The 144,179-nt window shown below is 37.8% G+C and overlaps 1 protein-coding gene, 1 long non-coding RNA gene, 1 other non-coding gene and 2 pseudogenes across 6 annotated transcripts; 3 read left to right on the plus strand and 2 right to left on the minus strand.

The window, feature by feature from the left end:
* Positions 1-22,051: 22,051 nt before the first annotated feature.
* Positions 22,052-70,523, minus strand: SPOPL (speckle type BTB/POZ protein like). 4 transcript variants are annotated; one of them, XR_006740549.1, is made up of 12 exons: positions 70,389-70,523; positions 41,385-41,521; positions 41,077-41,198; positions 40,677-40,828; positions 38,083-38,210; positions 32,492-32,669; positions 32,356-32,411; positions 30,299-30,421; positions 27,162-27,304; positions 27,023-27,076; positions 25,929-26,219; positions 22,052-24,969 (listed from the first exon to the last, which is right to left on the minus strand). XR_006740549.1 is itself a non-coding variant. In XM_045575696.1 (11 exons), exons 2-11 carry the CDS (start codon positions 41,460-41,462, stop codon positions 26,075-26,077), a joined length of 1,092 nt encoding a protein of 363 aa, XP_045431652.1. In that variant the 5' UTR covers positions 41,463-41,521; positions 70,389-70,523; the 3' UTR covers positions 22,052-26,074. The 4 variants fall into 4 exon arrangements, 3 of the variants coding, with proteins under 3 accessions (XP_045431652.1, XP_036276568.1, XP_036276567.1); XM_045575696.1 differs by having other exon boundaries at positions 22,052-26,219; positions 32,579-32,669; XM_036420675.2 differs by having other exon boundaries at positions 22,052-26,219.
* LOC118710064 lies at positions 57,802-57,989 on the plus strand. Its single transcript, XR_004985283.1, has one exon. It is a non-coding gene; the product is annotated as a U2 spliceosomal RNA (small nuclear RNA).
* On the plus strand, positions 70,479-72,570 carry LOC123651672 (annotated as a pseudogene).
* Positions 72,571-83,468: 10,898 nt separating this feature from the next.
* LOC118709002 lies at positions 83,469-85,910 on the minus strand. The gene is made up of 2 exons (XR_004984797.1): positions 85,855-85,910; positions 83,469-83,835 (listed from the first exon to the last, which is right to left on the minus strand). It is a non-coding gene; the product is annotated as an uncharacterized LOC118709002 (long non-coding RNA).
* Positions 85,911-140,110: 54,200 nt separating this feature from the next.
* LOC118709737 lies at positions 140,111-143,255 on the plus strand (annotated as a pseudogene).
* Positions 143,256-144,179: the final 924 nt, after the last annotated feature.

Here is a 144,179-nt window from a genome sequence, read left to right on the forward strand (position 1 = left end):
TTGGCTATGCATTTGAAAAAAATTAGATTTCTACTTCCTACAAATGCAGAAATAAAATTTATATGTACTGTATTAAGTATATAAAGAATAGACTTAAAATATTTAAAGTAGACCCAAGATGGAGTTGCTCATAATAAGTCTCATGCCAGCAAAACAAAATTTAACAATGTTTCTATGCTAGGGTCTCCCAGAAAAAGAAGGCCTGGTTTGACCACTCACTGCTCGCCAGCTCAGCACAAGATACTTAACTTTGTTCCGCTTCTCCAGCCAGCAAATGCCCACCAACATCCTGGTTCCTGCTCACTGTGGTCTATAAATCTCTTGTCTTGTTCATCTCTTCAGAGCTCTTTTCTATCTGCTAGTCTGTATGCTGCACAATTCACGAGTCACTGAATAAAAGCCTACTAGTAAATTGTCTGTGGAAAATTTCCTTTTACCAAGACCAACTTGACATTTTGGTTTATTGAACACCACGCTCAATAACTGCAGAGTACACATGGAACATTCCCCAAGACAGACATGTGCTCAGGCATAAAACAAGTTGTGAAAAATTTGAAATAAAAATCAGGGTAAGTTCATTGATCACAATGGCATTAAATTAAAAAGCAATAACAGTAAGATATCTAAAAAATTCCTAGGTACTTGATAATTAAACAATTTGATAATTAAATATACTTGATTCAAGGAATAAATCATAAGGGAAATTAGAAAATAGTTCAAATTAAGTGATAATAAAAACATAATCTATTAAATCTTTTAGGAGGCAACTAAAATAGTGCTTAGAGAGTGATTTATAGTGCTTATATTTGAAAAGAGATAAACATAAAACAAATGATCTAATCGTCTACCTTAAGAAGCTACAAAGAAGAGAAAATCAAACCTAAAGTATGTATAAGAGAGAAAATAATAAGGATAAATCAAAATCCATGGGATTAAAAAACAAAAAAATAGCAAATCAACATAATCATAAGTTCACTCTTAGAAAAGATTAATAAACTTGATAAGCTCTGAGCAAATCTGATCAAGATGAGAAGAGATAAAACAGAAAGTACCAATTTCAGAAATAAATATGGGATGTTACTAAGACCTTACAAGTGGGGTGGAACCAGGTAGGGGCCCACACCAGAGAAAGGAGGAGCCGCAATGGGAGGTCAGAGTCCAAACAGGGTGAGGGGAAGATGTGAACTTGGGGGCGTGGGAGAGATAGGAGATTACACTCAGGAAAATTGATCAGATAACTAAATATAATAAGGATAATGAGAGACAGATTTCTCACTAGCCAAGAAGGGGTCTATAACTATGAAAGAGAAAGAACAAATGTGTGTGATTTGGTATTGGATGTGCAAGTGTCAATGTAAACTGTTGTTTTCGATATGCATATGGAAATAGAATAAATATAGAAAAAATAAGTAAATATATAAATGTATATGCATATGTGTATATGTGTGTGTGTACACATATACATATACTCAGGAGCAGGGATACACCAGTAGCTCTAAACATACCAAGTTCTCAGATTCAAGGTTCTAAATATTCTTCTCCACTAAAAGGAAGTGGGATTATTTGAGGAATGATTTTTGGGCTGAGGCAGAAGAATTATAAGTCTGAAACCTCTTGCTGTATCAGAGATCAAGGAAGTGCTTAGTGACTATCAGGAGACAAGACAAAAAGGCACACAAATCAGCCTGAGGGAGCCCTCACTGGCCAAATCAGGGACAATGTGACCATTAAAAGAAATGCTAGGAATGGATTATAACCCATTGGATTAAATAGAAAATGATGTTCATACAGAGGCAAATAAACACATAAATGAATACATAAAACGTTTCATTTAGAGTGGATACGACATGCATGGTTTCAAAGTCACTCCTCACAAATGGCCTACATCTAGTTCAACCTTGAGGAACACTAAGGGGTGGGGCGGAGGGAAGGGTGCACCCAGCCCCACTCAGTCGAAAATCTGGAGTATAATTTTTGAATCTATAGTTGGTTCTTCCCATCTGCAGCCTCAGACTGCAGCCTCAGACTCAACCAATCTCAGATCAAAAACAGTATTTTCAACCTGCGGTAAGGAAACTGCAGTTGAGAATGTGAAAATACTATTTCAATCCCAGGTTGGTTGAATCTGCAGAGAGGAAACACATTGGTATGAAAGACCAACTCTTTTTTATCAAAAAGAAAAAAATTATATATTCACATGTAAGTGGACCCATGCAGTTCAAACCCATGTTGTTTAAAGGTCAGTGTGATTACAAAAGTATGGAAGGGTAAATTACAGTGGGAAAGGCATGCAGACAGCACCTTAATGAAATGACCCAGGTGGATATAATTAGCAATGAGACAAATGGGGAGTCGCATGCCACCAGATAAGAAACAATGAGAAGAATGGACTTATTTCTTTGAGTTCCCACCAGTATATTCCTATGTCTAACATGAATTTAATCATGAGGAAAAATTATCAAACCAACCCAAATTGAGGGACATTCTACAAAATAAAAGCGGCATTACAACTAAATACAGCATGCGATGCTGAAGTGGACCCTTTTGCCATAAAGAACATATTGGGACATTGGCTAGATGAAGACTGCAGTCTCAGATGACAGTTTTAATGTATTGATGCTGATTAACTTATTTAGATAATTCTATTGGTTAACATCCTTGTATGTAGAAAATTCACACCGAGTTTTCATATAGATTGTGGAGTACCAGGTCAGTAACTTACTCTCAGATAATTTAGGCAAGTAAGTTCTTTATTCTGTACTTGCAAATTCTAAGTCTGCAATTCTCTTAAAAATATTTTTAGCCCTGACTGTTTGGCTCAGTGGATAGAGAGTCCCGGGTTCGATTCCAGTCAAGGACATGTATGCTGGTTGCGGGCATGTCCCCAGGAGGGGGTGTGCAGGAGGCAGCTGATCAATGTTTCTCTTTCATCAATGTTTCTAGCTCTCTATCCCTCTCCCTCCCTCTCTGTAAAAAAAAAAAAAAAATCAATAAAATATATTTTTTAAAAAACATTTTAAGACAGCTACGTAAAGTAAGAGTATATAAAGTACATTCCAAATATGAATATAGAAATACACAACTATGGGTAGTTTTACAGAGAGGCCTATGGAAACAGGCAGACACAGCTTTAGATAAACAGCGGTTATATTTGGGAAAAATGGCCGGAGAAGTTAGGAAGGATTCTTGTTTGCGATGAAAAATACTTCTGTATGTTTTAATCTTTATACAATGATAATATATTCATACATTGCTTATATAAAGTGGGAAGGAGGAGATAAAACTATCACTGTTTGTAAATGATATGATTATATACTTGGAAAATAAAATTAACTTGAAAACTACGTACTATAAGCAGTATGAGAATTCAATAAGGTAGTAGAGTAGAAAATTAAAACACATAAATCAATAGATTTTATATACATCTAAAACAAGTTACAAAATGTAATAGGGAAAAAAAATTCCATTTCTAATTGCAACAAAAAAGATATAACTTCTAGGGGGAAAAATAAAAAGATGTCAGTTCTTCCTAAATTAATTTAGAAATGTAATATAATCTCAAGAGTATCAATGGAATCATTTTTACAAACTAAGAAAAAATGTTATTCTAAAGCTTATATGGAAAAGTAAATAAGGAAAATAGCTTAAATTTTTTTGAAAAGTTGCCGAAACCTGTTTGGCTCAGGACATAGAGCATCAGTCTGCGGATTGAAAGGTCCCAGATTGTGGGCACATCTCCAGTATGGGTGTGCAGGAGGCAGCTGGTCAATGTTTCTCTCTCATCGATGTTTCTAGCTCTATATCCCTCTCCCTTTCTTTGTGAAAAATCAATAAAATATATTTATTTTTTTTTAATTTCTATAACTATCATGTTAAAACAGATAATAAAGCCTTTATAATGAAATCAGAAATATTACTGTAAGGATAGGCAGTGGAAACAAAATAAATATCCAGAAATAGACTATAAAACAGTGGCATCTGATTGGGAAGTTGATGGACTTTTCAATACATGATGTTGGGAAATCTAGATAGCCACCTAAAAATAATAATGGTTAAGTTTACATCCTACAATGTGATAATTCCAGGAGGACCAAATAATTCAATGACTTTTAAAAATAAAGGCAATACAAGAAAATTTGAGAAAAATATTTTATACACTTAGAGTAAGGCTTTCTAACTATGATTCAAACCAGACACTATTAAAAAAAAAGGTGAATAAATGAATATATTCACTTCCATAAAAATATAAACTGCTCAATAAAAACAAAAATATAAGCAAAGTCAAAATAAAATTAATTAAATGGGAAAACTATTTACAATTTAAATTAGAAACATATTGCTAATCTTCTTAAATTAAACATATTGCTAATCTAGAAAATAATAAGACCAAAATTTACATCTTAACAATAAAGGAAGAAAAGAGATAAATAGGCTTTTTACAGGGAAAGAAAAAAATGTTCCTTAAATGAAAAAAAAAAAAATCTAAGCTTTATTCATAAGTAATAGAAATACAAATTGAAGACATACTAAAATATTACTTTATTCCTATTATATTGGCAAGAATTTCAACCATTTCATAAACATATGTTGGTGAGGCTGTAGGAAAAAGGCATTTTCATTCATTACTTGACTGGAGCACAAATTGACCCTATGGAGGCAACATGGCTATAACTATCAAAAGTGCAATCCATTAACCATAAAATCGTAGAGGAATCCACAGGAAGCAAAATATCAGACATATGTCATAGAATATCTTTACAGATATAGCTCCTCGGGCAAAGGAAACTAAGGAGAAAATAAACATATGAGACTACATCAAAATAAAAAGCTTCTGCACAGCAAAAGAAACCATCAACAAAACAACAAGAAAGCCTACTGCATAGGAGAACATATTTGCCAATGTTATATCTGATAAGGGTTTAATCTTCAAAATGTGCAGGAAACTCATACAACTTTAACAAAAGAGAGATAAAAAATACAATAAAAAAAAATGGGCAAAGGACCTGAATAGACACTTTTTGAAACCTCTTACAGAAGGCCAAGACATATGAAAACATACTCAAAGTCACTAATCATCCAAGAAATGCAAATCAAAATGACGAGGTACCATCGCACACCTGACAGAATGGCTATCATGAACAAATCAACAAAGGACAAGTGCTGGCAAGGATGTGGAGAAAGGAGAAAAAGGAACCCTCGTGCACTGCTGGTGGGGAACACCAGCAAAGTGGAGAACAGTATGGTGTTTCCTGAAAAAATTAAAAATGGAACTCAGAAAGGACATATGCACCCCTATGTTCATGCAGCACAATTTACAATAGCTAAGATTTGGAAACAGCCTTAGTGCACATCAGCAGATGAGTGGATTAGAAAACTGGTACATCTACACAATGGAATACTACACTGCAGTAAAAAAGAAGGCACTCTTGCCATTTGCAAAAGCATGGATGGACTTGGAGGGCATTATGCTAAAGCGAAATAAGCCAGTTAGAGAAAGATAAATATTACATGATCTCACTCATGTGGAATATAATGAACAACATAAACTGATGAACAAAAATAGGTCCAAAGACATAGAAGCATCCAACAGACTGTCCAACCTCAGAGGGAAGTCAGAGAGGGGAGGAGGGGGCCGGGATGGGGTGAGGGATAAGAGATCAACCAAAAAAAAAAAAAAAAAAAGAGAGAGATCAACCAAAGGACTTGTATGCATGCATATGAGCGTAACCCATGAACACAGACAGTAGGGGCGTAAGGACATATGCAAAAGGATGGGAATGGGCCAGGGAGAGATCAAGGGGAGAACAAGGAGACATATGTAATACTTTAAACAATAAATAATTTAAAAAAATTTTAAGTGCAATACATTTGCCATTTGACTGGACAATTCTATTTTTGAGACTATATATTTATATTTTTAAATATATCTTTTTTAAAAATATATTTTATTGATTTTTAACAGAGAGAAAGGGAGAGAGATAGAGAGCTAGAAACGTTGATGAGAGAGAAACATTGACCAGCTGCTTCTTGCACACCCCCTATCGGGGATGTGCCCACAACCAAGGTACATGCCCTTGACCGGAATCGAACCTGGGACCTTTCAGTCCGTAGACCGACGCTCTATCCACTGAGCCAAACTGGCTTCGGCAATATTTTTAAATATATCTTAATCACAAATCTACATACACAGGATATAATGTCAGTCCTTTTCTTTCTTAGCAATTATCTTTTTTATTCTTCTAAAATTTATTTTTTAATTTATTTTTCAATTGCACTTGACCAATTATATTAGTTTCAGGTATACAACCTAGTGATTAGAGATTTTCATAACTTAAGAAATGATCACCCCAATAAAACTAGAATCTATCAGAAACTATATATTGTTATTAAAATATTATTGACTATATATTCCCTATGCTGTACTTCACACGCCCTTAACTTTTTTATAAATGGCAATTTCTACTTCTTCATCCCTTCCACCTTTTATAATGTCAGTCTCATTTGTTAAAATACTGCTTATAACAGCAAAGTATTTTCTGATGACATTAACAGTCATCTTAAAATTATCATCAACCTGAAAAATTAGTCAACCCGGGCCAATAAAATAGGACATATTACACTCTCACAGTGGAATATTTATATATGTGGGTTTTTTAAAGGATAAGATAATAAAATATGTTATTAAGTTTTTCAAAAAGCAAGGCACAGAACAGTGAGTACAGTATAACACCTTTTTTTTGCAAGAAAAAGAAAAATGAATACACATTTTTATTTGCTTATATTGAGGTAAAGATATTCTGGAAGGAGACACAGCAACCATTACAAGGAACATTAAGCGTGGATGAAGATAATGGTGGGAGCAGTTTTTCCCTATCGTACTAATTATAAGCACCCCATGAAGCAGGGGGTACAATCAGCTGGCAACATTTAACTCAAAACCCTGAAAGGAACTAACATTGACCAGGAAGATAGGAAATCACTAAACTTAAATGTAGAAGAGCTACAAAAAGAATAAATACAACCATCATTGAAAGGCCTTCCACAAATCTGAAAATAAGAAACATTTTTTAGAGCAAGTGAAGGAACGAAACACTGCTTGATTGGAAAACGCAAGCGAGCAGATGTATGATTCAGGCAGAAGGATATAGACCATGTGAGGAACATGTAATTTACAGATTAGCAAGATGCTGCTGTGTCATCTGTTTGCTGGCTTCTCACCCTCATGGCTTCTAGCTCAGGAAGTTGGTTCTACGTGCTTCTTTGAGTTGAGAAATCAGAGCGTAAGTCTTCTTATTAAAAAGACCAATTGTTTTTAGCCTGGATAGAGATGAAAGTGAAATGTAAAATAATTACCGTATTTTTCGGACCATAAGACGCACCGGACCATAAGATGCAGGGAAATGAAGAAAAAAAGATTCTGAAACAAACAGTGTCCTAAAATATTTTATGTGCATTAAAACCCAACATCACAGTCATAAACACATGTAATCAACCCTGTAAAGTAAACAGCAGCATTTAGAACCATTTTAGAGCCGGGCAACCACACAGAGACCACACAGAGCCGGGCAAGTAAAAAAATTTTTTTTTTAAAGTATATGTGTAGGCTATATTTGGACCATAAGACGCAGGGACTTTTTCCCCCCACTTCTGGGGGAAAAAAAGTGCGTCATATGGTCCGAAAAATACGGTAGATCGTCCTTAAATTGATCAGATTATGTCCAACTAGGTTTTCCTTATTATTTATAGCATTTAAAGTCATTTTTTCTTCCAGGGAAATACTAAGAGATTTGCTCTTAAGAGGTCAGAGATTGATTTTCAAACCCTGAATGTAGGAGAAGGTCATAGAAATCTACACAATGTAGGATAACAATGGCTCTTTCTTAAATGAGACCTGGTCCTATAGTAAATCAATCAACATTATGAGAAAGAAAGAAAAAAGATCACAGTGAAAATATAGTTTTCTCCTAAAGTCCCATTTCCAATGTATAATTATTGACAGATCTATAGAAATATACAAAGATTCTTGTCACACAGAATGAGCTGAACCAATTCTTAACAGGAGTTTGCATTTGAAATATTACATTGTGAATATTTACAATGTCAGTGATGTCATTCCTAATCGCTGAAACAAAAGGCACGGGTGTTTTTTGCTTGTCTGTTTGTTTGTTTATCTCAGAAACAATTCAAGCCAAATTTCTTATTTGTAAGACATAAAGGGATTTTCCTAGGGTTACCTTATACTAAAGGGGGTAAAAGGGAAGAGACAAACTAAGACGAACTCTTTACTTAAAGCAATATCAGAACATCATACATTTTTCTTTTGGTATCTCAGCATCCTGTGTCCTTGTGGTCCCTGTTTGCAAGGAGGAAATAAAAAGGCTTGACAGGGCTCATGCTAATTTGAAAGAGAAGGTCGTTAAGCACAAGGGTACCCAAAGGCTTTGGCCAGCATCTGCTCTAGGACGCAGCTGATCCATTTTGGAGAATTGAGGAATTGAGAGTCCGTAGCTAGGTACTAAAAGTAAAGAGTCAGTTTCTGAGAGTAGCTGCATCTGTGGAATGATTCATTCAAGTTTAGTGATTAACCAGCCGCTCTTAGCAGCGCTAGGAGTGAATTAATGTCCCTTTCCTGAAAAACTGTTCTAACCTGCATTATCTCACTTTCTGGAGTGGTTTCAAGTTTTGTGAGGTATGAAGTTTATACAATTTGGTAGAGGAAATTTTTAAAGAAAGAAAAAAAAAGAACTAAGTTATTAATACAAAATTTGTTAGAAAAGTCAATATTTATTTTGAATGAGAAATGGTAATAAATTATAAACTTATTAGAGCTGATAAATATAGAAATTGCAAAATTAACATAAGCACAATGTTTTTACTAATTATCTGCCACACACTAAACTTTTTCATACAGTTTTCATAACCTTTGAACACTTCTTCGTACTGACAATTTTGTAATATCTCAAGAAGTAACATACATAATTTAGTCTGAACCATGGCTGATCAAATTTGTGTTACATTAGTGATATTAAGAAAAAAGGGAGGGGGTTTTATTTGCAGGGCTGGCTGAAAAAGGTAAAGGGATTAAGTAAAAACAACTCCTAGATGCAGACAATAGTATGGTGATTATCAGAGAAAAAGGGGTTGGGGCAGGTGGAAGAGGGTATGGGGGGATAAATGGGATGAAAGGACATGACTTGGGGTGGTGAACACACGATACAATGTACAGATGATTTATTATAGAATTGTGTACCTGAAACCTGTAAAATTTATTAGCCAATATCACCCAAATAAATTTAATAAAAATAAAAATACAGTCCTAGCTGGTTTGGCTCAGTGGATAGAGCATTGACCTGCAGACTGATGGGTCCCAGGTTTGATGCCAGTCAAGGGCACACGAGTGGGTTGCAGGCTCCATCACCAGTGGGAGGTGTGCAGGAGGCAGCCGATCAATGATTCTCTCTCATCACTGATGTTTCTATCCCTCTCTCTCTCTCCCTTCTTCTCTGACATCAATAAAAATATATATATATTTTAAAATACATTAAGAACAAGAAAAAAAAATTCAGTTTCACAACTTATTATTGGTAATGAGATGAAATATAATATGTTGAGATGCATATATGATGACTTCACAATCAGTTCTACTGAATCTGTAAAACCACTTCAGGTCTTATGTCCTAACATACATAGAAATTTTGATAAATTTCAGAGAAAAAGAGAAAATAATTGTGCATTGATAATTTAATATGTTGCGTTATTGAGTACATTTTATAGAACACAACCCTGATTTTTGCAGGTATTGAGGAGGACTGAATTCACTGCTGAAAAATTTACCTGAGGGCTGGAAGACTTTCCTACGAGCCATTTGGCTTCATACACTTCAGACATTGTTTCTCATTGCCCATGTACTTCAGTGCCAGGCATGACAGGACGTGTTTATATCATAATGCGACATTTGCCTTGAACCTTTTCCACAAGGGTTCAGGAAGTTGGCATGGTAGACAGTGGGATTATTCTCGAAAGCCATTCCCACACCAGAACAACTAAAAATAACTTAATTGAACATGAACATGTGTGACCCATGTACACAGATCCCACAAAACCCAAACTAAATGTAATCCCAACTCATCTTTCCTTGGTTGGAGCCTCAAAATTCCTGTGATCACTGCAATAGTCCCTCAATGTGAGGGGGAGAATGACAGAAAGTTGAAGGCATAAGCCCTGGAGCAGCATTGCAGATGTGGTAGAACTGATTATCCATCCTCACATACCTCATCTCATTACCAGTAACAAACTGTGAAACTGAGTGTGTTTTTACCTTTATCTAAAAACAAAACAAAACAAAACAAAACAACCCTACTTTCCCACCTCATAGACACAGACAATAGTAGGGTGATTACCTGAGGGAAAAGGGGGTGGAGGAGGTGGAAGAGGGTGTGGGGATAAATGGTGATTTTATTAAATTCCATCAGACCAAGGCATCTCTCTCTATCACTAGCACAATCTGCTGAATGAGATCATTGCTGAATAAGTTTTTCTTCTGGTAGATATTGAATCTATTCTGTTTGATATACTAGGTCCAGTGCTTTGCAATGCCATCTTTGCCTTCATTTTCGGTGTCTGAATTGGTTTCTTCTCCTGACTTTGCCACACACTCAATGTTTTGTGCTTTGGAGGATAATATAGTTTCCTTTAAATTTCACCAGTGGATAGTTTATGCTTCTTAATTGTTTCTAAAAATCCTTGAGTGTTTATAATAAAAATTTAAAAATCAGTAAAAAAAAACATTTTAAATTTCTGTTTATGGGAGAGGAAGAATTTTTCACTTTTATTTCCTAATCCCAGTCCCCTATCGTCTTCTTGCATAGTTTCCTTTTTATTTATAACTAGAGGCCCTGTGCACAAAATTCATCATGGGGGTGGGGGACAGGAAGCATCCCCTCAGCCCGGCCTGCACTCTCTCACAATCCAGGACCCCTCAGGGGATGTCCGACTGCCAGTTGATCTGGCCTAAACTGACAGTAGAACATCCCTCTTGCAATCCGTGACCTCTGTCTCCTAACTGCTCACCTGCCTGCCTGCCTGATAACCCCTAACCACTCACCTGCTTGCCTGACAGTCCCTAACCACTCTTTGGCCCCTGCAGCTTTGTCAGGAAGAAAGAATGGGATGACATCTGGAAAGTCATTTGGCTGTCCAGTCTAAATAGCATATTACACTTTTATTATTATAGATAGATGATCACTTTCACAATTATATTTGTAACATTTATATTTTTACATTATATATTGTAGCTTATACTGCTACACCAGCCAGGGCTCCTCAGGGAGTGAGGCAGCCCCTCTACAGTCAGGGTAATAGCTCAGAGTGCTTGAGTCAAATTTTTTTTTTCACTTAAAGTACCATCAAAGATATATCACTTTTAAATTTTTATTTATTGCTTGGATGCTCATATCACTTATCTTTCAAATTTGCCAGTGACCTGGTGTGTTTGCGTTTGGATATCTATTCATGAATACTACCTGGAGCATTGTACATTTTCTCATTTCTAAAATTCATATATTCTTAAGGAAAATGATTGATATCTTTAATCACTGCATCTATTCCAATTACGTATTTGGTAACATCCATTATAAAAACATTGGGTCTTCTCAGCTTATCCTCTGTGAAGTCATGGCCACCAATCTCAGCTGGGTCATTCATGTGTTTTCTCCACATTTTCCCAAAACTCACCTGTCCTATTCAAACCAATAGACTCAGAAAACTAAATATAGCACAGGGGTCAATTCATCTTACTGTGTACTTTTGTACATAGTTCCAATGTGCACAGCCACACTAATTAGTTTATATATTGTCTATTGCTGCTTCCTCACTAAAATGGTATAGTTGAGCAGGTAAAATATTTACTTAAGTTCTTTACAAAATAAGTTTGCTGACCCCTGTTTTACATTCATCACCCACGCCCTTTATTCTGACTATATAACTTCACAAGGAATAATAAAAAGGATAAAATCAGTATATCAGCTTTCAGGCAAAAAAAAAAAAATGTATGTATAAATGTAATTCTGCATTCATGAATTTCTTCCTCAGACAGTAGGGACAAACTTGTTTGGCATCTGATTCCATTTCTCTTCTCTCCTGACTAGGACCTCACTAATTCCTTTTGCTTTCTATTTTCCTTATCATTACCTTCTAGTTATCGTTACCTTATCTTTATCTTCACTTACTGACACTTCTCCCTCCATAAAGAAAAACAAACCAAAACAAGAAACCGGTCCTAAACTCTGTCCATTGCTACAATTCCTCTTTGCCATCTTAGCCAATGCCCCATGTTTCATATTTTCAGCATCCATTTCCTTACTCTAATCCTACTTCTTTCCCACTCCAAAGACTCCTGTCCTTTCCTCTCTCAAAAATTAAGCTTGTATTTTAGCTTCCTATTTGGCTGCTCAACAGCATTTGACACTGTTGGCCATTCCTCCTCTTGAAACATCCCCTCTTCCAACATCTGAAGTGGATACTCTTCTGGTTTTACTTTTGGGATCACTCACCCTTTTTTTTTTTTTTCAAGCTGCTGCTCCTATTGTTCCCTGCCCTGCCTTGCCTTCTCTTCACCTGAGCCTATGCACATGGTTATCACCCGTATACCGAGGGTTCCTGACTTCATAACCCAGACCAGTTCCACATTGGAGATTCACATAGCCAACCATATGCTAGGAGGATCTAAAAACTCAACAGGCTCCAAATAAAAATAATTCTCTCCTCCCCAAAGCGCGGTCCCCCTTGTTCTCCTATGTCAGTGACCCGTCCTATTCTCCATCCAGTTTCTCAAATGAAAAATTTCGGATCACATAGATTCCTCTCTCCCTTCTAACACGTGCTGTTGGTTAATTTCTAGACTCTCTCAGTATCTCCTCTCAGATCTCTCCTTTGTCCAGTCCCATGCTTCTAGCACAACACAAAGCACTACCATTCTTCACCTCTTCAAAGGGCCTCCCTGCCCTCTTTGAGCCTCCTACAATCCATCTGAAGATTAAGGTGTTTTTTTTTAATTCTCATCCCCCCATTTTCTCTCCTTAAGATTATCATAACAGAACCTCACTTAAAATCCCTGAGCACTCATAGTTAAGTGTGACTCTGCTAATAAAGGCCTTAAAAATGCATGACCTTCACTGACTGGTTTAGTCTTCTCTCTTCACACAGTGGGATATAGCCATGTTTCTTTCACTCCTATAAGTGCTCCACATAATCCTTGGTCAAATTCTCAGGCTTTACACAAGGAGCTGGACAATACTCCCACTGGGCACCTGACTTCCATGGTCTCAACTTAGACAGCGTTTCATCAGGAGGCGCTGTGGGATCTCCATCGCCACCCCAAAGCCGAAGCTCTTATGTGTGTAGCACAACTCACACGCTGAATTGAATGGTTGTGCTTTCTTCAAGAATGTAGAGTTTGCCCAGTTTCTGTGGCTCAGTGGTTGAGCACCAACCTATGAACCAGGAAGTCACTGGTTCAACTCCTGGTCAGGGCACATTCCCAGGTTGTGGGCTTGATCCCCAGTAAGGGGCAATTCAGGAGGCAAACATCATTGATGTTTCTACCTCTCTCTTTCTTTCTCTTCCTCTCTGAAAACAATAAAAAACATATTTTTAAGAAAGAGTGTAGATTTCATGAGGATATGGAATATCTGTACCTTGTTTATCACTGTAAACATGTTCAGCACAGTGCTGGCATTCCATTTAATTCATTATTGCTAGAAGTTAAGCTGAATCGCCTTTATTTTCAACTCTCTATTCTTGTCCTTGTAATCTGGGAGCATTTCTGAACCTTGTCTTCTACTGACTCAAACTTCCGTTACCATCTCCGGTAATTATCAAATTTAAATTATCTAATTTTACTACTCTTTATAATTGAATGTTATTTTCATTTTCCTCATTTTCACCCAATTTTTATAATGTCCTGATATCTTTTTACCACTCTAAAAGTATGTATTCTGAAAGCTTTCTGTTGTGGCAGCAAATCTATTTCAGAGCAAAGTGAAAAGCAGTCATCAGCATGCAAACTGCTCTTTTGTTTTGTTTTTGGTGCTGTAATTAGTATTTCTAAATCCCATATTTTTTTTTTCTTTCTTTGACCATATCTATTAAGGCCTGACTTGAGTTAGGGCAAGCAAAAGGGGAAGATTAGAAACTATACGAATTGTTTGGCTGTTATTCACAGGACTACACCTGAATCCTTTACAAAAAGGACTAACAGTGGAAGGCAAGAGGCAGAAGGAGAGGTGAAAAAGGAAGCTCTCCTTAGAGGAATGACAAACTTTCTTTTGCCAATACCCACTGCAGATGCATGCAAGCCTCCCTGTTACCGAGAGAGAAAAAAGTAGCCACAACCTATGATGTGTAAGATTTCTACAACACAGGTTCTTTTTTTTCTTTTCTTTTTTTTTTTAATATATTTTATTGATTTTTCACAGAGAGGAAGAGAGAGGGATAGAGAGCTAGAAACATCGATGAGAGAGAATCATCGATCAGCTGCCTCTTGCACACAACCAAGGTACATGCCTTTGACCAGAATCAAACCCGGGACCTTTCAGTCCGCAGGCCGACGCTCTATCCACTGAGCCAAACTGATCCTGGCCCAACACAGGTTCTATTTTAAAACAGTGATCAAAATAAATCCCTCCTAGCTTTCTCTTAGAAACAAATAATTCTGAGGTGGTGAATGGAGACAACACAACTTTCCAATATTCTAAATTAAATGATTATGGGTGCTGATTGCTTCAGAGTAGAAGGGATAAGGTTAAATAGTTCATTTTAAGTTTATAATATATGACCACTTGTCCTATCCTATATAGTGTCCAGTCCTCTGGGCCTTCGTTCAACCAATCAAAGCGTAATATGCTAATGATACGCTAAGGCTGCTCAACCGCTCACTATAATGTGCACTGACCACCAGGGGGCAGATGCTCCAACCAGTAGTTTAGCTTGCTGATGGCATCTGGCCAATGGGGACTGAACGAGATGGGCCAGATACACACTGCAGCCATTCCACAGTCCCTCCCTGGCTGGCCAACCTCCTATGTCCCTCCTCAGTCCCTATCATGTACCAGTGAGGTCCTTGGCCTGGCCTGCACCCTCTCACAATCTGGGACCCCTCAAAGGATGTCAGAGAGCCAGTTTTGGCCCAATACCACAGGGCAGGCTGAGGGATCCCACTAGTGCATGACTTTCTTTGTGTACCAGGCCTCCAGTTTAACTATAATCACATAGACAATATTCTTACATTTTTCCACCTTTCTTTTATTATTCCAAGAATAATAATAAAATGTACATGTGTATATTCCTATTGGGTATATGAAAGGTTTTCCATTGTGTATTTCTCTTGCCACTTTGGCTATCACTTTTCAGCAGTAAATGTGTTACTGTTACTAGGCTGGTCTAGGAATGTATTGCCCCAAATCTGTTCTTTTTGAGAACAGCAAATTATCCAGTGTTTAGTTGAAATTAAAAAGGGGCAGGGAAGACTCAGGAAAAGTGATTTTTAAATGTTACATCAAAATTACATGACATTAACATAACTACTTAATACTGATGCATATGTTAAAGTAAATACATGTGTAATACCTATTAAGTCTTTAGTAGGTTTCAAAAAATGCGGCTGTGCACAATTTTAAGTTACCATATAAAATTCATGGCTTTTTTGAAAAGTATCATAGTAATCTAAAAAAGAAGAGTTCAATATTATTGTGCTTCATTTGTCAAATTTCTTTTCTCTTATAAATGTGATGTTTCGGCTTTGGACCATGGCACCTCTTCCCACCCAGCCTACCATAGTTAAAAATGTAAATGGATTCAGTAAAGTAGCAGAGTACAAAACAGATATCCAGAAACCATTTTTATATGCCAATAATGAATTATCAGAAATGGAAACTAAGGAAACAATACCATTCAAAATTGTTTCAAAAAAAATTACCTAGAAATAAATTTAACCAAGAAATAAATTTAACCAAGGATGTAACAGACCTGTACTTGAAAACTTATACTAGTAAGACACTGAAGAAGATACAAATAAGGGGAAGCATGTGCTATGTTTGTGAATAGGAAGAATTAACATCATTAAAATGTTAACATCCAAAATTTATAAAGAACTTATACAACTCAACACCAAAACAACAAACAATCCAATTTAAAAATGGGCAAAGGACCTGAATACACACTTCTCCAAAGAGGACATACAGGTGGCCAATAGACATATGAAAAGATTCTCAATGTCCCTAATCATCATAGAAATGAAAATTCAAATCACAATATCACTTCACACCTGTCAGAATGGCTATCATCAATACATCAAAAGGCAAGGGATGGGGAGGGCGTGGAGAAAGGGGAGCCCTCATTCACTGTTGTTGGGAATGCAGATTGGTGCCTCCATTGTGGAAAGCACTATGGAGTTTTCCTCAGAATTAAAAATAGAACTGACTTAATACACAGCAATTCCAATTCTGGGAATTTATCTGAAGAAACACTAATTAGAAATAATATATGCACTCAATATGCATTGCAATGTCAAGGACAATAGCCACAATTTGGAAGTAGCTGGGTTGCAGATTCGATCCTGGTTCCAGTTAGGGTGTGTGTGAAGGCAAACAATTGCGGTGTCTCTTTCTTTCTCCTTCCCTCCATCCCTCTCTTCCACTCTCCCTAAAAATAAATAGAAAAAATATCCTTGGGTGAGGATTAACCTTAAATAAAACAAAACAAAAAAAATTCCAACTGTAGAATAGCAAAATGGTCGCTGGATTTTTCCACCCAGAATTTGAATCTATGTGACCTTGCTTGATTTACTGAGCCTCTCCCTGCACACCAGTGCCTTTGATAGTAAAACAGGAATGAAAGATGGCTTCATCAGAGTTATGAGCAGCAAATGAGAAAAAAAGCATATGAAAGGATTTTGTAAATGATAACCGTATTTCTCTTTCTTCTACTATCTCTAAAAACCAGCAGAAAACTATCCTTAGGTGAGGATTAAAAATAAATAAATAAATAAATAAATAAATGTAGTAAATAGCACTACAGTGGAACCTGGGTTCTCAAGCTTAATGTGTTCTGGAAAGCTGTTTAAGAAGTGATTTGTCTGAAAACTGAATCATTTTCCCCATTATAAATAATGTAAATTGAATTAATTTGTTCCAGACCCCCAAATAATTCTGTTTTAATCTTTCTTATATACAGTACTAGAGGCCCGATGCACAGAATTCATGCAAGAGTAGACCTTCCTTCTCCCAGCTGCTGGCACCGGCTTCCCTCTGGCACCCAGGACCCAGGCTTCCCTCCGGCCCCAGCTTCATCCAGAATGACATCCAGTCCAATTAGCATATTAGCCTTTTTATTATTATAGATATCTAATGTACTGTTTAGTCTATAAACATATACTCTTATTAAATTTATCTAAACACGCCCTTCTAGCCTTAAGAAGATAATTTTCAGCACTTGTTCCAGGGGTGTCTTTCAGGTTAGTATGCAGCATCTTTGCTTTTTCACATAGCACTGCCTCCAAAAATGCTGTCACCAGCTGCGTTTCTTTTCTCCAAACCAACAACTGCTTCGCTCCCTCTTCAACTGCCTGGGATCATTGTTTCTTTCACACCCTTAGCAATAATAATACTCTTAATGACTCTTTAAAAAAGTATTTAAATTGTACTAATAGCCCATTTCACCAGCAACAAATGCAAAAAAAAAAAAAAAAAAAAAAAGAAAAAAGAAAAAAGAAAAAAGAAAAAGAAAATATTCATGCCCTAGCCCGTTTTCTCAGTGATTAGAGCATTGGCCTGAGGTCTGAAGGGTCATGGGTTCAATTCCTGTCAAGGGCACATACCTCGGTTGCAGGCTCTATACCCAGACTCTGTTGGGGTGTGTGTGGGAAACAACCAATCAATGTGTTTCTCTCACATAGATGTTTCTCTCTCTCTCCCCTCCCCTTCCACTCTCTCTAAAAATAAATGGAGAAATATCCTCTGGTGAGGATCAACAAAACAAAACAAAATAGTCACAGCACAATTTCCTGAGATGTTAATGCAGGGTTAGCGGTAAAATGATTCATACTGGCACACTCTCTCCTTGGTGGCCTGAGAGATGCTTGTTTTCAGGCTGTTTCAGCATGAAAGGGTTGTCAGGCCCAGAACTGAATTGTTCCAGATGGGAGACATTTGAGACTCAAGGTTTAACAGTAGTTATTTTTTTCTTGGCACAAATGTAATTTTAAAAGTTAGCAGCAAAAGTTTTTCTCATTTGCAATTTATACTGAAGTTTAATGGCATCCCATAGCCTTCATCTAAAACAGGATTTCTCAGTCTTAGTTCTACTGATGTCTGGGCCTGGATAATAATCCTTTGTTGTATGGGTCTACCCTGTTCATTGTAAAATGTTTAGTGGAATCTCTCTCTTTATCTGCTAATACCAACACCCTCTTCCTCAGTTTGACAACCAAAACATTTCTAAACATTGCCAACTGTCTCCTGGGAGAAAGAGAGGAACAAAAGCACCCCAGATTGAGAAACACTTATCTAAACAAATTTGCTATTTGAAAACATGGCACTTCATTTTAATTTTTTTTTTTTTGAGTTGGGCTTTAAAAAAATACTTTGGAAACAATCTTTTAAAAATGCAGTTCAGTAATAAACATAACCTCTTAGAGACCTATGAACCCACAAACCCAGTGAAAAGTCAGTGGTTATTAAGCCAGTAGTGATGTGTGCTATGAAGTATGTTGAAGAGACTAATTTTCCTGCTGAGTAGTGTGGTTGGACTGCCCAACCAAGATGGGCTTTCTTGCCAAAACTGGTTTGGTTCAGTGGATAGACTGAAAGGTCCCAAGTTCGATTCCAGTCAAGGGCATGTACATTGGTTGCGAGTACATCCCCAGTAGGGGTTGTGCAGGAGGCAGCTGGTCGATGTTTCTCTCATCATCAATGTATCTAGCTCTATCCATCTCCCTTCCTCTCTGTAAAAAATCAATAAAATATATTTTTTATAAAGGATGGGTTTTCTTTACACAATTAATACTTCTGTTATTTTTTTTTTAGTAGGTATTGAAAAAAAACTACTAATACTTTTTATCTCATCATGTTGATATCTTTTGATGTCATTTACGGCAAGGAAATTCAGACTAATTATTAGTAGGAGCATATACTTCAGAATATGACTCAGATAGTCTGGGTCTTTACCTGTAGACTACTTTTGAGGTGGCAGTGCCAGCACAGGACCCGGAAGAAGGTAGCACTTTCTACACTGTCCAGCCCCGTGTGGACTGCAGCTGCACTGCCGAGGTGAGCAGGTTGTTTCTGCTGTTTTGCTTTGATCTGGCATCCACCCCTTCAGCCACAGATCTGTGCCTGCACTGAGACTGTGAACAGCTCCATGGTCCTACTTTTTGGTGGACACATTCCCCTCTCCTTGGCAGTTAGACATTGGCGGCTGAGAGTGCAGCCCTAGGTCCAGAACAGACTCGGGTATCTGTGGCTAGGAGGCCTTCCCAGGGTTCCCCAAACCTGCTGCTGCCCCATCTATAGCGCCCACAGGTGCACACTTCCTTTCTGTGGGCCCTGGAGCTCCCAGAATCAGGGTGGAGATGGGAGGCAGCAGAGGGGTCCACAGGGCCTTTGTGGACCCTCGGCTGAGCAAATGGGATGCCCACCCATCCTGGGGTGCCTGGAGCTGCCTGGAGCAAAGCCAAGGGTGCACCAGGCTGCCCTGACCGCCTGAGCCTGGGCCCTTTGCAGCTGCTGCAGCTTTGACTGGAAGGATGTCTGGAAGGTCATCCAGAATATGTCCACCCTAATTAGCATATTACCCTTTAATTAGTACAAACTTGCTTAATTAGACCTTTCTGACTTAAAAATTTTCCAGCCAAATGAAGCACCCCAACTTCTTTCTGGTAGCCACCAGCAACACAGCAGTAAACATTAACATGAAGCAGATTATTATTGTGGATTACACAGGGAGAACAAAGGGCAAAATATTTAACTGCAGCACTGTTTGACTATATTCTGTGCAGTAAGAAAACGTGAAGTAATTTTCAAGTTCCACAATTTCTTACTTCTATTCAGGTCAAGTTTCTAAATTTTCTAAATTTCCATTTTCTGGCTAATGAAAATAGGATTTTATAGAGTATCCTATCTACTTATTTCAGGACTTCTGTGAGGATCAAATGAGGCGCAGAAAACGCTTCACAGACATTTGGTTAGTGTAAAATGTTTGCACCCGTTTATAAAGCAAGTCATGTTCCTGGGCAGAAGAAACTTAAAGGAGGCTAGTCACTATGGAGAGGAAGCCGAGTGTTGCTACGTGACATAATTACCTGGTGTCCACAGTGACTATTTCTGGGCTAGGCTGCATTTTGCACCATGGGGTGTTGGCAGCATTGGCTACGATTTGATGGGGTGTTGCTCCAGGGTGGTTGCAGTGCCTGTGTCCCACTGAAGGGAAGCCGAGTGTTGCTTTGTTGGCACCAGGTCTGTGGTGCCATTTCTTTGTAAATGGCCAGTGCAAGTCACAGCAGTTCCTGTGTTGAGCATCTGCTCCCACGTAGTCTGTGCACATAACGACCGGTCAGTTAGGAGGACACATATTAGCTATACACACACACACACAAACACACACTGGAAACCCATAATTATATTAACCACTGTCACCCAATAAACTCAATTTCTTAAAGAACAAGAAAATATTGACCAAAGCATATTGCAAAACAGAAGCAGGTTGTAGCGATGGACTACTTTTGCTGGGAAGACAGTAGAGATGTATTATCCTTTACATGTGTATTGCTAACTTAGTGAACACACATCTCTAAGGCTATAGAAAAAATACTGCTTCAGGAGAATTGGACTCATTTCCTCATCTATGATTTTGCATTCTCCTGCTTAATCTTTCTTTGGGGGATTATGGGCCCTCTGCGAAGGACTTAACATTAATAATTCCACTTTAGTTATTAATATTACACACTATAGGCATGGTGCACGAAATTTGTGCTTCTGCCTGCCAGCCTGATCATCCCCTAACCACTACCCTGCCAGCCTGATTAATGCCTAACTGCTCCCCTGCCAGCCCAATTGCCCCTAACTGCTCTCCCTTACAGGTCTGGTACCCCCTAACTGCTCTCCCCTGCAGGCTGGGGTCCCCCCTCCCACAAACTGCCCTTCCCTGCAGGCCCAGTCAGCCCCAACTTCCCTCCTATGCTAACCTGGTCACCCCCTTACCTAACTGCCCTCCCCTGCAGGCTTGATTGCCCCAACTGCCCTCCCATGCAGGCTTGCCCCCTTCCAACAGCCCTCCCCTGCTGAACACCTTGTGGTAGCCATCTTTGACCACATTGGGGCAGCCATCTGTGTAGTGACAGTCAATTTGCATATTAATCTTTTATTAGATAGGATTGCTTTGTTTTGGTTGAGGTAAGTAGGAGTTTAGGGTGCAGACAGTGCCATTAAGTTGGGCCAAAAAGTTAGGATCCTCTGATTTGCTGTTATACTATTGAGCCTGCATGACTAGACCAGGCCCACCACTACACTGACAGTCATTTCCCCAGTTCATCACATAAATCTGGTCTGCAATTTTCATTCTATCAGATCCCTGTGTTAACATTTGAATTTGTAAACTCCGCCAGGACAAAGCTTGGGCTAGCATTCCAGAGTATGAGTATTCCCAGGTAAAATTTTACTTTTTAGAAGAAATACATTTGAGGTATCAGTGCTTGCCTCGTGTGTTTCTTTAAGATCTGAGAAACAAATATATACACATTTGTTTACATATAAAATCTGAGCCAAATTCTCTATTCTCATCATAACTAAGGAATGACATTGATAATGTACCGTTTCAGAGTCCTTTCTTTTATCTCTGGCTAAGAAAAGCTATACTGTACAGATGTAGTTACAGGTACTAGATTTATCCACCCACTTATAATAACCAAAACCAAAAACAAGAGACAAAATACAAGAAACAATGGTTTTCATGATAAAATAGAAGTTTATATTTTCAAATAAACACAAAATAGACCAATTAATTCTGAATAAGTAGTAACAACTTTATTTTAACGCAAAGTGCTGAAATGCCAAAAATATTTTCAGCAACAAGATACCAAAAGTATGTATCTCATCAACATGAGCTGATTAAAAATGAGGCTGAAAAGTTCGATATAAGTCTTTATACATTTGAAACTTGAATATCAATTTCCCCCAGAACTAAAATTTAAATAACTTTAGCAGAATTTTATCTTCAAAAGTGGGACTCACTTAAGTTTTATCTTCATTCTAAAAACCTGAATGCACAATTATCTGGGTTACAGTATTCAATGATAAACTCTAACAGAAAAAATTTAAATATAAGAATTCCTTTTCAAACATTAAGTCCACATACTGCAAGCAGAAAACACGGTGTGATGATTTAATTCCTAGTGAAAAGGAAGTCTTGCATATGGTAGGCACTCTAAATTTATTCAAATGGACCTAAAATTTACATCATTCCATGAACACTTAAATAAAGTAGAGCTCATAATCTGTATAAAAGGTTTGCAAAATACTCCTGTGTGTGAAAGTGCTGTCTTTATAATCTGAAAACACTAAAACCCACCCACCCACCTTATTTTGCAAGAATATATTGAATATTTTTATTTTATTCAACAAAGAGCATGGAAGTCCAACTTGGAATAATTCAATACTTGAAGTATACTTGGCTATGAAAAAAGCTTGTGAATATAACAAAACAACTTACTGAAGTCCCCAGGGTTATATTTTAGTAACATTGGGTAGCATCTATGATTCACAATTTTATAAAGAATTCTGCTTAGGTTTTAAAATTTATGCACAAAACTTAAATGGGTAAGTAAATTAGTAATTATACTTTTGGCAATTTAAGCTCTAACTTAGGTATAGTTTTTTAAAAGCCAATAATGTTCATGACATTTTAAGAGATCATTAATATTTTAAACTTAATTTTAGAATTAATGATGTCCTAAAAAGGCACTGTTTGTCATGCAATAAATTAGTCACACTTTTGAGAGACTATCAATCAACTGTCCCAAGTAAAGCACTTTTAAATGATATATTTCAACTAGCTTGAACTTTCAATGTTTAACTTGAGTCCTAGTTTTAAAAATTCACTCTTTTGAATATATCACACACAAGTACACTCACGCACACACATGCACGCAAGCGTGCACACAGATGCCTAAATATCCACATAATACATGCAAGGTTCTCCAATTACTATTTTAAGACAACGACACACGAATATTCAAGGAGGTAACAATGGCAGCCATAATATTATGGCACCTTCATATTTGTGCTCCAAATACCAATACACATTAAAATTCAAAAACAAAAAAAGGCACAAATTTCCCTATCTGAAGCTAAAGAACAGTTTTCCAATGTTTACTTTTGTATTTATGTAATGTTTAAAACCAGTCACTACTTTTTAAAATAAGTTCTGTTTGGATGACAAAAGAGAAACAGGAGCAGGCTGATAATCAAAAGGCAAGACTGCTCTGCACAGAATCAATGCCTACTGAAAACAATGAATTTTAATAACAAAAAAAGGCTATTAGAGCAATCATTTCAGAATACATTAACAGTTTTCTATCACAGCCTCAAGAACCCACACAATACCAAAAATATACATAATAAATAAAAAAAATAAATCAGCTACTATATGGTTCTGTTAGTATAAAGGTAGGCATTATATTATCTGAAAAGTGGACATTTCTACAAACATGGATCTTCTTACAGCACAGTGTTTGACGTTTTTGGTACAAAATGTACTACCAAACTAAAATAATACTTATAATAAAAACCTTAAGATTTTCAATAAACATGAAAACAAGTGAGGGAAATCTGAAATGTTCATTATATGGTATTAGTGAAGTCACTATAGTTAGAAATGTAGATTCAAGCAGTGAATTAATTCACAATGTGCCTTTGTGCATTTGATATACATGGGTATACCAGCTTTTTTTTTTTTTTTATGACAACAAAATTCTATAGCCCAAGGAAAGAGTTTTTGTTTTCTTATAAGACCCAGGCAAAATATAAATTAAAATCTTAGTATATATATATGTGGGCATGTATTTTTTTAAATTGTACATTGCAAATTTAATGAATTCAATCTTATAGCAAAGTTAAGAAAGTGAACTTCTGCTTACTATAGCACTGATGAATATGTAAGAATCTTTCTTCTATCCCAAGGTATTCTTCCAATTTAAAACTTAAGTTAACATAACAAAGACTCAATGAAATTACAAAGAGCAAAATGAAGATATCTAAGAAATAAGATCTTTCAAACTCGTTAGTTATGGACAACAAATGTGTATTTGAAAGTGTTGTTCAATGTAAATATGAATCACTCTTGATATATTAGAATTGCTCGGTGAGAATCTAACAAAGAAATAACAAAAAAAACTTTTAAGACTTCAGGATTATTTTCCTTTTGTACTACATTAAAAAAACTAAATAAACAAATTATACAAATTTTAATCTGGAGAATAGTTATGTATGCAAATATATAGGTATGTGCATTTTTTTTCCAGTGACACACTTTTCCCCTTGTGGTCCAACATCAATCTTGCCTAAGAAGCACGCTGCCCTAGTTCAGGAGACCAGATGTGGAACAGACCTCTACTGTGAACAGAGCTATCCAACACTGAGCATGTGTATGTGTTTAAAGCTGAAATTCATTTATAATAAAGAACTGGCCCATGAAAAGCAGTTTATAAATAGTTTATCCTGTTCACATTATGCAGAATTTCAGTATCATCCACCACAATGTTATACAGTAACTGAAACAGAAAGGAAAAAACTAAGGGGATGAGGAAGGTTCAGAATGTGGCCTGACAAGTTTCTGAGGGTTCTCTCCTTTAGTCTGTAAATAGTATCTGTTTGTTGATTTTAGGAGAGTAGACCATCCAGGATTCACGTATTGTTCAGATGCCTTTTCCAATGTGTGATAAAAAAAAGAATGAATTTAATTGAAATGGAAACCAATTTAACTACAATGAAGGATATCTTTATCTATTATATCACAAACAGCCAGTTACCTCCATCTGTCTTAAAAAATTATTTCAAAAGTTAAGACACAATTAACTATACCTTATTAATTCCCTCAAAAGCAAAAAAATATATGTACCATTCAGCATACAAAAGTTACACATTAAAAGTGCATATATCTCTCTCTTAATTGGCCCACTCATTGAATTTACATTTGGTCATCCTTACTTTTAACATGTACAGAATTCTTCATATAAATGTAGGCCACTATAAATTAAAAAAAAAATTAATTCAGCACAAAACATGCTTTCTTCTTATTGAAATCTTATCTTCAATCAGTTCTCAATAATTGTAAACTTGGATAAACCCACAAAGAAACACAAGCAAAGGTTTGTTATGCTTCTTAGTTTTCTAGACAGTTAACATATAAACATCACAAATTCTACTAAAAATTTGGGCCAACTCATTGCATAATTGCCCCTGAAATGAAAATAAATTAGAACTGAAGCAGTGTATTGCCATAACTTACCTTGAAGGTAAGCAGGTTCTCCTGTATTTATAGAATTCAGGCTGGAGACATTAACAGTTATCTCCAATACAAGTGCTTTTAAGAAACTAGTCTTAAACTTTGAGATAGCATAGCACAAACCCTAGAAAATTAATTTTGCTTTTCTGAAGCTAATGGAAGATCCTTTTGAAACTTAATATCTTCAGTTGTCAATATTACTGCATTATGGAGCTAGTGCAATCCTGCATAGCCTTGGTCAAAATGACAAGGCACAATAAAAAAATTAAAGTATCATATGAACAAGAGAAGTCACTGGAGATAATTTAAGGCCTTGAAGTGAGTTAGAGTATAGTCAGTCTAATTTAAAGCTGAAGAATAAACCATAAATTATCCACCTGAAATGCAAGCCATACGCTTTTTCAGCTTCTGTTCTGTGGACAAGACAACAGAAACAACTCTTGCTTATGGTTTGTCTATTAGAATTCTTCTGGACCTGGAGGAATAAAAGTCAATTCCATTTTTCTACAATTCATGGAAGATTTCAGGACTGTTTTAGCCGTTTGCGTGGAATGCCAAACTGTGGACACTGTGCAGATGCTAGTGCTCGGAAGGCTTCTGCTACTAAATGAGGGTGAGACTGAATCATGGACTTCCACCCTGATGTTTCCATTATGTCCGTTGCTTGGCTGAAAAATAAAATTAAGAGATATCTGTTAAAGAATACTTTTCAAAATGCACTGTTGTATTATCATTTTTTTAAATTTACAGATTTTAACACTGTCTCTGTATGTATTTAAACCACTTGAATTCATTAAAATCTCATTTACAAAATACCTTAGTAGTATTTCTGTAACAATTGAAACTATTAGAATTTCCTGGAAATTCGATTATCCTGAAGCATGTGTCACCTGTCCCCACAGTTTTTCCCATTGTTCCATTTCTGAAGTGGCTCTTTCAAGAGCTCTTTTCCCTGGCTTACACTCAGGTTTTTTTTCTAGAGTTGCAACTTTTGCCCTCTACTCTTTTAATATTCATTATTCATCCTACCTTATCCATTCATTGCAATTTTAACTATTATATTCAATAGGGACAACTACTGATTTGCTAAATCCCAAGTCTCCTACAAGGTTCATTCCCAACCACTTGTTCTCTTTACTTGGATGTGTTTCAAGTTCTAAAAATTCAGCATTGTTAGATAAGAAAAATTCAACATATCTCCCCTAACCCCAAACTCTTCCTCTGTCATTTCCAGTCAGCTAATGCTTCCACCATCCTCTCAGTTCACATTAGCAGCTGATCTCCAAGGGGACATAGCTTCAAGAATCCACTAAATTAGTGAAAAAAAAATTTTTTTTTTAAATAACCAGCAGTTTACTACATATAACTAATATCTGGATTCGGACTTATTGTAGATGAACAAAAGGCTTATGCAAACACTTAATTCTATGTAGGCAGATCAACTTTAAGTAAAAAACTGATGTCATCTTACTTGTTGTTCCAGTTTTTCCCATCTTTACACCCAAGCTGTCGAAGTACACTGCACCTGCATTGAAGATTTAAACACACTTAAAAAAGTCCGGTGAAAAATGTTGAAGGTGTCATGCCGCTGAAATACAAGCATAGCTTACCTATTAATAAAGTCTATGGCTTGTGCTTTCAACTGTTCTGCACTGTGCAAATCTGCAAGGACAAGGGTATCAGCAACATTTTCCACTGAGAGGTTACTACACAAAGCTTCTTCACACAGGACCTTCAGCCGTTCCAGTGCATACTATTCAAAAGGAAAACATAACCATTAAACATTTATTGAAAATAACAAGTTTTAAATACATGATAGTTGGACTTAGGAAATAAAGTTAAAGCACATTATACTTTGAACTAAGAGTATTTTAAAAGTCTTTAAATTATTTTTAACCTAATATGAAGAAAATATTAATGAGTATATTCGAGAAAGAGCAATTTCTTTAGGAAATTTCAATTTCTATAAGTGTAAAATATTATATATTTTAAAAATACGGTTTTATTCTTAAAAATCACATTCACCTTATTACTCAACACTTCTAATGAGTAGTTCTCTATTATAATGAACATGAGTGTACCAACCAGTATACTCACTGCATGTGTCACAATCCAATCCTAAAGAATTACAAAGCTAAAGAAATCATATTCATAACCACTAAAAATCTTTAGTGTATATGTTATAACATCTTTAGTAGCTTTATTGAAGATTAATTAACATACAGTAAACCATACTTATTGAAGTTTATACTTTGATAAGTTTATAGACATATAATCACCATTAAATCAAGATAGTGAACATATTAATCATCCCAAGTTTCCTCCTAAACCTTTGTAATCCTTCTCTTTCACCCCATCCCAAGCCAACACCTCATATGCTTTCTACTGCTAAAATTTCGTCCACAAAGTATAATTACTTTGAGATTCATGTGTGTTGTTGCCTGTGTTTATCAAAAGGTTAATGCTTTTTATTGCTGAGTAATATTCCATGTATATAAACATACCACAATTTGTTTATCCATTCACTGTTAATGAACATTTGGGTGTTTCCAGTTTTTAGCTATTACAGAGAAAGCTTCTATAAACCTTCATATATGTCATTATCTGGGCATATGCTTTCTTTTCTCTTGGATAAAAACCTGAAAGTGGGTTCATTGGGTCATATGGCAAGTGTAAAATGTTTTAAGGAACAGCCAGTCTTTCAAAATGGTTGTACCACAAACCTGAAAGTGGGTTCATTGGGTCATATGGCAAGTGTAAAATGTTTTAAGGAACAGCCAGTCTTTCAAAATGGTTGTACCACTTTATATTCCCATCAGCAGTGTATGACAGTCCTAATTGTTCTACAGCTTTGGTCTGTGTAATTTCTAGTTATTATGATATGTGTGTAAAAGAATCGTGTGATAATTTCAATTTACATTTCTCTAATGGCAAATGATGTTGAGCATCTTCTGACATTGATTGACATTATTTTGGAAAAAGGCTGTTCAAATATTTTCTATTTTTAGAAATAACATTGATTTTTTTTTTTTCGTTTGAGTTTTGAGTTCTATATATAATCTGAAATAAAGTCCTTTATTAGATATCTTCTGAATAAAAGTCATTCATCAAATACATACTGTCCAAATATTTTCTCTCAATCTTTTACTAGTCTTTTTGCTTTCCCGTGACTTTTGCAGAAAGAAGTTTTACATTGTATTGAAGTCCAATTATCAAATTTTTAATTTTATGTAGTGGTAGAGGCCCAGTGCACAAATTCATGCACCTTGAAAGCAACTAAGGGCTGAGAGGCTGCAGTGGGCACAAGGATGGGTCTCACTGCATCCTCCTTGCCCCTGTCCAGCCCCTCCTGCCATGGCCCCCAATCCCCTGTCTGCTGGCAGCCCTGCTCCCACTGCCACCACTCCCATGTACTGATGGCACCAGCCTCGCTCGCACTCACTTACGGCGCGGAGTGACTCTGCTGGCTGTGGGTGCTAGTAGGGCTGCTGGCCCTGATCGCCTCTCAGGAGCAGGAAGAGATGGAGAAGCCCTGAGGGGTGATTGGGGCCTGCACCTGCTAACCTGTTTCCCTGAAAATAAGACAGTGTCTTATATTAATTTTTGCTCCCAAAGATGCGCTAGGTCTTATTTTCAGGGGATGTCTTATTTTTCCATATGCTAGGTCTTATTTTCAGAGGATGTCTTATTTTCGGGGAAACACGGTACTTGCACCCACTGATTAGACCTGGTGCCAGGCGCTGGTTAGCAGGTGCAAGCAGCAGCTCTAGCACCAGCGGAGGGTGCAAGTGGCAGCACCAACGCCTACTGTGGGTGCAAGCGAGGCCGGTGCAAAAAAGTTTAATAATATTCAAACTTCCAGTCCATAAACAAGATTTATCTCTCCAATTATTTTGGCCTGACTGCATTTCACTTAGAAATTAATTGTAATTTTCTGTATACAAATCTTGAACAGTTTTTGTCTATGTATTTATTTTTGCCGATGTATTTAATATAGTTGATGCTCATGTAAATAGCATTTTTAATTTAAGTTTTTATTGAGAGTTATAGATTCATGTTCAGTTGTGCAACATAATAGATTCTATATACATGTGACAAAGTTCCCCTCAATGTTAACATTCCACAAAACAAGTACAATAACACTTTACATACATTCACACACACACACACACACACACACACACACACTCACATATGCATATACATGGATGAAAGTCACATGAAAATACTTTTGGAGAAAGCTCCCAATGTGTTCTCAGGATTGAAAACTACTGGCTATAAATTATTTGGCATTTCTGCACTGTTTCCCTACATTAAAAAAAAAAAATCACCATCATAAAAGAGCATAAAATTATCATTATTTTCTCTTATTACACTATTACATTAAAAAATCAATCTACAAACACAGAGAACTGAATTAGTTAATATAAAAAATTTTAATTATATATGCTGTTGTGTGTGTTCTTATAAAATAGTAAAGATACACTAAAACTATTGAGTTTATAATTTATTCTCCCATAAAAAATTTACTTTCTTCCATATAAAGATATTTTTGTCTTATTAATTAAAAAAATTTTCACTTCCCTATTTATCCCACTGTATGCTATTTTTAATACCCTCAAGAGCCACCTAATAGTATAAATTGATCCAGTATTTCAAATTATTTGGGGTTTTCATTTGATGACAGTGTCTAGATATATCAGAAGCTTGAGGACATTTTTCAGCTCTTTAAGACCTAATTACTTACTTTGTCTGCAGCTGCCAACAAGCTGTCAGCCATTTTGTCAAGGTTTGGTGCTTTCCCTGTGTAAATGAATCTCATCATTTCTTTAAAAACCTCGGGGTCTACATCGTTTATTTCCACTCGATTCTGATATTAAAAACAACACAAAAGAGTTATACTTAAAGAACACAGACACGCATACAAACCAAGCAGAAAATTTGACAGTAATTTAAAAGCCCCAAATCTGTACAACTCAAATATAGATTTTAAAATTTATCTTCAGTAAGCTATGTAGGCAAAGTGAAACACCAATCTAAGATGAAAGTATATGCACCAAAAACTACCATGTAGAAATATAAATCCAATTTCTTAATTTAAAAGAGTAAAACAAAAGTCTGTAGGCCAAACAAAATACATCAGCATGCAGTTTCTGACCTCTATCTTAGAGAAAGATGTCTATTAAGTTTTTCTTTGCAGAATTCCCAAGTTGTAATACAAAGCCTAAGAACCTGTAACTAACTACCTTTAAGCAAAAGAATGACCAGGTATCTTGCCTAGTAATACACAAATATGTAAACTGACTGTACCTCTGCTACACCCACAGCCAATTAGAGTGAGTATCAAATTAGAAAGCCAAAGATGGTGGCTGCCTAGCTGCTCCAGGTGAGGAGTGGCCAGGTGAGAGGGAGGGCAGGAGTGGCTAAGGAGCATAGTGCCGCATTGAAGACAAGACTGCAGACTCTGCAGTTTGCAGTGAAGATGAAGATGGCAGACTCCGGCTGGAGTCTGCAGGGAAGCAGTGAAGATGAACCAGCCTGAGTCTGCAGCAAAGATGAAGAAGGCAGACTCTGGCTGGAGCGAAAGCCTGGGACCCTGGACCCGGAGGACCGGTGTTGGAAGCAATGGGCGTCTAGTATGAGATAATTCCAGAGCACCCATTACACCTCAGAATTCTCCCTTTTGCAAAATGGCATGTACTATTATCTACTGGCACCTCACCTCTTTGCTTAACACATGCTCAAATCCAAAGAGGACTAGTTCCTTTTTTATTCCTATATCTTTGTAAATTTGGTTTCTCTCCTGGGATTAATCAAGCTAAATATCAAACAGTAAACAATAGCAAACTTTTCTGAACCTTTGCTAACAATAGCACTTGACACATCACTGATGTAGCTTGCTTGGAAGTGATCAGAAAGTTGATCATAATACCAGCCCAGACCAACAATCAAAGGAAAGAAAGCAGCTATTTTGTTGCAGCCTCTAGTTCTACAGAAAGAATAAAGCTGAGCCCATGTAAGTCCACTAAGGATCATTCACATGTAATGCAACCAGCATACAATCAACCTCTGATCTTTAATCTGGCATTTCAAGAAAGACAGGTAACAGAGAAACATCTGGGAAAAGCAAATGGGCATTATTTTGAGAACAGCTAATTTGTAATAATGTAATTTATACCATTTTTTGTTAAATCTAAGAAATAGCAACTTATAATAGTGGCTAAAATGTAGGCATTATTTTTGCTCTAGAAAACAAATTCCAAAATCAACTTATAAAATCTAGAAAGGAGAAATATACTTTTTAAATATATTTTTATTGATTTTGAGAGAGAGAGGGAGACAAATAGAAACATTAATGAGAGAGAGAGGTGTTGATTGGCTACCTCCTGCCCACCCCGTACTGGGGGTCTAGCCCATAACCTAGGCATGTGCCCTGACCAGGAATGAAACCAGGAATCACTTGATTCATGGGCTGATGCTCAATCACTGACTCACACCGGCTGGGCAAGAAATAGACTTCTTAACCAGAGAACTCCCAAATAGCTATGCCACGAACAGTCATTTGATAACGACCCTTTTGGATAAGAACTATCTACTTGTTTTTCTACCAAATGGACAACCAAATAGCTATTATTTAAAATATTCATCCACTTTAGGTTACATTGACTGTTCTGTTAGAGAACCCATTTTTCCCATCTTTCTATTTTTTTCTAAAATCATAGCATAACAACTGAGAACATGCACTGTACAGTCCACTATTCTACTTTTGCACCAATTTATTGTTAACCCTTAAACTATGGTTACCTTTTTGCTTTCTTCCATTTCATGTTCAAACATTGCATTAAAAACTGGGGATCGAGCTGTAACAAGATTAAGCATTATTATTTAATGCATACATTTATAACAGAAATGTACTATATTACCCAAAAGTAGAAAGTACCTGCAAGTACAGATTTATGAGCTCTAAATTCGTGTCCTCTCACAAAAAAACTGCAATCTGTAAATCTTGTGTTTTCCCAGAGATTACCTAAATCTTCTGCTAGTCGACATTCAGGAACCTTCAAAGTATTTGTATTAGTATGCCCTGATATATTTACTGAATCTTGGACCACACTCACCTAATAAAAAAGGGACAGTAAGAAAAACACTTTTACAATTTAATATCAATAATTAGTTACTAAGACTATACTTAAATTTCTTATCATTAAAATTATTTGAACAAGTAAATGCATTCCTGCTAAAGATGCTAATACCTGATAATTTAATTTAAGGATACAGTTTAAAGGTTGTAAAGCTACAGTCTAGGAAATACAATTTGGGAAGTATTTTAAGTGCTATTTCTACATGTTTCAACTCTGGTAAAACTGATTTAATTATATAGTTAAATTGATTTAAATTTTGAAGTATAAGAATTCTCACAAAAGCAACTATAGTTATTAAAAGTTCATGGGATCTTTTATTTTTTAAAAAAATCAACATTAAGAATACAAGTATGATTTAGTTTGATTTTCAGACCTTTTATTTACCTAATTAACTAATCAATAAAAACTGATATAATTTCAATATTGCTTTTATACAAACTCAAATATAAAATATGGATTAAGTTATTTCTCAATGAATATGACCACTGTCTACTGAATATAATCTTTTTTTAAAAATATATTTTATTGATTTTTTACAGAGAGGAAGGGAGAGAGATACAGAGTAAAGAGTTAGAAACATTGATGAAAGTCATCGATCAGCTGTCTCTTGCACGCCCCCTACTGGGGATGTGCCCTTGACCGGAATTGAACCCGGGACCTTTCAGTCCACAGGCCAACGCTCTATCCACTGAGCCAAACGGGTTTCAGCTACTGAATATAATCTTAAAACACTATTAAGTCTTATACATCACTTTAAAAGAATTCTACTATAAGAAATTTCAAATTACATTTAATAAATTGAAGAAAATACTACCTCAACACGAATATGTTTTAGAGTACATAAATCATTTTTTTAAAAAGTGCTATATTAGCCATTGTTTTTAAACTTTTAAGTTTTGTGGTCATTTCTTTCTTTTTTTTTTTTTTTAAATCCTCCCCCGAGGATATTTTTTCCATTGATTTCTAGAAAGAGAGATGAAAGGGAGGGAAGACAGAGAGAGAGAGAGAGAAACATCAATGAAAGAGAGACACACTGATTGGCTGCCTCCCCCACATGCCCCTACTGGGACTGGGATCCTGCAACTGAGGTATGTACTCTTGACAGGAAATTGAACCTATGACCCTTCTGTCTATGGGCCAACACTCTAACCACTGAACAACCAGATAGAGTTGTTGTTTTTTATGCAGCAATAGATACGTATGTTCATTTGAAAACATTTCAAGTGGCTTTTATTAAATAAGAATAGGTATAAATAAGGACACATATAAATACAGTAAACTATGTAGAACATGCAAATTACAAACAGGTAAATTGGACCAAACTACTAACATGCTAACACAAAGTTTAATAATAATCCAGTATAAAATATCTGGAGAATATTAAATCTCAGAAGTTCTCATTCATCTAGATGTACAGTATAAACATGTATTTCACTCATGTGAATGGGCACTTACAAAAAAAAATTTTATTGAGGAATTTTTAATTAATAATTTTTTCTTTCCAACTTGTATTATTAACCTTTTGGAATCATGTGTCATAGAAAACATCTAATCAATCACCTTATTTGGTAAAAGCTTTCTAAGTGAGAGCAAGAGAAGGTAACCAAAGTGTCACAATGCTAGTCAGTATCAGAGGGAGAGTAGACCTATATTCCCAGATTCCATTTTTACAGCACTCTTTGTACTGCACAATATTTCTTTAGATATACTTTTTTTAAATTAGCAGTACTACTTTAGTGCAATTATGATTAAGAAAGGATTTATCACAACACTCTTGTTAGATGCTTTCCTAAATATAAGTGCCAAAATATTTTGTATATAAAAATTTTCCCAGTCTATTAAGTTTTTAATTATCCAAATAGTTTCTAAAATTCTATTAACTACAAAATAGAAAAAAGCATCATCAATCTTTACTTGATTGCCTTGTTACACTGTTATAATTTAATGATACATAAACCAAATATGTTGGTTTTAATACTCAGGATTTAGTTAGGGATCAGTTTTTTATCACAGTATTTGTTCATAAAAAGTATTTCTTTGAGATTTCTACTAGACAGCAGGAACTCCATCAGTTCAATTACTTGCATAAAGTATGCAGAGGAGTTATAAAAATGTAATGATATTTAATTTAGGAATGGATTTCTTAGATTCTATACATTGCCTATTATCCTAACTAAAAACAGCACATTTAATGTAAAAATCTGGCAAAAATCTGGTAACAGAAGAAATGAAAGCATCAAAAAATAAAGCCATTATTATCAGGCTAAAACGTGATGTTACATTTGTATTTTGTATATGTAATTATAATTCAAAAGAATTTATATTATTGACATACACATCTATTGTCATAGCAACCACATATTTTAATTAAAACATTCCATTCTTCAAAAGGTATTCAAAGGACTATTTATGGAACAGAAGTTAATAATCTAATTAAAAAATGATATGCATTACATTTTGATAATTATTTTCTTGGTATCTATATTAAGAAGTTGGTTAATATTTTAGTTTGTCTCTGGTACATATTCAAATAGGGGTAATAAAACATTCTCACTGAATGGAACCTAGAGTAAAAAATTCAGAAAAAAGGCTGAGATTCTTTCCTGAGGTTAAATTATTGTTCTTTCAAAATAAAAGGACAAATGCACAGTTCTCAAAATTGACTACTACTGCTGCAAAGCAAAACCTCAAACTCATTTGACAGTTCTTTTCCAAATTTGCTTTTGGCTCAACTCTGAGACTACTATTCAGACTAAAAAGAAACATGTGCAGGCTCTTCTCAACTACAAGTACTCTGAAAATCTGGGTTTCCTCAGTGTGGAATTAGGTGATGGCTGGTTCCAATTTAAAAAAAAAAATCTCAATTCTCTAAGTTAATTCTCAGAGCTAGCAATTTACAAAGGTGTATAGGACTGCAAGTTTTGCTGCTCGAGTTAGCTACCTAACCATCCCTCACACTGGTTCCAAAGTAAGAAAGTTTTAACAATGCGATTTCACAACATCTTATAGAATAGTGGGTCTTAGATTTTTTGATTTTCCTAAATAGGTGGTATCCTTTTTTAAAATCTGGGTGACAGAAACAATGTTGTCAGCTTTTCATTTTGGTATGAAAGAGCTTTTTAGAGAATAAAAGCCAACATTAAAAGTATTTTAAAACTGAAAGAATATCTTGGCAACAGAAAAATATTTATGTGTGCATATCTATATCTATCTATCTATCTATCTATCTATCTATCTATCTATCTATCATCTATCTATAGCTAACCCTCACCGCCGAATATGTATCATAGAATGGCATGGGTCTGTAGACTATAAGTTTATTTAAAATCTTTTGGATTTAAAAAAATGAATTAATCTAAACAATATTTTATATTTCCTTTTTTCCCCCAACTTGTTCCTCAATTCCTGCCCTTTGTATCACTTTGGGAGAGAAGGCACAGAGCTGTTACACAGCTACGAATTTCTACCCCTGGCTACTTGATTTACATTATGGAACTTGCAAGATTAAGTTATGTCTTGCACAAAAGAAGTAGCACCAAACTGCCTTACCTGTCTACAGCACCACTTGCAGGGGAGGGGGAGGAGGCAGTTCTTTACGTAGGGCAGTGCAATGCTTCCTCCTCTTCTGCAAGCAGTGCTGGAGATGCTGTAGAAGGAAGGGCATCAATGAGAGGTGTAAAGAAATGGTGGAGGGCATGAGGAATGTTTGTTCAAAGTACTTTTTGCCTTCCTATGCCTAATATGGTGCCCAGGGTATAAATGTCTACACTGATAAAAGCGTACTTAATTACAGTATCCAAACTGGAATCTGCCAACTTAAAATGTAAATCACTGTGGGTTCTATTTTAAGGTCACTAGTATGCATAATGTATGTTGTAGTGGGTTCTATTTTAAGGTCACTAGCGTGCACAATCTAGCAGATAAAAAATATATCTCAAAAAAAGTATATTTTTAATTTCAGCCTTTATTCTGAATTTCTTCATTGTCTAGGTTCCAATAAAACATTGTCTAGGTTCCAAGAACAACACTGTAAATAATATTTCAATTCTAAAAGAAGAAATATTACCTTAAAAAGTTAACATTAAAAGTTAATCGTAAAAGTCTTTACAAAAAGACTTTTAGCTACAGTAGTTTTTAATTGGATTACATAGCTTTTAAGGTTTTTTGAACTCTAAGGTTATAAGATTTTTAAAAAATTAATATGCTAAAATTCAAGATAACTACTAAGATACTTACAAATTTTATATTAAGGATGCTACAATTTTAAAATAATATGACATTTATTTAAAATTCTTCTTAGAATCTCTATTGATAATAACTATTTAGTTATTTTTTTAAATTATTTAATAATCATTTCTGCTCAAGACATTTGTGGTATGTACTTTATCAACCAAATAATTGTATTCATAATAACTCATCACACAGTTCACTTAACTTGTCTAAGTGAAAATAAGATGTACCATATTTGCACTATATCGTCTCTGGGGCCATGTTTCAATTATTCTTCTAACAGTATAATGGCATACAATTAGTTTGCAATCTTGCCAAGAAAATATACACATTTTCTATGAAGAAATTAAAGCTAACTTAGTAGTAGTTAAGGAAGTTACTAAGTTTCCAAAACACTCATCTGCCTACAATAATCTATTGAAATATATTTAATACTGAGTTTACTTGATTATAACCTATTAACTGACACTTCTTTGAAAATTTATCAACTACTTTAAAATTTTTCAATAAAATTATGTAATCAATGCATATTCTTTATAAACTCTACAGGTAACATAATATAATTCTAGAATTCACTCCAAATCTCAACCATTTGTATATATAAAACTAAATAATGATAACATGCAGAGATGGGCATACTTAAAAATTTGAGAAGCTATTGATAAAAACATTATTTTATTAAATGTACCATACTACTTGAATGAACAACAAGCTTCCCAATCTTTTTTCAAGCAGTTCACTGTTCAAGTATGGTTTCAAACTGATAAATTACTAATAATGTTTTAATGTTTAATATGTCCAATCTGAATATGGCAAAAAATATTCAGCATCTACGTCAGAATTATTCATAGTGATGAAGGTATTTACATTTTTCAAATAAAGATATACATAGTCTTCCTGTAACAAATGTTTAGTATGTATTAGTATAACTGCATATATAACTCACAAGAAGAGATATGACCAAATTTTTTCATAGTGGGCTACTATACTGATTTCTAAGACAATCTAGTCAGCTTTTCCTGGTAAAATATTTTCAAATGAAACCTTATCAATTATCCCAGTTATTTTTTATAATATACCCAATATTGTTGTGGTTTATAATTTTGCTTCATCGCTAAAAATAACCAAAAAGTTCCTTGAAATAAAAAAATGTACCCACCTCACAAAATAACGTAAGCTTGTCATCTGGTAAAAGACCATTAGCTTCATCAAGCAAAAAATCCCTTCGAATGAATTTTTTAAAACCCCAGTCCTTTCCTTGTACAAATCGATATGCTCTTTGGCTTTCTGGTAGGAAACAGAATAGAAGTTTAAATAAAACAAGTATCCAAGAGACATTTTTGTAAATGATAACACGTTAAGTAAATATGAAAAAAATAGTAAGAAGTACAGATATTTGTTTTCATAAATAAAATGTGTCATCAGAGTTATATCAGGTAGAGCCAAATCATTCCTCAGCACTACTCAAATTTTGGCCATCAAATGAGCTCACTTTCAGATTCCTGAATCTCTAGGTAGAAGAAAATGCAGATCAAATCTTATGGATAAGAAAGATGTAGGCCCTATAATAATAAAGTAAAATCAAAATACACTGGCATGGGCATATTGTTCATCATCTACCATCAGCACCTGATTACAAACACAACACTCATTTCCTTCTTCTCCCTTTAAAAGCAGATGCTCTAAGTCATCAGGAAATCCTTTAAGCTTAAGCTTTCCTGGGGCATCCACCCCACTGACTTAAGTTTACTGAACCAGAAGACACCAATAAAGTGGTGAAAAGCTAAATAATGTCATTTATCATTCCCAGGTCTTTAGACATAATCCCCTAAAAACAATTTTCATAATAGTCTAAAAGACGGTTTTTAGTATAATTTAATAAATGTCTGTAGTAAATGTTTCAAATACCTATCATAATAGTATATAATAACTGTATACTCTGAAATAAACAAGATCCTCTACAGTTAAGTATTCACTATCTGTTACACAAAAAATTAATTGGAGGTGGAACCAGTAGTAAATATAATTAAAACACACTATGTTATGTGTGTATCCCATCAAAATTCTTATGATGAAACCATACTGTTACATGATTCCTGGGCTGGAAGAATAGGGAAACTGAGAGAGAAAAGTTAAAACAAAGCCAATTTTGCAGCCAGCTTGTAACTAACAAGCCATTATCTTCCCCAGCCAAGGACAGGAGAGTAAATAGTTAAAAAAAACAACAACAAATACCTCCCTAAGGAGAGAATGCAGATGGGGGGAGGGGGGAGGAAGAAGGGAGAGAAAGGAGAAAAGGGTAGTTTTACTCCCTAAGTAGAGAAGCCAGCAGTCTGAAGGCTTAAGAAGACAAAGTTGCCTGTTGCTTCTCATGATTTCTAGGAAGACCACAATAAAGTAAAAAAAAGGACCTTGAGAATTAACCTGTACCAAAATATTAAGCAAAGGTATTTTGAAACCTACAGACAAGAAGGTATATAAGCCTTGGACCCCCTCCCAACTTGCTCTTCAGAATAGCTGAGTGCCCATCGGTGCTTCATAGCCAGATGTATATAGGTTTGCTTGCTTTACTTCTTTAATAAAGGTGGCATGCTTTAATAAATGGGCTTTTCACAATTCAGTCAAGATCTCTCGTATAAATTCATTTATATGAGACAAGGATTGAAGTTGGGAACAGCCCTCTCCCACTGACTCAGGGTGCTGTCCGGGACACCTCTCTGGAGTTGGTGAGGTGCCTATAACAATCCCTCCCAATGTGATGGTCATAGTAAAGAAAGAGATCAGTGATTAGAACTAGATAAGTCCATGAGGGTGGAGTCGTCATGAATAGGAATGCTGTTCTAATAAAAGACCTCACAAAGCTCCCTAACTGCTTCCACTATGTGAAAACATGGGTAGTCCACAACCCAAAAAAGGATCTTCATCAGAATCGGACCACCGTGGCACCCTGATTTTGGACTCCCAGCCTCTAGATCAGTGAGAAATAAATTTCTGTTGTTTATAAGCTATCCAGTCTGTTGTATTTTGTCATGACAGCCTGGACTAAGACACTCCCACTGTCTTAAATGCCAGATAATGTGAGAATACATGTGAAACTGTATTACTTTGGCAATAAAATATATTATTAAATAGTATGTATTTAGAGGAGGTTATTTCGTGATGTTAATTTGATTCTGTGAAAACACTTAAAATGTGGCAGTTATGACATGTTGTCCTACTATGCACATTATACATCTTCTTTTGAAACTCGAGGTACATGATTTTAGCAGGTTACATATGGGAACAAGTCTTAAGGCTAAGAAAAACTGACTTCCTTTCAGTCAATGTTCTGGTTACTATTTAAAAAAAAAATTTAGAGACAAAATAGCAAGACATTAAAAATCTTTCCAATATTCTTCAGATTTTATCTAACAAATATAGCAAGGGAGAAGAGAAATATTTCCTGAGCACCTATTACATATGCCAGGCATGGAACCAGCAACTGTGTTTCCAAGTGACAAGTGAATGTCATTTTAGAACATGAGAAAACTAAATTTTTAACATTATTTTAAGTAATTTTACATGTCTATGAAGTCTAAAACTTACTACAAAAACTACAGCTCTACCCTGGTATTTAAAATTAATTAATAGCCAAATTAAATGTTTCAGGTTAAGCAGACCTCATTGGGAAAAAATATCCTAAGTTTTGCAGGCAAACATGCAGAAGTCACAACAGGTAGTTACCGAGTCTTGTTCAGTTTGCAAATCACTTACCCATTGCTTTTGTTTCTTCCCTTTTAGCGTTCAGAAGGGAAAATTTGAATTTTGCTCGAACTTCACTTTTTGGGCAGCTGACTAAAAGTAAATATAAGGACAAGTAGTCTTTACTTTCATCATCTAATCCTTTTGGATTTACCCTCAGGCACCTAAAATAAAACAACAGACTTACATGGTGGAATATAATACTTGAAACATTCAGAAAAGAGAGGCAATACTGAAATCATTTGTTAATATCCCAACAATACCCCCCAGTTCTTTACAATCTCTACACTATTCTTAGAAATCTAAGATAAAATAGACTAATATCTATTCAGGAACAGTAACAACAAAACAATAAAGTAGCCAATAATATCTAAACTCTAAGGCTTAGAGTCTAAGCAAACAAAAATCTTACCATTTCATTTTGTCACTTGGGCTAGATGAGAACGTTGAACTTTTTAACACTTCACCCATTTCTTCTCGACAAAAACTGAAGTTATTAATGGTCCACATGTAGGAAAATTTTACTACTTTAACCTAAGAGAGTAAAAAAAAAAAAAAAGCACTTTCATAATTAACTGTAATATGTTAAACATCCTGTCACATGCTAAATGACCCAGTCTTTTAACATTTCTAATAACTATACCAAAGTACTTCATAATAGTTTCAAAATGCTGTAAAATTTGTAAGTAACATAAAGTGAGGCATTTTTACAACATGTACCTGTGTATAACACCAGCTTTCTGCTATAGGAGCAGTAGACATATCTCCAGGGAGAGGTGGGGTGGGTTCCCGAGACATTGCCGCTTTATTGTAGTCTTCCAAGATTTATGCACTATCCCATACAGCTGAGTATTTTACTACAAAGAAAAAAGTTTCATTTACTGATCAAAAAGCTTAACTGACTAAATTCAGGGAAGAAATATTTAAACAATCATAAAACAATTGTATGGGAACATGTATTTCATTATTTTTATGATTTTAACATAACACTAGAAACATAAAGCTAATATTTGTAGATAAGATATACCGTATACACTAATAAAAGAGAAACATGCAAATCGACCATCCCTCCGCTATGCCCACCAGCCAATCAGAGCAAGTATGCAAACTAACCCAACAAAGATAGCAATTAATTTGCATTTGCAGGCACTGAGCAAAGACTGAAGACAGCATAGAAGGAAGCCAAGCTCTGCAAAAGGGAACAATGCTGCAGAGAGGCAAGTGGGGCAGTAGAGATGGGAGAGTTCCCTTCTTTGCTTAGCTCTGGCCAGAGGAAGCCCTATTCTTGCAGGAATCTTCCTGCAACGGGTCTCTAGTTATTGTATAAAGGTAAACTTACCAAAATATCATTTATCAAAAATTATATAGCTTAATAGCATGATCATAAATACAAAATCACAAAATAATATGGAAACAATATTTGATTCACCTTCCTTCATCTTTTTATTGACATATTTGCAAAAATCCAAAGGGTTCTAAAGTCAGAAGAGCTTTGGAAATTATAAATATTGTTCTACTCATCTGGTAGATGCCAAAATTTTGACCAATGAAACACAGATGGGACATAACTGTAATGCTGTGCAGTAAGAAATACATAGATTTCCACAAAAGTCTAATTTTGTTTCAGAATAAAATTCCATTCCTATCAATTTGTTTGCTACTAAAGACTATGTATCATATCATAGAATTTCTTCCCAGTTAGCTATTCTCATACTATATCCATTTGGATGCATAATTATTTCCTGATAACCTGGCCAGGACATTAATGTCTAGATAATTCAGGACATTAATGTCTAGATGATTTTGCTTTGTAACTTGGAAAGTCTATGAAAGAGCTGCATATGTAACTTTGAAGTGGTCAAGGTGGTGGTAGTGGGTGGGGGTGGTGGTGGTGTGACAATTACATTCCAACATAGAAACTCAAATCTGGAGAACCCTCTTTTCATTTAAGAATAATTAATAAGGAAAGAAAACCTCATGAGTCCTATAAAAATAAATTATTGGGGGGGGGGTGTAGGGAGAGGAAGGGGAGAATTTAAACCAAAATGGAGAAGAAAATATTTGCTATATGTCTATACCCAATGAAATAACAGTGTAAAATGAGGAAACAAAGACTGAAGAAAGCCACTTGAAATATACACAGAATCAGCTGGTTGGCTCAGTTATTGAGTGTCAACATATGAATCAGGAGGTCATGGCTCAATTCCCAGTCGGGGTACATCCTGGGTTGTGGGCTCGATCTCCAGTGTGGGGTGTGCAGAAGGCAGCCAATCAATGATTCTCTCTCATCATTGATATTTCTTTCTCTCCCTTCCTCTATCTGAAATCAATCAATAAATGTGTGTGTGTGTGTGTGTGTGTGTGTTTGTAAAACTACAAATGAAGATGTTAAAAATATGCACTAGACTTGAAGTTGTGGCCTCATGAAGCAGATGAACCTCGTTGAACCCTGCCCGATCTCTTGATGTTTCCCAAAGCTTTGTGCTTGTCCAAAGAGCCTATTATTTTTTAACTAGAGGCCCAATGCACAAAATTCATGCAAGGGTAGGCCTTCCTGTCCATGGCTGCCGGCACCAGTTCCCTCCGGCACCTAGGACCTGGGCTTCCCTCTGGCAGGCACCCGGGACGCGGGTTTCCCTTGCAGCCTCGGCTTCATTGGGAAGATCATCCAGTCTAATTAGCGTATTATGCTTTTATTATTATAGATAGTTCCCAGTAGTGAAGTATATGCCAATACTTGTCATTGTCCCAAATGGGAGGATGTAAGCACCTAGATACAGGATGACTGGCAGCCATGCTCTCAGAAAGCAGCTTTTAAAAGTATGCAAATATATAGTCTGTGGGACCCTGCTATCCATCAGAGCCAGGTGATCTGGAGGTGTCCCCTGGTGGCAATTGCAAAAATAAGGGCTCCAGATACTTATAAAAGCTTTTTTTCTGGAGCAAGGCAGGGGGAGAACACCAAGAGGTGTGCAGAACCTATAATCCTTGAAAGCAGCTATTTAGGATACTAGACCTGTGCCAAACGTAAGGCCTGCCCCTCAGGCCAAAGCTCTAAGACAAGCAAAGAGGTCTCGCCTGATCAGCAAAGCTTTTGGCTGTCTGTCCCCTTTCCTTCAGATCTGGTTTGCTACTTTTAGCTGACAAAGGCATAGTTTCCCCACCAGCAGACCCAAATCCAATTCACCTATCTGGCAGCAAAGATACTTGGTTTTTCTGCCTAGCCCCAGGCTGGTAAAACTGAAAATAGGAGTAGAAATATGAGTTGGATATTTCTCTTAAGCAAATTCTAATTTGCTAATAAGCAAATCGACCAAACGGTGGAATGACTGGGGAATGACTGGACACTATGACACAAACTGACCAGCAGTGGTAGATGCTCAACACAGGAGCTGCCCCCTGGTGGTCAGTGTGCTCCCACAGAGGGAGCGCTACCCAGCCAGAAGCCATGCTCATGGCTGGCGAGCACAAGGGCAGTGGTGGGAGCCTCTCCCGCCTCCATGGCAATGCTAAGGATGTCTACTGACGGCTTAGAAAAGGCTAATATGCAAATAGACCAAACGGCAGAACAACGAACAACTGAATAACTGGTCAGTATGATGTGTGCTGACCACCTGGGGGCACACACAGAACCTGGTTGGCACCAGCAGCAGGTGGCAGAGCATGAATAAATGGCAGGTGTCAGCCATGGCAGGATGGTGGAGCAGGTGAGTAAGGGCACCACACCAAGGTGGGCGCTGGTCGCTATCAGTGGGGCAAGCTTCTGCTAGTTACTGAATTCTTTGTTCCTGTGTGCTGTGGTCCCACCTAGCACTCACAACTGCTGCTGGTGCTGGCCCCACTTGCACCCACTGCCGGAGCCAGAGCCGCTGCTCACACCCACTGCCAGCGCCAGCCCCAATCGCTCCATGCCTTCAACAGGTGCGAGGGATCTGCTGTGGCAGAAGCAGGGCTGCTAAAAGACAGGTGATTGGGGGCCTTGAGGGGAGGGGCTGAGTGGGAGTGCAGAGGATGGGCTGAGACCCGCCCCTGTGCCCACCACAGCCTACAGCCCACAGTTCCTTTCAAGGTACATGAATTTGTGCACTGAGCCCTAGTTCATATATAAAAGCAAATAAAATAAAAGGTAAAAAAAAATTGTTTTCATTCCAGCTACTCCTTCAAATGTATAGTTGTGGGATGGGGACATGGAGAACGCTAGTGAGCAGACTGCATCAGTTATCACTTACAAGGCATTATGTACCAACACTATTTATTCTTCAGCAACTCTATGGGATGGGGTGGTAATAATCTCATCTTAACCATGAGAAAATTATTAGATTGGCTAGATAGCTTACTTTACACTTTAACCAGAAAGTAACTAAACAAAAATTTATCTGGCTCTAAACTCTATACTTTTCCACAGAATCATGTTAAATCTTCTAATGTTATTGAGCTAAAATAGCCCTTAACTATCTAGTGCCACTCTTAATTAACAGATGAGGATAAAGATGAAAAATAGGTTAGACTAGAAAAATAAACTGTCCATGCTTACACTTAGATAATTAGGAGAAAAAGATGTCCCAATATTCATTTCAGTGCTACTTCCAGTATTCTATTTTTTCCTTTTCTACAAAAGAAAAAAAAAAAAAAGATAGTAGAATATCCACTACAATGAGGATACTCAAGATTTCTTATTCTTGTTCCTACAGAAAAGCTTGCAGAAAGAGAGAGAACAACCAAAATGAGATCTAGAGGCTATAAAATAAGCAATCTATACCAATTACCAAATAAAGGATTCTTCCATGTAATTTTTTAACAAAATATTTGCATGTCAGAATTAATGTTCTATAAGTACATCATAGACACATCCATAGCTACAAAAATTATAAGAATTTCAAATATTCAGAAAACATATAAAGAATCTGTCAAAGAGCCATCTTTTCACCATTCTTGTATATCCAACCCTACCACTATCATCAAATCTTCTCCCCTACCAGAAATTATCTATATCCTGAATTTGTTACACCAATGACATTATGTACCACCACAGTTTATTCTTTAGCAACTCTATGAGATGGGGTGGTAATAATCTCAATGAATTCTTTCATATTCTTATTATTTTTCTGTGAATCCTACACTGTAGAGAAAGAAGTTCACAGATATGTTATAAAGTATATGCACATAGAATTCAATAAAAATGGCAAAGTGGGGAATTCTAAAACTCCATTCTTCCATAAAAGCAATGAATATGCTGACAGTAACTATCAGAATCAGTTTTTTGGAACTCCAGAATCAAATCAACACAATCTAGGAATTGCTTAATGAAGAATGCAGCTGCAGATTTTTAGGGTAAAACTGGTATTTAACATACTCACTTTCCAGGCTCCCCTCCCCAATTCGGCAATAGTCATGAAGACTTCGGCCTGGTGCAGACTGCTGTTACCAGCGGGAACTACACACATATTAGATCTAATCGAAAAGAACAGTGTGGTTGTGTGCTTTTTCTAGTCTGGTAAATCCCTAAAGATTCAGTTCAAGGTTTTAGCTTTGTTTCACCTTCCCTGGAGCTTCCGCAGAGGCAAAGCACTTCTGGACAGCAGTATTTGTTAAAAGCAATTAAAGGCAAATATATTAGCATAAGGAGTAAGTGTTAGGATTAGCAATAGCTAAACAGAAAAGCCTGGGAATAAAGAAGCTGAAAAATGTTGTTAGGGAAAAGGAGATTTGAAAAGTCCCCATACTAGAAAAACTAGAAGGCTATGTGCATACCTGGGACCCATCACATACTTGAAAAATATGTGAGAAGACCTTAACTATCAACTTGGCTGACCATTAAAATACCAAGCAAATAGAAAGTGAAGACTAATGGGCAAAACTGTAACTGGACTAAAGTTGAAGAAGTGTCTCCAAAACAGAACCATTCTCTACAAATATAAACAGCAGAAAAAGAGCAAGTGGTGATCACCAGGTTAATAATCTTAAAAACAGCATTTGGGCTACCTGAGAAATGTAGGGCCCTCCTCTCAGCCTCCCCCAAGCATGGCAGCTGTGGCTTTTACCATCATACCAAAGCCCAAGAATTATCCTCTAAAGGAACTGGGCCATCTGTCTTTATAATTCTGGAGTAGGCAAATATTTCTTAAGCAATACATACAGTAAGAGTATATGCAAGTTATCCCCAACTGCACAGAAAACATATACCCAAACTGATTAAATATATTATTTCATGATAAAGAAAACCTTGCAAACAAATTTCAGATCATTGAAATCACAGTGAAACTAAAGTAAAATCCATAAAGAAAAGATAACAAGAAAATACCCAACTCCCCAGAAATTAAACAATAGCTTACTAAATTATCTTGGGTAAAAAATGGAATCACATAGAAATCAGAAAATATTTTGAACTTAATGATATTAATGATAAGAAATTTTCCAACTTGTAAAACATAAAATTTTATTTTATAATAAGCTACTGCATAGCCAATATTGCAGAAACTTGTCTGTTTTGTAAAGAGCTAACTAAAATGTATAACTAACATTTTTCTGAATAGAAGCAATTTAATAAGACCAAGAGTAAATATGTTTTAAAGACTTCCTATATGCCAGTCTTAAGTATAATTTGATTCCCAAAATAACTCTATGAAGAAGGTTATAAGTGCTTTTGCCAATACTTTCGATGCATAAACTAGAGTACAAAAGGCTATGTAACCTGCCCAAGATTATAACACTGAAATATAGCAATGCCTGCCTGGATTTCAGCCTAATCTTACATGAAGACATGTATGTTATTAAAGATACCCTTTCTAGCATGTTAGTAAACCCCCTGGCCAAAAACACACACAAAACACCTCATTTAAAAAAATGTTTAACAAGGGGGATTATTCACTCTTCTAAACTCATGACACAAACAAATATATATATAATTAATATATATCACTGGATCAGATATTGTACCCAAGATGGAACTTTGAAAACAGTCCACTGCTCAAGGCAGTGAAGTGAGCACACTTATCTGTTTCTTTTATTTCCCAACGTAACAATGAGATGACAATGAACCATTTACAAAAGAATGAAGGTGCCCAGCCAGCATGGCTTAGTGGTTGAGCATCGATCTATGAACCAGGTCAAGTTCAATTCTCAGTCAGGGCACATGCCAGGGTTGCGGGCTTGATCCTCAGAGTGGGGCGTGCAGGAAGCAGCCAATCAATGATTCTCTCTCATCCTCCTCCCTTCCTCTCTGAAATTAGTAAAATTATATTTTTAAAAAAGAATGAAGGCATAAAAGGGTTGGAATATAAGAAAGGGTGATATTGGTGATCAGAAAGTGAGAAATTCAAGGCAGATATATAGAAAAAAATTAGCATAGAAATCAATCAGGTGTGAGCAAATTAGCAGAGAAATTAGGAAAGAAAAATCACAATCCAAGATACTATAGGTATCTATCCATAGTTTTTTCATGGAGGCCCAAAGAAGAACCTGAATGAATGAATGGTTAAAAAGAAGTGTCTTCATCAAATATAAACAGCAGAAAAGGGGCAAGTGGAGATCATCAGGTTAATAATTTTAGAAACAGCAGGAGGGCTATCAATGAAAAGAAGGGGTCTTTCCCTTTCCCCAGGCTGGCAGTTGTGGTTTTCATACCAAAGCCCGAGAATTGTCCTCTAAGGAACTGGGCCATCTGTCTGGGTACATTCTTTATAAAAGTGTCATTGCCTGAGAGACAAAGAGGATTTAGACTGGACTATCTCTGAATATCATAACATATAGGGATAAGATGGTGAGAAGAGATAATTCCTAACAGAAATTATATATTAAATCTACACAAAATAAAGCCCTCTTTACTTTGACATGTGCGGAGGTTCCCAACCTACAGTGAAAGACCACTACATTGAAACACTTTGCTCACTTACCATATTTTCCGACGTATAAGACGACCCCCTAATTTTACAGTTAAAACATAGGTTTATGCCTATATTCGCTGTATAAGACTACCCCCCACTTCCGAGGCAACACCAGTTCTTTTTTAATAGACCGCCTCTCTAACTCAGCCAATCCAAGCAGGCTTTTTATGCATGCAAATTATACATGTTCTGTACCCGAAGCTACACTGTGTTCTAGTAAAATGCCTGCTAGAGCGGTGGTATAGTGCCATCCTAGATTTCCAAGTGAGGTGCTTTCTATCCGTCCTCTTTTCTCTGTTCCCTCTGCTGAGACCTGAATTCAGACCACTGAAAAAGCCCGGTTGCCTTTTTTTTTCGTTTCAAAAGTCGTCTTATACGCCAGAAAATACGGTACATCGAATGTATCCATTAGCCCCTTTCCTTTTAGGGGAGAGGCCTGTCCCAGGTCTACTTAACTTTAGAGAAAACCACGCAGCCAGATACCATTACTTATTAACTTAATCCTCCATCTCAAAATATTAATGGAAAACCAAAGGCAACAGATATTTGGGAAAAGAGCCAAATAAAATAAAATAAAATAATTCAAGTAACCCTGGTAGAAATAGAGACAATTAAGGGTCAAAATGGTATACTTCAAGTATACTTGAATAAAATAAGAACAAGATGCTTAAAAAAAAAAAAAAGGTCAGAAAACAAGAAAGGATTCTTGTTAATTCTCATTACATATTAATAACTTATATACAAGGCCCAATAAAACAAATATAAGCCTATCTGAAGCTATATTAACAGCCATACCTACTTAAAATATATAAAGCAAATATTTCACATTTTTAAAGGAGGCTTTTTACAGAAATCTTATACAGTATAGACATTTTTAAAAAATCAGCTTTATTTAGTTGGTATGACAGTTTATAACTGGTTAATAAATCTCAGGAGATAAGATTATTGTTGTAATTACACATGATCTTAATTTTGCCTTTTCACCTTTGTGTGTTAGTTGACTGCCTTTGTCAGTAAATTTTTTCCTCTCCTCTTAAAGAAGTACTTTAACATTTCTAGTAATACTGGTTTTTGTTTTGTCTTTTTTTTAAAAATATATTTTTATTTATTTCAGAGAGGGAGGGAGAGGAAGAGGGAGAAAGAGAGAAACATCAATGATGAGAATTATTAATCTGCTGCCTCCTGCACGCCCCCCCACTGGGAGTGAGCCTGCAACCTGGGCATGTGCCCTTGACAGAATCAAACTCAGGACTGTTCAGTCTGCAGGCCCACACCCTATCTACTGAGCCAAACCAACTAGGGCTAGTAATACTGTTTTGATGGTAATGAACTCCTTCAGCTTTTTCCTGCCTAGGAAGCTCTTCATCTCTCCTGTGATTCAAAATGACAGCTTTGTTGGGTAATCTTGGTTGTAGGTCGTAGGTCCTTGCTTTTCATCAATTTGAATATTTTGTGTCAATTCCTTTGGCCTACAAAGTTTCTGTAGAGAAATGAGTTAATAGTCTTATGAGAGCACCTATAAGTTATTAGGTAATTACTTTTCTCTTGATGCTTTTAAGATTGTCTTAACCTTTGGCATTTTAATTGTAATGTCTGGGCCTCTTTGGGTTCATCTTGTTTGGGACTCTGCACTTTCAGTTCCTCCCTTTATGTCCCGGGCACTTTTCCTGCTGCTGTCTCTTCACTGTAGCTTAGGATTAGTGTTTCTGAGCAAGTGAGTCTATGCAGTGGGCTGTCCTTTAAGAGGATGCCTGCTTCTGAAGCCTTCTCTCTCACCCAGACTGAGTTCCAGCTAATTTTCAGAGACATTTATTATGAGGATTCCTCTTTCCAGCAATGCTGCTCCAGACTAGGGAGCCTGGGGTGGGACTGAACCCCTTGCTCCTTAGAGAGGATCTCCATAGCCAAAATATCCCTCCTGATTCTTTTTATTATTATTATTATTTTTTTATTTCAGAGAAGAGAGAGATAGAAACATCAATGATGAGAAAGAATCATTGATGGACTATCTCCTGCACACCTCCCACTGGGGATCCAGCCAGTAATCCAGGCATGTGCCTTGACAAGGAATCAAACCCTGACCTCCTGGTTCATATGGATCAATGCTAATAAACCACTGAGCCATGCTGGCTGGGCCCTCCCAATTCTTAACCACCACAGGTAAGTGTGGGTTAAGGTGCCCATCTGTGTCTCTGCCTTTTTTACCCATCTCAATATAAATTCTTCTCTATATACTTAATATAAGACTTCTGTTCAGCTAGTATTCAGTTAGTTTTCAAGGGTGGTTGTTCTGTAATTCAGTTGTAATTTTACTATGATCATGGGAGGAGCAAATTCAGCATTGACCTACTCTGCATCTTGAGAACTTGTATCTGTCCATCTTAAATGTCACCCTTTTCATAAAACTTTTAGTAACCAACCTATGTTCCCCTATCCCATTTTCCATAGTAAAACCACTGAATTATCCCCTAACTACCTAAACATTTTTATCATAAATGCCTCTCACATAGAATTAATCAAATTCATTGTAGTTATTAGTATAATAATCTGTAAATCTTACTTCATACTTTAGAACTTTACTCTTATACATATTATCTCACTTAATCCTCTAAATTACCCTGTAAAGTAAGTTGTTTCTTCTATTTTACAGATAGAGAAACTGAAACACTGACGCAATGTGCTCTAAGGTCACAGAATTTAAAAAACAGGCAAACAGACAAAACAAACAAACAAACAAACAAAAAAACCCACCAGCAAGGAGTCATATATTGAACCCAGGACTTAACTGAAAATTCTATTACTTTTCTGAAGAAAAAGGAGCCCTTGTGCACTGTTGGTAGAAATGCAAATTGGTGAAGTCACTATGAAGAACATTAAGAATGTTCCTCAAAAAACTGAAAATGAAACTGTCTTATGACCAAGCATTCCACTTCTGGGTATATATTCGAAGAAAACGAAAACACTCATCCCAAAAGACATATGCACCCCTATGTTCAATGCAGCATTATTTACAACTACAGGCCTAGAGCACGGATTAGTGCACTGGTGGGGTCCGTTGGTCTGGCGTGTGCCCTCTTGCAATCCGGGACTCCTTGGGGGATGTCAGATTGCCGGTTTCAGCCTGAACCCCACAGGCCAGGCCAAGGGACCCCACTGGTGCACAAATCCATACACCGAACTGGTTTTGGCCCGATCCCCACAGGCCAGGCCAAAACTGGCTCTCTAACATCCCCTGAGGAGTCCTGGATTGCAAGAGGATGCAGGCCAGGCCAAAGGAATGCTCCAGTGCATGAATCTGTGCACCAGGCCTCTAGTACGCATACAGGTCTTTAGTTTAATCTCTTCCCACCCTCTCTCCTTCCCTCTGATATTCATTAGTCTGTTCCATGTTTCCATGCCTGTGTGTTGAGCATATTCCCCCTGGTGATCAGTGCTTGTCATAGCTACCAGTCAAATGGTCGAACAGTTGCTGAATCTTTTATACACACACACACACACACACACACACACATATATAGCCAAGACATGAAAGCAACACCAGTGCCCATTAATAGCCGAGTGAATAAAATGTTGTGGCATATATAATAGAATAGTATTCAGCCATAAAAAAAAGAAAAAGAAAAAGAAATCTTGCCTTGCCCACGAAGCTCAGTTGGTTGGAGAATTGTCTTGTACACTAAAAGGTTTGATTCTCTATTAGGACACATGCCTAGGTTTTTGGTTCAATCCTGGTCAGGGAATGTACAGGAGGCAACCAATCTGTATTTCTCTCTCTAATCAATAAATATATCCTTGGATGATGATTAAGAAAAAAGAATGAAATCTTACTATCTGTGACAACATGAATGGACCCTAGAGGGCATTGTGCTAAGGTGAAATAAGTCAAACAGAGAAAGATAAATGCCATTTATATGTGAAGATCAAAACAGAAACAGACTTATAGATACAGAAAACTGAAGGCTATCAGAGGAGTTTGAGGAATAGGTGAAAAAAGTGAAGGGATTAAAAAGTATAAATTGGTAGTTACAGAATAGTCATAGGGATGTAAAGTTCAACACAGGGAATATAGTCAATAATATTTTAATAACTATGTATGCTGCCACATGAATAATTGAATTACTGAGGGATCACTTTGTAAATTACATAACTGTCTAACCACTATGCTGTATACCTGAATTTAATAAATATTGAATGTCAAAAGAAAATACTATTAGTTTTCCAATTTATCAAATCTCCTTGAGATTATTATATTTTTGTCTTAAAAAAAAAAAATCTTCATTGATTTCAGAGAGGAAGGGAGAGGAAGAGATAGAAACACCAATGATGAGAAACTATCATTGATTGGCTGACTCCTGCATACCCCACACTAGGGACTGAGCCCACAAACTGGGCATGTGCTCTGAATGGGAATCAAACCCCGACCTACTGGTTCACAGGTCAAAGCTCAATCTCTGAGTAACACAGGCTGGGCTATTTTCATCTTTATGTAACCACTGCCTAGTACAGAACTTGGCAGCGAGTAAGCAAAGACATACTGATAGGGTTTGAAGACAACAGCTGAAAAAATATTACATATTTACTAGATAACAAGTGTATTGCCTTCTAAAAAATCAAAGTATCAAATATAATTTAGTATTATAAAATGATCCAGAAAAAAATCATCAGATTAAGAATTTCGTTTCTAATATTGGATGTAGGTGCAAATCCTAAAGCTGTGTGAGTTCTCTGGGACTTAGTTTTCTTATTTAAAATAAGAATAATAAAGGGAATTATCCCAAATAACTGATATATTAAATGGGAATATATGGAAGACACCAATCACAGTGTCTGGTACATAGAAAGCATTTAGTAAACCGTCTTAATATGTATAAGTATTAAAATAAAATTCAGAGATAAAACTAGTTTACAATGCAGTAATAATCTCAATGAACTATGAAGGAGAACGAAGTTACATCTGCCTAAATATGTCTTTTGAAAAGACATATTTTTCAACCTGGAAAACTTGGCTTTGCATCAGTTATTACACATTAGCTATTAGCTCTGTTGCTCACAGATTGCTTATCTCTAACAGATTCCATCTCCTTTTTCAGGCAAATAATGTAGAGGTGTAGTTGGAAAAAGACAGACTGATGTCCAAAATGTCTTAGGACTTGTATAACCTTCAAGGGAACTTTCTGGAATTAATGGAAATGATCTATATCTTGACTGAGCTGTTGTTACACAGGTGAATACGGTGTTAAAACTATTGAAATGTAAGGTTTGTGTATAAAACAATGCAAAATTATTTTATTTTTTAGGTTTTGTAACTCTTGAACAAGTTAATTTCCTTTCCTGACCCTCAGCTTCTTCATCTTTAAAAAGAGAATAATTCCTTACTCAGAAAGATTATACAATAGTGAGGCATTTGTTCTCTCTCCCCCTCTCTCCATGCCTCTCCCACTTCCTTCTTTCCTCAGCATTTTCTCTCTCTGAAGCACGCTCCAGTCTTTCCCAATCTCCTTTCCCTAAGCCCAATATATCCTTCCTTTCTTTCTCTTAAGTTCCTTCTTTTGCCTCTGTAACTTGTTTCCTGAACCCATGCAGCCTAGCTGGCTCACTTTTTCTACTTCTGACTTTCTAAATTAAATAAACTTTTGTTTTTATTTGAAAAAAAGAAAAGATCATAGTGAGTAGCCCCAGGCGTTTTTGCTCAGTGGTTAGAGCGTTGGCCTGCAGCCTGAATGATCTCGGGCTTAATTCTGGTTAAGGGCACCCCATACCTCCACTGTAGGCTTGGTCCTGGCCCTGAAGGAAGAAGTGCCTGCTGGAGGCAAACAATCAATGTGTCTCCCTCACATCGATGTTTCTCTCTCTGTGTCTTTCCCCCTCCCTTCCATTCTCTAAGGGGGGAAAAAAAATCAATGAGAAAAATATCGGTGGGTGAGGATTAACAAAAAATAACAAGATTATAGTGAGTTTAAAGGGGATAAGGTCTGTAACATACTTATAGTGTCTGCATAGTTAGCTGCCAATTCTGGATCCACTATTAATCCTAGGCATTTTTCCAAATTCACCTGAGTCCTAAAAACATTCACCCAAAACAAAAGCTGTATTCTCTCCCTCTCCCAACCACTTTTGTTTTAGAAAATTATGGCTAACATTTGTTTAAAACTTTGCCCCCATAAATTTTTTTGTTTTTGTTTTACCAAAGTCAAATCTTTTGCTTTCATTCTCCACCTCCTGCTCATTTAGCAATATCTAGAAATTTTTACCTTAAATCACTGGAGACTTCTTACCTATCCTGCCCAAACTTAACCTGCTACAATTCCTTCCTCAAAAGCCAAATGTGCTAATGAAAAGAAAAAGCAAAATAACTAGTTGCCAGCCCGGCCAATGTGGCTCACTGGTTGAGTGTCCACCCATGCACTAAGAGGTTGCAGGTTCAATTCCCAGTCAGGGCACATATCCGGGTTACGAGTTCAATCCCTGGTGAGGGCCAGGCAGGAAGAAACTGATCCATGATTCTCTCAATACTGATGTTTTATCTCTTTCCCTCTCCCTTCCTCTCTGAAATCAATAAAAGTTTATTTTAAAAAAACATTAAAAAAAAAAGTTGCCAGAGATTAGAGTTGTAATAATCACTGAAAAAGTCTGAAAGATATCTATCAATTTTGCATTACCCTCAATAGCCTCTAAGAATCAAGAATAGTCCCCAAATATCCTAGTTAGCTTAAATGACCCATTAAGAAATGATCATCTACCAATTTATGTTAAAGGTTATATAGTTCATTTCCTATATTACCCTTTAAAATACATTAAAAATTTTTTTTAAATATATTTTTATTCATTTTTTTCCAGAGAGGGAGAGGGATAGAGTTAGAAACATCAATGAGAGAGAATCATCCATCAGCTGCCTCTTGCACACCCCCTACTGGGGATGTGCCCGCAACCAAGGTACATGCCCTTGACCTGAATCGAACCAGGGACCTTTCAGCCCGTAGGCCAACACTCTATCCGCTGAGCCAAACTGGTTTCGGCTACATTAAAATTTGAGTAATTAAATCCATACTTTGAAAGCACAATTGTATTAAATTAACAGTTCATTTTACTAATTTTCAAATCACTTTTTTTTTTTTAATCCTCACCCAAATATATTTTTCCATTGATTTTTAGAGAGTGGAAGGGGGAAGGGAGAGAGACAGGGTCAGAGATACTGACTGGTTGCTTCCCCCAAACTGGGGATCAAACCTGCAGCCCTTGACCAGGAATTGAACCCATGAGCCTTCAATGTGTGGTTAGACACTCTAACCACTGAGCCACCAGCCAGGGCTCAAATCACTTTTTTATAGTATTTAAGCAAAACTCTTGTTCTAAAATTCCAGAACACTGGAACAATTTCACATTTGTCTAGCATTTACTGAACATTTATTAGGTATCTACACAGGTTGGGCTCTAGACAAACAAAGCAAAGCTTAGCCAAAACCAGTTTGGCTCAGTGGATAGAGCGTCGGCCTGTGGACTGAAATGTCCCAGGTTCGATTCCAGTCAAGGGCATGTACCTTGGTTGCGGGCACATCCCCAGTGGGGGGTGTGCAGGAGGCAGCTGATCGCTGTTTCTCTCTCATCCATGTTTCTATCTCTCTCTCTTCCTCTCTGTAAAAAATCAATATATTAAAACACACACACACACACACACACACACACACACACACACACACATCCCAAAGCAAAGCTTAGAGAGGCAAATACCTAACCAAAGCAGAAAAAGTAGAACTACTAAAATAATATTCTTTTCTTATGCTGTTTTTCCAGATCACTTTTCCATCTATTTGGCAACTGTATGAGTCCAACGTTATTTTCTCTTAATGTCTTCCCTTTGCTTTCACCTACCCTCTCTTCCAGTGAGGCTCCCTTCAGGACTTCAGCACCTGCTCCATTGTCTTCTTCACTATTCCTACCATCCATCATCTTGTATAATTTCACTTTTGTGGACTTTTGACCTACCATACCAGCACAGTTCCTTGATCTTTGTGAATGATTGATCTCACCCACTTAACATATTAGCAATCCTTTTTCAAAGATTATGACTTGGAACTTATTACCTTGGAATAGTTTGACCCACTATGAAAATAAACTTCAGTATATTACAACTAGTTCCTGATGTTATCAATTTAATCCCTAATACCTCTATTACCAACACTTCACTGAATCTTTCCCATTCTTCTCTATTTTTTAATTGTTTTGGGTGGGAGGGGGCAGTTAATCCTCAACCAAGGGTATTTTCTTCATTGATTTTAGAGTCAGTGGAAGGGAGAGAAAAACATCTGTGTGAGAGAGACACATCAACTGATTGCCTTCTGTATATACTCCAACTGAGGCCTGGGATTGAATCTGCAACCCAGGTACATGCCCTTGTCTAGAAATCAAATCGAGATCCTTCAGTGTGCAGGCCAAGAAGCCATACTAGCCAGGGCTTCCGTTCTTCTTAAGCCATTATCCCCATTATGGCTTCACTTCCATATCATCTCAAAACCCAAAATGCATCATTTCAAATACTCTCTAGCAAGTATGCTTAACATTTCACTTTTTTTTTTTTTAACCACAACCATTCTATAAACCCTTCACTCTTCATCAATGTAATTAATTACCTACTGTCTTCTCCTTTATTTTCACTGCTGAGCAATGTTGTAGAAAACCTTTTAAAAAAATCAACATAGCAACTTCTTCTTAAGTGTATACTTTCATTAAATACATACTTCTGTTTTTTAACTAAGGGGTTTGTTGAAAAAAAGTCCTACCAAATAAATTAAATTAGAAATTCAGTTTCTCAGTTGTACTAGAGTCATTTTAAATGCCACATAAACATAAGCAGCTAATGGCTACCATAATAGAAAGTGGAGATTACAAGACATTTCCATCAATGCACAAATTTTATTAGATAATGCTGCTCTATACATTATATGGTAGGCCTCAGACACATTTCAGCTCACATAACCTCTATTTTCCCAATGACACCACCTACTGCCATCTTCGTGACTTCATGATTCTTGCAAGCTGCAGCATTAACACAAAACAATAGGCTGGTACCAAAGTGGACAATAGAGCAGTGGCATCAAATCTCTCTTACCATCACTTAAGACTAAAGAAGTTAGTTGCCTCTAATCATTTGTGTCCTGGCCCACTTTGAATCCCAATACTGTCATTAAAGGAAAGTGTTGGAAGAGAGGTGTACTTTAGTTCCTTTCAGATTTTAACACTTGTTAAAGATAGAACTTATCACTTGTCAGCTTTTTTGCTAAGATCGAATGTAGTATCTGTTATTAGTTTAATATCTGATACGTCCTCTATTCGAGGAAAATATTTTACATGAATTTTTGGAACTAGAAGATGGAATAGAAGCTTGCTCCCTCCATTCCACACATTGACCTGGTATTACAGTACTTCCATGATAAGTGCACCAAAAAATCAACAAAATCAAAAGCAAAAAAAAAAAAAAAAAGAAACTCATTAATGCACTTGTATCTCACCTATTGCTAGACTATAGCATGACAATAGCTGAACATAAAAATCTAGCAAACTACCCAGGTTCATTTTAATGCAACTATTAATAATAGTGTTGCTTTTTTCTAAATTATCTATTATAATCCTGGCCAGTGTGGCTAGATTGGTTGGGTGTCATCCAGTGCATAAAAGGTTGTCGGCTGATTGTCCGGTCAGGGCATATACCAGTTGCAGGCTTGATGCCTGGAAGGGGGCATGCAGTGACAGCCAATCAGTGTTTCGCTCTCACATCAATGTTTTCCTTTCTCCCTCTGCCTTCCTTTCTCTAAAATAAATAAATAAATAAATAAATAGATAGATAGATAGATAGATAGATAAATAGATAAATAGATAAATAGATAAATAAATAAATAAGCTTAAAGTATATTACAAATGCTAAATCAAAAAAAGGTTATTGGAAAACAGACATAAACTAGGACTATCCTAGGCAAAATCAGGATAAACCATTATGCTTAAAAAAGACAACAGGAACTACTATGTTTTCCACCTTAAAATTGTAAAATCTGAGAAAAAATTGACAAATAGCATGCATTAGGGTAAACAGTAGTAGGGAATATATGCCTATATCAATAGCCTATATGCCTATATCATTAGCATTAAAATAGCTTCATTTTTCCTAAAGAATAAATTTTGCCATATTGCTGCATAGTTTACAGAAAGAAAAAAAAAGACAAAGAAATGAAAAGAGAAAAAGAAAGCAACAAAGCCATATGATCCAGGAAGAGCAATGTGTAAGGGGGCCCTGGATTTTAATCCAATCTATTCTAAAATGAAGTAACACATAGTCAAATTAGACTTAAAGGAAGCTATTGCCATCTAACTACCAGCTCTATCTCTCTCACAAAGAAATGTTTTGTAAACAAAATGAATTGTTCTTGTACCTCACAGAAACTTTTCAAGGACATGAATGCCATCTCAGGTCCTGTGCTGATGAGTTAATAATTCCAAGATTCTAAGGGGACAACTGCAATACTTTCAACAAAAAAGATAAATTAACAAAAATAATAATTCCAAGATTCTTATGAGTAGCAATAAACAGTAAATTAATATGAATATACAGAACACAAGTATTAATCAAACAGCCATTCTACCTTGAAATAGTACTTTGCAGCAGTAAGAAATTAAGTCAGATATAAAAGTATTAGCTACAAAGAGGCATATAAAATATTGAAAAGAAAAAACTATGGGCTTATCTGTAGTTATGAGTCTATATATATGTGTGTTTTAACAAATGAAATCAACAACTTAATTTTATGATGCTCAAAAGGTACAAGAATGATGATTCCCTATATGTGATTCTAACAATTTACATTCATTGAGGAATGTGGAGACTAATCAAAATCCTAACACTGAAAAGAATACACAAGCACAAATTTTTTTTTTTGCATTCTTGTTTTCACTACACAATTTGATCTGAGAAACACATATTAGCAACACTGCCCCTGTGACACAAGGGAAAAAATCCATAAGTAACAAGAAATAAAATACAAAACCACTGCATGCTGTGGGCATACTTATGGTAAAATTTTCTCAATTTTACTTTCAAGTTCTGAAAACTGAATAAGCTCTACTACGTATACAGTATTTCCCTCATTTAAGTAGTAGTAAACCTCACAAAATAATGAATACAAATTACAATCTAGGTAGAGACTCAAGTAAAAGCAAGTACATTTCAGCATTGTGTAATTAAAGCTTCAGATCAATGTTGCAAACCCACTCAATAAAAGAGCCTATAAAACTTTTCCCCAGCTTGCAAAATCTTAAATCCTTTCCCATGTTTAGCAATAGTTAGGCAGAAATGCACCATTTGTCAGAAAGCCAATGGACTATACAGTGACAAAGCAACCAGAATTATCCAATGGTTTTTGTAAAAATAAACATGTCTCTATTACTTTCCCTTGGTGAGCACATGCGATGGGTAAGAGTGGAAAAAGGAATTATGTTTGTTTTTAAAAACTAGCCTATCCACAATGCAATACCCTTTACAGTTTACACTCACCAGAATAGCTAAATTAATGAGACAATATTAAGCAAATGTTGCAGAGTAGTTGGAACAAATAGAACTCTGATTCCCTACTAATGAGACTATATAAATTGGTACAACCACTTTGGAAAGTACTAGATAACATATACTAAATCAGGTTCACCTGATATTTAGTAGTTACATTTGAAAAGTAATGGCCTACCCTAACAGGGTAGTTATGAGGATTTTTTTTTTTAAAGTGTAGCCCAGTTGGTTAGAGCATCGTCCTTATATGCCAAGGCTGTGGATTCGAAATCTGTCAGGGCACATACAATAATCAATCAGTGAATACATAAATAAGTGGATCTCTCTCTCCCTCCCTCCCCATCTCTCTTTCTCTCTCTCCCCTCCTCCACTCCCTCTCTCTAAAATCAATCAAGAAAATTTTTTTTTAAAAAATATGTAAAGATTTTAACACTGAACATAAGCACTCAATGATCAGATGGATTAATAAATCCCAAATAGTAAGCCTTCCAATTCTATTTCTAATTCATCACTGTAGACACAAAACCTGGCATTTAATAGTTGGCTCAATAACTATTTGTGGAGTACGGTAAATGAATGACGTGAGCTCAAAACAGGAAGAAAACAAGGAAAAAGTGGGAATGAGGAAAAAAAGCATGTTCAAAAGGTCACAACCTATTTTTGTTATCAGGGTATATAACAAGATTTTTAAATCTCAACACAAAGCAATAAAATCATATACACATAAAACCATTAAAATAAACAAAAAAACGCCTCAGTATTACTTTTCTTCCATATACTTCACAATGGAAAATTGGGATGTTTTAACTAAAATTAAAACATGTTTCTTTAATATTGAAACTCTTTAAAATATTTATGAATGAATTCTTTATGAAGTTGAAGGAATCATATTAGTTATTTTTAAGACATTCACCACAGCACATCAATATTCTGACTAAATATGTCATAACAGATGCAAGAAAAGCAGATTTCAGCTGAATCTTCATAAGTATTTTTATGAAAATAGAAATGCAATTTAAATATCAAAATTGTCAAGACTGCAATCTTACATTAGTTTTCAAAGACAAATCAATGAAATACCTTAACATTCATTTTGTGCACAAAATATCAATGAATGACTTGATAAGGCCCTTTCCCCCTCCACTTTAAACACATCATTTGCTGATCTATCTTAGATCAGATACAGCATTACTATTTTTCATTAATCAACATTTTGACAAAGCTCTAAACTATGTGGAAAACACTACTCTAACTTGTAAATGTAACTCATTCAGTTCTTAAAACAGCTTGAGATAGACACTGTTGTCATTTCTATTTTACAAATGAGTACATTGATATAGAAATGCTAAGTAACTTGCCTAAAGTCACAAAACTAAAGCTTTAAATAGCAGATGGATACATACTCTTAGCCTCTATGTTAAGCTGTCTGGAGAGCTCTGCAATAAAACAGTACAAAATTTATTCTGACTTGATGTTGGGAGGTTAGCTATTTTGATGACCCTGGGTGATAACCATAAAACAATGCAGCACTAATGCCACATTTCTTTAATTCTAAGAAACCCATTTTATGTTCCATATTTCAACATTTCTGAAATCGATGGCATTTTACAATTGTAATTGATAGTGCCCTCTCCAATCTAAAATAATGGAGCATATGGTAATTAATGACAAGTGCCACTGAAAATTTATATCATCTACACCTCATGGGTTAGTAATAAGAAGTAAATGAAATAAAATAAAACTAAGATACTTGATACTGTCTGGTATAAGTGCCTTAAAAAGGGTAGTTCATCCCTTTAAGCCAAAATGACCTATGAGGAAATTCTATTAAAGCTATTTTACACAAGAGTAAGTTGTCACTCAGTTCCATGTTTAAATAATCCTGCTTACATTCCAATAGGAAAAATACTGGTTTCATTACACAATTTGATGAAAAAAAATTTTTTATAAAGGACTTGGGGTGGGGGTTGGGGCGAGGCAGATAAACAAAAGAAAATGGAAATAAAACACTTGAGGAAATAAAAGAATCGACAGCGAAGCATAAATCAAGATACCCCAAAATATCACTTGGCTCAAGCCAGTTCTCAAATGCCATTGATAAAATATTTACAAGAAAAAATGTTTCATGTTTTCAAAAATACACTTGGAATACCATCAAAAATGACCAAATCTGTTTAGTGAGTGCCTATATCCCACCTGAGCTTCTCTAACAAAACTAGACATAATTGAACTGCCATGTCGAATAACTGGTTAATAAAGGTTCAAACTGATCCAAAGAGTTGCCAACAACAACAACAAAAATAACTAAATAAAATCCAATTTAGCCCGGCCAGTGTTGCTCAGTGGTTGAGTATTGATCTATGAACCAGGAGGTCATAGTTCAATTGCCAGTCAGGGTACAATCTGGGTTATGGACTCGATCCCTTCAGCTGGTCAATGATTCTCTCTCATCATTGATATTTCTCTCTCTCTCCCTCCTTACTTCCTCTCTGAAATCAATAAAAATATATTTAAAAAAATAAAATTCAATTTATTTAAGTATTTGATAGCTTCTTGTATTGATGTTTGCCTTGATGATTTCAGGATGAAATTATATTAAATTTTGTGTCTGATTTTGTTTTTGTATGATAGGATGAAAACTATTTACTTTTAGGGGAGTTTCCCACTGCAAAAACACCAAAAATTGTATCCAAATCACAATGGAAAAAAAAATGCCTGAGACAACTGCACTCTTTACCTTAAAAATCAATTATTTGAGTGGCAGAGACAACACAGGGAAGGAAGAATACAAGTATATTTTACACAATAAAAAAACTTAAATTTGTCTCAGAAACCATATCCAGACCTAGCTGGTTTGGTTTAGCGATAGAGCATCAGCCTGGGGAATAAAGGGTCCCCCCAGATTCGATTCTGGTCAAGAGCACATGCCCAGGTTGCACACTGATCTCCAGTAGGGGGCGCACAGGATGCAGCCAATCAAGGATTCTCTCTCATCATTGATATTTTTCTCTCCCCTCTCTCTTCTCTGAAATCAATAAAAATGTGTGTGTTTTTTTTAAAAAGAAACCATACCCAAACAGAAAAGAATTTTTTCTTAGTTAAGAAATCTCAAATAATATTTTAAAAGTTTCATACTAGTTTTCAGTTTTACTACAATCTTTGAAATCTTGTATTACTAATACATGAGTGAAACCCTTCTTTTTTCATTTTGAATTGTTATTTCCAATTATTTTTACTCCTATATATAACAAAGGATGAAAGCAAATATGAAAACTCCAAAGAAATTTGTGCATGTCTGTGTGGGGTATCTTCTAAGCACATCATATTGCATAGATGAATTACAGTATTCCCTCCATACTTTTGCTTCAGGTATATAAACCACCTATCCCAACCAAAGTTTGATGGTAATTTAATTTCATATTTGTAGATAAAATTTTAAATCTATCTTTACATATGTAAAGTTCTGTTTCACAACACAATTCAGAACATAAAGCTGATAATTATTATAGAAAAGAAAGCCTGTTTTTAAAAACCATAATCCTATATAATAAAGGGCCTAATATGCAAATTACTCCCTCAACTGGGAGTTTGCTATGATGCGTGCTGACCACCAAGAGGTGGTGCAGAACATGGTAGGCGTCAGCGACACAGTGCTGGCATCCGGCGGCAATGGAGGCCCTGACAAGAGTAGGACCACAGTAGGATGGTAGAGCAGGTGAGCAGGCAGTGCCAGGCCAAGGCGGGTGCAAGTTGGGCCCAATCATCCTGCAGATGACAACCAACAGTGGCGGTGTGGGTGAAGGCTGCCGCCCAACTCCCAGACACTGAGGGAGCCAAGCGTGGCCCAATCGCCCTGCCTATCTCCCCGCAGCTGGTGACTAGCATCCATTACAGAGAAAGGGCAAATAGCAGAATTAAAATACTAGAGATCCAATGCATGAAAATTCGTGCAAGAGTAGGCCTGGCTGCCAGCACAGGCTTCCCTCCGGCACACAGGACGGGGCTGGCTTCCCTCCGGCCCAGGCTTAGTCAGGAAGGACGTCTGGAATGACTTCCGAAGACCTCCAGTCTAATTAGCATATTACCCTTTTATTATTATAGATTTCTTCTAATTATTTCCCTTTCAATGTGCACAAATCCATGCACTGGGCCACTAGTAATACATAAAAAGCATATACAGTTCTTACAGAAGAACTTAGTTATATTTAAAAAACTAAAAACCAGGGAGAAAGCAAGAGTAAAAAAAAATATTAAAGCCAGTAAGAATAAAAATAAATTTTCAAAGTTATAATTTTCTTAGTATAAAATTTAAGGGAGACTGCCTTAGTAGATGTTTCTACAATAACACAAGAAAGGTATATCCAAAGTTTTGATCTAACCTATCCCCTTTTATTTTAAAGCAGATGTCTCCTAGAACCTTTATTTACTGTGTTTTCAAAATCCATTTTATTACCATTTTCCCTTCTAACACACTATTTTTATGAAACTTTGATCTTGCCAATTAAGATTTTGCCAATTATAGTTTTCTTCAGAAAGTAATCCCTACAGATGAATTGTTTTCACTATGTTGGAAAAGATAATTCTAAGGATGTTGAGATGTTGCGACAACTAACTAAAATAGCATTTAAGGTATCAAAGGATTATTATACTACTGAGCCTCAAAGCGCCATCATGGACCATGTATCTGAAGTTTAGCAGTCCACTCTTTTTTTTTTTTTTTTTTTTTTAGCAGTCCACTCTTAACAAGGTACTCATTTAACTCTCTAAATTGGAGAAAAAATTATATGCATAAGATTTCTCCCATTTAAAAAAATATAACTGAAGCATAACTGAAATACTATTTAAGTAATACTATTGGTTACTCAATAATTTTATAAGCATAGGTGTAATATATAAAATATAAAGCTAACCAGCCAAAATAAAATACCACCTTAGACAACAAATGCCACAACAAAGGTAATATTTAATTTTTGAAGACATTCAAAAGATATCTCCATGTTGGGTGACTATGAATGTGATAATATTAATTGAAAGAGAAAAGAGGTACAAGTTCAAGAGAAAAACTTTTGAATGGCATGGCCAACCTCACTAATATACCATCCATATGCTATAGCCACAATTCCTTGCACTTGCATGCTTTCAAAATACCTAGAACATAATTTCTTTAAACTCTTCTACCACTGCACTGCTGTCTCCACCTCTCCACTAGTCCTTTGGAAACACTGTGGAAATGTCATTTTCTTTAAAAACCTTCCCTAATGCGGCAACCTGAGTAAACTGCTATGACAGCTTTGATCACACTATAATAACAATATTTAATTGTTCATTGCTCATAGTCTCCAAGCTCTAATGATATTCCAAAAGTCTAGTATTCAATGCCTGATAAATAGTACTTAAAATACATTTTCTGTTTGAATATGTCTTGAATGAGTTGAGATACATATAAGTATATCTAGATGTTGATAAATAAAAATGAATCTGAGCTCAAGAGGGTACAGATGATTCTATAGATTTCAGTTAGTTCTAAATTTAGGACTGTTGCTTTGGCAGATTAAAACAAAATTCAATCAAATACTTTATAGATGGACTACTAAGAAATACATAATTTTGTTCATGTTGCTAAATATAATGTGTACATTTTAGTTCCCAACTTAATTGATTTTTCAACTTCATTCAACATGGTTCATTAGCCACTCCCTCCTTTTTCAAACAGTCTACTGCCTTGGCCTTAGTGATGCCAAGGAAAATTTTCCCCAACTTCTGCTACACTTTCTCAGTCTCCTTTGCTCCATTTCTTTTTCCCCACGTTTAAATATTGAAGATTCATAGGGAACTATTTCCCTGTATCTTCTCTCTATATACTTTCCTCTTAGGCAATCTCACCCCCACCACCCACACTATAACATCAATTATAAGCTATACTGACTATTCCCACTGTATTATGATCAATACTCACCCCTTCCCAAAAACTAACAAACAAAAAAACTGGTATTTTCCCAATATTCCCAATGCTAGATACAAGAACCGCTTACCCAGAAACCAGCCTTCTCCTCTCCCTGGACCCCAAATCTAAAACATCATCAAATCCTATCAATATTACTTTGCAAATATTTGTCAAATCTAGCTACTTTATCTCTATCACTGCTATACTTGACCAAGATTCCATCATCTCTTGCCTAAACTGCTATAAAGCCAAACTCAATTCTACTCAAAGTGGTTTATGGACCAACACTGTTTCATGAACTATTATTACAAGGTAAAAACTAAAGGAGAGCATTTTGAAATTTTTAATAGTAATTTGACACTGCCACAACATTCATTTTATTGTTATTAAGGTATCAGTACGTATTAGAAACCAAAACAAAACAAAACAGGTCCTTAACCAGATAATTTTGAGTAGCACTGGCCCAACTGGTCTTGGTTTTTACAGTTGCCTCTCCAATCTGTCCTCTGCAGAGGAGCCAAGTGTTTTTAAAATGAAAATCTAAGTAACTTACTCAGCTGTTTAACATTCTCCAGTGCTTCCCATTTCTCTTAAGTACAAAATGCTTAACAATAACTGACCAGAGTGACCTGTTCCAGTCTCATTTCACATCACCCAGCCTCCCGTGCTAAGGTCCAGCCCCAACAGGACCCAGCCTCCCGTGCTAAGGTCCAGCCCCAACAGTTCTAGAGAGCTGAAATCACCAGCAATACTTGGGTAAGTCCAGTGGATATTTCAGGTTTCAGTCTAAAAGCCCTTTCTTCAGAGAAGCTTTCCTTAATACATTAGCAGGCTTTCACTGTTTACAATAATTTTTCCTTTGTAGCAGTTATCTTAACTGTAATTGTAATTTTTGTAATTATTTGTTTAGTTTCTTTATTCCCCAGCAGACTTTTGCCTCCATGAATATAGGTACACTCCATTTGCATGTGTCACCAGCGCCTAGCACAGTGTCTGGCACAAAATCAGTTGTTCAATAAAAGTGAATAAATCCAAGTCAGGAAACAAAACAGTGAGTAGGACCATCAAAGGTAAATGCTTTCAACATCTAGTCATATATAACACTTAGGATAAGTCTGTGTATAGGCGCTTTACAAACAAATCTTTTTTTTTTTTTTTTTTAGTTTCCTAAACAATCTAAAAATAGAGAAACCTATTTAAAAATATATATATAAGAAAGAAAAAAGAAAAAAGATTTTTCAGGAAGATGAACCCCGTCTAAAGTAACTAACATGGAACTGGAAGGTCTGAGAGGTGATAGGTTCTACAACCATGTTTCCTGGCTCTGCTGCTGACTTAGCTGTATGATTCTGTGGAAATTAAGTAATCTCTCTGTTTCTCAATTCCTCATGTGTAAGACAGAGATATAATAAAGCCTTCTTCAAAAGATTGTTATGATGTTTAAACAAGTTAATATATATAAATATTTGAAACAGGGCTTGGCATAGTGTTTTATCAATGTTACAGATTATCATTATCTTTAATATAACCGGTATTCCCTATATTATTATTCTCTGACAAAGCTTTTGTCAACCAAGGTTCTGTAAGAATGAAACCCTACAGAAACTGAACTAAGTAACTATTTCCTCAGTTCTTTCGCTCAAGTATGGTATATAGCTAGTACCATTTTAGGTGCACAGAAAAGGAGTTACTTCATTAGTAGTTTGGATGCCTTAAAGTAGGGGTGTCGAACTCAATCAGAGAAGGGGCCAAAATCTAAAATCCAGCCTAAATCGTGGGCCGAATGGTTTACTGAACAGTCATAAACTGTCATTGTGATGGAAACGCAGCGGAGTGCAGTGATGACAGCGAGGTGCGGGCCACATTGCCAGGCCTGGCGGGACAGATTTGGCCTGCGGGTCTTGTGTTTGACACATGTGCCTTAAAGCATTAGGGCTTGATATTCACTGAACCCTGGTTGGGAAGGGCTGCCCTTGTGTATCCCCAATGTCTAGCATGAAGAAGGTGCTCATTAAATATTTTTGGCAAGAATAAATATTTTCAAAACCAAAGAATAGTGCTTAGCACAGAGTAGATGCAAATGCCTTCAAAGTTCCCATAAACTTTAAATGTATGATTCCAGAGGAGTCATTTCTTCTTGAATGAGATCTGCTGTTATTATTCAAAGCCAAAATACAGAAAGTAGAAAAGCCAAGAAAAAACCCAATGTTGGGAGGAACCACGTGGAAATAGTAAGAGGTAAAAGGTGGGGAGAATTTGGATATGCAGGGAAAGGCAAAGGTTATTCTAGGCCAGGAAATAGCTTAAGCAAAGGCCGTGTCACCTAAAGTTTGGAGTACATTCCACCTGACACAAAAGTGATATTAAGCCACACGTGGGCAAACATTTTTTTGCTGGCAGTTGCATATGCACATAATTTTATGTGTAATTAGGACAATTTGAGATTTCAAAATTTTACTATTTATAACACTAACCAGAACATATTTGATATTTTTTAAGTGAGTTGTTTCAAAAAACGTATTAAGAAAATAATACACAGGAGGTCAGCAAATAGCACAAAAATTGTCAGGGTTTTAAAGAGTAAAATTTGGGAAACATCAAGGAATGGTCATGTGAATGAGCATACCATGTTTCGAGAGGAAAGCCACCAGTCTCCTGAATGAAGCCAAAGCTCTACCTTGAGTAGCAAGTCAACATAAAGGACAGATGAACGTGAAGAACCTCACCAATTTTGAGTATTTAATTTGTAGTACTAAAACTCATATCTATAAAATCCTCATTTTCCACTGCAATATTTCTGCTAAATAGTTCAACTTCATTTACTCTCAAAGGTAAAATTTTAAAATTTCTAAGCAGGTAACTGAAATTGGGGCTGACCTGCTTGGAGCCTGGTAACTTACTTGAAACCAGGGAGCTAAAACTCTATTATTTTTCACACCAGAAGGACTTATTTTATACAATTACAAAATATAAATCCTATCTATATCAAAAAGGGTATTAAATGAAAAAGAGCAAAAAGCCCAGCTTTGGATTCCTACCTTCCTCTCTCAAAGTTATCAATAGTAAAACCGAGAGACAATACTAAAGAACATTACTGGATGCCTACCATGCGCCAAGCTGCACTTTACCTGCCTTAAGTCATGCAATTACCACCACCTTCTTAGGAAGTGTATCCCCATCCCCCTTCTACAGCTGTAAGGACCCTGAGGCCCAGAGCGATTCAATGTCTGGTCCGAGGCCAGCGCTGGTAGGTGGCGAGGCAGAGGGTTAGGTTCTGGCAGTTTAGCTAGAGCCTGACCCGGGCACCATTTCTCTCAAGAAGAACAGGGTAACATTTGAAACATACTCCACCTTTCCCATTATGGCAGGAGAGATATAATTTTTTTCAAGACTTGAACCTTTCACTACTCAAGTTTCCCCTCTTAAGAAACAAACGGTGGACTCGGCTGTAAGTTAAAACGGGTAAGGTGGGTATTACAGTGGAGCAATCCAGGCCCGGGCTTACTCCGATGCAGACAAAGCATCCGAAGACCCCAAAGTGCGGCAGAATGACAGCATTCACAGAGAAAGGAGCCAAAAAAGAGTTGTGGTGAACAAAAACAAACAACAACAACAAAAACAAAAACGAATCTTATTTCTGCTTTGAGGGAGAAAAGCCTACCACCCCCTGCCCTCTGGGGGGAACCGGGAGAAAGGACGGCAGGAGGGAGTGGAATGAGGAAAAGTCAGGACCCGGCCCAGACCCTCAGTGAGCCTGGGCCCCGGTGAAGGGAGGAGAGGCGAGGGCAGGGCTGGGGGGGGGGGGGGTGTCAGGGGGCGGCGGGCCCGGCCGCTGGGGGTCAGGGGGCGGAGGGCAGGGCCGCTGGCGGGGAGGGGGGGGGGGGGCTGGCTGGGGCGGGGGCATTCACCCCAAGATGGGTAACCGGGGTGACAGTTCCGAGTGTCTGCAGTTGAGCTGGGGAGGCACAGATGCGGACGCTGGCGGGTGGGAGAGGCAGGTACAAACGGACGGAGGAGTGGGAGGAGGATGGGGACGGGGAGGAGGGGGGCCAGGCCGGCGGAGGGAAGTCTGGGGGCTCCCGGGAGGCGGGGCGGAGTGGGGGAGTCCCAGGGGAAGGGAGCCTCGCCCGGGGGAGGGTGGGGGGCGGAGGGTGGGGCCGAGGGGCGGGGGAGGGAGACCAGCCTGAGAAGGGGGGGGCCGGCCGCAGAAGCGGGGACCCCCACCAATGGGAAGGGGCGCGGTGGGGGGGGGAGAAGGAGGAAGAGGAGGAGGAGGCCGGCTCCAGAGCCGGGAGGACAAGGGCGAGCGGCCAGGGCCGCGGCGGGGGCCCCGGCGGGGAGGGACCTACCCGGGCGCGCGGGGCGGCGGCGGGCAGTTCTGGCGGCGGCTCCTCTCCGCTGCGGCTGCGGCGGCGGCTGCGGCCGCGGAGGCAAAGGTGATGGCGGCGAGTCCCTGTGGCGGCCGCCTCCGCCGAACCGCATCCCTCCTCCCGGCCCGCCCTCCTTCCCTATCTCCCGGTCCCAAACTTCTTCCCTGGGATAAACAAACCCGCCGCCAGGGGCGGCCGCCTGCGCCGCTCCCGCCCCCACCGCCCCCCCACCCCCCGCCCCGGCCCGGCCGGGCTCTGGCTTCCGAGTGGCGACTCCCGTCCCAGCCCAGCCCGCGAGGGCGCGTGCGCGCGGCGGCGGCGACGTTGTAGGGGCTCGCTAGGCGCTTCCTCCCTCCTCTCCGCGCCGGGACTTCCGGTCCAGCCCGGATCTACTGCCGGGTTTTGGGAGTAGCCGCGGCCGCGCCGGGCACTTCCGGTCCAGCCCGGATTCACCTCCGGGTTTTGGAGGTAGCCGCGGCCGCGGGCGGGCCCCGGGTTCCCAGCCGGCGGGCCGCCTGGGAGAGGAGGCGGAGGGACCTAGCCTTGGGGGACCCCGCTTGGGCCCAGCCTGGACCTTTCCTCCCCTAAAACCTCCTCACTATCTGGCTGAGCCACGTAGCGTACGAAAGGCCAAAGCAGTTTCTGCGCTCCATTTCCTTGGGGCTGCCCGGAGAGAAGGACCCAGGTGCGAGCTCAGCACTGTACAAACTGCACAAACAGAAACAGCGGCCTGCGGTCTCCAAGGAGAGCAGCCTGCGCCCTGCGGGATGAGTTTGGTTGGATGATGAGCTCCGATGGCAGGAGGGAGGGGTCCGCCCGCCGAGGGGTAACCAGGGGGCTGGCGGCCTCCCCAGATGGGACTTTGGCAAAGACAACTTCACCAACCTCATCTCTTGAGACGTTTGCTTCAAGTTTACGTTACCAACCTGGAGTTTAAGGAAACGGGTGGTAAAGAAAAACTTTATTCGGCAAATAATGGGCAAAAGATGATTGATCCAGTTGCCTAGAAGATCCTCATTAAAGAGGATTGAGGGACTTGCCAGAGCAGGCATGAGTATCATGTAAGGACCCCCGAGTCATGCCACCGCAACTGGGCATCACTCAACTGATTGCTTAGGTGGATTTTCCAAGAAGAGAATGGGGGAAAGAGAGGGGAGGGGAGAGAGTACGTATTATTTTACTACTGTAAGCGACTCGTATGATCTTTTTTAACCCCCTCAACTTTACAACTTCCTGATAGAAATCCTTCTCATCTCACAGTTCAAGCAACTGAAAAGCAGAAAGAATAACTCATCCAAAAGAAGTTAAGGAAATTCCAGGACAAATGGAATAGGGAAACTAGGACAGATAAGCAGCAGTTTGCAGCCACCTACTAAACCCTGTCTTCCCTAAACCAAGGACATTTAAGAGTAAATGGTCTGCATTTCTCCTCCCCAACCAAGGGTAAATAGCTTAAACGACCCCACTCAGGGTGACAGATAACTGAAGTCTAATTAGGTGCCATTTGCCAACCAAGGACAGACAAAGGAAGAGAATAAGTCTCATTTTGGTAAATCAGCATAAAGCTGATGAATGTCCTATTCTCTCCTAAAGCCCAGCCTTCAAAACTCCTGAAAATGAAGGTCCCAGCACATCTCAGCAGGCAAGTGCCATTCCCATCCTCCACTCCTTCCCCAAAGGGTCCCTTACCCCCTAACCTCTAAGCCTTAGAGTCTAAGGCACCCTATGAGACTTGCAACCCAGGGAGCTCAGAGGGTCAGTCTACTGCAGGGACAACTAGCAGTAGGCTAACCCTCTGAACCTGTCTCCAAGGCCCCCTTTTCTCCCACTTCCCAGAGAGCCAAAGCAGCTCAGCCTAAGCTCTCTTGTTGCTGCTTCTATGCCCTTGCTTGTTTCATGGTCCTAAGTATATTTTTGCTGTGGTCAATAAATTATTGCTTTCTTTTCTACACTTTGTCTTTTGATTGAAATATTTTCCTAAGAAGACAAGAACCGAGGTCTCCTCATTTCGTCAGTAACAATCCCAAGTTTACTGAAATTTGAAGATCTCCCTCGCTCAAATTAATACTACATTGGCAATCTTACATATTTAATATACAAAACGTGTGTTTAAAAATAGCAGTAAAATGCCCTGCCGGTGTTATTCAGTGGTTGAGGGTCCACCTATCTCTCCCTTTCTCTCTGAAATCAATGAAAATATATTTTAAAAAATAAATAAAAATAGCAGATAAAGATAAGATCAGCCGTAGAGGTCAAAGTTGTCTTAGGCCAAGAGTTTAAAAACAGAAGTGGTGCAGAGACAGGTTTGGCTCAATGGATAGAGTGTTGGCTTGGGAACTGAGGGGTCCCGGGTTCGATTCTGGTCAAGGTCATGTACCTTGGTTGCGGGCATATCCCCAGTGGGGGGTGTGCAAGACTCTCTCATCGATGTTTCTAACTCCCTATTTCTCTCCCTCTCAGTACAAAATCAATAAAATATATTAAAAAGAAAGAAAGAAAGAAAACAGAAGTGGAAGTGAGCACTGGCATGCTGGTGACTTGATGGGGAGAGAAAAATATTAGTGTAAAAATTCATATTCTCCAAACATGAAAAAAGAATAATTAAAGTTATTTGCTATACTCATGTGGGCCTTTGTTTACGTCATGATATGTGACAGAAACAGCGAAAATTAATACATGTAATTTTTGCCTAGGCCTTTTAATTATTTCAATCCCTTAACATTACACCCTGCCCTCTCTCCCACTGGCCAACCATTAGGCACTAGTAAATGTAAAACACTCAAGGAATCAAACTATCATAAACCTTTAAGTAGATTTCCAATTGGGAGTTAAGGAATGAGTGGTACTGATGACCCTTGACACTTGTCTGAGTTCTAGTCAGGGAGTGGTTCAGTAAACTAGACTATTATAATAGGCTTTAGTTTATTGCTACTATAAAAACAAGAGTTTTATCACGGGTGTACAGCATAGTGTACTTCCACTTGTCCTGTATCAGGCTTAAATCACTTAAGGCATTAGCATTATAATCACCCAACTAACTCCTTAGACATCAAGAAACTATGATACTCATTTTGCTGCTCCTTTGTCAATTTTCTATAGGAAACCATTCAGACTCCTCAATGTATGTGGCTGATTTGGGAGCTTTACTTTATTATAATTAATAGGTTGGCAGTTAGGAAAGATCAGAAAAGCCATTCTCTGAGCTTAATGAGCTCCGATGAGGACCACACTTTGGATCTTCTTGGCTCAACCCTATGAGCCAACAGACCTTCCCACTGAATCCATGCACTGGTGGAGGGCATGGCCTGCGGGGATGGTCTGCTGTAGGAGTGCTGCTCATTCTGGTCAGCTGAGCAGCACTCCCACTGTGGGAATTCATTGACCACCAAGGGGCAGCGCCTGCATTGAGCATCTGCCTCCAGGTGGTCAGTGTGTGTAATAGCAGCTGGTTGACTGGTTGTTCTGGTTGTTCTGCTGTTCAGTTACTGGGCTTTTATATATATATATATATACATACACACACACACACACACACACACACACACACACATATATATATATATATATATATATATATATATATATATATATAATAATAAGAGAAAACCACAAAAATGATCTCTTCTATAAGACTATCCAAAGTCCTGCATCTCTCCAGTCATGCCCTGAGAACTCTCATTCAAGGTCACTTACAGTTGCTGGAAATCTTTTACTGTGCCAGGATCCGCCATTGTTGCCATGATCTAGTAGTCTCTGATGACCTCTACTTTAAGTTGGCCAGCTAGCTCTCTCTGCTGGTGCCCTGGACCTGCCCCTTTGGTGTTCTCAAGTAACCCGAGCCATTTCTGCTGATTCTGGACCCTGGAAAGAGTCCCAGGGCAAGTCTAGAGCTCTCCACTGTGTTCCGCAGCCAGAGGTCACCAGCCTCTGCAGCAGCCCCACAGGGCTCTGAGGTGCAGCTGCCCAGCCTCCTCCTCTTTTATCTCTGCTCAGTCATCACAATGTCTCTGGGTCAGGGGCTTTGGTCACACCCTCTGCCTAGCAGGGCAATTTCTGGCCAGAGGATTTAATTCAAAGATCTGACCTTGCAAGCCCACAGGGTGGTTACCTGTCTCTTTATTCTTCTTCTCCCTAAAAATTGGTGTCACTCCATTCCACTCCCCTCTGACCCTGACTCAAGAAATGGCAATTCCACCCTGGCTGGTTTGGCTCAGTGGTTCAGAGCGTTGGCCCTCAGACCTAAGGATCTCGGGTTCAATTCCCGGTCAAGGGCATGTGTTGCAGGTTCCATCCCTGGCCCCAGTCCAGGTACATGTGGGAGGCAACCAGTTAATGTGGCTCTCTCACATCAATGTGTGTATGTGTGTGTGTGTGTGTGTGTGTGTGTGTGTGTGTGTTTTCTCTATCCTTGGATGAGGACTAAAATAAAATAAAATGAGTTCATATTAAAAAAAAAAAAAGAATTAAAAAAAGAAAAGAAATGGCAACTCTGTGGCTGTTTTCTCTGGTCACATAAAGGGGCCCTGCCTGCAGCATAACAGATGACCTTCTGTTTCACTCAGACTAAGACACCCCTCCTCCCCAAGGGGAGGCATATAGACTGGGCCCCTTGCTCTCAGACCAGCATTCTGGGTAAACTCCTATGGTGTTCCTGGGATGGCCCTGCAGCCAATCAGATACTAAGTGAACCCGCGATTCTTGGAACCTCTGTGCCTTAGGGGACCTTATCTCCCTGACTTCCCACTCTGCTGCCTCAGAAAACCTGAATTCTCCGGCTCAGCCCTCCCTCCTTTTCTTCCACTTGCTAGCTTTGGAAACTAAGCCCTGCTGTCTAGCTGGTGCCAGTCCTGCACTCATACCCCAACACAAGGCTGAGGGGCCACCTGTCTCCACATGGTTCTCTCTGCTATTCAGAGCCCTTTGCTGCCAGCGCGCCTGCTGGATTGGGCACCCTGGTATGGCCATTTCCAAAATTAGAAATGGGACTGTGCCATCTCTGGGGACACTGCCTCTGCACCTCCCAGCACCTGGTAAAGTCCAACCTCTGGCACCCATCCCCCAAGTCTCCTCCTCCCTCCCTCTCTTTGCTGTCCTTGGTGGTTTGGGTTTTGGCTTCCCCTCCTGACCCGCCCATCCTTGACAAAAATTTAGCACACTCTTGACCTTCTCTGTCTGAACTATGCCAGGCTGGAGAAGGGCCAGCTCAAGGCCATATAAACCCCGGATATGAGGCCTCCTCTCACATACTAACAAACATTGGAAAACAACGTAACCATATTTCACAAGAAAAATACAATGCTTTGTTATGTAAAATGAAAGGTTTATATAATGTTTTTCTTGAAATATTTATTAGTTTCATTTTACAGTTTTCTTTGTACTTGAGAGCCAAGATGTTTTCTTTTTAAGCAATTTGATAAAACCTGGAAAAGCTTACGGGCCTCTGGCGCTGTGCCTATAGTGAAAACCTGTGCCTTATAAAAATTAAAGGGTTATTGCCTTCAAGCCTCTTATCGCCAGGAGACTACAGCTTCGGACTAAGGTATTTGTTTGCTTGACCCTGTGGATATCATGATGTGCTCCACACTCTGGGCTCTGGTAAGTCTGCAGCTGCAGCAAGCTCTCTGCCCATCCCCCACCCCACCTCCAGTTCAGGTCCAATCCTGTATTTTGGATGCTTCCTTCTTACCTTATCTGCTGGGACTAACCCACAAAGCTCACTTGTGTCCGAAGCAAGACAGCTGCCAGAAGTCACACTTTACATTTTCCTACTTAAGTGCCTGCTCACATTTCTCTGTGCTCTGGGTGTCTCCTTCTGTAAAGGAGGCCCTTTAAGCCTAGTTACACATAGCATCGCTGATACACTTCTCTGGATGTTCTCCTGATCACTCATTATGCAAATTGGATATACACAAGAAAACAAAGATGTCCCAGAAATTACCCCAGATTACTTCTCTTTAAATAGTAACCGTTACTTAGTTGAAAGAACCATTGGAAGTTTGGCTTTTACTTTCCAGGATTTCCAGTTTTTACACTAGTGGTTCTACAATTTCAAAATACTTTTTAAGAAATGAATTATGCATATTCAGAGCACAAGAGTGAGCCAGTTAAGAGGGAATCTATTGTCTCTTTGTCTCCCTTTTCATTTTTTTCCTCCCAGAAAGAAAATTAGGCAAGCTTTTACAAATTGTGTTCTGCTACAGTCTACAGTTTTTTTTACCTCCTGGTCCATGACCTCCTGAACTTCGCCAGCCAGGTTATAGTCTACAGTTTTGAGAGAAAGGATAATGAATGTTTGTGGGGTTTTTTTAATTATTTTTTAAATTATTTTTATGTTGTCAAGAGCTCAGCAAGAATTTGCTTCTATTTTGAATGTGGAGCCTATCGTGTGCAAAGCATGTCACAAACTTTCAAACTTCCTTTCTGAATATCTATTAAGAGCTGTTTTCTCTCTTTTCTTATTTCTCTCAGTTGTAATCACTTAATCATAAAAGGTCTGGATATTTTTTTAAAATATATTTTTATTGATTTCAGAGAGGAAGGGAGAGGGAGAGAGGGTGAGCAACATCAATAAGGAGAGAGAATCATTGATGGACTGCCTCCTGCATACCCTACAACCCAGGCATGTGCCCTGACCAGGTTGAGCTGTGACCTCCTGGTTCTTAGGTAGACTCTCAACCACTGAGCCATGCTGGCCAGGCAAAAGTCTGGATATTTACACAACATATCATTATGCTTCATTTGTCAAGTTTCTTCTGTCTTCTGAGTTTTATTTTTATTTAATGAATTTATTTATTTATTTATTTAGTATTGAGTTTAGAGAGAGGTATGGAGGGAGAAAGAGAAACACTGATTTGTTGTTCCACTTATTTATGCATTCATTGGTTGATTCTTGTATACGTCCTGCTGGCATCAAACCCACAATCTTGGGGTATAAGGACAATGCTCTAACCAACTGAGCTACTGAATCAAGGCTATTTTACTTATTTGTTTGGTCCAGGATAGACTTAAGACATGTTTTCTTTGATTTAAGTCCTGGAATAGTCACTTGATGCTTTGAGCTAATTCACAATGTCCTTCCATTAGCATAATGTCCCAGCAATCTGTGCCTCACGAGCCACACGCTGCTCTTTGGCCCCCTGAGTGTGGCTCTTCCACAAAATACCATGGCCTGGGCGGGTCTATTTTGAAGAAGTGGTATTAGAAGAAGTTTAAGTTTAAAAATTTTGGCTCTCAAGAGAAATTCCAATCGTTGTACTGTTGATATTTGGCTCTGTTTACTAATGAGTTTGCTGACCACTGTCCCAGGGCATGTGATGGTTCTGAGCCTGTTTGCCTTCAGATCCATCCCTGCCTTCTCCTCTGATTCACATCTCAGCCAGCTCCAGCTGGGCCAGGAATCGAACCTGGGACCTTTCAGTCCGCAGGCCAACGGCTCTATCCACTGAGCCAAACCGGTTTCGGCAACCTCTTACGTTCTTACTGTTTTATCATTTACAAAATTCTGGGCTCCAGCTGGGCCAGGCTAGTAGAAAGCACTGTCTGGAACCTGTAAGGTGAAGGGAGGGAAAAGCCAGTGTGTTTATTTCTTCTGCTTTCTTTCTGCTTTAGGCACCATCTCCAGTAGCAGCTGTGTCTGCTCTCAGGCTCCATCTCCTACAGGGAATCAGCCCTGAATCCTAGCAGTATCACCTCCTCCCTTCAGCCTCCTTAAAAGTGTAATGGCTTCCTGTCGTTGCTAAAACCTAATTCTTCTCAGTGTTCCCATCCCCTGTGCAATAGATTCCTTCTCTCAAATTCTCAGTCGCAAGTAATGCATGTGGTTTCTGTTTTTCTGCTTGGACTCAGCACATTTTATATTTTCATAGGGTCTTTTCCTGTTTAAAGGGGAAGAAATTATTTTTCACAGGGAAGTAGTCACTTTAAACTTAGGGATCTATGTTTCTCCATATGACTTGACTGTCATTGTTCTTTCTGCTCCTTACCTCCCATACTTGCTTCTTCCTCCCATAATACCCAACCCATGCCCTGCCCTCTCCCACTCGTCATACTTAGAGCAAATGGCATCTGTCTTCTCTAGTCATATATCCCACAGATGCAAAATAATTTACTTAAAAAAATTCAAAACCATTTTTATATAATGTTCTAACAAGAATATCACAACTGTGGGATAGCAACAAAGTCACTAGATTTTCCATCCAGAATTTGAGCCTGTGTGACCTTGCTTGAATCACCGAGCCTCTTCCTGCACACCAGTGCCTTTGAGAGTAAACCAAGAAAAAAATGAGCAACAAATGAGAATAGAGCACATGAAAGAATTTTGTAAATGATAAAACAGTAAGAACGTAAGAGGTTGCCGAAACCGGTTTGGCTCAGTGGATAGAGCCGTTGGCCTGCGGACTGAAAGGTCCCAGGTTCGATTCCGGTCAAGGGCGTGTACCTTGGTTGCGGGCACATCCCCAATGAGGTGTGTGCAAGAGGCAGCTGATCTATAATTCTCTCTCATCGATGTTTCTATCAATAACTCTCTATCCCTCTCTCTTTCTCTCTGTAAAAAATAAATAAAATATATTTTTTTAATAAAGGTCTACTACTATATTAAAATTAAAAAAGAATGTAAAAGGTTATTACTTAAAAATAGTAACTAAGACTAGTTACTTTTTTTTGAAACATGTAATTTTAAAATTTAACAACAAAGGTATTTCCCATTTGGAATTTAGATAGAATAAGAAGGAATCTTCGAGGGGTACCCCTACAATGAGGGATAGTGGTATTATGGTGAGAGATATGAGATTCAAAGCTGAACTTTTGTGTAAAAAAGGCAAAATAAAAAAAGATCTAGAAGCCATAAAGAACAGTCAGGAAGACACTTAGGTTCCCACCAAGCCCAGTGTTATGAGACACCCGAGAGAAGAAATTCACTCTACTTGTGAGGACTACAGGGGAAGCTGCTTTCCAGGGAAGAGATAGGGGCATGTGGAAATGCATGGACTAAGTTTTAGGATGTCACAATGACTAGTGACTTGAAAGCTATAGAGAATTAGTGTCGAGGTAAGAGGGATGCGATAAAAGTCCCAAAAGGGAGGGACAAATGGAAATAGAATACACACGGGGAAGCTAAAGGTGGAAGGCACTTTGAGAGAAGAGGCTGAGGGGTCTCTTAGGTGCCTAGAGAAAGCAGCATTGATTGTAAGTAGTTTATATTGAGGTGCTGGGGAAACTAGTGAAGGAAGAGGAAAATGATCTATGGAAAAGGAATCAACCAAGAGTGGGTAACTGGAGCAAAACCTTGTGGGAATAAAAAATGGAGAAACCTAAGAAAAGAACAAAACACATTCTTCACAATCTCAAGGGTGAAAGAGCTAAGGTAGATACACAACATCTGAGAGTTATTGATGGAGGACTGCGTATCTGAAGGATATGGGCAAGGTACTGATGGGATGTAGAATAAAGGTTTATCTGTAGAACATATATGATAAACAGAATTGCAGGGTCTGAGGACAAAGTATATTTGTAATTTCAATAGGCCTCTTCAAATTGTCCATCACAAATTTACATTTATACTAAAAATGTGTGTTTACTTCTTCATACCCTCCTGAAGTCTGTTTTAATTAACTCTAATCTTCTAGTTAAACAAGCATTTCAGTGTAATTTTAATTTATCTTAATAAGGAGTAAAGTTGACAATCTTAACATATGCATAGAAGCCTTTTTTATTTTTTGAAAACTGCACTTCTTACAGGTTATCAGTCTTTTTCTAATTGAGCTGTAAAAAAAGCAACCCTTTACTGGGTGTAAATGTTTTTCCAGTTCATTGTATATCTTTGGAATTCCTTTATGGATTTCCGTCTATTTCTCTCTAACTCCACTGCTGGACCAAGGCTCCATCAGCTCCCACCAAACCTACCAAATCTCTGCTTTCCTTCCTGTCTCTTGGATACCATTCTTTCTCTACAAGACATAGTGGCCTTGATAAAATATGAATCACATCATACTACAACCCTATTAAAAATGCCCCAAGGGCTACTCTCAGAACATTTAAATCTAAACTTCATATCCTGCATACTTCTTCGAACTAATCTTCTATTGTTCTGTCTAGAGAATAATCTTCTTTCAGACCCTTGAACAAGCTGAACTTGGTTGTGTCTATGGCTTTTGTGTTTCGTGATTAACATTCCTTCTGACTGGAACGTCCTTCCCCATATGTCACAGGATTTATTTCTCCCTCAGTTGGCCATCAGCATGCATGTCACACCAAGAGAGAGGCCACCCCTTCCCTTCAGGGTCAAAATGGTACACACACACCTCTACCCATACCCCCAATTTCCATTTCTCCTCTGACTCTTTGTGTTATCTTCATTTTAGTACTTAGCATAATACCTAGAATATAAGAAATTCTTAATATTTTACACAAAGTATGCTTCAGAATAAAAGGATGTTGTCCTACATTCAGATTCTTATAATTATTTCATATTTAAGGGAGTTTTTGAAATTATTTTATTTTAAACAAGTATTGTTTGGAGAACACAAACTGAAATAGCCAAAATCAATGCTAGTTTTAAATGCTTTTATAGGTCATTGGAACAGTTTTAAAGGAAAAAGGGAAGGGGAGGGAGAAAGCACAATAATGTAAATAGTTTAGTTTATGGGCTTGTATGCATATTCTATACTTGCTATATATTCTGTACATGTTGCCCAGAAATATTCTTACCTGTAAGTATAAAATTTAAAAACTATTGTTTATAAAAAAATAAAAATAATTTCTTAATTATTAATTTCTATCAATCATATAGAATTTATATTTATTTGTTTTAAAATATCATAACCACAGCCCTGACCGGTTTGGCTCAGTGGATAGAGTGTCAGCCTGTGGACTGAAGGGACCCAGGTTGGATTCCAGTCAAGGGCATGTACCTTGGTTACAGGAACATTCACAGTTGGAGGGTGCAAGAGGCTTCTTATCGATATTTCTCTCTCATCAATGTTTTTAACTCTCCATCCCTCTCCCGTTTTCTGGAAAAAAAAATCAATAAAATATATTTAAAAATATCAATTTTTGGATAGTATTTATGGATTTATTTATTAAGCATTTTTATTGATTTTAAAGAGGAAGTGAAAGGGAAAGATAGAAACATCAATGATGAGTGAATCATTGATTGGCTGCCTCCTGTACAACCCCCACCAGGGATTGAGCACACAACCCAGGCATGTGTCCTGACCAGGAATTGAACTGTGACCTCCTGGTTCATAGGTTGATGCTCAATCACTGAGCCAACCTGGCCAGGCTGAATCTTATTTTTTAAATGTTTGCATTTTTACAAAAAATATTAAAACCAAAGATTTTATTCTAAAACAAAAAAGAAATACACATGGTCACATGCACAGGGAGCTGGTGGTGTTAATTTACCAGATAGAGGCCTTTTCTACACTGTTCATGCAAATAATCACATCTCCAGTTTTACAAATAATGTTGAACCCATAATATAAAAACATATTCTTTAATTAATTTAATGTTTTATAACAAGATGCAGTTTTATAATAGTAAACTGTATTTTTCATATTCCCATTTTCCACTGGATATGAAGATTTCTCAAAAGCTAGTTGGAGATGGCCATCCAACCTTCTTGAGGGTATTTGTGAACATATCCCTTCCGTCATCTTGGTGCATTTGTGTGGTTATATGGAAAACCAGGGTTTTGACTGAGCTCTGCTTAATGAAGAGTGATGGCATTATCTGCAGCAAGGGTAACTAACAATAGTGTAAAGCCCATCATCCCTATTTGGATGTGTTGAATCCTAGCTTTCCCATATCTTTCATTATCCACCCCTTTTAGACCCATTCAACAAGGGACACATGGTCCACAGCAAATTTTTCCCATATCGCACCAGCGTGTGCTACCACATCTTTCTGTATACTGTTTCATTTTTCTATTTCTTTGTTTACAATTCTTGATTCTAGAATTTTCACTCAGATTAGGATAGATTCACTATGACACAAAGGAATTCTATAATTATATGCATTGGTATGAGAATCTAATAATTACCAAGAATGCTTCTTAACATTATTTACTGTTTTCTTAAAAGAAAAAGATGTGTTTTATTGCCACAATATTCTATGAAACCATTGTTTGTTTTAAATATGAAGCTATTATTGTGAAGATACTCTTTAATCATCGTCATCTAGCTTGCAAATATCACAGAACTGAATTACTAAATTAACGTCCATGACCTAGTTTATAATAATATGGCTTAAATCAGCCACTGTTCCAAAAGAGAAACAGCATGGTATGGTGCTGGATCAAGGCTCTCCGTGAGAAGCAGTTGTCCTGAACCTCATGCCCTTTGAATATCAGTGAGACCTCAGCATAACATTGAACTTCACTCCATAAAATTAAGACAAGAACATCACTACATTTTATTGGTTAGAACACAGAAGATAGGGCAAGATGATATCTTCAGGTTCCTTCTTTTTTTAAAAGTATATTTTTATTGATTTGAGAGAGAGAGAGAGAGAGAGAGAGAGAGAGAGAGAGAGAGAGAGAGAGAGAAACATCAATGATGAGAGAAAATCATTGAGAATGTGCCCTGACTGGGAATGGAACCATGATGTCCAACCACTGAGCCAGGCTGGCCAGGCTTCAGGTCCCTTCTAACACTAAAATCATTGGCTGATTTAGAATCAGGGTCACTCATATTAAGAATTGAAAGTTGTAGAAATGACTTGTCTTTTTTGGGTAGAGACCTATTTGTCCTGAAATAATATGTCTATTTATCTGAAACTGCTAGCTAGATTTAAAAACAAAACAAAACAAAACAAAAACCTATCCTTCTAAAAAGAAATTTAAAAAAAAAGTATCAAAGCCACCAAAAGATCTTTTTACTTCCATTGTTAAATACCATGACTCCAGAAAATAGAAAGAAAGAAGAAAGGAAGGAATGAAGGAAGAAAAGAAGGAAGGAAGGAAAGGAAAGGAAAGAAGAGCCAAGGAGTTAATGTTTTGTGAGTTAAGACAGCTCTTTAAAGGCACGACACCGTATCTTTTCCTTACAAATGTAACAGAAGGATGGCCAAGGATTTACTCCAAGTTTTCCAAATCCAGGTTGCTGCACTGTTGACTAAAAGGAAAGCAGTAGGCCTGGATTGCAGAAAAAAGTCTTCTCTTCTGAAAAAAAGTACTAGTAGAAGGACAGCACACTTAGATTTGGAAAAGTACTGATTGATAGAACACCCTCCCACTAACATTCAGATCAATTGGGATGGAACGGGGGGAAAACACACAAAACCTTCAGCCAGTTCATTAAAAACATTTCTGTTTGAAATCTCTTTGATTTGTGGTTTTTCTTGATGACTTCTCCAGACATCTGCTTTTATTCTCCTACAAGTTATTTCAAAGGATAATGAAAGGTGGGTAGAAAAGATTTTTCATGCTCTGTGAGGAAAAGAAAGTATACATTATTTTTGTCCTTGCTTTGATCATTCTTTCCATGACTCTCCAGTCAGCTTCATAAACTATTACTGAGATCAAAACATAATTCCTGTTACCGCTCTGAACAAGTATCTGCCCGAATACAGTGCAGACGTTTCTTTCATTGGCCAGCTCAGGAGCACAGTTTTTAGAAATATATAGCATAGAACTCCTATAACCCTGTTCATTAAAAACGGTTTTATCACTGACAAGGGTTCCTTGGATTCTCAGCATATAGAACAGCTTTGAAATAAGACTCAAGTGTCATTTCTTTTCATTAGCTACAGAGGTGTACCTGTTGTCCCTAATGATCTCATTTTCCCTATTTTTGTTGTTCTCAGTTTCTCCCAACTGGAGACAATACCAGACCCAGCTGACCGCAATTAATCTAGCAGAGCCTGGTCAGGTCAGGAGATCAGAGCAGTTTTGTTCACACCACATATCAATAGAGCCTAGAACTATTCTTCCTGCTTTGTAATTGGCATGAATGTGGAAAACTCTTGGATTGGAGCATAAGAACATTTTGTGCAGGTTTCCCCCCCCTTCTCATTACCCACTGTATTAATACAATCATGAATTTACTCTGCTTTCTTTGTTGGACTTGATATTCTCTCTGGGCTGGAGCTCACTTGGCTGACTCCAACTCCCAATTTGACTAGCCCAAGTCTCTTTTCTGTAGACCCTGGCTCCTGGCAAGGGGTTTGCTGTGAGGGAGTGATAATCAACATCAGATATGGTTTCCGGTTGTTGTTCTCCGCCTGACTGATGGGGACCCTCAGTTACTCAACCTTGAGGCCGCCATGTCCTTTGGCTTTTGGGTGTTTGACTTTCTGGCTACTCCCCCAGAAGCTAGCTGCTCGAGACTGGTTGATTTCCTCATGCCCTGCTCTTCACACTATCAGTTTCTCATCATTTCTTGGTTATACGTGTTGCTAAGGTACCAGGAAGTCTCATGTTTTAGTCTACCCAGTTTATGATACTATGACATTTTTTCTAACATGCACATATGAATGCATGTGCTCCATTATCTTAAGATACACTCACTAAAGATGAAGGCACTGTATCTCCAACTTTCCCTGTCCTCAGATTCTCATGCGGAAGAAGGTAGTCTTGAAGCTACTTGAAAACCCTTGAAGTGACTTCTCAATCCACTCTAGAGAACCATAGTTACTATTTATAACCAGTCCAGCCACTTCAGGATCTTTGATATGCATGAATGACACTTCCTGTATCTACCCGAGGCTGATAGAAATCACTTCTCAGAATTCCATTTCATGATGATTTCTGGACCCCCCCAGAACTTCACAAGGCATTCCTTCTCCTAAAAACCCAATTAGTTCCTAAAGTTGGTTTATATTTAGTCTTTGACTCAGTTAAGCAAAACCCATGATGCTGATATCTAAATAATATGATTTGATTTTTAGGTTCTGACAGCTGAGAGATATCAAAGTTGTTCCTCTAGAATTGGAGTGTTATTTCCCACATCAGAACTTTAGTGCTGCTGAGTTTCTTCCCATCTTCTAAAAGCATTCTTCTATCAACACGAGTTGGCCTCCTAGAAATCATTTCTGGCATCTGGCCCAGATCATTTCTTCAACCTTAGTCAGAAATAAATCTTCATTTTCTCTAATATACCAAATCATAGCAAAGAATTCATTGCTCAGAATTTTTATTTTAAGTATGTCCTTTGTAATGGAGATTAGATTCTTTTTCCAAACACAGAATATAAAGTTGATGATAATCTCAGGAAAAAGGTATAATTATGGCACATCTAGGGCACTGGAAAGTGTTCTTGGTGTCCCTACTTCCTGTGCTCACAGTGAACTGTTACAAACTTAAGTGTTTGTGCAAATGAATGGTTAGGCAACTTGTATGTTTTTGTCTTGGTCACTAAGAACTCCAATTGATAACACTGTTTTGAAATCTGTCTGGCTTTTATCTTTTTTTCAAGCTTCCAAGCTGATACATATGAGTAATTTTTACCTTCTGGATGTTTCTGTTTCCCTTACGGATGTTAGGCTACCTATCCAACATGGCCCACAGCTGCTATGCAGTTTGCTTGATCCTATCTTCCTCTTTTTTTGTTTTTGCTGAAGCATATTTTCTGGTAGTTGCTTGAGAAAGGTTTTATGAGAGTATGTCAGGGTTGAACCAGACAAAACAGGACCCATGGGAGATAGACACTAAGGGATTTTTGCAAGGAAAGGGTTTATGTGATGTGGGAGCTGAATAGGCAAGTCTGAAATCCATAGGGTAGGCTGTCAGGACAGGCAGGTTGGCAGTCTCAGATACAGGCTGATGCTGCAATCCACAGGTGGAATGCTTTACTTCCTCCAGAAACCTCAGTTCTGCTCTTAAAGCTTTTCCACTGACTGGATCAAGCCTACCCAGCATATCTAAAATAATCTATGTTTCTTAAATCTAACTGATTATAAATGTCTACTTTCCCTATTCTTTCTTGAGATTCTAAAAGTTGTCTAAAGGCTACAAGAAAAACTTGATTAGCCATCCTTATTCAATGAGTGTACACCCCAGGTGACTTAAATACACTATCCCTTTTTTGTTGAATAACTTGCTATGAAACTTTACTTTTGGTTCCTTTTTTTTTTCTAGTCTCAGTTTGAATCACTGCTTCCATGAACACATCCCAGCCTTTCTACAGATAATAAATGGATATAATTAACTTACCGCTTTTTAGAAAATCTACTTTTGGTTTCTTGCCTGGATTTTTTTTATCTCCTCAGGAAAAAGAAAAGATCTCATGAATGTGGAACTTCTACAGCTGGCTACTTTCATCTACTGTAGTCTCCTCTTATCCATGGGGCTTATGTTCCAAGACCCCCAGAGGATGCCTGAAACCAAGGATAGTAACAAACCTTATACATACTATTTTTTTCTTATGTGTCCATACTCATGATAAAGTTTAATTTACAAATTAGGCACAATAAGAAAACCCTGGCTGGGTAGCTCAGTTGGTTAGAGCATCACCCCGATGTGCCAAGGTTTGGGTTCAATCCCCAGTCAGGACAAGTAAAACAACAAATTGATGTTTCTCTCTCTCTCTCCCTCTTTCTCTATCTCTCTTCCTCCCCCCACTCTCTAAACTCAATGACTAAAAATTTAAAATAAATAAAGTAGGCACAATAACAGATTAACAACAATAACAATAAAATAGAGCAATTAAACAATATACTGTAATAAAATGATGTCAATGTGGCCTTCTACCTCTCAAATACCTTTTTTAATGGTACTCACTTTTAGTCTTCTTGGGATAATGTGAGATGATAAAATGCCAATTTGGTGAGATGAAGTAAGATAGATAAAACATTATGAAGTAAAATAAGGGTTACTTGAACACAAGCGATACCATGACAGTTGATCTGATAACCTAAAGGACTACTAAGTGACTAATCGGTAGGGAATGTACACAGCGTGGAGACACTAAACAAAGGGACGATTCACACCCTGAATGGGATGGCACAGATTTCATTAGGCTATTCAGTACAGCTTGCAATTTAAAACTTATAAATTATTTCTGGAATTTTCCATTTAATATTTTCAGACAACCATTGACCATAAGTTACTGAACAGATGAAAACAAAACCAAGGATAAGGGGAGAATACTGAACTGTGTGTGTTTAATTCTCATTACATTCAGTCTCATATTTTGACCTTTTTCTGATCTTGCCTAAGATTCAAAGAGTTCCTCATTATAGCCATTCAGATAATATAAACTATACATAAATTTGAACTTCTAGTATGAAAATTCTAAGAACCTGGACATTTTGTTCTTTAATCATTAGAAAGTAAATTATAAAGTTTAGCATCCAATTTGCTACTTACTACTATGACAAATTCCACCCTAAACAGCATGGGAAAAATGCGTTCCAGCTTCATCCACATTAGCAACAAATTTCAATTCGTAACCTTCCCCAGTTGGCTTTAGAAGTACTAGCAATCCCTTCCCATATCCTTATCTGCAGGTTCAGCTTCCAACCAAGTCCCTGAGACATATGGTTCTGTATTTCTTGGAAAGTTTGCTGCAATTCATTACTATGTTCAAAATCCCTTGACTCCAGCTACAATGCTGGGGTAATTACTCCAATGTGGAAAGGAGTCAAATGCATGCGAACGTGCTTCTCCAATAATTTCTAATCCAAATCTCAAAGTAGCAACACATATCGTTGCTTAGATTTTAGAATTGTAGGATGGAAGCCATTAAGTGTTGCGTATAATGCTACTTTGGACAGTGAGATTGGACTTTATTCAGCTTTGCACCCTTGGTATTTAAAAATATTTCTACACCAAAGAAAGGGCTGATCTGCATTACTGCTACTCAATAGTAGCTTTGTCAACAAGCAACTAGATAAACCAAATGAAATATTCACAATCAATAAGTAGTTGGGGCAACATTACTTATTGTCAAACTATTTTAATGCATAGACTCCATCTTAACAAATGATTTTATGTGTAATCCCAATATATGAAACAGGTAAGGAAAGGATTGCTCAGGTTCAGGAGTATGAGATGCAAGTGAGTTTAGCTTTCTCTTCATATCATGGTGGTCAGCAGAGTACATCTGTAGAATTTTAGAGCTCCTCAGAACAAGCCAGGAAAACCATAAATCTATATTAGTTCCAAGAACACTTTGCTTATTTGCTTAATAATATATTGATTACTTTTGCTATGTAAGGTGGAAGCCAGTAAGCACAGTTGATGAGCCAACTTTTGGGAGGACTCATTGTACATAGCCTTAAAATAAACATCCAAAGGAAGAAATTACCATGGAAAATAAAATATTTGAATCTGGAGAGAATCTTCAATGAAAACATAAGGGGGGCACTATTATGAAAAAAAAACACACACAAAAAAACTTGAATATAGTTGCAACCAAATATTTAAAAACATACTAAATAGAGCATATCTAACCTTGTTTCATCTGGGAAACTAAGTAGAGCTAATCTTGGTAAGTATATAGATAGGAAATGCCCAAGGTTACTAAGAGCTATCTGCATGCCAAATAGTTTTAGAGAAAAGATCTAGTTGTGCTTACCAGGAAGCCATTAAACATAATGCTGTACTCACCAGTACTTTGGCACAGTTGTTTGGCTTGTTGTAAACACAAATATAACTAAGACACACCAGGATCCTAAAATGCTTTGAGTCACCAAGAGGAAATTATACTACATCCAGCAGAGATATAGTTAGATGATTAAAAAATAGAATACTAAAGGCCCAGTGCATGAAATTCGTGCACTGGGAGATGGGGATGTCCCTCAGCCCAGCCTCCACCCTCTCCAATTCCTTGGAATGGGGCCTAAACTAGCAGTCGGACAACCTTCTCACAATCCAGGACTGCTGGCTCCCAACTGCTCGCTTGCCTGCCAGCCTGATCATCCCCTAACCACTCCTCTGCCAGTCTGATTGATGCCTAATTGCTCCCCTGCCAGCCCAATTGCCCTCCCCTGCTGGCCAGGTAACCCCCAACTGCCTTCCCCTGCAGGCCCAGTCATCCCCAACTATCCTCCCCTGCCAGTCCAATCACCACAACTACCCTTCCCTGCCGGTCATCTTGTGGTTGATCACGTGGGGGCATCCATCATGTGCAAGGGCATGAGAGTCACCTTCCATTGATTGCCGGTCACCTCCTGCTCCTGAGGGCTTCCAGATTGTGAGAGGGTAGGCCAGGCTGAGGGGCCACCCCCTCCAGTGCATGAATTTTCATGCACTGGGCCTCTAGTATAATAATAAAGATGATTTATAGCATGACTGTGTATTATTGTTGTTAGAAATCTGTTGGGAACCTAATATGGCATACCCATATAAGTAACCAGAATATCTGTAGGGTGTAGCTATTGTATTAACTGACTGTATCAAATAAGAGAAGTTCCTATGTACAGTGCTAAAGAGAAGCTAAAGTCATTGAAAGGACGATAATTCTATATATTAAAAGGCTAATATGCAAATTTCCCCCTTGAAGAGGAGTTCAACTGGAAGTTCAACCAGTGGGTAGGACTGGCTAGCTAATTGCCCATGGTCCCTCCCCCTAGTCAGCCCCTCCCCTGATCAGCCCCTCACCCAAATCAGGGGTGGGGCCAGCCAACCAACTGCCCATGGCCACTCCCTCACCGCTTGCCCAGCCCTATTGGCTCAGGGAGGGTCGGTCAGACCCCATCTGTGCATGAATTTGTGTACTGGGCTTCTTGTCAAGAATATAAAGCAGAAAGGTTTTGGGAACTTTGAAGGTTGAAAGGTTGACAAGGAAAGGTAGAAAAGGGCATCCTATCTAATAAAAAGGTAATATGCAAATTGACTATCACACCAAGACATAAGATGGCTGCCCCCATGTGGACACATGATGGCCACCACAAGATGGCCTGCAGGGGAGGGCAGTTGTGGGAAGTTATGTGTGACCAGGCCAGCAGAGAGGGCAGTTGGGGGCACCAGGCCTGAAGGGGAGGACATTTGTGGGCCATCAGGCAAGCAGGGAGAGCAATTAGGGGTGACCAGGCCAGCAGGAAAGGGCAGTTGGGGGGGGAAGGTCAAGGCCTGCAGGGTAGGGCAGTTGGGAGTCAGCAGTCTTGGATTGTGAGAGAGATGTCCAATCACCTATTGGTTGGACATCCCTCAAGGAGTCCCAGATTGGAGAGGGTGCAGGCTGAGCTGAGGGACACCCCCATTCCCCCATGCACAAATTTCATGCACCGGGCCTTTAGTCCTATATAATAAAAGGCTAATATGCAAATTGATGAATGGAAGAATGACTGGTTGCTGTCACATGCATTGACCACCAGGGGCAGACGCTGGATGCAGGAGCTGCCCTCTGGTAGTCAGTGTGCCAGAAGTCGGCTCACAATTGGCAAGCACAGTGGCAGTGACAGCAGCGCCAAGGATGTCTGACTGATGGCTTAGGCTTGGAGCTTAGGCCTGCTTCTCGAGCTGCCTAAGTTGTCAGTCAGACATCCCCCTAGGGTTCCCAGACTGCTGAAGGGCACAGGTTGGGCTGAGGAACCCTCTCTCCCCCAGTGCACGAATGTTATGCACCAAGCCTCTAGTTAACTATAAGATGAATAAGTTCTGGGGATTTAATGCATGACATGGGGACTGTATTAACAATTTTGTATTGTATACTTAAAATGTGCTAAGACAATAGGTCTTTTTTTTTTTTAACACACATGCATAGAATGATAACTATGTGATGTGAATAATGTTTTTAAATATATTGTATAATTGTTTTACCATGTATACATATATCAATCATCATGGTGTACACCTTACATTTACATAATGTTATTTGTCAATTATATTTCAATAAAACTTGAAAAAATTAAAATTAAAAAGAAAAGAAGCATGGAGGGTCTTGGAGAGTATTATGCTAAGCAAAATAAGTCAGTCAGAGAAAGACAAGTATCACATGATCTCACTCATATGTGGAATCTAATGAACAAAATGGATGAACAAAATAGATCCAGAGACATAGAAGCATAGAACAGGCTATGGAATCTCAGAGGGAAGGTGAGGGAGGGCGGGTGGGTGAGAAGTGATCAACCAAAGAACATGTATGCATATGTGCATAATACATGGACAGACAATAGGGTGGTGAAGGCCTGGGGCAGGGGGTGAGGGTGGGGACGAGAGCTAGAAGGGTCAATGGGGGTAACAGGGGGCATATGTAATACTTTCAACAATAAAGATTTAAAGAATAAGAAGAATTATCTCTTTTTGTTTGCACAGGTTTAAATTCACTTTGATTTTCCAATTGGCATTTTCCTTCCAAAAGCTGGTTTGTACTTCAATGACAATGGCAATTATGCTTCCTTTGTAAATCTATTTGTGTGACCTTGGCCAAGCCAGTCTAAATATAGCACAGAGCACACATTTGCTTCTTCTTCCAAAAGGTGGCTGATTTTGGTGGGAGTGCCACATAAATGGCATTCAGATATAACAGTTGTATCTCCACACAGTGGTGAGCCAATCCCCAGTACTTCTAAAGGCTTAATGTTTAGATTCTAAACCCAATGATACAACCATACAGACTAACCCTATCTTGTCAAGGCATGCATCCTCTCAATAATTAGCATATGTAGCTAGTTTTTTAAGGGAGTTACTTGGGCACTATCAGGCTGCTGTGGGGCATATAAAGATTGATCCAATATAGCTCTCCCCTAAGGATCTTGTTATGGTTATTCTTATATCTCCCCTTCTGCCCGTTTCTGAAAATTTCTCACTTTTCTTCTTGGAACACCATGTTAAGATTAGATTTGCTTCCCGGGACTGGCCGGGCTTAGAAAAATGAATCTCCAGCTTGCCAGGATCCCCATACAGACTCTGCCAAGTCAAACGTAGTGCCAAAGGGAATGTGTGCTTTGTTTGATCAGCACTGATTTCTGAGCTGGGGCCTGGAAAAAGAAAACATGGATTTTGTCAGTATCTACAGAGCCAGAGAAAAGTGTCCTGATTGCAATCTGTCCTAATTACAGCTGTGCTGGTACCAAGTGTGGTGCTCAGAACATCTACTGTGGTCTCATAGCAACCCAACTCAATTTCTCCTTGCAGGAAATGCCAGGGCTTTTAAAATAGATTAGCTGTACAACTTCTCAAGTATTTAATTCGTGAGTTGGAAGTGGCTTTGTCTTTGATAACTTCGCCTTCCTCATGAAAATCCTATCTCTACTACCTACCCAGAATGTCAGGTTCCTTCTGATCCCCAGGATGATCCTTAAATACCTACCTGTAACTCATGATGATGATTGGATTCAACATTATAATTGCACATGCCTGACTTTTCCACTCTGTCATCAGCCTCTTTTCTGGAGTTTCTCCCAGTGTGCATGTCATATCCTGTTAGGTAGATTTTGAGCCTATAGGAATCTCATAATTTTATGAGGAAAGGTTACATTTAATTCTCTGTCATTTTCAGCACTCAACACATTGCTAGTACTTTGAAAAGATGAAACAATTCCTTAACATACATAGGTGTAGGGCATTTATAAATTTTAAAAATCTTATGTTTGTTATCTTTTGCAATTCCCTCAATTACCCTGTAAGGTATGGCAAATCCTTTGACAAATAAGGAAACTGGGGTATAAATGCTAAGTGTTTCCACTGATGTCACAGAATTAGTGACAGAACCAGATTTAGGATCAAGTTCCCCTGACTGCTAGTTTCAGACATTTTTTTCGTTAAATATTTTCTAGTCACATCCTTATTCTCTGAAAGCTATCCCTATCAGAAATCTTATTTTAATTAGAGATTTTATCCCTTGAAACCTTGCTGTGTGGCTAGCATTTACAAAACCATGCTGAGTGGAGGCAGTGAACACTGTCTGGGTTGCTCAAAGTAGTAAAAAAGATGGACAAAATCAGCAGACAGATTTTTTTTCAATGACTCTTTGAGACAGGATCGTGCAACCTCAAATCCATCTGGACACCAAGTTATGATGAAACTGCTCATCATGAGCCTACAGGTGCCTTTCTCACAGCCACTCCAGCGTGGCTTTACCACTAAGTTCAAATAGTGAGACTTTGCTTCATGGAGCTTTCTGCCATATCTATGGATCTATGATCCTGACTTTAATTTTAGAACATGGAAGGGATCTTAATAAGGATCAGGAATCACATTTTACAAATGAGGAGAGAAGATGTGAACTTGAGTGACCTGATCTATCAGAGTTATGGAGCCAGTTAGGCTTCTTTATTCATTAAATGATTCACTCAAAAAACATTTGTTTGAAAATTTGCTTTGTTTCAGGAACTATTCTGGGCACTGGAAATATAGCACTGGGGGGAAAAAAAGGACAAAAATTATTGCTTCAATAGAGTTCATATTCTAGTGAGAGAAGATAAATAGTAACTAAAAATAAAAAAGTAAATTATAGAGTATATCAAATTGTGACAACACATGAGCAAAAAATAAAGCAGGCATTTTTAGTCTTCTTGGGTTGCTAAAACAAACTACCACAGACTGAATAGCTTAAAAATAACAGAAATTTACTTCTTCTTTTCATACAACATTGAGCTTTAGGATTTATTTCTTTTTCCTTTAAAAAATTGTATTGGGTTTTAGAAAGAGAGAGAAGAAGGGGAAGGAGAGAAATTGAGAGAGAGAGGGAATGAAAGAGAGAGAGAGAGAGAGAGAGAGAGAGAGAGAGAGAGAGAGAGAGAGAGAGGTGAGAGTGGAACATTGGTTGACTGCCTCATGCACTCTTCTTACCTGGGATCAAGCCCACAACCCTGCCATGTGCCCTGACTGGAATTTGGACTAGCTACCTTTCTATGGATGGGACTATCCCCAACTGAGCTACAATGGTCAGGGCTAAGATTTTGACATTTGAATTTGGGGTTGGGTGGAAGATAGGCACAGACATTGAAACCATAGCAGCAGAAAAGGGAGATAAGGAATAGTTCTGGGAGCACTGAGTAAGTTTTAAATAGGGTGACCAGGGAGGTATTTATTGACAAGGCGATGTTTTTGAGCAATAACATAATGGAGGTGAAGGAGTAAGCAATGAGAGTAGGTGGGGAAAGCCCATGCAAAGCTTCTATAGGCAGGAACATGATGACATCTTTGGGAGACAGGACCAGGTGGCTGAGGCAGAATGAGCAAGGTGCAGAGTAGTGAGATAAGAGATCTTAGAGGTCATGGGAAACCAGAACTATGTAGGGCCTTGTAGGCAAGGGCAAGGACGACTTTGGTTTTACTCTGAGTGAGTGAGATAAGGAGATATTGGAGAATTTTTAGCAGTGCAAGTAATATATTTGGGCTTATTTTTTAAATGGATTACTTTGTTGTTGTTTTTTTTTTGTATTGAAAAGGGATTAGAGTGAAGCCAGATTAGAGCCTGGGAAACCAATTGTTAGGAGACTTAAAATAATCCAGATAAAAGAAGATGGTGGCTCAAATCAGATGATAAGAGTAGAAATAGCCAAAAAGAGATTGAATTCTGAATATTTTGAAGGTGGAGCTAAGAGGGTTTACTGAAGTATTGGGTGAAAAATAGAAAAATCAGAGATGACTCCAAGGTTTTCTAGCCTGAGCAATTAGAAATGTAGGGTTGTATCTAACTACAACAGCAAAGGCTACAAGAGAAATGGGTTTAGAGGGCAAGGAGTAGTTTGGAGGGAGACAAACAGTTCAGTTTTAGAAATGCTTTGTTTGAGATGTCTATTAGATATCCAAGCAGTGATGTTAAATAGGCAGTTGAATGTAAATGTAGAGTTTAGAGAAGAGAACTAGACTAGATAATTTAGTGATAACTCATCAGAGTATCAATTATAATTAAAGCCATGAGAATACCAAGGGAGTGAATATAGATAGAGAAATAAAAGAGTCCCAAGAATTAGGCCCTCATATACATTTAGTAGATTAGTCTAGAACTCAGTCTTATGATAGCTTTACCAACATGAATACTGGTTTAAGGCTTATATAACTAGTTTAACTCTAAGGTGGGCTACTGAAGCCAGCATATCAGAAAGGTACCAAAAGAATTCAAAGTTTATCATAAAACAAGCTTGCCTCCAATTTGAGATGTACGGGGGTGTTGTTCATATTCATGAGAGAAGATGAGGCAACATTTCACAGGGTTGCCTCCACCCCCAACTTCCCGGATCTGATGCTAATTTGTTCCTTATTATCTTTGTGCACTTTCTCCACAAACTACAACCCTTTGCACAAATATCCCCAGCAGACTGAGTAGTGGCCATTTTCTGGATTCCTACATCTTTGTAAATGTAATGCTTTGTAGGACTTTAGAGCTTTCAGATAACTTTGATTTTTTCCCCTTGTAGAATGAGAAGATTTTCTGAGAGTAAGTTTAAAGGTGGTTGAATTCACTTTTTATTCCTATTACTTAGGCACTGCTTCTCAGATTGTAGTCTATGTAAGCATCAGAAGTTGCTGATTAAAATGTAGATTCTCTTGAGTCTTATCTCTAGAGGTTCAGATTCGTTAGGTTTGGAGTGGAGTCTATGGCTTTGCACAGCAGGTGATTCTAATGCTGATTGATAGAAGAAAAAATGGTAACTCTTTTGGGGGAAGTTTATGGACAAATTTTGACCTTAAGAAAGTCCTAAATGTGGATTGTATTAAGTCAAACAAAGAGTACACTATAGAAAGGAGGATGTGAGTCCATGTAAGGGAGATTTTCCTAATAACTAGCTTTATCAAGTCATGGGAACCCTGCTTGTGACTAAATGTGTATTTTGTCATTGAAATACAAAAATACACACGAGTTATCATGTTCCTCCCTACAGAGGCTGTGCACAGATTTCCTCTCTGGGAAATAAAATTTTGCTACTTGACTTCTAAAACCACTATAAGTTATTTTAAAAAATAAAGCAGGAATGTCTAAACAAATAATCTGTTAGGTCCTTACCAACTTGCAGATTCTTTGAGAACCACAAGAGAACTGGCCAATATTTTCTTTTTAAAAAAATATATTTTATTGATTTTTTACAGAAAGGAAGAGAGAAGGATATAGAATTAGAAACATCAATGAGAGAGAAACATCGATCAGTTGCCTCTTGCACACCCCCTACTGGGGATGTGTCCGCAACCAAGGTACATGCCCTTGAAGGGAATCAAACCTGGGACCTTTCAGTCTGCAGGCCAACACTCTATCCACTGAGCCAAACCGGTTTCAGCTGGCTCATATTTTCATCCTGATTTTTTTTTCTTTTTCTTTTAACCCAGAGACTTTGTGGTGGGGTTGAGCAATTTGAAACTCTTTCCAGATATACTGATAAAATTTTCTTCCTACTGTGGGTAATATAAGAATGAATCAGAGTTGATATGACTAGGATTGCTATTAACTTTGAACAGGCCATTTAAACCCCATGAATAACAGCAAAAGGAACTGTTACATGAAAGGTCTGTACTGAATGATTTCTAAGCTCTCTCTCTGATTCTAACTCCTCAAAGTTCTAAAACAGTGAGTTCACACAGCCCTTATCTGTCCTTGTGAAAAACTGCCTTATTTGCTGGAAAACTCATAGAATCATTTCTCTGTTCCTCATTCCCTGAGTAAATTCAGGGGCAACCAACCCATCATGCACCAAAAACCATTGCTCTTTATTCCATTTTAAAATAATTTATAGATAGCAAATACTTAATTCTAGCAAATGCCTCATTATAATCAAGAAAAACAGTCATGGCAGTTTGCAAAAAAGAAGGTTTTAACTTCTATGTAATATGCTTTTCAAAATTCTTTTCAAAATGCACTCACTGTCTAATTTTGAATTCTCAGTGTCATTTTATTTCCCCTCTGAGTGTTCTGTATGTAATGATTTGTCAGTCAATGGCATCCTATAGGTACATCTCTGTCAAAATTCCAGAAGCACATTAGCAGTGGTAAAACAAAGCCTTCAGAGGTAGGCATATTTTAGTGTCAGATAACATTCCCCTTTTAGGCAATGTTTGCCATGTGTCTTTGAATATCCAGAAATTGTATTATCTCCTTGTAGCAGAAGGCTCAGTGTTTTCTAATGTAATTATGTGATGAAAGAAAGTGTAGTTTAGAATGAATGATATTCTGCTGCTTATGTTTTCAAATGATTTTAATAACAATAAAACAGGTAACCATAAGTAACATATTAAGAGAATAATATAAAGCTACATCTAACTTTCAGTACTGCGGACTTTCTAGCATAAGTATATGTAATCATCAAATGGGATAATTTTGTTTGTGACTTACAGTGATAATTATTTATTTATTTTAAGTTATTTTCATTTTTCAATTGCAGTTTATATACATTATTACACAGTCAAATCTTGGTTATTGAATATCTCCCATCTTGAACAATTCGCTTCTCAACCCAACAATGCTTTCATGCTGATATCTTTATGATCAGTCATGTATCTTCCAGGCACCAAACGAAGGAGAGAATATGACAGTATGAGTCAAGTTACTGCTATTAACATCTCAGGAACTTGTGCTGTAAATATTTTCATGATTTTTTTTTGCCTTTGTTGCTGCTTGTTATTATTAAATTTTCATTTCTACTATACATTTAATTTCTTTTTTGTTAAATTTTCATTTACATCTTATGTCCTTATTGTTTTTAAACTATTTATAGATTAAAGAGTTTATTAAACATGTATAGTATCTAAGAAAGGTTAAAACATGAAATCATTTTGGGGTTTGGAATGGATTAATTCAATTTACATTATTTCTAATTGGGGAACAAATGCTTTGGTTTCCAAACAGCCTTCTGGAACAAATTAAATTTGAGAGCTAAGTTTCAACTATATTAGTTTCAGGTGTATACTTCAGTGATTAAAGATTGCCAAACTTATTAAAGTGATCATCCCTATAAACATTGTACCCATCTCATATCATACATAGTTATTAGAAAATTATTGACTATATTCCCTATGCTGTATTTTATATCCCATGACTATTCTGTAGCAACCAATTTGTACTGCTTAATCCCTTCATCTTTTTTACCCATTTTCCCAAAACTCCTCCATTTGAAAACTGTCAAAATATCTTCTGTATCCATGGGTCTGTCTCTTTTCTGCTTTTTCATTTATTTTGTTTTCTAGATTTAATCATTGATAGATATGTACTTATTGTCATTTTATTGTTCAAATTTTTATTTTTTTCTTCCTCTTAAAGAAAAACTTTAACATTTTGTATAATACTGGTTTGATGGTGGTTAAATCCTTTAGCATTTTTTTATCTGTGAAGGTGAAGCTCTTTATACTTTGATTCTAAATAATAGTTTTGCTGGGTAGAATAATCTTGGTTGTAGGTACTTGCTTCTCATCACTTTGAATATTTTTTGCCACTCCCTTATGGCCTGCAAGTTTCCTGTTGAGAAATCAGGTGACAGTCTTATGGGAGCAACTGCTTTTCTCTTGCTGCTTTTAAAATTATCTCTTTATCTTTAAACTTTTGCATTTTAATTATGGTGTGTCTTGGGGTGGGCTTCTGGACTTATCTATTTCCTTTACCAAGTTAGGAAAATTTTCTATCATTATTTTTTCAAATAGGTCTTTGATTTCTTGCTGGTTCTCTCTCCTCCTCTGGCAACCCTAGGAAGCAAATGTTGGCATGCTTGAAGTTGTCCCAGAGGCTCCTTATATTACCCTCATTATTTTGAATTCTTTTTTCTTTTTGCTGTTTTTTGTTTCTTTACATTCCAAATCAATTTTAGGCTTCATCTAATACTTTACTGTTGATTCTCTGTGAATTATTCTTCATTTCAGTATGTGTTTCCATAATTTCTGAGTGATTTCTTTTTATGCTGTTGATGTTCTTACTTAGTTCATTGAACATTCTTATAACTATTTTTTTGAACTCTGTATCTAATAGATTGCTTATCTCCATTTTGTTTATTTTTTAAAATGGAGTTTTGTTCTGTTCTTTCATATGGGACTTATTTATTTTTCTCATCATTTTGGCAGCCTTCCTATGTTTGTTTCAATGTATTAGGTAGAGCTGCTATGTCTCCCAGACTTGGTAGTGTGGCCTAATATAGTAGGTGTTTTGTAGGGTCCAGTGGCACAGCCTCCCCAATTACCCAAGTTGAACACTCAAGGTATACCTGCTCTCCTCCCCAACCCCAGTGTTGGCTGTGTGCATCACCCTGTTGTAACTGTATCTTGGTTGATGTTGACACATCAATGGGAGGAATTTACCACCAGAGCCATCAGATGCAAGGACTGGCTGCAACCACCTTCCACTGTCCCTGACCACCATAGAGGATTAGCTATGCAGAGGCCAACCCCATGGAGCAGGAATTACTTCAGGAGGGATCTCCTGCCCACTAAGTCAACTCCTTTAGTGTGTTGGTTGTGGAAGTGGTTAGGTGGTGATGCTTCATTGTGTTATAAGCCTGTTCTCTGGGTGCACTGGCTTTGGGGCCTCCTGAGAGGTGTAAGTCAAGGTCAGCTGCTGCCTCTGTCTGCCTGGAGCCACTAACATGAGCTACAAAGTGATCTGCAGATGGCTGTTACTTGTGCTGGGCTTAGAGGTGTCCAAGAGAGGCCAACCTGTGAACCTGTTTTTGCTGCTGCTAGTGCCAAGGCCTGGGGCCACTTCGGAAGAGGTCTGGGGGCATGTAGAGGTCAGATGTTGCTTGTTTGAGAGATTTTAGGACACATGAACCATGATAGACCATTTGTATAGAAAAGACACTGAAAATAGCTTGGGTGATCCTGAAAATTGGATGGGGCAAACAGTGTTAGCCAGGTTGATGGAGTGTCAGATATGGCACCTGCCTGTGGGCTCTGTGGAGATAGGGCTCATCAAAGGAACAATGGCCTCTGCCAGCACTTATTTCTGGGAGAAAGCTGCACCCCCACCTCTCCACCTGATGCTGGATAATTCAGAGCCTCTTCCCTATGTCTCTGGTACCTTTCAGTTGCAGCTCCAGCACTGGAGCTCAGAGGGAGTGAGTCTGAGAAAGTCCATGAGTTGGTCTTACTGAGACTCCAGCAGCCCTCTCTCTTTCAGCTTCAATCTCTGCTCGTTTTTACAGCTAGAAATTATAGGACTTCTCTTACTGACACTGGACTCCTGGGCTGGGGTCCTGGTGTGGGTCTTGGACCTCTGCTCCACCAAGGGACCCTTACACTGAGATAACCCTCCCAAGTTTTATCTGCCATACATGGGTATGGGACCAACCTGCTCTGTGTCTTCACCCTCCTACCAGTCTCCACGACACTTCTTTAATTCCTTAGTTTTAGGATTTCTGTTCAGCCAGTTCTGAATGATGGTTATTTTGTGATTTTGATGTGGTTGGGGGAGAAGGTGACCTACATTTGCCTATGATTGCATCTTGACTAGAAGTCTCTAAATGGGATAATCTTAAATCAGTTTAATTTATTGGGTTTACCTGAAGCCAACTTTTTCCCTATAAAGTTTCATAAATATAAATAAAACATTGTGATATTTCATTTCATTATTTCATTTCATTTTTAGCAATCCAGCATTCTTTTCTTCCCCTCATTGTAGCACCATTGTTTTCTCTTAAAAATTATTTCTCATCTACTATTTACAATCTTATTAACTGTTAACCGAAGTCCCTACTCTCACCTGGTTAAGGGATGAATGCATGAACTAATTGATCAACTCCCATAATGCATCGGCTCCCATAAGACTGTCTTCTGATTTCCCAAGATTTGACTCTTGAAAGGAGAATTAAAAGGTAAGAAAAAAAAAAAAAAAAAAAAAAAAAGGTCCTATTTGTCACCCCAGAGGAGAACTGGTTCCTGACTGGTTCCTGATAGCTGCCTCTTGCTCCATGAGTCCCTGGAGCTCTTTGCTGAACACACTTGTTCAATTTCTCCTTTGGTTTTGTGAGTCACCTCACATCTTTCTACAAAGTCCTTTTATTTTCCAAGTTTTATAGAGCTGGACTTTATTGTTGCAACTATAGGTCCCTGACTAAAAACAAATATTTGCACCTCTTCTCAACAGTGTTTGCTTCCTAAAGGATGATACAGAAGTTTTAACACTTTATATCATTATATAAATATAAAATATTTACTCCTTCCTAAGGATATGTGTGTGTATGTGTACAGGCTTGTGTGTATCTTGGTTTGCAATTACCAAAACTCCACCAGCATCATGAGGAGGTCTTGATCTTTCCTAATTAAGGGAAATTATTGGACTTAAAACAGGAAACAAGTGTATTCAGTCTCCCTTAACACTCCCTCCAGTTCATTGGTGAGTTTATAAGCCCCATTTTAGTCAAAAGAAAAGAGAAAAGCTTTTTTAAAGCTGGTAAACAATGCTAAACACATACTAATTTCATAACAAATTTGTGCTTGATATCTGGAGAAAGAACTTAGCTAGTTATCGATAAGTTCTATTAACTCCCATGAATTCACCTTAGATATTTATTTAAATTTCCCAACAGTAAAGTGAAAATTTGTCATCTACCTTATAAGATTGGATAAACGTGAAATGAGTTATCCTTCCATCAGACAGAGAAAGACAAATGCTGTATGGCCTAACTTATATGTGGAATCTAAAAACATTGAATTCATAGAACAGAGAATAGAATGGTGGTCATCAAGGGCTGAGTGGTGGGGTAAATTGAGAGATGTTGATTGAAGGGTACAAACTTTCATTTATTAGATGAATAAATTCTGGGGAGCTAATTTACAGCAAGGTGACTCTAGTTATCAGTACTTTATTATATACTTGAAATATGCTATGAGAGAAGAGCCTTAAGGTTCTCAATGTAACAACAACAAAATGGTAATGGGGAGAAGTATGTATTAATCAACTTCATTGTGGCAGATATTTTATAAAAAGTATATCCTATATAATAGAGAGGTAATTTGCAAATTGACCATCACTTCAACACACAAGATGGCCGCCACAAGATGGCCAGCAGGGGAGGGCAGATATGGGTGATCAGGAAAGCAGGGGAGGGCAGTTAGGTGTGACCAGGCTGGCAAGGAAGGAAAGTTAGGGTGACTGTGCCTGCAGGGGAGGGGATTTAGGCCTGCAGGAGAGGGCAGTTGGGGGTGACCAGGCTGGCAAGGGAGGGCAATTAGGGGTGAATGGTCCAGCAAAGGAGGGCATCTGGGGGAAACCAGGCTAGCAGGGGGTGACCAGTCTGGCAGGGGGGATAGTTGGGGTAACCAACCCAGCAGAGGGGCAGTTAGGGGTGATCAGGCCTGCAAGCAGGTGAGCAGTTAGGAGCCAGTGGTCCTGGATTGTGAGAGGGATGTCTGACTGCTGGGGTTCTGGATTGGAGAGGATGCAAGATGGGATGAGGGGACCCCTTCCCGTGCTGCATGTGCACGGATTTCGTGCACCAGGCCTCTAGTGTATTATAATGATGGTTCTCTATTCCTCCAAACTTTGAAGAACTAAGCTCCTTTGTAAAGGAATCTGAGGCCAGCCTGACTTCTTCCCCCATGATAGTTACTGGTTTTCTCTGTCCTATGCTTGAATATTTTTCTATTTTTGACAAAAGCATTACTAGCATGATGAGAATAGCATAAATAATATAAAATTGATGTTGACTGCTCTGCAACAAGTTTACTTCAAACACAGCATGCTTCTTCAGTTGACAGAATTTATTTTTTTTCATTTCAGGGAAAATTTTTTTGTTTTATATTTTCAAATATGTTTTATTGCTTTATTGTTTTTTTATAACCCAATATTTTTATGTCAGATCATTTTTATCTATCTTTCATATCTAGAGCTTTTCTCTAATCTTTTAGGTTTTTCTCCTCCTCCTTCTTTATCTTCTCTTTTTCCTCCTCCTCCTCCTCTTCCTTCTTCTTTTACATTTATTATTATTTATAGCCTTTTCTCTATGAGAGTAATACAATATTCAGCAGAGCTTTATAAATTTTTATTTTCTCTTTTGAATTTATTTAATTATTTATTTCAATTTGACCAGTATCAGTTTCCGTTATTACAAGTCAAAATCCTGGCAAGAAATATGATTCACTCTATATGCTTAAAAGGTTAAGATGAGAGAGAGAGAGAGAGAGAGAGAGAGAGAGAGAGAGAGAGAGAGAGAGAGAGAGAATAAGTGGATAATCACTTATATTTCCAGAGAGATGTGTGAAAGCAGTGAGATGGGGGGAAAATACCTAGACTTCTTCCTGCTCCCACCTGATACTTTCTGCCCACTTGCAAACCCCAGCCATGGTAGCAAGGCTAATAGGTCTCTGGGGTCAGCTCCCCTGAACCAAAGTGGGGCATAGAATGGGAGTGATAGTGGTGGGAAGTTAGCCAATAAGAATAGCCAATACATATTTGTCAATTTATATTAGTTTCTTAAAGGATCATCGAGATTTTAACTCTTCAATAAGTCTCAAATATTTACTCTTTTCCACTGATGCTATATGTGGGCATGTGCACATTTGTCAAGTTTTCATTAGTGTCTTCATGAAGCCTTGATCTTTCCAAATTTGAGGGAAGGGAAGGGTATACTCTTCAAAACAGGAAACAAGTGGTATTCTAGAGCAGTGGTTGGCAAACTCATTAGTCAACAGAGGGGCAAATTGCAGCTCACGAGCCGCAATTTGCAGACCACTGTTCTAGGGAATCTCCTAAAAAAATGAGTCTACTTCATTTCCTGAGTTCATTCAGCTCTATTTTATTTAAAGGAAGAGAGAAGAAGCAAAGGATTTTACAGCCCAAGAAAAATGTTATTTTTCCTAAATTATTTATCTCAGATTATCAAAAAATCTCTGCATCTTATACTGTTGTTTCATTGATCAATTATTGAGTCATTTAAAATATGAATTTATACTCATTACATCATAGCTTGAAGCAATTGTGAGATATTTCCTTTTCATTTTAAGCTATATTTTCTTCTATGTTGGGTTCTTTTACTTTGCGTTAAATATTTGTTTTGGCCATGTCATCATTTTCACCTTGATCATGCTTTGGTAATACTCCAGTGACACAGTGTTAATGCCTTCTTCCTACCATATGAGGAAAACCTGTTTTTCTCACATCTACAGGTGGTGGGCTGAGTATTTTATGTTATGTCCTCTTTTCAGTAGCCTGGGGCAATGATAGAAGCAAGGGGCCAATTGAACTGATGGAAACGTGTACAATCTTCATCTTCATTGGACTCTGTTCTTCTCACGAAGGTTTCTAAAAGTTTGGCACCACACTGCTATGTTCCAGTCTCAAAGAGACAGCCATCTAGCTATTTTTGGCAACCAATGTTAAAGAATGTTGGAGTAAAGAATAGGCCATGCATCAAGAAATGAAATAAGTTAACTTTCCTATTCTAAGTCAGAAGATATCGTCTAGATAGACAGCCTAGATTTTTTTTTTCTTCTGAGATGAAAATAAATCTTACTTGTCTCTCTTTGAATCTATTATCTATAACTAGCAGTTACATAGTTCTATTCTGGTATTGGATCTATGAATTAGAAAGAGGATGCCAACAACGAATTTGGAGAAGCTCATGAGCATCATCTGAGAAACATCTAAATAAAGAAGTTGGGTGAAGATGTTTCTGGGCAGTACAATGGGAAATGAGTCAGTGAAAGGAGCTAAGAAATAACTGGCTTAATTCAGTTCACATTCCCATGAGCTCCAGAAAGAAATCCACAGAGTATTAAGCTACACAGATTTTTGTCATAGTAATTTGATTATATTTTGTTTCTCTCTAGTAAAAAAAAAAAAAAAAAAAAAAAAAATCTTTAGAAATATTAAAGAAGTTCTGTGTAAAGTGGCCATGTATTTTTTTTTTTTTCCTGCCTAGCATCTATCTGGTACTTTTGTTATAGTTTTGAGTGAAAAGAAGATGGGGATGGGGTGGGGGAAGGAGATGAGAATTATTAACTGTAAAAATGATGTAATCTTCCTGTGGCTTTCTTTGACGCTTTGTCAGAAGAATTTGCCCAGAGCAAAACAGAGAACAAGTCAAACCCTTGAGGGCATAATTTGAGCACTTTGATTTAGCCATGCCTGAAGTTCATTGTTTGAACTTTCTAGTTAGAAATCTAGACAAATTTTTGTTTGTTTCAACTATTCCTAGTAGGATTGCTGAAATAATTTCCTTATTAATATAGTATGCTTCCTAGAGATTGTGAGGAAGGGAATACATAGAATTTGGAAATAGCTAGATTTTGGAAAAGAGGACCCTGTTGAGAAGATGAATGTAGTCAACGAAGAAGGGGAGCAGATGAATGGAAAAAACACAGCAGAACAAAGAATAACAACAAAAGTGATGAAGAACTGAAATCTCAGTGACCCTGCCAGGCAATTTGATGATGACAGTTGTCGTCCCAGTTCATTTGTCTGATTTTCCTAGCTATGTGAGTGTTCTTTGCTTTGTTTCTTCTCAACTAAGTTTCTCATGAGGTAGAGGAAAACATCAGGGGATTTTTTGATGGAGAGAACCATTAGGAAGTGAGGATGGGAGTGTTGTTATTATGACTGTTTCTGTGCTTTTGATCTTTGCAGGAGACTGAAAGTTCTTTGGAAACATGGATTGTATCATGTATTGCTTGCTCATCCCAGTACAGCAGACCCTGAGATAATGGCGTTTCACTATAATGTTGATGAGATGCTATAGGAACTTAATTCTTGCTTTTAACGATTAGCCTTTTTCATATTATGGCACATATAAAATAATTATTAAAATTCTGTGGCACATAAAATATATCATATTTTTTGCTAATCTGACAAAAAATTAGGTATAATTGTGATTCACTCATACCAGATGGCTATTGTTGTGTTGGCTGTTGTTATTTTTTTATTTGACACTCTAAGGGAAATGAGGTCAGTGCTCCTGACTAAATAGTCAGGCATTGCATGTTAAAAATTTTTGTAGCACACTGGTTGAAAATCACTAAATTAACCTATGATAAAATTGATTTTGTTAGAAGCCATTTCACTAAAAGTTACAGAGATCACTGATGATGTTAAGTTAGGACTTACTGAATATCCAATGCTTGATATAGTGCTAGATGACCATGGAACTGAATATATGTTTGTGGCAGAAACTAGTAACTTTATCTTAGGCTCAAAACCAGTTGACTTAGGTCTGATAGAAGTGTCTTGCTCAGAGGAATGACATAACAGAAGACTCAGAAAGGTTAGGAACCAAGTGTCAGCATATAGCCTAGAGGTATCTTTAGCTCTTGACCTACTCTGACATGGCTAAAAAATTGTTTCCAGAGAGAGGGAAAATAACTGCATCGTGTAGTATGCATCTATCTTGTATCAAAATATAATGTGCTGATTTTGTGAATAACAAATAGTCTATAGCCCCAAATTTTAATTTTTAAACCATCACTTAGTGACTAATAATATTTTGCCTTTTAAACTTCTGAATGATACATCATGGGTGTTTCATGAAAATGTAAACTTTGGAGTTCTGAAGAGAAACAGTACTTCATTCTTTTTTAATATATATGTACATATATATACATTTTTATTGATTTCAGAGAGGAAGGAAGAGGGAGATAGAGAGATAGAAACATCAATGATGAGAGAGAATCATTGATCAGCTGAATCTTTGATCCACACTAGGGATCCAGCCCACATGGAATTGAACTGACCAGGAATTGAACCCATAACATTCTAGTTCATAGGTCAATGCTCAATCACTGAGGCATGCAGCCCAGCGCTCATACTTCTTTTTTTTTTTTTAATGAAAAGTTGCAAAAAATATTTTGAAATATTGTGATAAAGATCTGAAACACAGTTCAAGATTTGCTTATCTGATTGCTTGGCCAGTTATTCAAAATTAGGCAATAGGTTGGAAAAACATGACATCATCATTTGAGACAGACTTTGACAAGGTTATACAGCAGGAGAATTTCCAAATGAGAGGAGGGGTTGAGGGTCTGGGTGAAAAAAATGTAGGGATAAAGAAGTACAAATTGGTAGTTACAAAATAGTCATGGGGATGTAAAGTATAGCATAGGGGAAATAGTCAATAATATTGTAATAACTATGTATGGTGCCAGGTGCGTATTAGACTAATTAGGAGAATCCCTTCGTAAATTATATCAATGTCTAACCACTAGGCTGTACACCTGAAACTAATATAAAATAATATTGAATGTCAACTTTAATTGAACAATTTTTTGTTGTTGTTAGTCCTCACCCAAGGATATTTTCCCATTGATTTTTAGAGAGAGTGGAAGGGAAGGGGAGAAACACAAAGAGAGAATCATCTATATGAGAGAGACACATTGATTGGTTGCTGTTGCCTACGTGTGTCCTAATCAGGGCAGGGGATTGATTCTGAGATGGAGGTATGTGCCCTTGATCAGAATCAAACCTAGCACCCTTCACTCTATAGGCTGATGCTCTATCCACTAAACCAAACAGGCTAGGACTAATTGAACATTTTTTTTTTTAAAGGAGAAAAAATATAAGCAGGAGAATTTGATCTTCAGAAAATGTCATTTTCTCTTTCTAACCTGATCCTATTTTCAGTGCTCTCTTTTTCCTTCTAGCTGACCCCAACTAAGAGGATAATCAAAATACTAATTTAGTCATGCTACTTTAGATTGAAAGTGGCCTTTGTCTCCTTGCAGTTAAAAAGAAACAACAGAGCCCAAATGGAGTCACTTGTCGTAAGCCTTAATACTTAACCTAATTTCAGTTTTGGTCTCTCCCAGAAATGACACTTTAAACCAATCGGTCTGGAATTTCTTAATCAACATTAGTGAAGTAATAAGAGCCCCTGCCATCCCCTAAAATAAGGTGACCTTGCCTGAAATAATCCAATCTTTTAACTTGTCTCGCCTTCCTTTTGCCTATAAAAACCTCCCATCTTGCAGAACTCCTTCTGTCTGCTACATGGGATCCTGCCTGATTCATGAATCATTCAATAAAGCTAATTACATCTTCAAATGTAATTGGCTGAATTGTTATTTAACATAGGATAACATCCGATTTCCTTAGGATAAACACATTTGTTTTTGTGATTTGGATCTTTCTTAGCTCAGGGATTTGCCAATGTATTTGTTCCTTTTCTGAATTCACAGTTGTTGCTTTTGTCCCACACTTTGTCAAAGAGGTCTTCTAAATAGCATACTTCTTCCTCAGCTAAGTAAGGAACCAATTGAGAAATAAAACAAAATTATAAGGCAATAGAGCTGATACTGGAAACATTTCCCATTGGTGGACAAGTGGGCTTCCTCATAGCAGTTTCAGACGTCATACTAACCACATCATAGGCAGACAAGAGCAGACCTCCCCACTCTTGGCCCCCATTTGTCCCATAAGCTACTTCTCTATGTACAGCCTGTATCCCAAGCAGAAAGGGAGAAGAAGGGGCTGGACTACTTAATTAAGCCCAGTGTCTCCTTATAAAACTTCCAGTCACCTTAACTTACTCTTCCTCAGAGGAATGAATGAGTTGTGGGTGGGATGGGGTGAGGAAGGCCACGATTGGTATGCATGTGGAGTTCCCTCCAGATGGTATAAAACATAAGAAGTGGAGAAAAAGCATCACTCTTTTTTTGGGTTATTTGAATTTATTTTATTATTATTTAAAATAAATATTTATTATTACAGTTGTTCCTCTGCCCTTCTTCCCCCATAGCTCCCCTCCACCTGTTCCCACCCCAGTGAGGACTAAAAACAACAAATGCCCTTACCCACTTCCCACACTGTCCTCATCTATAGGTATAAGATTTTTGTTCAATCTCTTCCATATCCCCTTCCCTCCAAGAACTGTCAGTCTACTCCTTTTCTATGACCCTGATTCTATTACATTCTCCAGTTTATTCTATTCATCATATTTTTTATTCACTTGATTTTTAGATTCACTTGTTGATATATATTATTACTTTGTTGTCCATAATTTTTATATTTACATTTTTCTTCTTCCTCCTCTTCTTAAAGAATACCCTTCAACATTTCATATAACACTGGTTTGGTGGTGATAAACTCCTTTAGCTTTTTCTTATCTGTGAAGCTCTTTATCTGACCTTCGATTCTAAATGATAGCATTGCTGGATCTTGCTATTCATCACTTTGAAAATTTCTTGCCACTCCCTTTTGGCTTGCATAGTTTCTATTGAGAAATCAGCTGACAGTCCTATGGGTATTTCCTTGTAGGTAACTGTTTCTCTGTTGCTGTTTTTTTGTTTTGTTTTTTTTATAGATTCTCTCTTTGTCTTTCGCCCCTGGCATTTTAATTATGATGTGTCTTGGTGTGATCCTTTTTGGATTAATTTTGTTTGGGGTTCTCTGTGCTTCCTGGATTTGTAAGTCTATTTCTTTCACCAGGTAGGGGATGTTTTCTTTCATTATTTCTTCAAATAGGTTTTCAATATCTTGCTCTCTCTCTTCTTCTGGCACCCCCATAATTCACATGTTGGTACACTTGAAGTTGTCCCAGAGGCTCCTTTCACTATCTTCATATTTTTGGATCCTTTTGTGTTTTTTTTTTTCTTTTCCAGTTGGGTGTTTTTATGCTTCTTTGTATTTCAAATCTTTGACTTGATTCTTAAGATCCTCTAATCTGCTGTTGGATCTCTGTATATTATTCTTTATTTTAGTTAGTGTATGCTTAATTTCTGGTTTGTCCTTTTTCATATCCTTGAGGTTCTCACTAAATTTCTCAGAGGTTTCTAGAAGATTCTTGATGAACCTTATAATTTTGATTTTATATCCAGTATTTTGCTTTCCTCCATTTATTTCATTTGTGATCTATTTCTTTGTCTCCATATTTTGGTTGCTTCCCTGAGTTGATAGAGTGGCTTTGTGTGCTAGGTGTCCTATAGGGCCCAGTGGCTCAGCCTCCCCATTTACCTGAGGTGGACACTCTTGGTGCACCCCTTTGTGGGCTGTGTGCACAGTCTTATTATAATTAAGCCTTGATTGCTGTTGGTATCACTGGGACAAATTGACCTCCAGGCCAATTGGCTGTGAGGACCATTTGTGTCTACAATGGAAGAGCTGCTGTGCAGGAGAGACTCTTATGTGGCAAGACTTTTTGGTGCTCACTGAGTCTTCCCCTTGAGTGTGTCACTTATGGATGTGAATAATTGTAATCTGGTATGGTCTCACACTGGCCACTGTGTACACCGGCTCTTGGACCTCTAAGGAGGTGCAAAGTCAGCTATTGCCTGAGGCTACCCAGCAGGAGCTACAGAGATAAATGTAGATACTTCCTCTTTGTTTGAGGTTAGAAATGCCCAGATGAAGCCCAGCTGTGCAGCAAGGCAGGATGCTGCTTCAGGGCCTTAGACCTTCTTTTGGAAGCTTTGGAGTTCTCTGACCCAGTTGCAGTTTGTTAGATTTTAGGTTGCAAAAGGCAGACCATTCATATGCAGAAGCCATTGGGCACAGCTTGAGTGGAGTTATAAATTGGGTGGGGTGGGTTCTCAGGGAATCACCAGGACAGAGCAAACAGCAATGGCTTCCAGTCCACCCTGCCCCAGAGAGGTCCTTGGATCTTTGTGTCCCATGGCCCCATGCAAGAACAATAAGCCGCCCTTGTGTTCTGGCCCGATGCCAGACAGTCCAGTTTCTCCCATATGAGTTTGGATCTCAGGGTCTCACCCAGAACTGGAATTCAGAGAAATCAGGAGCTTGTATCTCCCTTCTGATTGAAAAAACAAACAAACAAACAAAAAAACCCACAACAGCACACCCAATTGCCAGCAACACTTCCACACCTCTGCACCTCCTACCAGTCTCAATGCACTTTTTTCTTTCCTTCTAGTTGTAAAACTTCCACTCAACCAGATTTCCTGTGGTTCTGGATGATACTTGTTTTGTTTTGTCTTTTAGTTGAAGTTTTGATGTGGTTTGAGAGGCAGCAAATACAGGTGTTTACCTATGCCACCATCTTGGTTATTTTCAAGAAGCATCCCTCTTGTAAGATGGACTGACTTCCCAGCTTCACTTTTCTTATTTCCAAAGCCCAGAGTTCTGTTAGTGAGGGTTTATGAATGCTAGAGTCTTTATTTCCTGTATGTCTGAAAATATCTTTATTTTTCTCTCACTTTTGAAATAATATCTAGTTGGTGGTCAGAAGTTCCACAGATATTCCTCAGTGAATGCTATGGTAGGAAGGAAAAGTGCTAACCTATAAGTGAGGGGTGGGCAGACTAGCCCAGATCCTAGTTATACCTTCTAGCTATAGCCATTCTGTCTTTATTTATTACTATTTTTTTTTTTACGTTAGGTTTCTGCATGTTATTTTGCACAAAAATTTTATCAATAAATAAAGTTTAAAATTATTATTGTGGACTAATTCTCCTTATAATTCTGAGTTCAGACTGGATATTATAAACAATTACACCATTGTGAGCTCTAGACAGTTAGAATGAATATCACGTCTAAATAATGGAAGGGGAGAAAAAAAAGAATAGAAATTTCCTTATTTTTTTTCAAGACTTTTCTTACTATGCCACACCTTTTTCAGGGTGGCCACTCACTCTGTGTATAGGTCATGTTGACCTTGGCCAACGCCATGTTCACTGCTGTTGATTTAGTAGCGATGACTCCAGGCTTGTGCATTCAACATCCTACTGGATTTCACCAGTTGGATGACTCACAAGCTTCTCAAACTTAGGAAGTCCCAAACAGAACAGGTGATTCCACACCCCACAAACCTGTTCACCCTACCCAATCTGCTTTCAGTAAATCGCATCATCTTTTGTCACTTGCTCAAGCCAGAAACTTGTTCATCATCTTTTATTTCTCCCTGTCCTCTCACCTCTCACATCTAGCCCATCAGAAAGCCTTCTTAAAAAAATATTGATTTTAGAGAGAAAGGGAAAGGGAGAGATAGAAACAGTGATGAAACAGAATCATTGATCAACTGCCTCCTGCATGTTCCCTACTGTGGATCAAGCCCGAAACCCGGGCATGTGCCCTTGATTGGAATAGTATTTGGAACCCTTTAGTTCACAGACTGACACTCTATCCACTGAGCAAAACTGGCCAGGGCCCACCAGCAAGCCTTTTTCATACCAACCCCATAATACGGCTGGAATCGATATCATTCTCTCTGGCAGCATGTGCTCCCCTAAGCAAAACAACACAGCAGCTATTACCACCCATATCCTTTCTTATCTCCTCACAATGAGTTCCCTCAATACACCACCTGCTTTTCCAAAGGTTTACACACTCAGTACACTCAATAACAACACTCTAATAATACCTTTTCTTGTTTGTAACCTTATTTTTGTGGAAAATAAATTTAAAGTCACAAATATCTTCACATTTATCCCAAGAAACCACATTTCCACAAAATATTCTTTCAAAAAAAGTATTAAGAAATTGAAAATATACACATAGTACAACTGTCTTATCCCCAATTTATTTTATGTTTGATCTAATTTCTAATTCATATGGCTGCAAAGCTGTTATATTTGAAGTAAGCTTTTCAGGTGTATTTCCATAATTTGTCACAAAACTCTTTTGCTTATCTGTCTCAGTATTCAACTTTTCAAGATTTCATATCAAAATATATACTTAGGAAAGTTTAATTTCAAACAAAGTACTTAAGCTGCTTTGAACTTGTTTAGTTTAGGCATATTTTAATCTTCTTGCTCTTATATTGGCATGTTACAATAAATGGCCTATTTGAAATTTCATTAAATCTTCTATTATTAGAGGTTCATAACTGCAGCATAAAAATTTTCTCCAGGCTGAAACTTGTTACACAAGGTCACAGGCTAGAAACAATTAAAAAATTAGTCATTAAGCAGTTTATTTTTTAATGCAAACTTGTCATTTTCATTATTTTTTTTTTATTAAGCTGCTTAACCAGATCTATATTCCACAGGCTAATACTCTTAAAATGTTTTTGAAATGTTCATCTGAATCCTGTTGGAAATAGAAGACACAATACTTTTCCATTTTAGACAGGAATGGCATGGCTTCCCATGCCCAATGTCCTCCCGTCCAGTATTCTTCTGGCTCACCATTGCCACTAATAAAGCTGCATTCCTCTCCCATCACCTATCTGAGCAGGATAGAGAGTTGAATTCTAATAATATTTTCAATACATTTTCCTTTTTCCAGCCTCCACATTCACATTCTGTTAAAGGGGTACCAGGTACCACTAGTTTCTGAGCCTCTTCAGGGATCTGCAAAGAAAATCAAGTTGTTTCTTGGTTAATCAGATGGAATAATGATAAAGAAAACAGTTACCTGAATTTATATGATAATCATGCCTACTTCAAAGAATTTTGATGATATTTCTTTTAGTCCACCAATATTTATTGAATGTCTGATATATGTAAGACTCTGTTCTAGGTGTTGTTGGTATAGCACTGAACAAAACAGAGATAAGAAATGCTAATGATTTTTCTAAATGTCTGAGATATAAAAAGCACCAATAAATGTATGTTGCTCTCATTATTATTTTCACCTTCATTATCACCATTATTCTCATCAGCATCAATATGGACTAAAGAATATCTGGAGGGGTCCAAGATCATAAAATATTTGTAAATCTGGAATATAATAAATACTTGAAAGAACAGTGAAAATGAAAAGAGAAAGGGGAGTAGAATTAACCCAGTTTTCACGTATTAGAACTAGGAACAACTGGTAGAAGAAGGGAAAGTATGGCTTGATATAAAAATGAATTTTCCCAAGTTGAATGAGATGGCTGAGAGGGAGTACTCAGCTCTCATAGGTGCGCCTCAGGAAGCACCATCAGGAATGTTGTATTGGGTATTTCTATTTGGGAGTGATATGTTGGACTTGGGAGTTTCTAAGATCACTTACGGACATAAAATGAAGAAAATCAATAACATTTCTAAAAATATAAAGCAATCATCCTGCTTTGAATTTTGACTCATTTGTTCTTAGATGAGTCACTTCATTTCTTTGAGTGTCAGTTTGGGGTTCTCATCTGTAAAAGATGAAGCCATTCTCAATGACATTTAATGGGTTTTTTTGTTCTAAAATACTGAGATTAATTAATGAAAGCCACCTAAGAAACCTCTTCCCACTTATTTTCTGTTTCTACATTTCTTTGGACTAAGAATGTGGAAAGTTCTGGTCCACATATAGTATATCTTACTTTTATTTTCCATTTAACTTTAAAGATTAAAAATATATGAATTATATCTGAAAAAAACCTTGAGCTTTGCTAACAAACAAAGGTGGCTTGTTAGCAAAACTGCATTTCAGAGAGAACAATGTGCAGTAAAATCAAACATTTAGTCTTGATTCTAAAACCTGAGCTATTAGAAGTGAACAAAATTGCCAATAATTGTTGATATGAGAAACAGCTCCTGCTTGGCAATCAGGATGCAAATTCTGATCTGCACTGAGGGCTCATTTCGTGGAACCTGGAGGATTATTGAGAATAAGGCAACCTTTTCTAGCATATGTAGCTTTTTAAAAACTATTTTTCTGTTTTTCTTCACTGCTCTGTCTCTCTTCCTTGTCTCTTATTTTCCTGTGCCATTTATTTTTGTTCTTTCTAACTCACTAATTATTTAAGTGTATATTATGTGCTCAGTATAACTGATGAAGGATAGGGCAAAGGAATATAAACAAGTGTAAGACTTGGTCCATAATTTGAGGGATTTGTAGATTATTTAAGGAAAGAAGATGGAAACTAAGCTCTTACATTGGCATTGGCATTGTATTAAGTGCTGTGAAGTGTAAGATTCAAGCCTTCACATAGATTACAATCCAGTATTTGGCAGATATTACTCTTTTTCCCCCTTTTGTTTAGTTTTAAATTAAATGTATTGGGGTGACATTGTTTAATAAGATCATATATGTTTTAAGTGTATATTTCTATGATACATGGTCTATATATTGCATTATGTGACCACTACCCACAGTCAAATCATCGTCCATCACCATATAATTGGGATGTTATTTTTTTAATCCTCTCAACAACTGGTGAGATACTTAGCATATCCTCATTTTGCAAGCTAGAGGATAAAAAATGTGTTCATGTGTGTCTGACATTTCTTTTTACTACATTGTGCTGCCTTAAAAGAACAATAGAATATAATTGGATCAAGTGTATTGTGTGGTGGAGCAAGCTATATTTATAATAGGCAAATGAGGAAAGGAAAATAATATTACAGATTGTTGGAAAAGAGGGGTGGGGACTTGAGTCATTTTCTCCCTTCATCTTAAAAATATTTATTAAGCACTGTATGCTAAGCATAGTACCATACCTAGCTTAGCTGCTTGTGACATACAAATTTTAAAAAGCACTGATGCCCACAGAGATAATTATAACCTAAGTTTTATAAAGTATGTTGCATAGTGGATAATAGCCCTATTTCATAATATCCTTATTTTCTTTAGTTCCATGGACATAAATTAATTTCAATTTCTTGAATTAAGATGAACCCCTAAGATCTTAAAAAAAGTCAACCAAGATCTTTGCTTTATGTTTGTTTTACACTTTAAAGGAATATTTAGTACATTTGTTTCTCAAATTAACTGAGTATAATATTTACCTGGAAAACTTCTTACAACTAGGAATTCCAGAAAAAATCTGGAAATCTATATTTTTAACATTATCACAAGGTTATGTTTATCATCAGCATATTTGGGAATCACTAATTTAGCCCAAAGCCATTTGAAATTTAGCCTTGGATTTCTTTTGTTTTGTTTGTTAATCCTCAACTGAGGATATTTTTCCCACTTATTTTTTTAGAGGGAAGGGAAGGAGGAAGGAGGAAGGGGGGATAAAGATAGAGATGAGATGTGTGTGTGTGTGTGTGTGTGTGAGAGAGAGAGAGAGAGAGAGGGAGAGAGAGGGGGGGGGAAGAGAGAGAGAGAGAGAGAGAGAGAGAGGAGACAGGGTGGAAGAGATACATTGATTAATTGCCTCCTTCATGCTTCATGACCTGGCCAGGGAATCATACTTGCAACCCAGGTATGTGTCCTTGACCCGGAATCAAACCCAAGATCCTCTGGTGTGCAGGCCGACACTCTAACCATTGAGGAACACTGACCAGGACTAGTGTTGGACTTCTTGATAAGCAATTCAGACTTGCCCAATCTATGCTGGTTTGATGCAGAGCTGCAAACATCAGTCAGGTAACTGGGATGGATGGACTTAAATTGGCCTTAAATTTTGATGGGAAAACATCATTCTGAACATATTTAGATGAGAAAAATTGAACATAATTATTTTTTAACATATTAGTGAAAAGAAAAACAGCAACTCCAATTGGTGCCATTTCAAAATGCTTTTGAGAGAAGAGAATCAGATGGGGAAATGAAAAAACAGTGGCAGTAGTATTCATTTTACTTTTATGCCTGAGTATTTGAAGCAATTCAAGTACATAGGAATTATGAATCTTTTTTAGGGGGGAAAGATTACTGGTGTGTTTTCTTCTCTCTCTCTCTCTCTCTCTCTCTCTCTGTCTCTCTCTCTCTCTCTCTGTCATTTTAGTTTTAATAGAATTTCAAGCTGGATAGCATAGGAGTAACCACAAATTGTAGTGAAAAAAATTTCAGATATTGCACTAGGGCAGTTAGTGAAGAAAAAGATCTGTTTTATATATAAAATACCTGATATATATTTCTTAATGGTGATTATGTTAAGCTTTCTTAAACCCAGAGCTTTTTCTTTTATTTTTTTGACAAAGGGCTGCCTGTGGTACAGGGAAGAAAAGGTACTTTAGTTTTTCAGGCCTTAGTGGTAAGGACTAATGTGATCTGTCCTGGATATTATCCAATATGCTAGGTTTGGGTTGGTCTTGGAATTAATTTACTATGCTTTTCATTTTCAATCTCCGTCAAAGAAACTTCACCAACAATACATATTCTATGTATTTTATAGATGACTGTGATGGTTAAATGAGATAATGAGTACAAATTCAAAGAGTTCTTAAACTCCAATGATGATAAAAAACCACAAATTCTGAGAATTTTGTTTTCAAAATGGCCTGAAAATCATGATTCCACACAGTTTTTAAAAACATATTTGGTCAGGGAACCAAAAAAATATTTTGTCAGGGAACCTAACTCAGACAAAACCGAGTCCGCCATGAATTCCTGAGATCCTCCCATTGCCCACATTCTCTGAGGTGACACAGTTATAAGTCCACCTCATCACCAGAGATCATTTCAGCATCCATGAACACAAGCACTGTGGTGTGGGAGCCACTCTGGCCAACCCTCCTGTTCCCTGCTCTACTGGCTTAGCAGCTCAGGAGAGACTGCCCCTATCTACTGCTGCCATTTGTACCCTTTTCATGAGCCTGTAACTCAGCAGCTTATCTTCTTTCCTAATGTAAATGCCCTGCTGTTGCTCCCTTGGAATGCCAAGTGGGAAAATGCTGGCAATGCAAAGGTTAATAGAAGCGCTGACACAACCCTAATTACAGCAGCTCAAACCTATCTCTATAATTGTAGTTAACACTTATCTCAGTTTCTCATACTTGGTCAGCCCATTGAGACCTGCCTCCTGCTGAGGATGAAAAGGGGGCCTCTGGAGCTGCTTGAACAAGCAGGGTGTGATAGAGCTATCAGGCTGCCTGCCACTGTTGGGTACTTGTCTTAATCGGTATTTAGGCAAAACACCTGGACTTCTGCAAGGCCCACCACTCCCCTCCCCTCCTCAGCTCTGTACTGGTGTCTCGTCATTCCACTGACTGGGAGGGACAAATGAAACTGACAGGGATAAGGTGCCAGTCTGAACTGGTTGCCAGACAGACGCTTGACTGGAAGTTTCCCATTAGGTCATTGTTTATCCTCATTTGAATATATGTTTATTTTCATTCTTAGGACGGCATTGGAAACGTGCCCAACTCATCTACAGTAACTGAGCGTAGCATTTAAAGCCCACGCATGCTGATGCTTGTTGAGTGTAATTGGCCATGCTGCATAGGGATGGCGTTGGGAGGGTGGAGATGCTAGCTTTGCAACTTTGGGATCACAAGTCAGCTAATTTAATGAGGATGCAAACTCCTTACTGTAAAAAGAGACTCCACTGAGATTGACCATCACCATTGTTTATCTCATAGTTAGCATTGAACTTTTACCTAAATTCTGTACCTTTATGGTGCCAGCTAGACCGAGTTATTGGATTAATATGAGTAGGGGAAAAGGTTGATAATGGGTTTCTAAATTTAATTTTCTAATCTTTGTGTGTTTGGTTCTGCTTAGAGATTTCATGGAGTTACATTGTATATGAAATCATCTATCTATTTAGCGATCATCTACCATCTATCATCATCTAGCCATCTATTTATCCATATCCATCTTTCTTTCGTTGATATATGTATGTATGTATGTATATATGTATGTATTTTGGGATTTGTATAAGCTAATTATAGGTTACCTGTATGATACTGTTATGTATATGATTGGAGATATATGTGTTCAATATTTTTACCCTAATCCTGGGAAGGCCATGGAGCTAATATTTTTCAAATGAAATTGTGTATATAGAAAGACACTTCTGTCACTATGCTGAATACCTGAAACTAATACTATATTGTATAACAATTGTAATTGAAAAATTAAAAGATACATTAAAAACACATTTCTGCAACTTTCTGTTGATTTTAATTCAAAAGCAAAGGCCTTTGCCACCTTTTACAGACTCAGATCTAATGCAGAGGTTTGCTTTTCCACCTCAAGTCACTCCCTTTCCCGGCAGAACTCAATGCACTCAAGACCTCACTTCTGTCATCCAGTTTGATAACTTATCCACACCGATGGTTTAATAAGTTATTTATTTACAGTAGCATTTTGTTTGAAAGGTGGAGTATATATAGAGAGAAGAACTGATCTAATACAATAAAATGGGCACTAAAAATGACAGAATTCCAGGGATGGGTGGCAACAATATTTTCAGCAACATGGTCCTCCAAAGTAATCATCACTCCTATGATCGGCTTTGGGAAAGAGGTCCCTACTCTGGACCATGAATAGTACAGCCTGAGTCATGGGAATAAGTAGGTGTATGAGTATTTTGGAATATGAGTATAATCAGGGAGATGAAACACAGGTTGAAGAAATAGCTACTGAAAATCAAAACAGCTCTACAGAACATTGTAAAGCATGGCATAAAGAAAGGAAACACCCTGAATAATTAAATAGATGTGTAAATGACAGACCTAAAGCTCAGTTGTAGCATTCTCACATGGCTAATAATATTAATAATTATAAGCCAGCATTTATTGAGCTTTTATTATGTACCGGAACTGTGTTAAGTGTTTTATTGTGTTATAAAATTCTTACAGCCACTCTGTGAGGGAGGTGCAGTTTTTATTTCCACTTTAGATGAATATCTGAGGTATAGCAAACTTAAATAAATTGTCTGACATAATAAGTTGTCTAAGTTGGATCAAACCCAGGTGACTCTAATGCCAAATTTGGGGTCTCCAATCAATCAATGCTCTATGCTACTTCCAACAAAGCTAGTTCAGAGTTTTTTTTAATTTTAATTCTCTTCTTAGTGGGTTATATATGTATGTTCAAGTCAAGGAAGGAAGAATGGTTAACTAGGAGACAAATTACATGTATCTAAACCACGATCTCTATAAACTACAGTATTACTTAAGTATCTTTGCATTATCAGGATCAGATCAGATAAAGAGAAAATAGTTATATTTGAGACCCATGAAGAGAAATTTTAAATAAAGCACTGAATAAAATGTGTGGTAAGGCTCTACTTTGATCTCTATTTTTTTGAGGGGAAAAAATTATATGTGCTTTATTTTAATGAGGAAAATTGTATATTTACTTCTTTGAGCTTAATGTATGAACTAATTCTTTGAAATTCTGGGTTATGAGGCTCATTTGGAACTGGAGTTATCTTTTCTTCATTGAATTTCAACTCTAGGACAGGGATGGCTTTTTGAGGCGGTGGGAGAGTGACTCTCTACATGAGGAAGTGGGATGCAATAGAGGTGAGGCTGGCATTGGACGCCTGGATTCAAATCCCAGCCCTGCCTTTCCCATCTGTGTGTGACCCTGGGCAAACCAAATCATTACACCCCTCTAAAGCGGTGGTGCTCAAACTTTAGCACCCTTATTCAAACACAGAGTGGAGGCCCCTCTCCAGAGTCTGATTCAACAGGTTCGATTGGACCCAAGATTTGCCTAACAAGTTCCAGGTGATGGTAACACTATCAGTCAAGGACACTTTGAGAAACTCACAATAAATTCTATGTGTTCTCATCTTGGGAAGTGGAGACAATGGCACCTATCTCATTAGGATTTAGAGGCAGAATTTTAAATGGATTTTCTTACCTATGTGTGTACACCCCACAACATGACCACCTGTTTGTGTAGTGGTTAAAGTCTATCATTCACATCCTCTACTTGGATTATAAAAAGAAAGGATATTGACAATTCAAGTGTCTTTGGAAAGGTTCACTGAAAACTTATCAGCTACCATATTTGCAAAAGCGGCAGACATTGGAGAAGGAGGGAGGACAGAACCTGAGATCTGTGCCTATGCCGACAGGGAGAAGGTGCCTGGAACAAGCCTTCCTTCCTTGATGGGTCACGGTGGGGATGGTCTCTCCTGAGGTTCAGCATATTCTAAACAAATAGCAGAGAACTGATCCGACTTCATTCATTTATTTAAAATGTGCTTACTGAGTATTTGTTTATCCCTGTGCTGTGCTGGACTCCTATAACACAAAGAAGAGGAAAATATGATTCCTGGCCCTCAGAAACTCCATTAAAAACCCTTTGGATCTTTGTTTCTAGATTAAATTTCCCAGCTGTTATTTTAGTGCACATCATACTTTATAAGACTCACAAATCTAAGTTAATATTCCACATGTATTGAATAGCACATTGCTCTCTGCCCTTTATTAGGTTTTGTGGATGGTACAATGAAAATACAGTAAGGATCTCTGAGCTCAAAGAACTAAGAGTTTATTAAACAATTTATATTTAAATATTACACACTACCAGTGCTTAACTGTATATATACTAAAAATAGAAGAATAGTCAGAGAAATAAACCTAAGGAAGATTTCCTTGTGACCTAAACTGGTTCCTTCATGTGTGGGCCATGTCCCCTTATAATTCAGAGGTGACTTAAGATTGAATCATTAAAACTATGACTTTTAACCTTAATCCAAACTTGGAGTCTAACTGAAATCTAAAAATTGCTGAAGTATATGGCAAACAGAAATATGTTTGGCATTTAAAAATTTTTTTATTATTTTTTTAAATTGAATTTACTGAGGCAGCATTGGTTAATAACATTATATAGGTTTCAGGTGTACAATTCTATAATACATCATCTGTGTATTGCATTATGTGTTCACCACCCCAAGAAATATGTTTGACTTTTCTCCATATAAGTACTATTTTAAACTTCTATATCCACTCTTTGTGTCCTAAAAATTCCAATTCATCAAGCCATTTGCTGACAATGCAAATGAAGCCCCTTAAGTTTGTTTCTTGATTCTGAATGTTAAGTGACTCTACCCAAATTTGGATAAAATTTTAGCTTTGCATATCAGAAAAAATGAATACACAAAGCTTACTGTACAGTTTGATTTCAGTAATAAAATCCTCTTGGTAAATCTCTGGATATTTAATTAAATGTGGCATCCTTGATAGGCAACATTGACACTATTGACATAAGCATATCATTATTGTGTTCATTCAGTGAATGGATACTTAAAGTCTATTTTGTTCTACCAGAAATGATTTTGTACTGATTTTTGCACACGTTCTAGCTTGACTCCATTCAAATTGAAAGGCTCTCATGCTCAAAGTTTCAATTGGAACCAAGGAGATAGGCAGAAGACACAAAACAAATCTGTCATCATTTATTATAAATAAATCTTATAAAATAAATTTAAATACATACACTATATATAATTACAAAACATTTATGTATTTTAGGTTTTGAGATTAAGGATCATTAAATTTGTGTAGTTTAATATATTTATTCTAGAGGCCCAGTGCATGAAATTTGTGCATGGGTAGGATCCCTAGTCCTGGCCAGGAATCAGTGCTGATCTGTGGGGCGACTGGCAGGATGATGGGGTGGCTCCCCCACTGGCTCCTGCTTTGGCTGGCCTGGCCCTATCCACTCACTGGCCCTATTCCCCACCACTACCTCTGGTTGCCTCCTTCTGCGGGGCAACTGGCAGGGTGATTGTGGGGCCCCCACTGGCACCTGCCTTGGCTGGCCTGAGGCCTGTGGGTTGAGAAAAGCTCCTGCATTGAGTGCCTGCCCCCCTGGTGTTTAGTGTGTGTCATAGCAACCGATTGTTCTGCCATTTGGTCAATTTGCATATTAGGCTTTTATTATATAGGATAATATATACTTTACATATATAAAATTTAATATTTATTTATGGCATTATTTATATCATGTAATATAATATATGTTTATTATATATATTATATTATATTATATTATATTAATTATATTATAATATATTAAATTGTATTTTTACATTAAATTTGTATATTATAGTTTGGCAACACCTGACAAATTGAAAGAAATTCATGAGACCAGTTGAACACTAACCAGTTACAAGAATAGGGGTAGGACAACAAGAGTAATCCCTACTATCAGGAAAAGAGAACAATGGGAGGCACAGGGCAATTACTGGTTCATAGACATTTTGCAATACCATTGAGCAAGATGCTTTCTTTCTCTAGAGGGGCACTGTTCTGTTTCTGTTCCTGTAAGTAGATTCTCAGTCTGTTGTGTTCTCCAACCTTTAGCTCTATCTTCTTCCTACCTTTTCCATTATCATCTCTGAATATGATCTCCTTGGGACTAAGCAACCTCTCAGCCTGCTTCCTTTTGTGATAAATTGTCTGTTGTTGACTTAGCACCTGGTCTTTAAGGTTGGAAACTACTTTCTCAGAGTCCCCTTCTATGTATGGCATAGGAGAAAGTAGGCCAGTTAGATGAATTTCTATGAGATTTGGAAAGCAGAAGAGAGCAGAGGACACTACTGTTGTAGGGTTGTTTGTTTTTTTTTAATTTAAAAAATGTATATTTTATTGATTTTTTATAGAGAGAAAGGGAGAGGGATAGAGAGCTAGAAACATCGATGGGAGAGAATCATCGACTAGCTGCCTCCTGCACACCCCCCACCGGGGATGTGCCCGCAACCATTATACATGCCCTTGACTGGAATCGAACCCTGGTCTTTTCAGTCCACTGAGCTAAATCAGTCTTGGCTGTTGGAGGGTTTTGATGGTCAGACGTGAGAGGTGTTTGGTGGGCCTCCTGTACTGTGCTCTTGCTCCAGGTCATCTTGATTGCTAGCTTTACTGGCCAATAGCTGCCTCAAGTCCACCAATTCTGAATATAGGCCCACAGAGGCTGGCACAGAACTCTCCCTCAGCTCCTCCTCTGCAGGTCCTCTAGTCTTTCTCTCAGTGAGATGCACAGGCTTCTTGTATTTACTGCAAGTCTTAAGTTGTTCTTCTATGCCAGTGCTTCAGGAATCACTCACTAGTGACTATTTCTCTGATTCCTCAAGCCCTACTTCCAAGCTCCAACCATATTTAGTTAAGTTCAAATTACTATATTAAATCTCTTATCCCTTGTAATACTTATAGAGGTTCTGGTTTCCTGAATAAATGTCAACTGATACACTGTCCATAGAAAGTTAAGAGCTACAAGGCATGTATGTCTCAAATGATCATTCTTTTTTAGTCCAGAATGAGTGATCTTTTGGAGTACAACTCTCTAAAAGCTGACATGGCTTATTCTTATCTAGTTGATTTCATTTAGTTCCTTATACCAATACCCACATCAACATTTATTTTGGATGCCTGCTTCTTTCTCTAAAGTTAATTGTGTACACTTTAAGCCTATCGGATTTTCATAGGGGAGCCACACCTTTAGTCCATTCTTCCTCTGTTATTAGTCCAACTGCAAGGAATTTTGTTTGCTCCCTAAATTGATTCAGAAGTTTTAAAATGAGTTTTATGGTCATATCCTTGATTTTATCCTTCCCATGGAGTTTCCTTTTAAAAAAATATATAGATTTTCATTGATTTCAGAGAGGAAGGGGAAAAAGAGGAAGAGATAGAAACATCAATGATGAAACAGAAGCATTGATTGGCTGCCTCCTGTGTGCTCCCCTCCCACCCTCCAAGGGCAGGAATCAAATTGCAACCTCCGGGTTCATTGGTCAACTTTCAACCACTGAGCCATACTGGTCACGCTAGAGTTTCCTTTTTAATTGGTCTTTTTTTTTCACCCAAAGCTCTCTCTTTTAGCTCAATCTTTACCAGTTGTAGAAACAGTTGCATCTTTCATCACTATAAGTCCCCAAATTTCTGTACTCTATTTCCTTTTGCTCTTGCTTTTATGCTATTATTTTCTGAGTTCATGTCTTTCTTGTAGTAACTTATCAAATACTATCATTATATCTTCACTTAAAGGCACAAGCTCATTTGGTGCATCATCTTTGTTCCAGATTATTTCAGTTTGCCACTACAATAACCAGAGCCATTTTCTCACTGCAAACAAGATTCATTGCTGTCCATATCCAGGCAGTGAAACTAATACCACCTATTTTGAGTTTTGTTCTGGTAGAACCTCATTTCACTTTGGGATCAATAAGAAACTTACTTCTAGAGCAGTAAGGTTAAGCTATACTGTGCTGCTGTTATGTTATTTAAGCAATTGTTTAAAACGAGAAGGATTTTTTTCTCACTCTCAGTACAGGTTTATCAAAGGTCAGCCAACATCTGTTCTACATCTTATGACCAAAACTGAGGAAGCAATAGTGATGGTAGATATGTGCAGTCTCACCACAGAGAGAAAACAGCACAGTAGAATCACACACAATGGCACCCAAATCTCCACCTTGGCAGTGAGTTTATCAACACAGGGACATATCACTTTTCCTGCCAGAAGGTATTTGTCAAATTATATGGTCATTCCTGACGTCAATAGGGCGGGGTTGTATAATTCAATCACAGAATGGGCACTGTTGCTCACATAGCTATGTCTGATATATTATAAGAGGTGAAAGGTGTAATCCTCCCCAATGTAGTGGAAGACAATAGTTTGATACGTAATACAAATTGTCTCATCACTTCTCACAAGCAACATGGTCAGTTAGTTTTATGCCTGTGTTCCAGCTATAGTGTGTTTTAAACTGTATATTGGATTCTAAACTCTATGATGCCAGAGACTACCTTGTGTCAAACCCCGCCCCCCAAACAAACAAACAAACAACACACCAAAAAAAATCATACTCAGAATTAAACTTGAATTAAATTGAAAAAAATATTCATTTAAGGAGTATCATTGTAAATAATGTTTGCTTGGTGATTAATTGAATTTTTTTTTCTAAAAAATATTTGTCTGCAGAGTATGGCAATTTTTCTTTCTAAGAAATATTTGTCTGCAGAGTATGGCAAGACATCTAGATTTTCACAAATTTCCCAGAAACTATTTGGAAAAAAAATCTTGCTACAAAATATATGCTTGCCTGAAATGTGGATTTAAAAATGGAACATTTGCCCTAGCCGGTGTAGCTCAGTTAGGCGGGCATCTTCCCATGCACTGAAAGGTTGCTGGGTTGATTCCTGTCAGGGCATATGGCATATGCCTGGGTTGTGGACACAATCCCAGGCAAAGGACCATACAGAAGGCAACTGATTGAAGTTTTGGTGTCATGTCAATTTTTTTCTCTATTTCCTTCCTCTCTCCCTCAAAAATTAAAATTAAAATTAAAAAAAGAAATGGAATATTTGCTTTGACTTTCTTTATCCTCCTAGCTTATATTGCACAACTCTACACATTCTTAGCTATTTTACAATTATTTGTTGGTTTGCCCTTTACTATTGAGTCAGATAGTAGACATCTTTTAGTAGGAAAAATTATTTCATGATAGACTGCAAGCCGAAGTATATTCATTTTTCATCTTCCAAACATTTGTTTGGTACTTATTTATCATTTTGCAAAAGGTGACACATTATTTTGCAATGGGTTTTTGTAAGATTACTCCTTTTCCCAAGCAACAAATTTTAAAAGAGCCAGGACATGCCATGAAAATAGCCTAGGCACAATTTCCAAGGCCAATGTAATGCGATAGCATAGGAAGAAGTGTGCCATTGAGTGCGGTGGCTAGAATAACTGATATAAAATCTTCCCTTGCACTAGTAAAAGAATTTATTAATTCCTTTACTGTGGCCTTGTGTCAGACAGAATGTGCTCCTTGCCTTCCTGACTTGGCTATCTGACTTGCTTTAACCAATGGGAAGTTAACTAAGATGGTACAAGCAGAGGGTTGAAATGTACTTGCAAGGCTGGGCTTGCTCCGTGTGCATCTGCATCACCAGGAAGGACATGCTGCCCAGTGCTGTTTCCCCTGCATGGTGGGTGGTCCCAGAGGCTCATGGCCAGGCTCCTGAGCCAGAGTTTCCCAGCCCACCCGCAGGCACATGAGCCTGAAATATGATAGTTATATTTGTAAAAATGGGGAGACAAAACATTTTGTGTAACATTTTTAAGGTTGATTTAAAACATTTAAATATTTAGACATATATATATAAGTGTCTCTCTCTTTCTTTCTTTCTTTTTTTTTTTTTTTTTAAATCTTGGCCTGGACTTTGCAAAGGTAAAAAGCTGGTCTACAGTAAGTCAGATAATAGTCCATCAGTTCAGTGATAACCACTTCTATCTGTAGTCTGATTTATATGCCTTCTCTGCATTCATGTGTGTGTGTGTATGTGTGTGTGTGTGTTTGTGTGTGTGTGCACACGCTCACGCACGCACTAGGAATATGTGGGGCCATCTAAAGTGTGGAACCTAAAGAGAGGCCTGGATTCCCTGAGGGAGGAGATGGTAAAATAGTAGGTCATTCACAACATTAGTGCCATTTTGAAGAAATTGGGTGATGGGACTTTTAGTTGTGACATTGTGGGTTTTTATCATGTCAGAGGTAATTGACCAGAAGCATCACATAGTCATTAAATTTGAAAAAGTAAGGCAAGTACAATAGATTTAATGTTTGTGTTTCCCCACACGCCCCAAAACCAAATTCATATGCTGAAACCTAATCCCCAATATAATGGCATTGGGGGCTTGGTGGGGGGGCTTTGGGCGGTGATTAAATCACAAAGGTGGAGCCTTCATGATTGAGATAGTCCTCTTATAAAAGAGGCCTCAGAGAGCCCCTTGCCCCTTCTGCCATGTGGGGACACAGAACCAGCAAGCAAGTTCTCACCAGACACAGAATCTTTTGGCTCCTGGACTCCCAGCCTCCCGAATTGTGAGAAACAGAAGTCTGTTGTTTATAAGTCACCCAGCCTGTGTATTCTGTTACAGCAGCCTGCTGAACTCAGGTCTAAGGAATCCCCTTTCCTTTCCTTACCTGAAAGCCACTCTTCCTCCGAGGTGCCTCACAGCATGCTGCTCTTTCCTGTGTGCCTTGAGCTATGCTTCAAGGCTGTGACCGATGTAGATTTAAATTTAAATCTAATTACTGAGTAAACCTGTTAAAACCCAGAAGACCTAACAAGACATTTTGTTCTAGACCTTGAAGTCCTAAGGATTGGTTTTAGTTCAGAGGAGGCGGGGGAGGGGGTAGGAAAGAGAAGGGTTAACAACAAAACAAACAAACAAAACCCATTTTCTCCTCTGAAAAAGATTTCTCCAGAACACAGGCAGTGCAGATTTTGTCTCTTGGCCTAGACAGATTCTTAACACTTAATTCTGGTTCTTCCTCTGATTGTTCTGATGGAGATGTAACCCACTTAGTTGGATTTTAAGTATTGCATAGTTTTCCAAATAAGTTTATAATGTTAAGGACATGCCCAGAACACCCAGGACACAAACACCAAGGGGGTGGGGGGCAGGTAGGGAAAACACTTTTACATTCCAAGATAATGACATACACATAACCCTGCTTAATCAAATTCCCAGCTAATCATAAATATCAAGGTCATTTGAACAAATAAATTGCTTTTGCATACTGAAACTCTGATTTAAATTCTCAAGCCTTCATAATTTTAAAATCAATAAACATTTATTATTGTTCCCATTTGTACCTCTGAATAAATCACTGTGTAATTTTACCTCTTAATTCTCAAAGGTGTAATATAAAAATATTGATTTTAATAGTTTCTTGTGCTAGTAAAAGGATATGTAATTTATACACACACAACCTTTTGGTATAATGCCTAAGGCAATGATATTGTTGCTACAAATAAAGAATGGAAACCTTTTATTTTAAAAAATTTTTATTGACGTATAAACAGTCACATGGACTTGTGCACGCAAAGGGTAAATTTACAACTTGATGGAGTGGCACAAGGTAAACACATCTGTATAGTCAGTTTCCAGATTAAGAAATAATAAAGAATACTAGCTCCTTAGAAACTTCCCTCTTCCCCCTCCAGTCACTATTCCCTGAAAAAGATAACCCCAATCTGATTTCCAACACCATTGATTAATTTTTCCTGGTATTGAATTTGACATAAATTGAATCCCACCATAGAAAAAACTTCCGCCCTAGCTTGTTTGGCTCAGTGGGTAGAGCATCAGCCTGCAGACTGAGGGTCCAGGGTTTGATTCTGGTCAAGGGCACATGCCTGGTTTTTGGGCTCAATCCTCAGTAGGGGGCGTGCAGGGGGCAGCCAATCAATGATTTTCTCTCATCTCTATCTCTTCCTCTCCCTTTCTCTTTGAAATCAATAAAAATATATTAAAAAAAGAAAAAAGAAGAAAAAAAACTTCTGTCCTGGCCAGGTAGCACAGTTGTTTAGAGAATTGTCCCAATTCACCAAGCTAAGGTTGCAGGTTCAATCCCCAGGCAGAGCACATACAGCATTCCAGCAATGAATGTATAAATAAGTTGAACAACAAAATCGATGTATCTCTCTCTCAAATCAATCAATAAAATTCTTTTAAAAATAAAAACTTTTGTGCCTGCTTTAAAAAAAATCCTCAACATTATGTTTATGCAGTTCATCCACATTTTTTGATTTAATAACTATTTGTTTATTGCTATATAATATGCATTTGTATGAATGTGCCGCAATGACTTTATTTCCCATTGATGCACAGTTGTTTCTAGGTTTTAGCTATTATGCATAGGGGGTTATAAACAGTCTTGTACATGTCTTTTGATGAGCACGTGCATGCATTTATAGCTGTGAATTACTGCTAGGTCAAAGACTATGCCCATATTCAGCTTCAGCTGATACCACCAAACTGTTTTCTGTAGTGGTTGTATCGGTTTATGCCCCTAGTAGCATTCCTGTTCACTTTCTCAACCACTTGGCCAACACTTGATTTTCCATCTTTATAAACTTAACTATTCTGGTGGGTATGTTGTGGTATCTCTTTGTGGTTTTAATATGCATCATTTCTCTGATGATTAATGATGCTGTGCATATTTTCGTAAGTTTATCTGCCATTTGGATATCCCTTTTTGTGCAGAACCTGGGAGAGTCTTTTGCCCATTTTTTCTATTAGGATGTTTGTCCTTTTATTTTTAAAATTTAATTGTAGATGTACATTTTGTTTATAAAGTAGACATATAATCCAGTGAATCGCATTTAGTGTCTGAACATACAGTCATGCAGGATTACATAGTAATGTGTCATTTGGTCAAAATAAAATTGGTTCACAACAAAGAAAAATTGCATGAAAATGAAATTCGCTCATATGTACCATTTTATGTAATCATATTTTTGAGCATTTGAGAAAGGTTTTGCAAGTATATTTTTAGCAATTTATATCTTTTGTTTTGTTTTTTCTGATTTTTTTTCTATGTTGCTCTCAGTTAATAATTGTACCTCTGACATATCTAAATATAAATATTAGTGAAAATCTAAAAATAAACATTTAATGGATGAAAAATTTCAAAATATTAGTAAATTATTTACTGGATGTTTATTTAAATACCTTTGATAAAGACTGTTAATTGTTTCCTAATATTATTTCTCCTTTTATTTAATGACTAGAGGCCTGATGCACAAAATTCATGCAGGAGTAGGCCTTTTTTCCTCTAGCTTCATCTGGAAGGTGGTCCAGTTTAATTAGCATATTACGCTTTTTTTATTGTTATAGATAGGAATTCTAATTTTTACCTTGGGAAAACATAAATTATCCTCCCATCTCCTGTTGCCATTTGCTAAATTATAACCAATGGGCATAAGACTATAGTTATAATATCTTAGAAATGTTATTAAAGGGTATAGAGATACTGTTTTTCCCACTGTTTTCCTCCTGATAAATGAAATTCATGACTAGAATCTGAAGCTTGAGCAGCTTTCCTGGGCCATAGGCTTTCTGTCCTCATGAAGTTTCCAATCTAACAATTATTTTTTGACAAAAATTATCTGACACCAAGGTAAGCTATGTTTTCTCAAGAAACCCAATATAGAGATATTTTTGGAGGGCCATCAATCTTTTATTTAAAACTAATTATAATAAATTAAAAATTAAAACAACATGAATTGATATTACATAAAATGTGAAAATGTCCCCATCATTGCCACCCTCATGCCACAGTCCTGCTACAAAGAAGTAAACATAGTTGACAGTTGGATAGTATTCTTACAAATATTTTTCTATGCATTAATAGATATATAGTTCCATAATCACTTACAATAATTAACAATATATTACAGATATTATCTTATACTAGTCCACTTAGGTTTTTCTCATTTTTTTAAACAATTACTCAGTATTTCCTATTTCTATGTATTATAATTTATTTAACCATTGATGGACATTTAAAAACTTTTCAAAGTTTTCTTCTGTTACATGTAATCTACTGCAAACATCTATGTACATCTTATTATTGGTTTATGTTATTTATATTAACAAGAAAATATATGGAAAAATAAACTTATGGGTCAAAAGTATGCATATTAAAAATTTGTTGGAAACTGGGAAATCACATCTTTCAAAGGTTGCACCAATTTAGAGTCCAACAATAGTGGATTTTATTAATCTTTTTAAGCCCTTGACAATAGTAGGTTTTATTAATTTTTTAATTGTTTTCATTAATCCTACTTTAGCATATTTTTTCCATTGATTTTTAGAGAGAATGAAAGCAGAGAGTGAGAGAGTAACATCCTTCAAGCACCCTGACCAGGACCAGGAATCAAGCCTGTAACGTTCATGCCACGCTCTATGAGACCCTTCAGTCTGCAGGCTGACACTCTAACCCAGCGTTTTTCAACTGCTGTTCTGCGGCACACTAGTGTGCCGCGAGATGTTGCCTGGTGTGCCGTAGGTGCAGACAAGACAAGAATTTTATAATTTTTCACTATTTTGTTTACTTAATATTTCATAATAAAGTAATTATAAAATACTTTCTTTGTGCTTATTTGATTCCTATTCAAGAGAATTACTTTATATATAGTCAATATAGGCACAGAGTTAAATTTTTTAACATTTTCTTTTTTTTTTTTTTTTTTAAATATATTTTATTGATTTTGTACAGAGAGGAAGGGAGAGAGATAGAAAGCCAGAAACATCGATGAGAGAGAGTCATCGATCAGCTGCCTCTTGCACACCCCCTACTGGGGATATGCCCGCAACCAAGGTACATGCCCTTGACCGGAATCGAACCCGGGTCCCTTCAGTCCCCAAGCCGACGCTCTATCCATTGAGCCAAACCGGTCTCGGCTAAATTTTTTAACATTTTCTAATGGTGGTGTGCCTCGTGATTTTTTTCATGAAACAAGTGTGCCTTTGCCCAAAAAAGGTTGAAAAACGCTGCTCTAACCACTATGCAAAGCTGGCTAGGTCAGGTTTTATTAATCTTTATTTTATAGCAATCAGCTTGGAAAGACATGGTACCTTTGCATGAACTTTCCTGTTATATGTTGGCCATTGAATCTGTGTGCCATTCTGCCATCATTCCTTCCTAACACCAACTATAAATATTAAAATAGTATTAAATACAGTGAAGCAGGCATTGTTCTAGTGACAAGAACACTGTGAGGATGCCTGGTGAGAGTGGTTCAATTGGTCAAGCATCGTCCCCTGCTCCAAAAGGTTGTCAGTTTGATTCCAGGTCAGGGCACATACTTGGGTTGTGGGTTTGATCCCCAATCCGGGGAGCACATGGAAGGCAACTGATCAATGTTACTCTCACATCTCTCTCTCTTTCTTTCTTTCCCTTTAAGGATGTCCTCAAGTAAGGATTAAAAGAAGAAAAAAAAAGAACACAGCAATAAAAATAAGAGGCAGAATTCTGCCTTCACAGAGCATGCACACTAGGTAAATAAGGAAATAAAATAGTTCCTAGGAGTGCCATGTGCTGAGGAGAAACTTATAGAGCAGTGTAGGAGCTAGGAGCATAAGGGAGGCTGGGGCCCAGGAACTCAGTTTCAGAGAAAGTGGGCAGAAAAATGCTTTCTGGGAAGGAATACCAAGGGACTAACAAGCAGAGATTGAAAGAGGGAAGAAATGCCCCTATGAAAAGCTGGGCAAAGACAACTCATGTCCTGAAGGGTCAACCTTGGCTCTCCTGAGGATTGGTTGGAAAGTTAGAGATGTTGGAGAATACACAGTGAGAGGAAGAAGAGTAGATGAGCTCAGAGAAGTAATAAGTATCTGCAATTACAATGCGCCCCTTCCAAAATTTTTTATATTCTTATAATAATCCATATGAGAAGAGACTAAGTTTTGAAATCAACATATTCTCTCTATTTTCCTTAAACCTGTGTGCCAGTCTCAAATCACTTACCTCGCTTATTCTCCTGGAGTCTCAGAGACAATTTTCTTTACATTTACACAGAATATAATATTATTTGCTCTAAATACAAAATTTATCTTAACCCAAACATGAAAGAAAATTTGCTTCTAATCCCACAGTTGCTTATACAAAACTGATTGGCAAGGTTCTCTATGAAGGTTTATACCTATTATGAATTCTTCCTTACACAATCACTGGCTCTTAAAATTAGTCTCATTACTTTAATTTTACACATAATAAAAATGACACACTTTGCTCTCCACCACATTGGGAATTAGAAGATGGGCATTCCAGCTTATTTTTACCCTTTGCCACACTCTAACTCTGTGATCTTGAATATTTCTGAATCTTCCTGGAACTAAGTTCCAATAATTGTCAAAATGATTTTGAGCCAAAACCGGTTTGGCTCAGTAGATAGAGCGTCGGCCTATCTACTGGACTGAAGGGTTCTGGGTTAGATTCCGGTCAAGGGCATGTACCTTGCTTGCGGGCACATCTCCTGTAGGGGGTGTACAAGAGGCAGCTGGTCGATGATTCTCTCTCATCAATATTTCTAACTATCCCTCTCTCTTCCTCTCTGTAAAAAAATCAATAAAATATATTTAAAAAAATGATTTTGAAAGGATTAAATTATCATTATCACTATCATTCCCAGCACCAACTATACTATTTGGCACATGGTAGATAATAATTTAATGAGAGAATGAATTCAACAACATTGTTCCTCTAGGGAGCAGTTAAATGCCCCATTAGACACCTACTGAGTAAAGATGACATTTTCTTCCCTATAATGTTCGATGGATGAAGGAAGGATCAAAATGGTGTGGTTAACTCAGCAAACATTCATTAAGTCGTCCTATATGCCAAGCGCTATGTTAGGTACTGGAATTCTAGGAAGGAGTAGAGAGAATCTTTGCTCACGGGTATTTATATTTATGTTGAACTACACAAGGAAACAAATGATCTACTTATTGATAGGTTTTCTTATATTTCACATATTCTGTGAAATGTTAGGACTATTAAAAACCATTAGAATTTTTGGACCTTGAGTTCAGATAAACTGGATAAACAACTCCATCATGAACTGGGTTTAGTTTAAAGTATCTTTCTTCTTAATTCAGTGAAGCCAGATTTGCAATAAATGAAGAACAGTGAGCCCTTCTAAATCAGTGAGTGGCAACCAGGTTCTTTATTGGAATTATTTGAGGAGATGTTAAACATCTACAATTCCTGGGACCCTCCCTAAGAAATTCTGACTTAATTGGTCTGATATGGGCCTGAGTGTGTTTTTTTAACAATTCTCCAACTGATTCTAATATGTGGATAGGCTTTTATAATTATGAACTATACTAAAGGCCCGGTGCATGAAAATTCTTGCACTGGAGGAAGGATCCCTCAGCCTGGCCTGTCCCCTCTCAGAGTCCAGGAGCCCTCAGGGGCAGGAGGCAACCTGGCAATTAGGGAAGGGCAATGCCTCCATCACACTTCTGCTGCTGCCACTGCCGGCAGTGCAAGCCTCAGCTGAACCTGGTTATCTGAGCCTCAGGTGGCCCTGGGTGGCTGGGCAGCCACCATCAAGGCTTGCCTGTGCCTTGGGTGTTGGCTGGCAGTCACCAGCTGAGGCTTGCCTGTGCCTAAGACAGGCTCTGGGCAGCTGAGGGGCTGAGGGTGGGTCCAGCCTTACCGTGTACTTGCTACAACCCCGGCTGGGCTGAAAGTACTTTGGAAATCCAGTGGCAGGTGCTAGGAGTGGCCGGACCCACCTGCAGGTCCCCAACCCCAGCGATGCTGAAAGGACTGGGGGACTCCAGCGGGGCTGAGGGGACTAGGTGCTGCCATCTTGTGTCTATCAGCACCATCAACTTTGTGATGGCATGAAGGTCAATTTGCATATTTTCTATTAGATAAGATGTATAATATATAATTATGTTTTGATAAAACAATGTTGAAAGGATTTCATTGTATGAATTCTGTGCATTTTAGGGGCAACAAATTTCACATGTACATTTAAAATTATCCCATCTAATAAAGATGGAATATGCTAATTTACCATCACACTGTCGCAAAGATGGCAGCACTCACAACCAATAAGGAGGGAATATGCTAATTGGCTGCCACACCCTCAAAGATGGCAGTACCCATAGCCACAAGATAGTGGCACCCAGTCCCCTCAGCCTGCAGCATGCCTGCTTCCAGAGTAGCACAGTCTCTTGAGCCCCCAGCCACTCAGGGCCAGCCTGAGGCACAGGCAAACCTTAGATGGTGGTTACCTGAGGCTCAGGTAGCCAGGGCCAGCTGAGGCTTGTGCTGCCGGCAGTGGCAGCAGCAGAGGTGTGATGGGGGCATCACCTTCCCCTGATTGCCAAGTTGCCTCCAGCCCTTGAGGGCTCCTGGACTGTAAAGAGGGGGCAGGCCAGGCTGAGGGACCTCCTCCAGTTTTATAGATAAACATGATTGAACTTTTATTTGTTTTTTAATGGCCAGCAGTTAACAGAGATGGGGGAAGTAAGAGAGGGTCAAGGGGGGATAAATGGTGGTGGAAGGAGACTTGACTTGGGGTGGTGAATATGCAAATAATGTACAGATGATGCATTTTAGAACTCTATCTCTGAAACATATCTACTTTTAGTAACCAATGTCACCTCCAATAAATTCAAATAATGACAATAAAAAACATACAGTGCTGCTGGTTACGCATATGAATTTTGTTCTGTAAGCAGTGCAGCCTGGTTACCTAAAGCCCTTGGACCAGGAAGTCTCTGAACATGGGCAATGCTTAAACTGGAGAACTCTTGGATTGCAGCCCCCATGCCTAAGCCATTTAGAACCTATGGCCCCTCATACAGAGAAATACTATTTTTTCAGAGGGGTCTCCAGGAAAATGAGCACTAATGGTCTTCAGTGAACCCCTGACATTTAAGGCAACATTTTCTATGTGGCATTTGTGGGTGTTTGGGAAGGGATGGTCTCTAATTTAAATCATGTATTCACAGGGAACTGTGAACTCTCCCAGGAATGCTAACTGAATACTTCCCAGTAGTATGGAAACACATGAAACATCTTAAGTTTGGGGAAGAAAGTGGTGGGTGCTGGGGGAAAAGTGCTTCATGTCTCTAAAAACCAGTCTGATAAGAGTTAACAGGGCAGTTCTTGACACTGCAGAAGAAATTCCAGAGTGCCTTCTCTTTCTTCCCACCACGTTTCTAAGAATGACTCCGTGGCAGGGTAAGGTGAATGTCAAACTTTTAATATATTCACATAACTTTCTTTTCTGGAAGTGAGTCATTAGAGTTTCTTCCTACTGCACTTTCTGTTCCTTCAGAATTCATTCACTTCCAGCATTTTGAACCTTTTTCATGTACTTATTAGTGTTTGACATTCCAATTGCATATGTTTGTTTCTTTGCTTATTGTCTGCTTTGTTCAGTAGATAAGCACCATTGGGCCAAGACCTGTTCTTATTTCCGTTATTTGATTTTTCACTGATGCTGCTTAGGACGATGCCTGGCATGTATTAGATGCTTATGAAATGTTTGCTGAGTGAGCCATGCATCAATGGAAGGTGTCATCAGCCACTGTCCACTTCCCTCTCTTGGCTCTGGGAAAATGATTCCAATGTTCATTCACTGTGCCAGTTCATGGCTCTTTCCAGGCCAGACAATTCTAACAGAAGGGATATTTCAGAGTAAGGAATAAGAAGCTCAATATAGACTGCAGCACAATTTGCATATAGTGATGGCTGATTCCATGCCATTCAGAGCTCTGGCAAACCTCCTAAATGATTGATTGCTTGATTAACTGAATGACAGAGAGCATTTGACTCTACTCCCTGCAGTTTATGTATAGACTGGCTAGAAGTACAGGGAAGTTCAGGAGAAAAAAAAGCAACAATACATTGAAATGGGAGTCCAGATATTTGGGATCTATATTTGGCTCTGCTGCTGTGAGACCTGAGAGTAATCAGTTTAAGGAAGTGGGTTGAACCAGCTGATTTGTAAGGTTCTTTCAATATTTATTTTTTTGTGATTCTAGAAATGTTTGATTTCAAACAAGATAGGAAATAGTAGGTACTAGGGATTTATATTCAGGCTTCACATTTCTTATAAATCTTCATAACAGTAGCAAAACAACAACAACAAAGGGATTTGCTTTCTGTGTTTAGGTTCATTTATAAGCAGTATAGGAGAGTCTTTTACGATTTAAAGGTCAACACACCCAACCCTTTTGGTAAACTGAGTTCTTGTTTTTTTTATGATTCTTAAGTATGTTTAAACTTCTCTGGGACATTGTGAAAATTACTCCTTTTGTCTTAAGGGAATCCAATTCATTCCCCTTACAATGGTTGGGCTAGGTGTCCTTTTTGACCTTTCATAGGCTCCATGAACTCACTTGTATGCTAATACACCCCCTAGCATTTGTCCTGCTGTAGTTTCTGCATCCCAGAAAGACTAGGAGTTCCTAAGGGTAGGCATAGTTAGTAAGTATGTAGCCCATAGTAGGTGTTCTTTCAATGTTGGTTAAATTGATTAAATCAATGAATAAATGAATGGAACTTGCTATGGCTACAGCTAGATAAATAAACAAATCAAATTTTGCCTAGCTTATAGAAGTTAAAATAAGTTTAACACTTTTACAGTTGGGATCATTTTTTATTTTTAAAAACTCACTCCCCCTGAGCATCAACACTTGACACTAAGGTTCAAATGGCTGCTGAAGCAGGGGGTGTAATTTTATTCTTCCATGAGAAAGCACAAAATTACAGTGTCAGCTAAAAATCTCAGTAAATGTTAGAGCTAGAGGAATGTTGACTATCACAGTCACTTCATTGGTAAGCCCAGTAATTAAAGTAATTTTTCCATTTTCTGATAGGAAATCCACAATTTCAATCTCTCGTACTTGAACTAAGAACAAAATTGAACATTTTTGTTGCTTTCACTGTTTCCTTAGTCTTTCCAGCCTGGCCACACTTCAGGAACTTAATACTTTCAATAGTACCATCTCCCTTATACACCTCCAAGTACTCCAGTGAAGTTCACTTGTTGCTCTAGGCTTCCCCCATCATCTTTCCCCCTCTTTGCACAGTCTTCTTAATGGGCTTGCAATTCAGGAAATTGACAGGAGGTGTGGAAGAAGTGGAAAGGCAGCAGATGGAGTGGAGGGAGGAGGGACATGGGTATCTGGAAATGGCCTGGGAGCAGCTACAACCTAGTGGCGTAAGCCTATAGATGCACTGCTTGACTCTGAAGAAGTTTATACAGTTATATACATAATCTCATGAATATTCTCACATGACAATAATATGGTACAGTCGCAGAGCATTTTGCAATTAATTCATGAGAAAGGTAATACAGGGTGAGAGACAGCCTGGGTTGAAGTATTGGAATCACTAGTATAATAATTTACTGTAAATGATTAACCAAACTATGAGTTTTTGACAGGCTGTTTAACCTCTTTAAACTACAGTTTCCTGATCTATAAAATGGGGTGTATTGATTTGCTAGGGTTACCAAAACAAAGTACCACAAACTGGGTAGCTTAAATAACAACAATTTATTTTCTCACATTCTGGAAGCTAGAAGTCCAAGGTGAAGGTGTCAGCAGAGTTGGTTTCTTCTGAGGCCTCTCTTTAGCTTGCAAATGGTTGTCTTTCCCCTCTGTCTAAACGTCTACACATGACCTTTCCTCTGTGTGTGCTCCTGTCTGTGTTCAAATTTTCTCTTCTTATCAAAACATTAGTCATATAAGATTAGGAACCATTCTGAAGACTTCATTACAGCTTTAAATACCTTGTAACCTTGTAATTATGGTTACATTGTGAGGTACTGAAGGTCAGAACTTCAAAGAATAAATTTTGGAGGGACACAATTCAGCCCATAACATGGAGTATATGGTATAACCCTTTTAGGGTTGTCTTGAAGATCCAGTGAGTTTTTATATGCAAAATACTTTTCAAACTATAATTCACTCTATAAATGAATAGCCTGCCATTTGGCAATATAAATGTTTAAGCCCTTATTTTTAGAACCCACAAGCTGGACAGCTCTGGCACTTGCAAACGCTTAGTTTCCTGGATTTGTTACATGGTGGTGATGTTTAAATGCCTACGTTAACATACTTCTACATATTATATGTTTTTTTCCTCTTTCAGTATTTCATGAACCTTCTTTCTCTCATCATCTCCCACCAATCAAGTATTTTCCCTGGTGTGGGTTGCATAAGGAAGACAGAGTATGTCTGAGAAGTATGTAGACATGGATGAGTCCTGGAGGGAGGACTCTCCACGCATTTGGCTGTGCCCTCCCAGAATGGTACTTGGGGATGGTTGTTTACAGAAGGAGTGATTACCACGGTGTGGGAGTGTAGAGTGCAGGAACCTGGATCCAGCCACAGCAGGCCTGCTAACGCTGCCAGGCCCAATGGGCTGAAAAGATGGCATGATTGTAGAAACGAGAAGGAAACAATATAATCAAACAGAGAAGGATAATTCTGTCTGGAAGCCAGAGGGAAGAGAACCCTGTCAATGAGTCCCATTCAGTTCAGACTCCAGGACAAAGAAGAGTGTGGTGAGGGGGCTGAGAATTAATTAGGCCGGGAAGTTATTTGGGAGCCATACTCTGATTTCTTGGCACTACACAAGCTGCTAAACCCTTGGCACAATCATGGGGAAAGAGAGGAATGTGAGCACAAATTGGTTAATATGGAGTTTCCACCACTTAGCAGAATGGAGACTCGAAATAGAAAATAAGCTGAATTATAGAAAAAGACATATGTTATACTTCCTGCAAAACATATGTTTTAGATTGAGAATTGTATCCACCTCACTCAATAGTCTTTAAATCCAATATTATATATACCCTATACAGGGGTATCTACATATACATACACATGGAATACATAGGCTTTTCCACCAAATGACAATCAAAATGACATTTACATGGGGGTACCAAATAGAGGTAAAATGCTGGCAAAGGGAAAGGAAGACAGAGATGAGTAAGAACTCAGTAGGAGTGCATTACATCGGAAATGTCAAGCAAGAAATGAGAAAATGGAATTTGAAATGGCAGGAACCACTAGTATTTTGAGTCGAAGACTTCTTGACTGACACCACGCCATTCCAGGGAATAGCAGAGAAGCTCTTTATCCCTGTTCAGAGGCCAGGAAAGGCAGCAGCAAGTAGCCACCCAAGGAGACGATAAGGAGATGACGTTGGTCCCTGTGAGCCACCAAGAAAAGTCTGATTTTCTAATTTCTTGTTTTCCCTTTCAGTGTACCGACAGCCTGTTGTGCCTTCATTCTTCACTGTAGTCCCCTCATTGAACCTATTTGGATTAAATTTATAATAGACACCAGTTCCATGAGTGTCTAGTATAAATTTTACAATTATTGTCTGTAGTTTATTGAAGATGTTGACACTCGACCCCAGTTCTTCATGTCATAGAAAATGAAATATACAAATCCAGTCACATTTCTTTGACAGATTATTCAGTCACTCCATCTTGGAACTGTCAGAGGATGTTTCACAATTTTTTCCTTCTTCTTCCTGGCATGAAGCTCTGAGGGCTATAAGCCGTGGTTATTGGCAGCAGTAGTAAAGAGGGAATGTCCATGGTTAGTATTATATCATGTATGTTCACAATCTACTTGCATCCTTTAAGTTATAGCTAGTATTATCTGTTCCTTATGTTGTCCTCATTGACCTTGGCAATCTGTGAAGTGTAGTCACATCCTCAGCTAACCTCCTGAAGGACAGTTCACACACTTGGTTGCAGGGTCCCCATGTCCCAAACCTGAGATTTTTCCCCCTCCTCATCCTTTCAACTTCACATACACACTATTGAAAAGTATAAAATGTCCAAATGAGAGTATATGGTACATGCAATATGCTAATATTAAGCTAATATAATAAAGGAAAGATCTGAGAGAGAGAGAGAAAGAGAGAGAGAGAGGGGGGGGAGAGAGAGAGAGATTTTCTTTCTAAACCTAAGATATTTTTCAACAAACATAATTTTAGATTCAGAGTAATATAGGTTCAAATCCTGTTTTGGCTACTTATAGTTGTGCAGTATTGGGTAATTTATTTAATATTTCTGAATGTATTTACATAATATCAAAATCAGGAAATGGAAGTCTACCTCATGGGATTTTTGAGGGTCTTAAAGAACCTAAAACACTATAAATGCTTCACAAATGTTACCTATATTTCATCTCATTTTTTTCATGATGCAGATTTATTGTAGGCAAAATTAGAGGAAAGAATTAACCATAAATTAAAATGTAGAAAAATGCTTTTCAGTTATTCTTCTTCTTTCTGGTCTTGAAAATCTCCCAAGTCCCGGAACCTGAGGGAGATAATTTGGATGAGGGTTGTTGCAAAGATCTTCAATTTCAGCTCCTCTTCCAAAAGCAGATCAGGTATAGTGGATAATATCTTTGATTCATATTGGTGTCTTGTAAAATTAAACTTTATTGACAAATCCATTGCAAAGAGTCAATAGTTTGGAGGGTTGGATTATTATTAAAATGTGCAATTAGACAAAATTTGTTAGTGTCCTGTTAAACCAGAATAGCTGTACCAACATTGTAGAAAACAGTTGATTTAGCTCTTGAAAATACAAATAAGGGACTAAGAACCAACTTTTAAATCTAAGAGTTAAGTTTCCAACACAATCAGAAAATAGTTTGTCTTAGTAATGACTTATCTTGTGAATGTGTATATATAAATGACTAGGGAATTAAATATCTCAACAAATTGAGAATTTCTTTCTTAAACTTACATGGCAAAACAAGGATGGATAATTTTTAGTTGATAGGATTGAAACACACTTTACCAGATTTTTTTCAAAGACGTTTCTGTGGAAAAGGTGCCATCTTTTTTGAGCCCTTTCTAGCTTTGGAAAATTAGCTTTACTCGGAAGCACGTAGAACAAAAGCAGTGACTATTTTATTTTCATTTTCATAGTCACAATGTCCTTAATTCCATAATTGATGTTATAGTGATTTGATTATAATCAGTTTGTGGGATTATTAACCACTCTAGATTTCTTCACACCTCATTAACTAGCAAACTAGGCACTGAGTGTGGATAAAAACCAGTTTCTCATGAACTGCTGCTCAGTATTGCAGAATCTTTTTAGTTTTATGATGCCATTTCCATTAGAGAATGAGTAGATTTTATATATTTCCCCCTTTTAAACACATGTCAGGATCACATTAGAATAATTATGCCTTTATCACCTGGCTCCCAATTATTTCTTTCCTAAGAAGTAGCAGCACCTATTCAGGTTTCAAATAGCGGCAGGTTAAAAATTACCCTTGGCAGTGCCTTCGGTGGCTGTCTTCCCTTGCTTCAACAGTGTTTGGATGGAAAGGACCCAGGGACAGCCCTTCTTCCAGCCTCTGACCGCCTCCGACCTCTTTTCCAGTCACCCACCTCATCCATGCTCAGCCTGAGACCAGCTGACACCATTTTTTTATACCTTAACTCCTATTTTTTTTTCTTGATGAAATGATTGAACTTGTTTGGATTCTTATTTTATTTTATTATTATTTTTTTAAAAATATATATTTTATTAATTTTGTACAGAGAGGAAGGGAGAGAGATAGAGAGTCAGAAACATCCATGAGAGAGAGTCATCGATTAGCTGCCTCTTGCACACCCCCTACTGGGGATATGCCCACAACCAAGTACATGCCTTTGACCGAAATCGAACCCAGGACCTTTCAGTCCCCAAGCAGACGCTCTACCCATTGAGCCAAACCGATTTTGGCAATACCTTAACTCCTATTGCTGAACAACCTTGAGCTCCCAAATTCATTAGAATTATTCCACCAAGGTGGAGGTTGCTGTTGACCACCTGGTCAACCTAGATCTGTGGGCCACCCACACATCTAGGGGCTTCTATTTGAACCTTGACAATGTGGGCTTCTATTTAGACCTTGACAATGCAGCTCTGGAAGTGGACAATGCAGACCACTTCTTCCAAGAGTTGGTGGAGAAGAAGAGAGGGCGCTGATCATCTCTTAAAGATGCAAAACCAATATGGTGGCTACATTTTCTTTCTGGACCTGCTGAAACCTCAGGATGAGTGGGGTGAAACTCAGGTCATCATGGAAGCCACCAGGGCCTTGGAGAGGAATCTGAACCAGGCCCTTTGGAATCTGCATGCCCTGGGTCTACCTGCACAGACCCTCAGCTCTGTGACTCCCTGAAGAACCGCTTATCGGATGAGGAGGTGAAACTCATCAAGAAGATGGGCTACACCTGACTCACCTCTGCAGGCTGGCTGGCCCCCAGGCTGGGCTGGGCCAATATCACTTTGAAGGGCTCACCCTCTATCATGACTAGGAGCCTTTGGAGCCCAGAGCCTTTGAGGGACCCATCGGCATTCCTCCGGTGTCTGGCTTTTGCCTGAGCCTCTCCCTGAAACCACTAGCCATTCTTTTAACCACCCTGGATCTCTCTCCCATGCATTGGGCCAAATGGAAACAATAAAGCTTTTTTGCAGAAGAAAAAACAAACTGTTTCTTAACTCAATTTCCTAAGCAGGTAGAACTAGTTTAGCTAAAAGGGCACTGCTTAATTTGCTTGGTATTTTGCTAATAAGAGTGCCAGGAAAAAAAATTAGTTGAAAATTTAAAATTAGTAGTTGCAGCTTGGTTATTATTATTGAGAAATAATAAACACTGAATTTGATTGCAACTTGGGAAGGTTATGATTAGGGAAGCAGTCCAGGTTCAGCCATTTGAGAGCGTACTTGCTCTCAGGTGACTTGTAAATGTTATGGTTTGAGGGAACTGGATTCCATTAGCGGAGTCAAAAACCTGGGAGGGAGGAACATGGGAGAGAAAGTATTCCATCTTACATGACACTTAAGTTAAACAGCTATTTAGACGAAGAAGAGGAAGGTCATCATTTAGAACACTGTTTTATCAACAGTACAATCTTCACTGCTTTTTTCTTACTTAAAAAATGTGAATGATGCTTATTTCCTGTGGATGGCCAAATCACTTTTCTTTTCCCCGTTTTCTAGTGAATTATCTTTTCCTTTTTGTTTATAGAAACTTTTCACATTATATAGCTTGCGGGGTGGGGGGTGGGGTGGGGGGGTGGGAGGGGCTTGTTTTGAATACTTTCTCTTTGTTATTGTATGTAACCCATTTGTGGATCTCTTATATTGATTTTATTCTCCTCTGTCTCCTGTAGAACCAACTAGATTTTGAGGGAAAGAGATGAGGAGATAAATTAAATTTCAGATATTTTTTGAGAGCT

The sequence above is a fragment of the Pipistrellus kuhlii genome, unplaced genomic scaffold, assembly GCF_014108245.1.
Source record: "Pipistrellus kuhlii isolate mPipKuh1 unplaced genomic scaffold, mPipKuh1.p scaffold_m20_p_7, whole genome shotgun sequence".
Classification (NCBI taxonomy): domain Eukaryota; kingdom Metazoa; phylum Chordata; class Mammalia; order Chiroptera; family Vespertilionidae; genus Pipistrellus; species Pipistrellus kuhlii.

Excerpts from the sequence above, each read along its gene's own strand:
- SPOPL (XM_036420675.2), bottom strand. The coding sequence starts at position 41,462 with ATGTCTCGGGAACCCACCCCACCTCTCCCTGGAGATATGTCTACTGCT. Across the intron at positions 32,670-38,082 it reads AGCTTACGTTATTTTGTGAG|GTGAGTGTGGTCCAAGATTC; the intron begins GTGGGTACATTT and ends CTTTTTTATTAG. Across the intron at positions 32,412-32,491 it reads TCATAAATCTGTACTTGCAG|CTCGATCCCCAGTTTTTAAT; the intron begins GTACTTTCTACT and ends ATCTTGTTACAG.